Source organism: Excalfactoria chinensis, chromosome 1 (genome assembly GCF_039878825.1).
Source record: "Excalfactoria chinensis isolate bCotChi1 chromosome 1, bCotChi1.hap2, whole genome shotgun sequence".
NCBI classification, from domain to species: domain Eukaryota; kingdom Metazoa; phylum Chordata; class Aves; order Galliformes; family Phasianidae; genus Excalfactoria; species Excalfactoria chinensis.
The window spans coordinates 161,295,233-161,439,411 of NC_092825.1; the positions used below are offsets into that span (position 1 = coordinate 161,295,233).

General features: G+C 41.5%; 5 protein-coding genes across 25 annotated transcripts; 3 read left to right on the forward strand and 2 right to left on the reverse strand.

Moving 5' to 3' along the window:
- Positions 1-7,511: 7,511 nt before the first annotated feature.
- SUPT20H (SPT20 homolog, SAGA complex component) lies at positions 7,512-39,474 on the forward strand. 20 transcript variants are annotated; one of them, XM_072361468.1, is made up of 24 exons: positions 7,515-7,634; positions 10,153-10,250; positions 11,534-11,569; positions 12,619-12,677; positions 12,777-12,843; positions 16,171-16,300; positions 16,897-17,000; positions 17,285-17,401; positions 17,507-17,560; positions 18,511-18,650; positions 19,579-19,735; positions 19,824-19,880; positions 20,683-20,754; positions 21,619-21,776; positions 23,374-23,406; positions 25,406-25,523; positions 27,431-27,539; positions 28,807-28,974; positions 31,051-31,120; positions 32,032-32,186; positions 34,480-34,535; positions 37,372-37,477; positions 37,994-38,118; positions 38,916-39,474. In XM_072361468.1, exons 2-24 carry the CDS (start codon positions 10,248-10,250, stop codon positions 39,054-39,056), a joined length of 2,235 nt encoding a protein of 744 aa, XP_072217569.1. In that variant the 5' UTR covers positions 7,515-7,634; positions 10,153-10,247; the 3' UTR covers positions 39,057-39,474. The 20 variants fall into 20 exon arrangements, with proteins under 20 accessions (XP_072217566.1, XP_072217567.1, XP_072217569.1 ...); XM_072361469.1 differs by having other exon boundaries at positions 16,174-16,300; positions 27,434-27,539; positions 38,913-39,263; XM_072361456.1 differs by having other exon boundaries at positions 30,808-31,120; positions 38,913-39,218.
- Positions 39,388-48,521, reverse strand: EXOSC8 (exosome component 8). Its single transcript, XM_072361480.1, has 11 exons — positions 48,447-48,521; positions 48,052-48,088; positions 46,348-46,411; positions 45,403-45,476; positions 44,774-44,819; positions 43,668-43,773; positions 43,539-43,584; positions 43,196-43,292; positions 42,197-42,317; positions 40,027-40,133; positions 39,388-39,606 (listed from the first exon to the last, which is right to left on the reverse strand). The coding sequence occupies exons 1-11, from the start codon at positions 48,461-48,463 to the stop codon at positions 39,491-39,493; spliced, it is 831 nt and encodes a 276-aa protein (XP_072217581.1). The 5' UTR covers positions 48,464-48,521; the 3' UTR covers positions 39,388-39,490.
- ALG5 (ALG5 dolichyl-phosphate beta-glucosyltransferase) lies at positions 48,499-67,237 on the forward strand. Of its 2 annotated transcripts, XM_072361478.1 has the most exons (10): positions 48,499-48,687; positions 49,455-49,626; positions 50,656-50,702; positions 51,579-51,647; positions 52,829-52,921; positions 54,161-54,274; positions 56,212-56,271; positions 58,416-58,567; positions 64,890-64,975; positions 65,981-67,237. In XM_072361478.1, the coding sequence occupies exons 1-10, from the start codon at positions 48,610-48,612 to the stop codon at positions 66,091-66,093; spliced, it is 984 nt and encodes a 327-aa protein (XP_072217579.1). In that variant the 5' UTR covers positions 48,499-48,609; the 3' UTR covers positions 66,094-67,237. The 2 variants fall into 2 exon arrangements, with proteins under 2 accessions (XP_072217579.1, XP_072217580.1); XM_072361479.1 differs by lacking the exon at positions 56,212-56,271 and having other exon boundaries at positions 65,981-67,231.
- A 39,341-nt stretch (positions 67,238-106,578) lies between these two features.
- SMAD9 (SMAD family member 9) lies at positions 106,579-132,232 on the forward strand. Its single transcript, XM_072361482.1, has 6 exons — positions 106,579-106,991; positions 113,176-113,433; positions 116,126-116,263; positions 117,655-117,876; positions 122,196-122,452; positions 127,026-132,232. The coding sequence occupies exons 1-6, from the start codon at positions 106,580-106,582 to the stop codon at positions 127,167-127,169; spliced, it is 1,431 nt and encodes a 476-aa protein (XP_072217583.1). The 5' UTR covers position 106,579; the 3' UTR covers positions 127,170-132,232.
- A 3,839-nt stretch (positions 132,233-136,071) lies between these two features.
- On the reverse strand, positions 136,072-141,902 carry RFXAP (regulatory factor X associated protein). The gene is given in 4 exon segments (XM_072361483.1): positions 136,072-137,706; positions 139,432-139,539; positions 141,265-141,860; positions 141,863-141,902. Coding segments are annotated over 4 exon segments (855 nt in total). The 3' UTR covers positions 136,072-137,595.
- Positions 141,903-144,179: the final 2,277 nt, after the last annotated feature.

Here is a 144,179-nt window from a genome sequence, read left to right on the forward strand (position 1 = left end):
TAAGTGTTATAACCAGACTGGAAGTCAAACCAAAATGTTATTTCAAAGACCCTGCCTATTCTTTGGATTACAAATCATTACTATTGTAACCCATTCTTTCAAAACATCACTAAGAATCCAGCCCTTGGTCTCAAAAATGTTCTTTAAACCTGTCCCAGATCTTCTTTAAGTTTATGCTTTCATAATTGGGGTATAGAATGCAAACACAGAGCTAGAAATAAAGCTTCAACAACATTTATATAAAATTTTGGGGATATATAGGTTACAAAATATATTATTAATATCCTGTCATTGCAAAATCAGCCTATGTAGCTTCATATTAATGATAGATCTACTGAAGGAACCTATTTTGCTCATATTAAATATGAGAGATTATTTAACATTAACTAAATAATATGTATAACGTTATAAGTATCTAAAATGCAGAAATCACTGACAGGGTTTTCACTTCTGGAAACATCTTGTCAAGAGTTTTTGCTTGCTGATTTTTTAACTATCCACCTCAGCGGTACAGCCCTGACCTCTAGTGGGTTGAGTGAAACAGTTACTGCAGGCAGGATAACTTGTTAACTGGGTTTCATAATAATTTTAATTTAAAGCTAGAATATGTAGGAGTTCCAGCAAAGCCATACAAGCAGCCAAGGGCAATCTATTTTATTAAACAGATGAAAACTAAGCACAGGCCAACAGCAGCACTGTGTTTGCTTTATGGCAAAATCCATCTGATTGATGAAGTGTTTATGAGACTCAGCAGATGAATGTTGATGCCTGCTGGGAGCTCTGTTAAATAAAGCCCATTATTAGCCTCTTAGTTATCTGCATAGTTTGGTTGACTTACCTTTTATGCTTATCTTTTGACCAAGAGATATCCATCATTGTATTTCAAAAATAAAAATAAAAATAAAAATAAATAAGGAAACTGACAAGGCAGGTTTGGGATAACCAAATTGCAATCTTTGTATAATCTAAGCATACCTGATTGCTGAGAAGTGTCATCAACTATGACATTCAGTGAAAGCTGATGGCCCTTAACACTTCCATGATACACAGCAGATTGGGGATCTTTGATCTTTGGTTTCCTGCTATTTCTGTCCCACAGTGAAAATTAAATCCAGAGCTCCAAAACGACTGCTGCAATGATATTCAAGTGAAATATGGGAGACTTCCACATGAAGACTGCAGAAAATATGCAAGATACACTATTTTCATACATAAAGCCAAAGTAAGACACAAAGTGATAGGAATGAGGGCAGCCTCTTTGAAATTCTTTGTATCTGGACTTTCTTAACAGGATAGCCACACTTACTAAACTATGCTCCACCATCTACATCCTTTAGTCTCCATTACAGTAATGCTAACGAAAGCATCCATGCAGTTAATTCTCTTAGTCACCTATCCACATTGATGTAATGTTGCTCCGATTTATCATTAACTAAGCAGAAGTGAATCAGGCCAAACTAGACAGTGAAGAAGTGCATCGTGTATAAAAAAATAAAAAGACAAAAGACAAAAAAAACTCTTCCAAAGAGTTACTTACGTGCCACACTTGCACATCTGCATGTGATCAAAATCTAAATATGCAGATATGTTTTCCAGATTCTGACTACTTCAAGAGAAGACCAGAAAAGTGTTGCCAAAGCACTTCATCTAAAAAGTAGTTATGCAGGAATAGTACATTTCTCTTCTTATTTATTACAGAAGCAGTTCAATAAATAATGCACTTTTTAATCTTTGAAGGAAAACATTATCTTGATATCATTATTATCAAGTAATTATCTCAATATCCAGACTGTCTGTTCATGTATAGAACATGAACATATATATATAGAAGCATGTATATATACATATATTGATAAATGAAGAATAATTTGATTAAAAAATCAACTTTCTTCTACATTTTTTGACACTGACAACCTTGCATTCAGACACTGTAGCCTTAATTAGAGGATTTCATTTTATTCTCCCAGTGTAGTTTATCATGGCAACCTCACTGTTTAGTAAATCCAAGCTGACCACTGTGATCTCTCATGACATACTGTTACTGCCCCCTGAAATATTCAGCGTAAGAGGTGGTTTAAATGTATTCCTACTTTCATGTACTTGTATGCTACCATCTATTACATGAGGTTGGCATCACAGACTGAACCATTTGGCTGCATCTATGCTGCCCTGAGTTCTCAAAGTGCCCTCAATGCCAAACTCTGCATCTCTCCACAAGGCTCTTTCCACAGCACAAGCAAACTTAGTCTTACAGTGCACTGGCCCTGAATTACTTTGCAACATAACTTCTCAAGCACTGCACACCTCCACCACAGTGAGCAGCTTTTGGACATAGAAAGACAGCAATCCAAAAGCAAGCAAAGTGCTGCCAGGTAGCACATTTTGACCTAGAATTCAGACAGAATCCTGGAACTATGCACAGTTTGTCACAGCTTTGTCAGTCATAACTCTTTCTAGGTAAGCATGAAGCAGGAAAAAAGCTAACAAAGTGGCTTTTCTATATAAAACATAATCTGAACTGCATAGCTTCCTTACTCTGGCCCCAGTTAGCTCTGCCTACCTGCCTGCCTTCAAATAATTAGGAAGCTGATCTACTCTGACTGTTTTCTAAATCCCATTTTCCACTGCTTTCACCTTCCTTTTCTTAAAAAATAGTGAAAAGAAAATCAGGAAAATGTACATCCAAAATATACTCCTAGTAGCCTTCAGACTCTAACTCACCTTTCAAAGCTCATTATGTTTCAGATTTACCATTGGTCTGCTGTTAAACCTCCTTGCTTTATTTATTATCCTGAAAATAATGTTAGCTCGTGAATTCAGACTCTACTGTTCACCCTCCTGTGCACAGAAATCCCAGCAGGTCCTTATGTATTTCTTCAACAGAAAGTGTAGTGATAGAATGAGGTGTAATGGTTTTAAATTGAAAGAAGGTAGATTTAGATTTGATATTAAGAAATTCAGAGCGTGGACCTGTTGGTCCAGAGAAGCTGTGGATGCTCCATTCCTGGAGGCATTCAAGACTGGATAGGGTTTTGAGCAGCTTTGGCTAGTACGAGGTGTTCCTGCCCATGGTAGAAAGGTGGAACTATTTGATCTTTGAGGTCCCTTCCAGCTCAACCTATTCTGTGATTCTATGATTTCAACTCCTATCCAAGTTTGTTCTGTGTCCTCTGGGAGCCACCAAGTTCAAGTTAAGGGAAAGCAATGAAGAAGAGACAATAGATAGATATTCTGAAATGGGACTGTTTGTCTCCTGTTTCTGTGAGACACTGCTAGGAGTGAGACAGTCTTTTGCATAGGACAGTAAAGTATCAGAGATGCAAATAATTCAGGGCAAGAATAGAAAAGAGTGATGACATTGGAGAATTTGAAATGATTGGTATGATAACGGTTGCCTCCAAACGTCCCAATATATCTGCAGCATGAACATCCTATTCATCCTCCTAAAGCTCCATTGTCCTGCAACACAAAGTAGCCTAGCTTTAAGTAGCTTTACTGCAGCTGCCATCAAAAGAGCAAATTCAAAATAACACATGTAGTTGGAACTGACTGACGTCAGCTGCCATATTTTCTTCCAATAGAAATAATAAATAAATCTTCTATAGCCATCAAGTTTGAGATCCAACAAAAATGCTTAATTAATTGAGTGTAAGTCAAAACATTCTGAAAATCAGGGCTGTTTTGAAGGTGTTGTCTCTGGCTGAGCTTCTCAAAACTGAGGCAGCAGAGCTCTTGGAGAAAGAATGAGTCTGAGATGGAGACAACAATTTCAGGTGTCTACATGTGTTGATGTTCACATGGTCTGTGGAGCAGTCCAAGAACATGATTCAGCTGACAACCACAGACTAACTGAATACAAGAGTCTAGATATCTGTAATCAAACAACTAAAGCTTACTCACGATACCTTCATTAGAGTGAGTTGTACTGATTTCTAGATTTTACTGGGTATAAAAACCCTACATTCCTAGATACTTGATGTGTATTAATTTTATACTGCACTCCTATCAGTAGTCACTTCAAAACTTATTTCACATCATTTCATGTCTTCTTCACCTCTGCTGTCTGAAAACAAATATTTCTCTGTATTTTCATGAAGAAATAAAAAATGTTCAGATAAATTGAAAAGAAATTTAATAAAAAGGTTCATATATTTTTTTCCAATATAAAATTCTGTTTCAACAGTCAAATTACGAATATGTGCTAACAAAAAATAATAGATAATTGTACTTGGAAATGTGTAACTGATCTTAAAAATAAATAGAAACTGTGGGTCTTCAGCAGATCTGCAAATCATTCGAGACCTAAATATTGATGTATATACTCAGGATAGGAAATATTAGCCATGGAGATTTATGAGAGCTCACACAAAAAGTCAGTGACATAACTGATTTACAATTCAGGAGTTCATGGTTGTTTGCCCTAAGTTTAAGTCACATGCCCAAAGTCTAGCTGACTTGAATAAGAGTTTTCTACTCGTGAGCATGCTGTCATGTCTCTTTTCATCTGTACTCAAATGAGAGAGCCATACTTGAATCACTGTCTCAGCTCTGCCTCAGAGCACATAAATCTGTCTCAGATTGGTATGCCTGCATGTCATTTCATTTTGAAACAGCACAGGAAAATGAAAAACAGCTTTGCAATTTTTGTGCTGGGTCAAGAGCATCACCATGGCTACAGAAGTCTGAGACTCCATTCCCATGTATGCATCAAACACACTAAAGAAGCAAATCTGTTCGTAGGCAGATAAACATTATTAATGAAGGCATATTGTTGTTGTTATTGAGGAATAATCCAATTTAGACAGATGAATAATGAGACTGACTTCTCAGCTGCACAAACACGTTTAAAACTCTTGCTCTCCAGGAAAGAATCTGAAGTTGCATGTGCAGGAAAGTACTTTTCTGAGTAAATGGATGCATTGCAAATACTTCTTTTGAAGTTCACCCTCCACTACAGCCTTGCAGCAGCGCAGTCAGTCCCTATTCCTTCTGGGAGTTATAGCTATAGGACCAGATGATTTCAAAGCAAAATTCAGCCAAGAAGAAATACTATGAGAATTAGAAGTGTGGAGTGTCAAGTGTTAGGTGTCAAATGTCAGGTTGTGTCAGTACAACAGAACAAAACCCATTTTGCAGACCCAATGCAGAAAATCCATACCACACTACAGTAGAATGTGGGAAGAATAGACCTTAAAGGGAAGTCTGTTTAAATATGAGAGCTCAAATGCAACAATAACAAACCTGTTATTATCTTTCTGGATTCCAGAAGTCAATTTGTGTGATGGATCTACACTGCAGTCATTTATGTAACAAAGCAAATTGGCCTGTAGAAGCACAAAGCAGATTGAATTTAATCAGTTCATCTTTTCTGCTACACCAGACAGGATATTTGACTCAAACAGATGAAAGTCTGAGGTCTGAAAATGGGATGTTGCTGTAAGAAACTGGGAGATCAAGTTGTGGATGGACAACTCTCATTATGTTTGATGACAGAACTCAAGTTGCTGTGTGTACTAGAGGCTAGGAGTAACTGATGAGTTTGTAGAAGCTGCATTTGCTGAAGCCCATCTACAGACTCAAAGATGGACTGCTTTAACATGGACTATTAATTAAGAGCAAATAAGAATCAAAAGGAAGAAATGAATGGCCAGTTTCCACAGTGAACGAGTAGGGAACCACACAAATATGTGCTGTTCAACACATTGCTAGGAATGTTGGCAACAATTCTATAATATCAGATTATTTAGAGTAGTAAAGATGAACCCACTCTCAAAAGCAGCTGAGAATTAAAACAGCAGGTGAAATCCAACATAAATTGTCATTTTAAACCCCAACCTACAGAACCTGAATCTTAAGGGAATCTTGCCGTGGCTTTTCAGAAGCCGAAGATGTCACACATGAAAACTCTGGGAAATCTGGCTTTTAATTCCAGCTGCTGTCTATTAACTTCCAAAATTTTAACATGGGCCTTGTTAGTGCTAAGAAGCCAGCAATATAGTAAATGGTGGGATGCAGGTGTGAGAATACAGATGAATCAGTGCTAAAAGGGTTTATAGGAAATGTTTAATGTAAATGTAGAATGTTTGTTTTCCTCAAGGCCTTCCCTTTAAAGAGTGAAAACATCAAAGTGAAGCTAGAAGCAAATCTGAAAACAATATGTATGCATTTGAAATGACCCATCCAGGAATACAGTATTGGGTCTGTTCTCAGTTAAAGGGTTCCTGGGAAAAGTGACACAAAAACACATATTTTTTTTATAAAAAAGGGGCAAGAGAGCTGAATTTAAGCACACAAGGGATGCAGAAAAGCTATTTGAATTGTTATTATCCTCATTCCCTATTCTGAAGGAGAAAGAAAAAACATTATTTGGTAGCAAGAACTTTTGATGAAACTTAGTAAATCATAATACGACTCATAACACAATTTCTCAGGTAGCATCTGTTTGCGAATGCTCTGGATGTGTAGGAGAAATGGGAATCAATGAGTTTTAAAGGATGGCTTTTAAAATGACATGTGGTTCAAAAGAAGTAAGATGAATAAATCTGAAGACAGACTGAAGTAATTGAAAGGCAGTATAGATGGACTATCAACCCTCAGGACTGATTTTCCATTTTTCTCACAGAAAAGCAGATCGATTCTATACTTCCAGCTTTCTTTGAACACCTAGGTTCAAAATCTTTAGGCTTTTCAACATAGATTGTAGAGAGCACAGAGAGAACACAAAGCTAACTGGAATAAGCTAAATGAAATCAAGAAAATATGACTTGCTGTAAGGCATCTTACTCTATGATTTCCAGAAGAGGGAGTAATTGGGGAGAACAGGCTTCATCACAGAGCTAACCTGGAAAAGATTATTCAGAAGTTCATATTTCACGTTATCTCAGTCTGATATTCAGAATGGTTCAGAACGAAAGAGGATGGTGAGGATTTTCAGCTAGCACAACGAATGGCTAAATGACAAGGAAAGCAAGTCTGGTGCTTCAGCAGTAATCACTGAACTCAGCAAAAAGATTCTGAAATGTAAAACCTCTTAATAGAAACAAGCTTAACAAATGCCAGAAACATACAGCAGGATTTGTACTTACATCACCAAACCTTTTCCTCTCCCCAGATTATCACGGCAAATCCTGCAACATGGATCACAACATGGATAGAATCTCTCAAGGGACTCTTGCTAGATAATTACGATGCTCTAACATTAATACCACCGTACAACAGTTGTACATAGGGTCATTTATTCATATTTTTCTGGTAATATTCTCAAGTCCAGATGTAAACTAACTTGGAGACAGTGCTGAGCTTTGTCCTTGAAAGCAGTTGTTCACAAAGTACGTACTGCTGGTAAGTGATGGCATGATTAATGTGTGATTGCGAAGGGAGAGACTGCGTTTATGCCGTGTACCAAAAGGCATAACACTATCTGCCATAACTTGACACTGCGCTGTACTGCATCTCGTTCCCTCCCACTCCCGAGCCCCGTCGTCGCCATGGTGACTGTGCCCGCCCCTTCCGACAGCGAAAGGAAGTGGCGGGGCGGAAGTGGCTGTGGTTGCCGCCGTGGGTAGAGAAGGGGGCGAATGAGCGGGCGGCGGGGGTCGCAGTGCGGGGGGCAGAGCCCCGTGGGAGGCCGGCAGGTAATGGAGTGCTGCCCTGCGGGGCTCTCTGCGCCGGGAGGGAGGTGGCTGAGGTGGGAAGCGGTGTCTCGGCGGCCCCCTGCGCCCTGGCGGGAGGGAAGGGGCGGGACGGGGCGGTGCCGGGATAGGGTGGGCCGCGGGAGCGGAGGGCTCGGCCTGGCAGCTGGGCTTGGCCTGGCTCTTGCGGTGTTTACCTCCGCCCGCCCTCGCAATTAGGCCCTTTTCTCCGGAGTGGGCAGCCTATGTGGACTGCTCCTTGCCCACCACTTGCCAGCAGCTGGTGTGAGGCTGTGAGACGTTCCCTGTATGTTTTCTATGGAAGTTGGTAACACGTTGGAATTGCTGAGCAAGGCTGTGTGTGGTAGCTGACAGATGCTTGATGACGTCCGGGAAGACGTTCATCCAGAACAATATGTTCACAGAATTCATAAAATGGTTTGGGTTGGAAGGGACCTTTAAGATCATCTAGTTTCAACCCCCTGCTATAAACAGGGACAGCTGCCTTACTTGGTCTTGTTGAACTTCATGAGGTTGGCATGGGCCTGCTTCTCAGGTCTGTCTAGGTACCTCTGAATGGTATCCCTTCCCTCTAGTGTGTCAGCTGCACCACTCACCTTGGTGTGGTCCACAAACTTGCTGAGGTTATGCTTGATCCCACTGTCCGTGTTGCTTACAAACATGTTAAATAGCACTTATCCCAGCACCAGTCTCTGAGTAACACCACTTGTCACCAATCACCCCCTGGATATTGAACTGTTGAACTACCTGAATGCAACCGTCCAGCCAGTTCCTTATCCAGTACGTGGTCTATCCATTAAATCCATTTTTCTCCAGTTTGGTGACGAGGGTGTCATGCAGGACGGTGTCAGACACTTCGCACATGTCCATGTAGATGACATCAGTTGCTCTTCCTTTATCTACTGACTCTGTAACTCCATCATGGAAGGCCACCAGGTTTGTCAGGCATGATTTACCCTTGGTGAAGCCATATTGATTACCACCAATCACCTCATTTTTATTTACCATATTCCTTAGTAGGGACTTAGGAGGATCTCCTCCATGATCTTGCCAGGCACAGAGGTGAGACTGACTGACCTTTAGATCCCTGGATGATATTCTGTTCCTTCTGAAAATCGAGGTTATGTTTCCCCTTTTCCAATCAGTGGGAACTTCACTGGACTCCCACGGTCTGTATATGATGGATAGTTGTTTGGCATCTCCATCTGCTTGGTCCCTGAGAAGCTGTGGATGGGTCTTATTGGGTTCCATAGACTTCTGTACCTTCAGGTTCTTTAGATGGTCACAAACCTGATCTCCACTTACAGCAGTCAGATATTCCTTCTCCCAGTTCTCACCTTTGCTTTCTGAAGCTTGGATGGTGTGACTAAAGCACTTGCCAGTAAAGGCTGACGCAAAGAAGCCATCGAGCACCTCAGCTTCCTTGGTATGTGACCAGGTTGTGATCAGGTATCCTTTTTTCTTTCAGAAGGGGCTCGCATCTTCCCTGACTTTCTTTTTATCACTGATATACCTGTAGAATTTCTTCTTGATCCCCTTTATGTGCCTGGCTAGATGCAATTATATATATATTTTAGCTTTCTTAATCTGGTTATCCTGTGAGATAACCTATTCCTGCTTCCGCTTCCTGTAGACTTTCTTTTTGTGCAGAAGTAATTCCAGGATTATCTCGTTGAGCCACAGAAGCCTCTGGGCAAATTCTTACCCACCTTCCTCTTCCTCAAGATAAACTGCTTCTGAGCTTGGAGGAAATGGACCACGGCCATTTTTGTGGTCCTCCTCTGAACCTGCTCCAACAGCTCAATGTCCTTCTTGTGTTGGGGGCCCCAGACCTGGACACAGTTCTCCAGGTGGGGTCTATTCTCTACTGGTATAAAGTAGAGGAGTAGAATCGCCTCTCTCAACCTGCAGTCACACTTCCCTTGATGCAACCCAGGATATGGTTGGCCTTCCTCAGGCCATTCCCTGCCCAATTTGTATCTGTGCTTGGGATTGCCCTAACTCAGGTGCAGGGCTTTTGCACTTGGCCTTGTTAAACTTTATGAGATAAAACAAAAACATAATAGGGTATGCTAAATATTCTGACTAGTTGTAATTAAATATATGAGCCTTTTGTGTTTCTCTAGTTTTGGTGGTTGGGGTGCCTATGATAGAAAACTGTACCTTGCTGTTTAATTTCAATTGTATAGTTATTATTACTTCTATTTTGTACAAGGAATATGTGTGAAGTCATTAGAATATGAAATGCTCAGTGATGTAGAACACCAGTCCCTGAAGGTGTTCAAGGCCAGGTCGGATGTGGTCTGGGTCCCTGGGCAGCTTGAACGAATGCTTGATTTAGTGATTGGCATCCCTGCCTGGGGCTGGGGGGTTGATATAGTTGATCTTAGAGGTCCCTTCCAAACTAAGCCATGCTGTGTTATAAAACTTTGTATCTGAACAGAGTTCTTATTTAGCTGTGTAGTGATATTTATCTTTTTTTTTCTCCCTGATCTTTCAGTACCCCAGGTGTGACCATAAAATATGATTCTTTGCCTGCTGCACCAAACTTCTTAACTACTTATCTCACAACTTGGTCACTTGGCTTCAACTATAATGGTAAGTTGTAATAATATATTAAGATAATTTATTTTCCGATCTTTTCACTGGAGTCTGCTAGCTCTGGCTGATGAGGATTAAGTGATTGATGTTTGATTTCCTTTGGAAGACACCTCTAGGATCATCTAGTTCAATCATATACCTACCAAATACATACACCTACATATTGCCTGCTAAACCATGTCCCTAAGTACCACATCTACATGCTTCTTGAACACCTCCAGGGACAGTGACACAGCCACTTACCTGGGTAGCCTGTTCCTGTGCCTCTTTCAAAGAAGAGAATGTAGTTTGAACCTTGCTGGTGTAACTTAAGGCAATTCCTTCCTGTCCTATTGCTTCTACCTGAGAGAAGAGGCTGACCTCCACCACATTACTACCTCTTTTCAGGTAGTAGAGAGCGATAAGGTCTCCCTTGGGCCTCCTCCAGTCTGAGTAGTCCCAGTTCCCTCAGCTACTCCCTGTAATACTCGTGCTCCAGATCCTTCATAGCTTTGATGCACTTCACTGGACACATGCAAGGTTCTCAGTGACTTCCTTGTAGTGAGGGGCTTGAAACTGAACACAGTATTCGAGGTGCAGCCTCATCAGAGCTGAGTAACAGGGAAACCATCATTGCCCTGCTCCTGCTGGCAACAGTTTCTTACACAAGCCAGGATGTTGTTGGCCTTCTTGGCCACCTGGGTACACTGGTAGTTCATGCAAGCACTGACCAACGCTCCCAGATTCTTCCATACTTAACAGTGTGTCATAAGAAACTTCCCATATTTTTTTGTGTACAGAAATAATGTTCTGAGTGCAGGACCTATGTTCCCTTTTTGTAGAAGAATTACCATTCTTTGTCATTAGTATCTGAATGTTAAATGTTTTCTACGTGGGCTGTGCTGTTCAGGAAGACTTTGGCTTAATATTGAGTTAGAAGCCAACTTAAAGGAGTACAGAGTTTCTGCTCTTTGTCTGTGATTGTTTTTATTAATATTTGTAATTACCTTTCTGAGGCATAATTTCTATTTCCACTTTTAACTCTAACTGCCTTTCATTGTTCTTCGTGATGTAGTCAGAACTTCACAAATGTAGACACTGGGTAAGTGGTATTAATTGTTGTTAATGTAGTTACTTGAGGTTTCATTTACCAAGTTTGGTGGGGGGCCAAAGAATCTTTGATACCATATTCTATTAATTCATATCAGTAGTAATTGTGGTTTTTTTATGGCGGCTTTTATGTACAAAGTTGTTCATACAATTAACATGCTTTCTAAAAAAGTGTCTTTATACCCTTGCAGCAGCAAGCTTTAGAGCAGGCATTGGATCGTGCAGAGGTAAGCAATAATTACTTGCTGGAGCACAGTATATTGGAATCACACTTAAAATATAATAAATGCAATTGTGGAAGGTAGTGTGGGAAGACAGAGGATGTGTTTATGTAAGTGTGTGTCTATAAATAATGACCCTTACATCTAGCAGTGGATTTGCAATATTCTACAATTGCTAGACCAGCTATCTGTCTCTTATTCGTTGTACTAAGAACATCATCTAATGCAATGATTATAGACGTTGCAACAGTTTAGTTTTTCCTCTTTTAAGAGCAACAGATCTGTGAGCAGTGGAATAAAAAGTTTTAAGATGATGATTGTGGATAGCAGAAATATATGACAAATTTGTGTTTAACAGTAGCCCAGTTGGAATGAAAGGATAAGTACTCTTATATTCACATTATTTCATGTTGGTGTAATGGTTTCTTACAGTAGTGCTCACGGCAATAGGTTTCCCCATAGAAACACATTTTTATTGAAATACTGTTAATCTAAACTGTTTGGAGAAATACTTTGGAGAAAAATTTAAGCATTTGGGTAGAGTTTGTTAGAATACTAGTGGCATTTAATGGGATTGTTGTTTAATCCTTATCCTTTTCTAATTAAAATCTAACATAAATGCAAGAGACCAGGGTACGATTACATTTCTGTAAGTTGGCTATGTTGGAGAATGCATGATTTATAAACATTGTTGGGCCAGGATGCATGAAATAGATTATCTGAGATAGTTATCTTCAGTATGTTGCTGTGTTAACTTAAGCAAATATTTATTACTGTAATTGTAAAACATGTATGTAAAATTAAGTCTTGTGTGCAACTCACACCATAGCTGTGTAATGCTGTACTTCACTGCTAAAATGAGTTGGCTCCTTGTTGATGAATATAGCACATAGTAGATAACTTTTAGTGCATTTTTAACCATTTTTTTCAGTTAGTTTCTTACTTTATACATAGAACAAAGCCCATTAATGACTAAAATCACTTGTTAACTAGAGTTCTATGTAGGATATATGCTATGTAGTATATATATTATTTTATGTATTTTTCTCTTCCAGTACATCATTGAAAGTGCTCGTCAGAGACCTCCCAAAAGAAAATATTTATCCAGTGGAAGGTAGTGAAAGTTTCAGACTTAATATCTTTTAAATAGCATTTACGTGATTTCGTTTTGGTTACATTTTAAGGTGTTGTTCTTTTTTTCTTTTTATTTCAGAAAATCTGTATTTCAAAAACTCTATGATTTATATATAGAAGAATGTGAAAAAGAGCCCGAGATAAAGGTAAGTGAAAATTTCTCAGCAGATTTCCATTTCTGTCTGAACTGGCAAGTTCAGAATAGAAGTTCAGAGGGGCAAGAAAAGCAGTTATAATAATGATAAAATCAATTTTTGTGCAACAGTGATGTATTGTGTATAAGACTAGGATATTAAAGTTAGCATTTGAATTATAGCCAAGAATGGGGAAGTAACAAACATAGCATAGAGCCACTGTCTAAGTCTTGTTAGGCAGGAGTATTCAGTATTAGTGTGCTTGGGGTGTTTTCAGGGTGACAAGGGTGCCACTTTTCTGCAGGTGATGTCAGAGAGGGCTGGGAGTATTAGCTGATGTTTCTGCAGTATGACTTGGTTGTTTTATGTCTGAGTTCTTGCATTATACTCTGATGAACATTTGAGAAATTGAATCCACCTCAATCCACTTCTTAAACGTTAAAATGTTTCCATGCATCTGAGCCTAATGTCAGTTCAAAGCTAGCACCTGCAATTGCCAGCTCAAAGGAGAAAGCGGATTCTGTGGTTACAGACATTTTCATCTTAGTGAGAGGTAACTGCCTGCTTATTGAAATTTCTGTACTTAAATGCCAGTTTACTCCAATGACTTGGAGAGGTTTTGTATTTTAAAATGTGCTTAGCATTCATCTGAAGAAGTTTAGCTCATATAGATGAATCACAGAATCATAGAATTACTCAGGTTGGAAAAGACCTTGAAGATCATCAAGTCCAACCACAGCCTAACCAGTAGCCCATTCCAGTACCTAACCACCCTATACTTATGAAGTGCCAGGAAACTTCCTAGGTGTGTTTGTCTTCTACTTTTTCCTTTGAGTCTTTTCTCATATCCCTCATATCCGCGGAGCTGTAATTGGTTAACGATTACTGAATAGAAAATGAAAACTGAAAGGTAAACCTAATGTCTTTCCCTGAATTAATTTAAGTCAAAGTAAAGCGATTAACTCAATTTAATTACTTCTATAATTGAATTAATATTGTATATGTTGCTTACAAGATGTTTGAAGGGAATTGTCCTCCTGTAAAAATAAATCTTCTATGCACGGACAGATTTCTGGGGTAGAAAAAAAAAAGGTGACTTGTTTATTTAGAATTATTTTGTGATTATTGGTTAGTTTAAATTAATTTGTGCATATACTTTTTATGAAATAATGTCCACAGTAGCATCATCCTTTTTCTTAAGCTCATGAAAACAAAAGGTTGAACTAGACGTGTTTTGTTTTTAATTTTACATATATAACTTTTGCGTAAATCATTTTCTTGTTAAAACTATCTCTTGCATATTCTGATCTTATTTTAGTCTTAGGTAATTCACATATTCCTTTCTATCTTCCTAATGCCATTTTACAACTAAATATGAAAGCACTGATATAGAGGGTGGGTTTCAGGTTCTTTTTGGTGGTGCATAGTGACAGGACAAGAGACCACAAGTACAAATTGGAACACAGGAAATTCCACCTGAATATGAGAAAGAGAACCTTTTGAGGGTGGCAGAGCACTGCAACAGGCTACCCAGAGAGGTAATGCAGTCATTTTCTTTGAATATATTCAAAACTGGGATCCCTCCTGTACAACCTACTGTAGGCAACCTGCTTTAGCAGTGGGTTGGACTTGATGATCTCCACAGGTTCTTCCTTTAGGACTAGAGGGGATGGTGTCAAATTTGCTCCAGGCAGATTCAGGTTGGACAGTAGGAAAAATATCTTCTCCACAGGAGTGGTTAGGCATTGGAATGGTCTGCACAGGGAGGCAGTGGAGTCACCATCCCTAGAGGTGTTCAAGAAACATTTAGATGTTGTACTGAGGGATGTGGTGAGTGGGGAAGTGTTGGTGATAGGTAGGCAGTTGTATCTTGGAGGTCTTTTCCAGTCTTCGGGATTCTGTAATTCCAACCCCACTTTTCTGTGAAAAAATGACTATAGCAACTGTTAAAGATGTCAGAGCAGTTGAGTTCTGGCCTTCTTTTGAAATGGTAATTACTGTGTCTAAGTGAAGGTGTTGGCTGGTAGGTGACACACATGTGGTGTGCTGGCAAGTGAAGCTCTGCCTGTGCAGTCTTGTCTTTTGGGTAATGTCTTACAGCAGTCTAATAGGAGTCTTAATTGAAGATTTTACCTAATGAGCTACACCTCCAGAGCAGCAGCATTCTTTATCTGTCTTTACTTGTTGCTGAGATGTATTCTCTCCTTATCTGTTCCATTCCTCCATTTCTTTCCTCATCTGTTTTCCAGAGCTTGTGCTACTTCATTCTTTCCTTTGTGTTAGCTTCCACAATTTCTAAACTGTGAAAGGAAGTAGAGTGAAGTTACCATCATTCATGATGCATAGAGAGAGTTAACTTTGTGCTGTTATTCCAAAACTACTTAGAGATGAAAGGTTTTTTCCTCCTTTTTTTCTTTATATACACCCATTAAAGTGGCTTATGTTGCTGTGCTTACGTATGTTTGTTGCTTTTTTGTTGTTGTTGTTTTAACTGTTTTCTCTTAGGAATGGTTTCTATAGAAGTAATAGTTCTGTTTTCCTGTCTCCCTGGTTATCTCTGGAAAGCTAAATCTGTTCAAAAAGAGCCATCCCACTATTGTTTAGTGGGTATATACGAAGTAAGCAGTTGGGCAGACTTCACTTGAAGTCTAGAAATCACTGTTGTAATTTTTAAAGGAGTATTAAATATGTTTACATTTAAAGACACACCTGGAGTCTTTGAAACATCCATTCAATTGTGTGTGTGTGTATATATATATATATATATATGTATATATATATATATTATATGGTTTGTCAGTAAAAAGATCTTTCTTACGCTTAATAGGGAAATAGTTTCTGTAGCTGTTATATCAGATTTCAGCAAATGCAGGCAAGTCAGTGCAGCTAACAAAGCTTCCAAATGCTGTAATTCAGTATTTTAATCTGGGAAATGAACGCTCTTTCAGAGTAGTAAATACTTTGTTATTGGTATCAAACAGTGTAAATTGTATATTATAAGTGCACATAGTAACGTTACCAAAGAAAGGCATTGCCATAGATTTATCATGTAGTAAGTTTTAGCCTAGGGTCATTCTTGCTAACTGTGTTACCTGTGGACTTAAGATTGTTTTTTTTTTTCTTATTATTGAAATGAGTGATTAAAAAATATGTGTGCAAGTATGTAAAATAATACATAATGACTATAATCTACTGAATACATTCAAATTAAATTTAACTGAGCTTATTTAGATTAATGTCAAAGCATGTATCTTAATAGTATTCTGATTCTGGCAATTGTTTTTAATGCTACTAATTACTTGATAGTATTATGTTCATGAGCAATGTTTACTTTTAAAGCAGAAGCTGAGGCGAAATGTGAATTTACTTGAGAAGCTGGTTATGCAGGAGACGTTGTCATGTCTGGTAGTGAACCTCTATCCGGGAAATGAGGGTTATTCACTTATGCTCAGGGGAAAAAATGGTTCAGGTAATATTTTTGCTATTTAATCTTTTAAACTATTCAGAACGCTCTATAAATGTGTTTCTATTGCTTATATTTAACTGTTCTGCTTCTAACATAAAAAACTGTACTCAAATCTTTTCTAATAGCATAGCATATATCAGTAGATAATGATATCAATATCATTATATCAATATAATGATATCAATAGATAATGAGAGCCTACAGCTCTCTTATTTCCCCATAGCTTCATAACTGTTCCCTTTTTCACTTATTTAAGTTCCCTTACTTCAGTTTCCTTCTCTTAAATAATTTGTCTCACTACCTCCTATATCTGCACGTGCTAAAAGTCATCTGCTTTCCATTTTGATTGCACCTTCATGCCACCTGGTACTGTGGCATGCAGTAAGAACACACAGTGTCCAGTGAGATATAAAGGAGCATTGTTTTCTAGCATAATAAGAATAAAGTCATTCTCTGGGAACAGAAATGCATATAAAAATTAATATAGTGGAAAAAAATTGGTGATTTTGATAAGCTTCCATCAACTCTGTTTTAGATTTCACTCTGTTGAACTCTGAACATGAAAGGCAAAAGATAAGCAATGTTCTGTTTAAATTCAGATTCTGAGACCATTCGACTGCCTTATGAGGAAGGAGAGCTGCTTGAATATTTGGATGCAGAGGAGCTGCCACCTATTTTGGTTGATCTCTTAGAAAAATCTCAGGTTTGAAAGTTCTGTTTTCAAAAAATAAATTGTTTTGTATCTAGATAGACTTTGAACTGTGAATGCTTCACATAGGTGATGCCAAAAAGAAGGTGTAAAGTGCTTGTGCATTTGAAGATAAAATACTGAATGTCTCAAATAACTTCCCTGATCTTGACAAAATTGATATTTTTATCTGTAGTATCAGTCAATACTGAACAATAAGTAACGTACTTTTAGAGTCTGGAATAGAGTCACATAAGCAAATATTTGGGTATTTATAGGTTGTTCTTTGTTTATACCAGGTTAATATTTTTCACTGTGGATGTGTCATAGCAGAAATACGTGACTATAGGCAGTCTGGTAACATGAAATCTCCAACATACCAAAGCAAGCACATTCTTTTGCGTCCTACAATGCAGGTAAGAAGTGTTTCATCCATTTCTCACTGTTACAGTAGTTAGAGCTCTTACTGAACATATATTAATAACTCACAAAGCTAACTATAATTATGCCTTTCTCATCAGACTTTAATTTGTGATGTTCATTCTATAACAAGTGACAACCACAAATGGACACAGGTGAGTCAGCAGTTATTTTAATACTTTGCAGTGATGTGGTGAATATGTTTAGCTTAAAAAAATGTGATGAGCATAACTCACAAAATTTTGGATTTACTCAAACTGATAATGGTGTGCATAGAGGTGCATGCTACGTGCTCCTGAGAATTGCTGAATTAACTTGTTAATAGTACCTTCCCCTAAGATGTCACAGAAAATGGTAGGAATTGCTAATAGAATCAGATCTTATCTCTTGATAATACAGAATGGCATTATTGGAATTACTCTAACTGGTTTACCTTACTACAGTAATCTTCAACATACAACTCTGGAGCAGTAATTATAGTTTTATAATACAATTTCTCCTTCAGCAGCACATTGCTATTGATGTTATTACAGTAAAGAGAACCTTAAATAATTCTGATTGTACAGTTAAAGTTAGTTAAATGTTGAAAAGCAAGCAACCACTCATTTGTATTTCAGAGCCACAATCTAAACTAAGCTAAACTACATTTCAGACTGTATTCCAAAGTCCTATGCAGCCCAGTGAGGCTGTGGATGCCCCTTCCCTGGAAGCATTCAAGGCCAGGCTGGATGGGGCTTTGAGTAACCTGGTCTAGTGGAAGGTGTCCCTGCCTATTCCAAGGGGTTGGAACTAGGTGACCTTAAAGGCCCCTTCCAACCCAAAACATTCTGTGATTCTGGAATCTTTATATTGTTGATTGACATTCCATCAAGATAAAATTCTTCATTACCACTACTGTGATGTAAAAATAAAAAGGGAAAGAAAAGAAATCATGCTACAGTACAGTAAGTTCTCTTTTCCTGTTAGAAACTCCAACCAAAGCTCTGTAATTCTTAATGACTACTAACATAAATATTGGGTATTTTCTCTCCTTGAGTATAGGTCTGTATTGACTTAAAGCGAAAGTCTTCATTTTTATGTTTACTAATAGCTGTGTGTATTACAGGAGGACAAACTCCTACTTGAAAGCCAACTTATTTTGGCTACAGCCGAGCCTTTGTGTCTTGATCCATCAATAGCGGTGACCTGTACTACAAACAGACTCCTGTACAACAAGCAGAAAATGAATACTCGCCCCATGAAACGGTATCTTTTCATTATGAAACATGTTCAGACTTTTTCAAGTTTTTATGGGTGTGTTGCAAAGAAAACCAAGGTGTGCTTTACACAAAAACTTGGCCTTCTGTTATGCAGCTCTCAAATTAATGTCTACTTAAATATCTAGAGTGTAGAGAACAGTTGTGAAATTGGATCTTATTTTGAACGTTTCTATTTTGTGGTGTATTTCACTAATAGGTGCTGCAATATGCATTCTTTTGTACATGAAAACAAGTGTTATTTTGACATAGTTTATTGTAAATGATGTGGAGTTTGCTGTATACAAAATCTTGATATTGTTTCTCTCTGATGCTGTGATTCGCTTCTTTCCACAAAAGCTTGAAATAGTTTATATTTTAGTAAAAGAGATGCATCCACTCTGTAGAACTAAAAAGTACTAATGATCGTTTCAGTTTACGGAGCTATATTTAAAACAACCAGTGGTGCTGATTAAGTGTAAATAGAGAGATCAGCCAGGCTGCTGTTAGAGCGTGATGGTCAACAAGCATTCCATCAGAAGAGTATACAGGTGTTAAATGAGTGTCCAGGATAGCTGAATATATGCTGAAAGATTGGGTGTGACATAAAGAATGAAGGGTAGTTCTTGTTCTTATAACTTTCTAGATTCACAAGTAGTACATGAATATTTTGGCAGAACTGAAGTCTTTGATACTAATCTTAAAAGTATGATACAGTTTCAGTGCGTCTTTCAAAACCAGTCCCATTTTTAGCATGAACAAAATACTGGTAATCTTAAGAATCTGAGAATGAGTTTGAATTATGCTGTATAATAAACAAATGAGTATTTCAAAACCTCTTCTCAATTAGCATTTCACTGCTTGTTTTTGTGCTTGTACACTGACAGTGCGGAATTTCATGTGATGGATTTACAGACTTATCTGTCATCTTGCCGTAGGTGTTTCAAAAGGTACTCAAAGTCATCTCTGAACAGGCAGCAGGAAGTAGCTCACTATTCAGCTCCACCTCAGCTCAGATTAGTTGACTACGTACAGAAGAAGAAAGAGAAGAAAGTAGCCCAGCAGTATGACCTCAAAATTTCTAAAGCTGGAAATGTGAGTGTTGTAAGACAAGAGGTGGGTGAGCTTCTTTGCTATTAATTTTAAAGAGTAGCACACTAACACCACTTTGTTCATCTTCTAGTGTGTAGATATGTGGAAACAGAACCCTTGCTACTTGACTGCACCTTCTGAAGTGGATGTAAGTTTGGTTATTACCTTTCACAGTTATTAGCAATTGTATTCAATTGTATTATGTGAGGGGAAAAACGAAGCGGCCAAATATTATCCAGTATCAAATTGACAGCTGAAATGGAATTTTCTTTAGTTTAGGATAAAAACAAGCTACATTGGGATATGTTGCAACTGCAGTGTGATAGTTTGGATAAGATCAACAGTTAATATTATTCATCTGCGGGACTGTCTTCAAGTATCTATTTGAAGTTGTCTTGATAATATACTAAAAAAAAATAAGGAAAATATTTTAAAAGGAGTTGCTTCTCAGCCTGGTAGGATTTTTCTTTGTAATGTATATGATCGGATGTAGAAATATCTGTTTAAAAAAAAATTGAAAATGATATTGAAAATATTAATTGGAAATTCTTCTCGTTAGTCTGTATTCATTCTGATCTCAAGGACATGCCTATTCTTGGCTTTTGGCACTGCATACTATTAGCATACAGAAGGGGTTGGTAGAGTAGCCCAGATTGTAGCTTTGGGCTTAGTAAGCATGGCAGTGCACATCACTCATCACATGATGCTGTAGTGTTAAGCCATGCTTTTGTTAAGTTTAACATAGGTATGGTGTAACAATAAATGTAAGGATTTCCAGTTTAACTTTTCAGAATGCTGAATACGGAGGGTTGTACTCACTTCTTGAAGGCTTTAGTGTTATCCACTCCAAAAGAGGGAACCATGCTAGGCTGACATTGACTCAGGCCCAGTATGATCATTGGTTTGGGGTTATTTTTGTTTCTGAGCTTTTTTTCTCTCTCCATTTTAAGGTGGAAAAATATGCCAAAGTGGAAAGTTCTATCAAGCCTGATGACTCACAACCAACTGTTTGGCCAGCACACGTGAGTAATTTAGATCTTTGGCCAAGCTCTTCTGTCCCTATTTAAAATGTCCCTTATTTCAATAAAATCTAAACCAATGTAGGAATAATCTTCTCTCATCCAAAGTGATTAACCTTACATGTACTACACGTATTTGGAAACATTATTAGAGAAACTTGTAATTTCATACGCAACCTCATACATATGGTTAGTGTTGTAATTTCCTCAGGTTTACCAGAAACACAACGAAAAGCAATTTTAACCTCCAAAGTAATGTGCTGTCAGTGTATAGTAAACAAACACAAGAATTTACAGGGAGCAATACTTCAGTCAACAAATTGCTTTCTTCATGCAGATGCTGTTTCAAAAGTGATTATGTAATATTAAATACCTCTTAAAAAAGCCCTTTCTGTGATGTTGAAGTTAAGCCTCAAGATTTGGTGCAAATTGCATGATTTGATAAAGAAAGTTCATTTTAACATAATTAGTAATCAATCAGTTCATTAATTCTTTCTAATTAACAGCATCTATCAAATGTCTTTTCAGTCTCATGACAGGAAAAAATAGAACTTCTCTATAGAGCTTCATTTTCATCTCTGGCATTTTATTTAGTACTCTTTTTTTTGCACTGCTGCTATTTTAATAGTACTTTGTACATACATTTACCCAGTCTTCTGTACAACATCTTACATCATTGCTTTAAGGTTTGCAATGTTATGGTATTTATTATTTTCCTCTTTTTCCTCCTAAATATTGTTCTAGCAAATACATCCCTTCTCATAATTTGTTTATCTTTTGTAATGCATAGGACTGGCTTATTTTACTGGCTCTCTTTTGCTACTGTTTTTGTAATATTTATTTGATCTTTTTTCTTCTGTCTTCTAGGAAGTAAAAGATGATTATGTGTTTGAATGTGAAGTTGGTAATCAGCTGCAAAAAACAAAGTTGACCATTTTTCAGTCTCTCGGCAATCCGTTGTACTACGGTAAAATTCAGACGCTCAAAGGTGATGATGAGAGTGACAGCTTATTAGTTCCACCACAGTAAGTTGTGTTCTTTTAATCTGTGCTATAATCCAACAAATGAGAGGCGACAAGCACTACTTAACGTATTCTGGCATAAGAGCATTCAGGAGCTAGAAATCTGATTCAAGAAGTTTTTTTGTTTTGAAAATTTCAGATAATAAACCTCATTCAAAAAAATCTGAGGAGAAAAAAAAAATATGTTCTATTAACATCATATGTTAAATGTTCTTTTATAGTAAGTCTGAATGTTCTTGTGTGTTAAAGGTATGTTTTAAGACAAATCCTCTGCTGAAAAAATCATACTTTTCATACTGCCAGACATGGTTAGTGTGTGTTTCATAATGGTTATCACAATTTTGATCATTGTGATGAAATCTGCCAGATGCTGTGAAAACATAAGACTTGGTGACAGGGCGAGGGGAAATGGCTTTAAGTTGTGCCAGGGTAACTTTAGGTCGGATATCAGGAAAAACTTCTTTACTGAAAGGCTTGTTAAGGTTGGAATAGCCTCCCCAGGGAGGTGGTTGAGTCACCATCCCTGTTTTTGGATGTGGTGCTCAGGGACATGATTTAGCGGAGGGTTGTTAATGTAGTATGGTTGGGTTGTAGTTGGACTCAATGATCTTTAAGGTCTTTTCCAACCTGAGCAAGTCTTATGATTCTGTGATTACGTTTACCTTTATATAGAGAATTTAAGGCTAGACAAACGAAGGCAGTAAACATGAGCTCCCAAATTTTAGTCCTCTTTGTAATACTGGTTTGAACCTGCTATTATTGGCTTCAGTTCTTAAGAAGGCTCTCGATTCTTCGTTCTTCTTGTTGTATGTGACACTACTTTGCATGGTGAAACCTGTGCAGCAGAGTAGGCACAGTTAGCCTGTGCAAACTTCAGGTCAATTTAAAAAGAAGGTTTTTTATCATTATCCAGTATATAATACTGCTCTTTTTGTTAAAATCTAAGGTTCTTCTCTTTCTGTACTTAATAGTGGTTTACTTAGAACAACAGATCTAGTTTATGGTTGTATAATAACAGTAGGGGTGAGGAGAAGTTGTTGTTTTTTTTCTTAAATTAAAACATTAACAGTGCTAAAAGGTAGATTGCAAACCAGAAGCATTATATTAAAGAAAAAAGCTTGATTTTGGAAAATGGTGGGAAACTGAAATTTGGACATGTGAAATCAAACAATGGAAACCAAATGTTGGAAGTCCTACAGATAGGTTTGATTTTGACGTACAAAGTGCTACATGGGTATTTCTGTATTTCCAGGTTGGTGTGTTCATTTATTCTTTTCACAGTAGCAACGCTGTACTAGTTACTCACTTCCATTTCTTCTAAAGAAAAACAAATTCCATATTCTACCTTTGACTTTGTGAATAATTTGAAGGCATCTGTATTAGACAACATAAGTGTATTGTACCCATGGTTACAAAGCTAAGTTTTTATGTCAGGTACCAAATAATACCCAGTCCATCAAATGAGTAAAGTATCTCTTGTCTCTGAGAGTCTAAAAAGAGAATAGCGTTGATATTCTTTCAAGGTTCATAATTATAAAAATCATACTCTTTTCATGCAATTCATCACTGAAAATGTTTTTTACTTTTTTTTACATTTCAGATTCCTGATTGGTTCCAAGACTGATGCTGAAAGGTAAATTGCATGTGCAACAGATATTGTGTATACAACCAGCTGACTTGATGCCAAATAATTAATTTCATTCTTTTTTTGCTATTATGACTGTTCATGTTATATTTCTGGAAGCGTGCAGAACAGATAAGCAAAGAAGAATTACTATGAGAATAAGTAGGAGATAGCCTGCAGTTCCCACATTTAATGAGCAAGGAAATACAGAGGAAAATAAGTGTGCAATATGGCTTGTCCCAGTACCTAAATTCAAGCATGTTGTTCGTTTTTTGCATGGTTATTCTCAGTCACTCAAGTCATGATAAAATGCTGAGAGCTCTTACAAAAATTTTGTTTCAGGATTGTGTGTGGCAAGTTAGCAGTCATGGAAGTTGTTAATTTCAGCTTCGAGAGTGATACGGGACTTTATTTATTTATGTTTTTTTAATGATGCTCATTGTTTCAGCTTTCTTAGAGAAGCAAATACCAAAACAGTTCTCCAGTGTATTTAGGTTGTAGAATGGTTGGAGTAGCAATGCTGTCATAACTGTGTGGTTGCAAAATAAGGATTTCTTTGAATATTTACCAGTATGTTTCTATAAGAATAAGCAGTTGGGTTTCAGGGGTAAAATGGGAAATGAGAGGTGGAAGAGGGCAGGGCCACTCTTTGCATACATAGCTTTTTATTACTTGTTCCACTTCAATTTTTAATAGTCTAGGTCCTAACTACAGAAAAGGTACTCTGCCTCCTTTTCTGTGTTGTTTAGTGTTGGGCCCTTGCTTATGGCAGGGTATTACTTCAGTACTATACCAAATTAAAATGCAGTTCATGGCTGTCTAACCTTTTGGCTTGCCTGGGCTGTACTGAATGTAAAGAAATTGTCATGGGAGCCACATAAACACAGGTTGCTCTGAAAGTAATGCCTCCTGTTTATTTCCATGGAATCTACAACAGATACAGAGAGCAATGTAACAGTATTTAACAGAGTAAATGATCATCTGCAAAACACTTGTTTTTCAGCAGTCACCACCACTAGCTGTGCATTTTTCCAGCCTTAAACAAGAGCCTGCATGCCACATGTGTGAAGACCTGTGCCAGTGGAGGTGACCTGCTGTTGCCTCTGCTGAAACACACCACCTCATTGTGTTCACTTCCACTGTTTGGTTTCCATAAACGCTCAGCAAGCACTGATGAATGTTAGTGGCTGAAGTAGTTTTTTGCATGGAAGCATTCAGTTCCACACCTTTGCTTCATATGCACTTCCATGTCAGACACCATTCTGTCGGACTTGCCCTTCTTCTGCCATCTGTCACACAGCAAGAAAATGTAGTGGAATATCAATGAGAAAGTTTAGCTTCTACTGCCATACCACCAACATCTGCCTCTGATGTCATGGGCCAACAATAGAAGTATTACTTTCAGAGCAGCCCTTGTAAAACATATAAGATAGCTAACGTACAAATGTAACAAAACTTATTTTAATCTTCAGTATTTTTTATAAAAACATTACAAAAAGAGCAACAAAAACAAAACTAGCGGGATATTTGTGAAAGTAATGCATCAGTCTGGTTCAGTTGCCATTCTTAGTGAGTTCTTAGGGTGTTCATCAGAGACCTTTGAACTTTTCCTCTGCTTCATCCTTGAAAACGGTTGTTCACAAATGTATGTACTGCCAAAACTCAATGACATGAATAAGGGATGATTATGAAGGGAGGAATATGTTTCTCTGGTAAGGTAGGTCTTATAGAAGCTCACGCTTTAAATGGGAAACGGCTTTATCTGAGGAGCTGTAGTTGGCATTGGGGAAAAAAAGAAGAGGTTAAAAATTAATAAGAAAAAATGAATTTTAAAGAAGAACAGAACCCAGAAATCTATGTCTCTATGTGCATGTATTTTACGTGGATGTGTATTTGAAGTCCCTTAGTCCCTATTTACGCGTAGTTATATGTTTATGTATCATCTATGTTTATGTTATTTTCAAATTATTTCTCTTTCAAAATGTTTTTATGTATTTGTTTGTTTCAGGGTGGTGAACCAATATCACGAGTTGGTAAAAAGTGAAGCTAAATGTCCTGTGAAAATGTTTCATAATTCAGGTGGATCAATCAGTCTTAGTCATCTTTCCCCAGGGAAGGAAATGGAAGTGAGTTTATTGAGCTGTATATTTTTTATTTGCACTTGATTATTGAATTATTGTAATTCTCCTCGTCGTTCACATTTATAAGTAAAATAATGTAAAAATTCAAACTGAATTAATCTTAAAGACATTGTCATTATCATTTATGGTGAATATATTGAGAAAGAGGAAAGCACTTTCCTTTTTACTATTCAGTAATTGTGTGTTTCAGCCATGACTTTTTTTACACTAATCTATATCAGAGGCAGCTCCAGTGGTTTGATGCAGCATTCTTCTCTATTCAGATTAACCTTTCTCAGAGCAGTATAGTACAGTGCACCTGTATGCTATGTAATATGCATCAGTAAAGGTAAAAGCAGATATAGTCACTGAACTTTTCTTTTACCTTTAAAACTTACTTTCCCCTTAATTTGAAGAGAATAATTTTCAAATAGAACTGTAGGTGCATATGTTCATATGTATGCATCTGTTAGAAATTTCCTATATTCCTGAGTTTTCATGCTTGTTGGCATTGCTCTGTTCCTTACTTACTTATGCTGCCTTTCCTGGTGAGATTCGGTAGTGTAGTGCTCATCTGTATTTTAGATGACCTCTCCAGCTAGTAAATGAATTCGTGTCCATTTTGGCTTTTTGCATTGCTACATCATTCTTCTCAAAAGTGCCACAGCCGTACTCTGAGAGTTCTTTGTGTGTACACATCTACATGTGAGTGTGTATGTGTACACGTCTACACACAGCCCACGCACTGTAAAGTCTGTAAAGAATAACATAGGTTGGAAGAGTCCTTCCAAAAACCATCTTGTCTGGCTGCAAAAGCCCCCACTGAAGGGTGGACCAAAGTTACTTAGTTTGCTTTATTTAGTGATCTGTTTTATTTTGAATGGGGCTTTAGTCTTTATTTTCAGAATGGAGAAAGGAGTCTTTAATAGTAGAATAGAAACTAACACTCACAATTTTCCTTAAAATACTTTTTGTTAGAAAGCAATTAGAAATAGGGAGATGTCTCTTTTTGCTGCAAGTCTGTGGAGACTAAGCTCTCCAGAGAAGTTAATTCTGCACAGTAGTGGATGCTCTGATGTTAATCTAAGTTAGGCTTCCAGTACTGAAATATTCTGTTTCCTTTACTCAGAGCTTGATTTTTCTAGTTTCTGATTGTTTGTGGATAGTAGGCTTATTCAGACACCCTTTTTATTTCTTGGATACATGCTTTGTATTTAGTCTTTATATGCGAATGTGTTTCACTGAGTCTTTTGATGATGTCAGCTATTGAAATGATGGATTTAGGCTCTGTTGTGGGTGACTAGGAATTATATGTTTGATTTGCTGAAGTTGAATTGGTTTTAAACACCCTGATTAGCACGTTAAGAGAAAAAACAAAAACCCAGCAAATTTAATATAAACAGGTTAGAGAAATTCTGATCCCACTGTAGTCTGTGAGCAAATGTGTTGATTTGTACGCGTTCAGGATTTTCCTGAATGTGCTGAGATCACTATTCCTAGGAACCGAGATCCTTATTGATTGGAATAGCAGATGTTTACAATTGGTGAATGAATGAAATAACACAAGTTTTTAAGTAAGAGTAAACCATCTTTTTATTGAAGTGCATCTGTCACTTGCGTTTGTACAAAGTTACAAAGACATCAGATTTGAGGAAAAACAAAGTCCTTAATATTTTTTTTCTCAGTTTAATTTTTACTGGAAGTATAGAGTTTCTTCTTGATGGTAAGCACTTTTTTAGATAAAGGCTTTTCTTAGCTTATTTTCTGAACAAATAAAATCCTGAAATGTTTTAAGAAGAAAAATGTCATCATTTTGAGAATTCTGATATCAGTTAACTGACTTATGTTATCTGTCAAATATATGGAAGGTCACATTATTGCTCCAGTAGTGTTAATTTCTCCTTCCTTCCTAGCAGCCCGAAAGTATATCAGGCTCTGTTCAGTCTTCAGTACTGGGAAAAGGTGTAAAACACCGACCTCCTCCCATCAAATTACCTTCAAGTTCAGGAAGTAGCTCTTCAGGTAATTATTAATCTACTTGAGCATTTCTTTTCCATGTGTTCTGCTTATCATAAAGTCATAGAATCACAAGGTTGGAAAGGAGCTATAAGATCATCTGGTCCAGCCGTCCTCCCATCACCATTGCTAGCACAAGCAGTAAACCAGATCACATAGCTCCTCATCCAGATGCTGCTTGAAGACTGCCTGCCAGGGACGGCGACTCCACCACCTTCCTGGGCAGCCATTCCAGTGCCTGACCACCCTCTGAGAGAAAAAAGTTCAGTCTTATGTCCAGTCTAAACCTCCTCTGGTAGAACTTGTGGCCATTTCCTCAGGTCCTGTTTATTGTCTGGGAGAAGAGGCCAAACCCCTCCTCATCACAGCCTCCCTTCAGGAAGTTGTAGATGCAATGAGGTCTACCCTGAGCCTCCTCCAGATTAAACAATCCCAGTTCCCTCAGCTGCTCCTTATAAGACTTGTCCTCCAGACCCCTCACAAGTTTCATTGCCATTCTCTGGACATGTTCCAGGGCCTCGATGTCTTTTTTTGTAGTGAGGAGCCCAAAACTGAACGCAATAGTCGAGTTGTGGCCTCACCAGAGCTGAGTACAGAGGGATGATCACCTCTCTGCTCCTGCTGGCCACACTGTTTTTTATACAGGCCAAGATGCTGTTGGCCAGAAGGCCACCTGGGCACACCGTTGGCTCATGTTCAGCCCAGCATAAACCAACACCCACAGGTCCCTTTCCTCATCACAGTCATCCAGCCACTCATCCCCAAGTTTGCAGTGCTGCATGGGGTTATTGTGGCCAAAGTGCAGGACCCAGTACTTGGCCTTGTTGAACCTCATCCCCTTCAGCCCAGCAATCCTGCTTATCTAGATCCCTCTGAAGGGTCTCCCTACCCTCTGGCAGATCAATACCACCTCCCAACTTGGTGTCATCTGCAAACTTACTGAGGGTACACTCAATCCCCTCATCTAGGTCATTAATGAAAATATTAAACAAGATGGGCCGCAGTACCGACCCCAGAGGGACACCATTTGTAATGGGTCGCCAGCTGGACTTAACGCCATTAACCACTACCTGGTGGGCATGGCATTCTAACTAGTAGTGATGTGCTGTCCCTTTAGTAAGGTTTTGTATTTTAAAACTCAGTATCTTCTCCGTGAAAAGAGGTTTTTACATACCACTTTCTGCTATTAACATTCTGCAACGCGTATCCTAAAAGATATTTGAGTTATCTTGTAGAACAACAAGATATTTTAATTTTGTTTGTTTGTTTTCAGGTAATATCTTTAGTCCACAGCAGTCAAGTGGCCATCTAAAATCCCCAACTCCGCCACCTCCTCCACCTTCTTCTAAGCCACCTGGTCTTTCTCGGAAACAATCTATGGATCTTAACCAAGTTAGCATGCTCTCTCCAGCTGCCATGTCTCCTGCGAGCTCTTCACAAAGTGAGTCACGACCTAAATTCTCCATTAAATCTTAGGCTTTTGCATAAATGCTTCCTGAGATAAAACTTCTTAACCTGTGGAATGATGAAAGTTAAGTGTACAGTGTACCCTAAATTGTATAAGTTATGCAGCCTTAGGCAGGTCTCTTGTTCACTGTATGTATTTTTATGTTTATTGTAACTGTGTTCGTTTTTTCTGTATATATGTATGCACCCTTCGTGTATACGTTTTAACACCTTTTATGCAATTAGTATGATCTCCTCTTCTATGAAAGGCTGGTAGATGATGTGATGAGATGAAATTCCAAAGTGTAGATTTTTTTTCCTCCAGTGTAAAACCAGTATGTTAGATCAGTTTGCCTTGACATAACTGAAGCATCTGATTTTTTTTTTTTTAAATGTTATAGGAGCTGATGCAGTTGTATCTCTATGTATGTATATAATCTGATCAGTCCCAAGGTGGTGATACAATAAACTATAAGCTGATTTTTTCAAACACTCCTACACTGTTTTACAAATCATTGCTGATTGCAAGTGTGGTGGTGATGCTGATGATGATAGCACCATATCCTCAGGTGTTAAAATGTCAATTTCAGTAATAAATGACATCCTAGCTGAATTATTTTCATTAACACCGACAGGATCGTTGTAATCGTAGCTATAGACCAAACACCATTTCTAAAAGCTGTATGTGTCGTGAGGCATTTTGTGAAGAGATCTGTACAAAGAAACCATAGCTGCAGTTTCAGTTCTAATGAATAACCATGTACTGCACATTCCAGTATCCTGCACAGTGTTATAATATGCATCTTTTTTTTCATTAAATAATTTAAAATCTCTGTAGCTCAAAAGGTGTAACTTTTCTGCCGCCTTGTTTTGCACAAAGGAAAACTAGAAGACTTAAGACAAGTTTTCTCCTACCAGATTTAATCAGAGCTTAGTTTAGTGCTATGGTCTGTAAATCTATTGGTATGGATTGTAAATCTACCGCTCGCAGTTGTTACCTTAAGAAGTAAGGCCCTGATCACAACAGCTGGACATTCACACTTCTCTCCTTTCTTTCTGCAGGACATGAAAGCCTTTTTCTTTTCTTTTTTTCTTTTTGAGAGAGAGAGAAAGAGAAAAACACTGAGCTTTTTGGTTGTCGGTTTTTTTTTTTGTTGTTGTTTCATTTTTCTGTTGATAAACTGTGCTAACGGCATCCACAACAAATATTCCTATGTGCAAACTACATTTAAGTAAAGGCACTGAACCGTACCCTGTCAAGATGCAGTATTATCATCTGGTTCTTATTTTAAAAGAAGCTGTTCGTTTTATTTGATCAGAAGTTGGCAAGTGGGAGTTCAGCTGTCTGGTGAAATTCAGAGTGACCCCCGTGATGATTTAGTGGCAGTATCTGTTCTTTGTTGAATCTGTTGTTTTCCATGGTACGTTCTTAACATGGTGCTATTGTGCAGGCAGAGCATATAGACTGTGTGTTTAACATCTAAGGACAGAAACATTAATTAGGTTAAACTGATCACTAAGAAATTGTTTCGGTTTGGTTCAGGTCTTTCTAAATAGAGTTATGACTTAATGTATGATAAACTGTAGGAGGTTCTTAATGTAGGATACAAAACAGTGTTTGGCTTAAAGGACAGGCTTTCTGTGTGATTATACTGCATCCTTAACACTGAGTGCGTGCTGCAACACTCGTGTCATGTAGAAATTAACACTTGCCATTTAAAAAAATGGGACAAATTTCAGTGCTAAATAAGATTCCATTAACCTTATTATACAGAAAGAACGGGCCTTTTATAACGAACTAGCACTTTTTATTTTTCTCAATGAGCAGGGTCTGGAACTCCTAAACCATCTACTCCTACTCCAACCAACACCCCTTCATCGACCCCACACCCTTCTGATGCTCAGAGCTCAACTCCTATTACCCCTTCCGCCACCCCTACTCCCCAAGAATCAGGCTTCACCCCTCAGCCCACTTTGTTAACCCCGTTTGCTCAGCAGCAGATGTCTCTGAGCCAGGCACTGCCTGTAATGACCATTCCTCTTTCCACCATGGTAACATCCATTACTACAGGAACAACCTCCACCCAGGTCATGGCAAACCCTGCAGGACTTAACTTCATCAATGTAGTGGGCTCTGTGTGGTAAGTTCTTTGTTACGACCATTTCCTAATTTACCTCGTGTGGGTTGGTTGGTGGTGGATTGGGGTTTTTTTTCTCTTTTTTGTTTATTTTGGTTTTGGTTCTTTTGCACAAAGCTGTTCAGCATCCATTAGGACAGGAATTCCTCAATATCTACGGTACAAAAAGATCGTTCACTTTGTAATTATGAAGTGAAAACCCAATAGAAACTATTCATATTTCTGAAGTTTAAGGCCTTTACTGTCAAAAATATTGAAAGAATTCAATTAAGAACATTTTACTTTCAGCTTTTCCAGATGCATGAAAAGCATGTAAAGCTTAAGAGCGAATACGTTTTCTGACATATTAATCAAATACTGAGGTTAAAAGTCCTTTGATCTGTAAAGCTCGTTTTGTGCTTCTAACAAATAACGGTGCTGGTGAGAGGAGCTTATGTGGTATAAAGTGAACTCCTTTTAGACTGAATGAAAATACAACAGTCAGGATAGGATGGGCAGTGTAAGATACACGGGATTAGGATGGGCAGTGTAAGATACACGGTGCTCTTCAAGGCAGGCATCAGGCACTGGAGTTGCTCATCTGAGGTGTTGGCAGTTGATCACTGCTGATCAGCTGAAGAGACTTTGATGATCTTCAAGGTCTTGATGATCTTCAAGGTCTTTTCCAACCTGGGTAATTCTATGACTTCATTATGGCGCTAGAGGAAAACATGAGCCGTTTGCTGGAATATGGATTTACATGTTTGTTCGACCCTAGCCATAATGATTTCTTTTACGCTGCCTCGATGCTTCATCCATAATCTTATTGCCAGCAAACAATTGAATTACTTTCCACAAGACAGAGGGCAAAACCTCAGTTACTTGGATTTGCTTGTACCGCTTGGATTTGATGTGTTGTCTTTCCTCTTCTACAGTGGAGCGCAGACATTGATGAGTGGTTCAAACCCTGTGTTGGGGTGCAACACTGGTGCCATAGCCCCTGCAGGTATAAATCTGAGTGGCATTTTACCACCAGGAGGTCTGGTACCAAGTGCACTGCCCGCTACAATGCAGTCTGCCTCTCAAGCAGGTTAGTGTGAATAACTTGAAAAGCCGCCCTTCAGAGAGGGACAGTGTGAAAATGTCTTGTGAGAGCAATGGGCCAAACTGGCTGTTTGTGAATGGATGGTTATCTGATGACTTGAGCTTTGGAACAACAGAAATAGTTTTCACATTCTAAGTGGAGGCAGATGACAGATTATTTGACTATTAGAAACTAGGCTGGGGAAATATACTCTACATCCAGATTACACTTGGTATGTCCAGCAGGATGTTTAAGGTCATACCCAAACTCAGTTATGACTTTGATAACAACTGTGTGGAAATAGACATGACTGAATGAGGCCTCCCTTTTGAAATGTGCAGTCTATTCTATTCTATTCTATTCTATTCTATTCTATTCTATTCTATTCTATTCTATTCTATTCTATTCTATTCTATCTACTTCATTCTAGATGGACAATGCATTTGTTTCTTATCACTTTCAAACGTGACTATATAAATAAATATATAAAATAATAATAAATCAGGATGCTTCGACATTTATTAAAGCAGTATTTAGTATTATTTTCAAAAAAATATACTAAGACAAAGAACCCTGAAGTATGATTATAGAATCGAGAGGACAAAAGGCACATCAAAATACGCATCTCTTACTCTGACAGTGTCAGATCTGCTTAAACTCATACTGAGCGTATCTGAACTGTCCATAAATACCTTTGCTGATGAAAAGACTCCAGTCTTCCCCAGTACCTGTTTAGAGTAGTTCATTATCTGTATAAAATGTTTTCTTCTAATCACAGCTCATCTCCTTAACTGCAAGTGAAATTACTTTTTCTCCTACTCCATGCAGACGTGGAATATAGTTGTTGCCCATTTCTCTTTACCTTCTGTCAGAAACGTGCTGTTGTGTCCCACGTTTGTCTTGTCTTTCTGATAGGTTGTATTTCTCAAGCCTTTCATAATCCTGTCACTCTTTTCTAGACTGTCCAATTTGCTCACATCCTTAAAATGTGATATCCAAAACTGGACATAAGCTTTATCTTGGCTGGTTTACCACTGTGGAGCACAGCAGAATAACTGCAGCTCATCTCTTCCACAGCATTCCTGTTAACATTTCCCCAAGTGAGATCTGCCTGGTTTTATTTGTGGTTTTTCTTTTTGCAATGGCATTGCATTAACCTACGATTGGCTGTAGTGGCTTAGGCCAAAAATCCACTCTGTCTCTGACCATGGCCATTAGAGGATGCTTAGAGAAGAGTTTAAGGTGAGGCAGATACAAAGCAATACATCCTTTGCTCTATTGACTGTACATCTGGCAGTCTCCAGCTTTAGGGCTTTCTCAGCTGCAGACTGCTTAATAACCAATGGCAGATTTAATTCTGGGCACTTATTTGATTGGTTTTTGAAACCCATTTGTATTTTTGTCACCTGCAGTGTTTTATAAATGTAAACCGTGTGAAGAAGTTCTTCTGTGTATTCTGCAGTTTGTGATACGGATTATTCAGATATACCTGTACCTCCTGTAATGTCTCATTTCTTTGTGTATAGATGCAAAGCTGGTTGCTCAGTTTTGTACTTGTTTGTTTGTCCTTTTTGAATTCAACGTCATTGATTTTGGACTTTATTTTCCAACTCATAAGGATCAGTTCTAATTCAAATCCTGTCCTTTTAGGCATCGTCAACCCTTGCCAGTTTTGTCATAGATTTTTACACTCTACGCTGTCATTCACATAACCAATGACAGCAGTGAGGTTCTCTAAATCCATGGCAGACCTCAGTGGGGATTCTGTTTGACAGCTACTCAGTTTGGTCCCCACCTCACAGATAAACTACACTTAAACCTTTTTAGCTTGAAAGAGTTCCATGTGGAATTATGCCAAAAGCCCTACAAGTCAGATGCATCTCCACAGTTAGGAGGGGAGGACAGCTGCTAAGCTTTTAATCAGGGTTGTGTGGTTTTAATGATTGAGAACCAGTGGACTTGCTACTTCATTCAGTTCTTGGCCATTAATTTATAGTGCAAACAATAAAATGCTTCAAAGCCAGAAGGAGAATCGCTAGAAAAGAACTGCTGTAATATTCACCGCGTTCATCTTTGTCCTAAAAGCATACACAAGTTGCAGGTTACGGTGTACAACCATAACTGGGAACATTTCAACTTAATGGAAAACGTAGCATTCATGTTTAAATACAAAATTTAAGCCAGTTTTCCAGCTTCCAAATGTTTACAGATAATCCCAGTGGAAGGGTGTATTGATTGCAATACACGTATATAAGTAAGTGAAGACTTCCTACTAATAAAAAGATGTTTTCTTTAACAGGCAGCCCTTTTGGTTTGAAAAATGCATCAAATCTTCGGCCCTTAAATCTCCTACAGGTAATTGATACACATGGACACAATCATTTCTTATGTTTCTATAGAGTCGTGCTTAGTGCTGTATAGTCTGTTTAGCCCACACGAATCTCTGAAGCCAGTTGATTGGATAAAGCATGTACTGCAATTGTGAGTTGATTTTGTTTGTCAAAACAAAAACAGTACAGTAAAATCAATCAGGGTTACGCATATAAGGCCTAAAAGTGGACCTGAACATGCACAGGTAGGGTGTAGTGTTGAATTTAAAGTGCTGCTGGCGATGAAAGTAAGATTTGATGTGGGATAGGCTGTTTGAAAGGTCTATAAATATTTTATTTCCTTTAGTCATACATAGAGAGAGAAACATGAGCAAGAGGTCTGAACTCCATTTCAGGGTGGAACAAGGTGTAATTTGTGGATATTCATATTACTGCAGGGGTGCAGCAGCAGAATGCCACGAGGGCTGGATGTGGCTCTGGGCAGCCTGGTCTGGTGGTTGCCAACCCTGCACATAGCAGGGGGGTTGAAACTGGATGATCATTGTGGTCCTTTTCAACCCAGGCCATTCTATCAATCTGTGAAGTGTTGCACCATGCTTCAAGAAGTTGATACCAGTAGGAGAATCATTTAGAATGGGTTAAAGGAGAGGAATCAAGATTCTTCTAACAGTTTTTGTATCAGACCTTGCAGGTTCTTAGAAGAATCTACTAAAATTCGGTTGAATATTCAAATGTGACATTAATTTGCAGTGCTTTTGAAGGCTAGCCTTTACATTTCTGATGTTGGTATAATCTACTATATTAATTAGAATAATTAAAATATATTTTAATTAGCTTAAAATTATCTGGCTACAGTGAGAGCAGGGTTGGTCGCTTCTCACAGGTGACAGGACGAGGGGAAATGGCCTCAAGTTGCACCAGTGCTAGTTTAGGTTGGATATCAGGAAACACTTCTTTACACAAGGGGTTGTTAAGCACTGGGATAGGATCCCAGGGAGATGGTTGAGTCACCATCCCTGGATGTGTTTAAAAACCATTTGGATGTGGTGCTCAGGGACATGATTTAGCAGAGGGTTGTTAGTTAGGGTAGCATGGTCAGCTTGTGGTTGGACTCGATGATCTTTGAGGTCTTTTCCAACCTGAGCAATTCTATGATTCTGTGAGGCTTCCTCACAAACAACAATTGTAAACCAATCGATTTTAAAGGATTATCATTGTTTTTAATTCTCCAAGGAGTACATCGTTATCAGTGTTGTTCATGCTAGGATGGAGGGAAACTCATCAGTTTGGTTGAGTTATGTAAGTCTCAAATTGCAGTGGAAACCGATCTGTGTGTCTTCAAAGTGACAGATTTGGAGTGCTTGGTCTCTCATAAGCACCAGTACAGCAATGTGAGGAAACTAGCTGCTCTGCTTTTATGCTCTTGATAACTATATTTGTCATCCAGACATGCAGGACTTCTGTATGTAAAGTTCTCTCTGGTTACACAGCACAGTTTTTCAGTGGTGCCGTAGACCTTTCATAGATGACTCTTCGCAATGGTTTCATGGTGTATAACCCCCTGTATCTCAAACCTCATTCTGGAATGTGTGAGTTTAATGGGAGACTTTGAGATTTATTCTCAGAATCCGAATGTCAGTTACTTTTTGAGTCACTAAAAAGTCACGCAAGCTCATTCTCCTGGGTTTTATTTGCTTAATACTGAACATTAAGGGCATTCACACAAAGGCTGGTTTGAGCCTAGACCTTCCTGTGACAGACAGTTCATCTCATCTCTGCATTGGCTAACTTGCCCCGAGGAACTGTTGGGTTGTTTTTTACCACACCTTACAGTGTAGAGCTAGAATGAGCTACTTTATATACTGAATCTTTTTACTAAGGTCAGGAAGTTGAGTGTTCTCGGTGCTGTAAAGCAATTGCTCAGTGGAAAAAAGCTGTGGTCCAGAAAGACCAAAAATGTTCTGTGCTGCCAACAGAAGGTATATGTGCTCCTTACTTAGGTTTTTTTCTTCCTGGTGTTGGTTCTGTGACTTCGTGAGTCTTCTTCTCATAGTCTTTAGTGAGATGGTGATGCATGTCTCAGTGTTTTGAGTCTTTTGGTCCAATTTACCCAAATCTTAGTGGCATTATTTCATACGGTCATTCAGAAGAAGTGTTGAAATTGCTGCCAATGCACCAGCTTAAAAACTTAGTTTTTTTCTTCCTCCTTAAGACATTAGCCATGCGATTTCTTTAAGTCAGTGTGTAATACATACTTTATTTTCCTACCTCTTGAACAAATGCACAACTTATGTTCTATGATGCAGCACCCTTTCGCATCAGCAGACACTGGACCAGGTTCCAGTAATGCCATTTGTGTGATTTGTGTCAGAGCTACTTGGTTTAGAAAACAGGACTTGAAAAGCAGTACTTGTATTTATCATGAAGTTAAGGCACATGTCACACAGTTTAATGTGTTTATGCTTACCCTCTTTTGATTACAATTAGGATCTTTTGCACATAGATGGCTTCAGGTGTCCCCTGTAGGCTTTGGGGTGGGGAGCTGGGGTGGAGACATTATACTGTTACAACCATGAACTGTAATCTCTGCTGCCTGACAGCAGGGAAGCTGCTATCTGCATGGGACTTCTGCTGGGTAATGAGCATAGTACCATCTCTCCCACACAGCTGTTTGGGGAGCATTAGCATCTGTTTGTTATGCTTCAGTAGCGACACCAGTGTCGTTTTGTATATGAATGCACTGTGATAGGTAGAATTAAATGTTTCCGAATAGCACTTCAAAAGATTGTCTTCGTGCTGCCTTTATTTACATATTTGTACTAAAGTTTGGTAATAAGGATCAAGCTTTTCATTTTTGCTAGGGGTCTGACCAAGGTCCATCAAGTCAAGATCAGGCATTGTCTGCCCAACAAGCTGCTGTCATTAACCTGACGGGAGTAGGGAATTTCATGCAGCCTCAAGCCACAGGTACGTGCTTGCTGAGCCTCCTTTTGTATCTGTGTACGTTGATAAATTCACACTGAAATGAAGTTTGGTCTTTCTGGTTGAAGATCAGAACACCACACTATGTATTATCAGCATATGAATTGTACAAGAAATATTTGACTTTCAAAGCAAGCACTTCTCTGCTTCGTTTGGCAGTTAAGTGTAGTAAATTTAATATATTGCTGTCACGCTTGATCTGAGAACAAGATACGGGAAAATTCCATGCCAGACTTCATTGAGGAATGCTTGACTGTGTACTGAGCATCTAGTATAATAAACCTCTTTGTGTCTCCACAAGCACTTCATAATCTAATTATGTTCTAACTAACCAAGTATGTATATCACGTATATTTTATTATGTACTCTTTCCAGTTTTACTCAGACTAATTCTACTGACTTTCCTTTTCTGTTATGTTCTTCCTGTGCCTTCCTTTCCCTGCCCTGATAAACTTGACCCGACCTCTTTGACCTGCCTGCTTTCCCCTTCTCCTTTCTTAGTGTTGTCTCAGCTTGGCTCTGCCATGAACAGACCTGGGCAAAGCCTTCCTCAGCAGAGACTCCAGCTCTCTTCTGCCTTACAACAGCAACAACAAGCCTTGCAGCAGCAGCAGCAACAGATACAAGTAATCCAGCAACTTCACTCTGACTGTTTAAAACAAGAAAACAGTAGCACAGTTCTTAGCTCCAAACTCAAAAATCTTGTTTTCTGGGGTTTTTTTTTAAACTCATTATGGTCTCACAAAGAAACAAACCTCTGAATTTTGGCAGATGATCCTGACGAGACTTGAAATCTGTGATTCTCTCAGCTTGGAGCACTGAATTTAGTTTTACTCATTTAAGCCATCCACCTTCCCGATTTGATAACATTCAAGGAGTGCTTGTGGCACATTACTAAATACACTGCCAGGTGCCATTAGGATTCCAAAGCAACAAAACTGTAAGCACCTGCAAGTTCAAATGTAGTGCATCTATAGGGCAGCAAGCGGAAGCAGCTCTGGCAAAGCATTCCTTCAGTATTATCATTCATATGGTCTGTGAAAATATTGAAGTACTTCTGCACAGTCTCCTTGTGAGGTACATAGAAGATAATACGTGCGTGGAAGATGCATTATGCTAAAAGCGTGTCACCAAACGTTCGCTGAAGTTGCTGAGTTACTGCAATGGATAGAAAGGGCAAAGAAGTAGCTGTCTGAGAATATGTGTAAAACATGAGACGTGCCCTCAGGCTTCTGTGCCACTGGTGCTGCTTGACTGTACTCATTGCCCCTGTACATGATATGTTTCTTTTGTTAACCTAGCACTTCCTCCGTATTTGTTTCCCCCCCCCCATCACCACCTTACCTGTCGTTCTTTCTGACGTGAACCGTAGTTTTGTAGCTAACACTAACAAGCTTTTTCTCCTCCTCCTTTGTGGCAGCAGTTGCGATTCTTGCAGCATCAAATGGCTATGGCAGCAGCAGCAGCAGCAGCACAAGCAGCTCATCTGCGACATCAGCAGCATTCAGGCAGCCACTCAAAAAGTAAAAGGAAAAGAGGCACACCTGCCCCTCCAAAATCCTGAGACTTGCTTTTTTTTCTCTTTCTTCTCAATATAAAAATGATTTGAAGGTGATTCTTTTTCCCCCTGTTTAAAAAGCTTAAAAACAAATCAGTGTTTTATAGTACTGTCGGGAAACTGAACTTTTGACATAACACTGAAAAAAGATGAACTTGTTGGAAGGCACAACCCTACACAGCGCAGTGACTTCATCAATAAAGCAGCTGAGGTCTGGCTTCCTCAAGTCACTTAATTTTTTTAAACAGAACGTTTTATCTTGTATTTTTTACCATTCAGCAGCATTGTACATAGCAAAAGGGTGAAAAACATTTTAGAAGGAAATGAACTTTGTAAATGTAGTATTAGTATTTGTTTATTTAGTATAAAAACAAAAAAGGTTTGTGAACACCGTAACAAATACAATTTTTATAAATCCACTTTTGAAAAGACCTTTTTGTTCACTTGGGCTTTATGCTTTTTATTACTTTGTCTATCAGCTTCTTTACTTCTCTGTGTCTCGTAACGGCTCTGCTGATGCAGTCCTGGAGCTTGGCTCCTGTCAGAGGACTTCCACCTAGGAATTGGGGGGGGGAAAAACAAGTGGGTTTTCCAGTTGTACTTCAGTTCCATATCCCTAATTGTACTTTCCAAATCAAAGTATTAATACAGTAATTCTCCCAGCCAGCAGTTTTCACCTGGGGAGTTGTACAGCTTCCCCAACTATAATCTCAAGCACAGAAGAGAAACACTGGGGCTAAAATGCAGACATGCTCAAAATCTGCCTTTTGCTATATGTAGGACCAATTAGGACTTTTTAACATCAGTTGTGCTGCCTCCTTCAAGACGAATTTTAACAGTAAGTGTTTGAATGAGCACTTAAGCAATCTGTCACCATAAAGGGCCCACATTTTACAAAGAAATGCAGGTACATAACATATAGGTCAAGAAAAGACCATCCTCTTCTTGAGGTCTTGTATGGTAAGCTTGGAAGTACCTGGTTTGTGGACAGAACAAAGTCTGTCATCTTCATCTGTGACAACAGTGACTGTTCCAGTTGCTAAGTCTTCTTCTTCAGCAGTTGGGTCAACAATGAGTAATGTGCTTTTGAAAGAGAAACATATGCAGGTATTAGTATATGATGTAACACAAATATCACTGCAAAAAAATGGTACTAATTAATTTTAATGTAGTCTTACGAAATACTTGTAGGCTGATGTAGTGCTCAAGCTTATCTGTTTTCTTATCATACTATACTAACTAAGGAAAAAAAAAGCAAATAATGGATGTGTGTCTGTTAAAATATGAACTGTTAGAATGTATCTTTGTGCTAGTTTCATAGATAGAATATTTCAAGAAAATACCAGTAAGCTGCCATTTGAAATATACAGTTGCCTATTTCATAGTTATACAGTGCTTTTAGGTGTAGGCTGTGCTAATTGCTACAAGTCCTTCGGGCAAAATACATTTCCAATGGTAGATGCATCAAAGTAGCTCTTGGTTTCCTGCCAGCAAACTCCAGAAATGTTCAGAAATGGATGTAAGGAGTTCTTTAAGGAAACCGAGAGGAGATATCACACATCACGTAATGCAGAGCATTGAAAGTGTCTGTTAGTTTTGACGTTAAATAAAAAACAAACCAGTGAAGAGGAGGATATTAATTATAGGCCAACTTTGTACAAGAGCTTGAAGAAAAGCCCAACAACAACAGTTCAGCCTTAAAAGAGAAAAAATAAATAAATAAAACAGAACAAAGACCACACAAGACCCACAAAAACCACCATCAGCGTTACTAACATTTAGCTGCATCCATAGCACAGAATACTGAAGTGCATATATCTCAACAAGGAAAACTGTATGCGAAGTTTTCATCGAGTCTCAAACACTGGCACAGCTGCCCAGAGAAGCTGTGGGTGCCCCATCCCTGGAGGTGCTCAAGGCCGGGTTGAATGGGGCCCTGGGCAGCTGAGCTGTTGCAGGGCACTGCGCATGGCAGGGGGTTGGGACTGGATGGGCTTTAAGATCTGTTCCAACCCAAACCATTCTATGACCCCATGAACAGCTCTAGAAAAGTAAGTCAGAATTCAGAAACACACACTTATTTAAGAGAGAAAGTGAGACTTCTTAAACAACTTGATGCAACACTCAATTTTAGTGAAGTAATTGAAGACCAAACCGAAAACTTTCTTCCAGAGGCAATTTTTGGTCAACTGGGAAATATGTGATTTATGTGCGTATAATAATAACACCTCCTGGCAACTGTCTCCCTGTTACATTATCCCAACTCCCTCACTTTGAGTCTACATCAAACTTCAAGAACCAATATTTAAGCCATTAATAAAAGCATTCTAAGTTATTGAGAGCTTTCTACTTTTAAGTTTGGTAATCACTTGGATAACATTACAAGTTTAGCACTCCCCTCGTTCCATCTCATGTACCGTAAAGCCCCGACTTCTCTTAAATACTTCATCAGTTTTGTAGCACAGTAAATAATAATTGTGGTTTCCTACTTTTATTCTATGAAGCAAAAGAACAGATACTTAACATAATGAAGAGCCAATTAACAATTTCAGGTGAGCAATCAAGTTATCAGATGTGATTATCCTGAACTCTCAGGTTCCTTACCTGCAGGAACAAGGGCTTAGGAGTGCTGACCATACTTCAAGTTGAGTAAATTATGTTTTCATTATCAAAAGATTTTGTTCTAACTGGACTGGTATTTTTTACTTCCTCTGTTGACAGATACTTGATATAAGCTGTTCAAAAACTACCATCTTTGATATCAGTTACGTACATACACTTCTAAAAGTGTTATCAGTGTTCCTAGCATTCTTCCGTCTCAAAGATAATGCATACAATACCTATTCCAGGAACTTCAATCCTAGAGTACTTTCAAGCCTGTCTTAAGCTGGGAAACCATTCTGCTTTAAGTCACAGGAAGAAGTAGGACAGACTTAGCTTCATTCTGCTGTATGCTCATTCATAACGGAGCTACAGATCAGGACAGGCCTTGGAAGCGAAAGCAAGAGGAACAGGCCCGCCTGAACGTTCCTCACTAGCAGAAGTGGATGAGACGTGCAGAAATGTCATCCTAAGCACCTTCTGGTTTTTGCTACTTCTTTTAAATACTCGGCAGTTTTTCAAGTACAAAACAGTTACAGACTTACTCATCAAATATAGCAAACGATGTGGCAACTGGATGCTTTCTGATAACCAAGGGATTCTTCTGCTTTAAATTAACTTCGGACAAACCAGTTTCTTCATTTACAGTAACAGATGGCAGTTGTACTGAAGAAACGAAAGCATTGCATTAGTACTATATTAAGCACTGCTGTCTTCAGTAAGCCTAGAGATATCCAAGGCTACTGAAACATTTCAGCTGTCTTTTTACCATATTGATAAGCCACTGAAAACAGATGAGAATAGAGTTGTGGCTCCATTATTGGTGCTCCTGTATGAAGCATTTTTTAAATTCAAGGAAAGTGTTTAACCTGAAACTACCTGTTCAAGTAAGTATCTAACATTCTTCCTTACATGGAAGCATTTTCTGCTTCCAAAATACCATACACTTACAATATCTTTAACAAAAAGCATTTTTTCCACCCAATGCAGGTCACACTAAGAAAACAAGCCTTACCGTAAGCTTCTCTTTATGTAGTTTCCTACACATGTTTAACCCACACGTTGTGAAGAATCAATCCATATACTCCGTGCATGAAAACATCTATTCTATTCTAACATCTATTTATAAAGTGCTGCTTGCAACACCAGAGGCCTGGGGTTCGAATCTCCCCTGTGGCGCAAGTGGTAGAAGTGCTGCTCTGCTACACAGAGAGGCTCGAATCCCGGGAGTTGGACTCGATGATCTCTAAGGTCCCTTCCAACTTGCACAATACTGTGATACTGTGATATTCTGTAGGTATGGTAAAGGGAGGACAGCTGGACTAGATGATCTTATAGGTCCTTTCCTACCTTGTGATTCTATGATCTATTTCAAGCTATAATGCATTAAGCTTGGAACATTCTGTTCTGCCAAATAAGAAAGCCCCCAACTTATTCTACCTACACAAAATCTATGAACAAGAGAAGATAAACAAGGTAAGACATTTAAGTTATTGACCATTTCTGCCAGCAGCAGTAGTGTTTTACTCCAACAGAAGACTTACCATTTTTCAGTGCTGCTAACAAAGCAAAGGTACTGGCATCCAAGATGTTCCCATCATAGTCCAGACAGATGATATCACAGTATAACACCCAAGCAAGCTACCAAAAAAGTTTTGCACGTGTGAGGTATTACAGCAGTTAAATAAGTGATGCAATATCTAAGAAAACACTGGCCACTTGAACAAACAGACTTATTTCTTACATGAGAAAGACATTTTTACACTTTAAACATAAATCGAGCCATATGGACCAAAAAAAAACCAAACCTACAAGCCCCATATTTTCTTTAAAGTTGTAACACTGATCTTGCTACTATGACCCTCTTTGTTTGGAGACAGAACTTACCTTGCCACCTGCAATACACAGATCTTCTTTTGCTATCATCTGTGAACTAAAATAAAATGAGTGTAAACCAGGGAACAGAAAGTCATCCTGCAGTGTTTTGTATCTTGAATGCAGCACAGTGGCTCTTACTTTTCAATCACATCGGCAATGAATTGGCTCGCTGCTTGAGCCTCTTCACCAGGAGGTCCGGAGCGAAACCTCGTTGAGCAAAGAGATGGCAATTCTACATTTGGAACTGGGGAGCAAAGGTCATTAGTTATAAACTAAAGGGAAATCACAAATAGAAATAAAACAATATGCGCTTCGATACAATTTTATACACTTCAAACGAAAGGTAAGACCAAGACCTTTTCAGTCAAGCCTTCCTACCTCTCCCCTCAAAAAAGAAATCAAATAAGGCTTTGTAGTAAAGGACTTCTGCAAGTGTGTACTTGGAAATACATACTCCATTGAAAAGCCAATACTGATATGTACCATTTTCCATTTGTATTCCTGCTATGAATATCATGACCACATACAAACTCTTCTGTAAGTGTTAAGCATTCTTAATTAGATGGTGAAACAACACCATATTCATCCCACTGCCTGCTTGTACTGGTATGCTGTCTGCTTTTCTTCAACTGTTAAAACTCGATGCTTCTGATTGAAAGCAAAAACATGCACAATCATTTATGGGGGAGGGAGGGGTGGAAGAAAAACTGAGTCCAGAATCAAGTTCACAGCAAACAACATCCTTTGCACAAGATCTCAGTTCCACAGAGTTAAAAAAACACACAGGAATGCAGATATACTTTGATTTCTACAGTTCCCTTAGAAATAAGTAGCTTTTAGTTCACTCTTTTCACAAGAAGCACTTCTTGTCTGTTGAGACTTCAAGAAAATAAGATACATGCCTTTGCACAGCCTTATACGGTGCAGCATTTCAGAGATCAACTACCTTCCTCCTAACATACACACTTATCCCCCAGTGGAGGATTATCTTCAGCCTGGGCTGGAACCACAAATGAAAAGACAGCTTTGTAGAGAAAACTCACAAGCAGAGCAGGGGAGTACTGAAATTTCTGACACACCACTTCCTGAATGTCAATTTGGAAACTCATTTCAGGGAAGGTAATACAGTTCTAGCCATTTTCTTTCTTTTAAGAGACCTTCACAACACACTCCATCTGTCCCATGATTACAGCCCTTTAGCCAAAGGAAAAAGAACTGATTAAGAATGATACCAAAAATCTTACCAATATATCCCTTATTAGGAGAATCTACTGCAGGTGCAGCAAGCTCCTGGAATAAAAAAGGTACAAATAAAGAGATGAATTTCGTTCAAAAAGATTTTCCTATTTTGTTTATGAAGTATCTTTTTCTTGCCAGTTACTACTACAATTAGATTTACAAGAGCTATTTTTAACGAGTTTGTTGCAAGTTAATAGGTGGCAACTGTCTGATTTATCTATGGGAAAACTCACTGCTGGGGTGTGAAGTGATTTGTCTCCAGGTTCATGGCAGGCCACCAGCAGAGCTGAGCTGAAGGGGCGCTCAACAGCTCAGCCAGCTAATCACCAACCCACTTACTGATCAATCTTAAGGAATTCATCAATTATTCTGCTTGTTATTTCCTTGTGTATATCCTCCCTTATGCACAAAAACACATGTTTTCTGAATGTACAAGTCACACTGGACAACTAAATAATTATTATCTTTGAGGTTTGAAGTAACTCAAAGAAAGAAACTCAAGAAACTCAAGTAACTTCAAGAAAGACCGTAATTCTGTCTGACTGGCATGTTATTGTAAATCTGTGGGAGAGGCATTCTACAAATGAATGTACAAAGTCAGCTAACAGACAAGTTAAAATAAAACCAACCATACCGCTTTCACCCCACAAATCACTGTAGTATTTCCCAACTTCACCAAGGCAGAACCATCTGCAGTTGTAATTGAACCTGAAGAGAGAAAGTGCTGTTCAGTAAAATCTGTTCTTTTCCATCCAAAGGGCCTCAACATCCCCCTTCACAGTGTTTATTCTCCATCATTCTAAACCAAACAGTCTCAGTAAAGTCTTGATGCACCCAGGATGGGAACAGAAATCCCTTCTCTATCAAACAGTCAAAATACCGTGTTACTAGCAATCATAAAATTCAAGCTAGGAATTACTGATTCCATTATCCAAAATGTATTACTAGTATTTTCTCCAAAAACGTTATAAAATGTACTAAGTCTGCCTCTTTATCTTGATCCTGTATGATCTTGTAGGTCCTTTCCAACCTTTGATTCTATGATCCAGTTTTCTTATGACCACCATAGTATTTTTGCTCATTAATGCAAATTTGAACTAAAAATATGCCTTAAATTAAAAGCACTACGTATCTTTCACCACACAAACAGGTAAAGCAGCAAAAAAAACAGCTCTAAATGCCGCAGTCCAACTAGTGGAAAACTAGTCAGTGCTGACACAGACGCTGCTTTCAGCATCTACAGTGTAAGCTGCTCCTCTTTTAAGCAGACAAGCTTCCAAGACCCCTAAAAAATGCTTTTACACACCAGCCCAGGAGCAGCACTGAATAGTTCTGGGCATGCTGTTATCTTTAATGCTTGTTGGAACTACAAATAAAAATGCTCTCTCTTGTTTCATAACGTGAGCATCATGAAGAGTGATCAGCAAGTCATTAAGTGTACTACCTACTCCATATAGAATCATTAAAAGTTGGTGATGACGACTAAGATCAGCTAGCCCAACCGTCAACCCATCACCACTAAACCATGTCCCTAAATAGAACTGCAGAATCATTACAGGCACTCCAAAAAAGGACTCACCTATGTTGACAGTGGTTGCTCGGAATTCACCTAACTCCCTCCCATCAGGTCGACAGTTCTCTTTCTAAACAAAATATACAGAGGTCAAATCAGAAAACTTATTCTATCAAATAACACAGCAAACACAGCATGTTATATCAAACAACAGAACGACACGTTTATCAAAGGAAAAAAATAAAGCATTCTCTTTCTGTTAGGAGAAATATAGTTCCAAAATTGCCAGGGTAAGCTCAATCTTATTCCAACTTATTTTTCCATTAACTGATACCCATTTTTGGGCACTTTTTTTAAACCAATTTAACTTATTTAGAAGACTAATATAACAGATTGACTGTCTCAAGGACAAGCACTACAAGCTCGATTCAGAAAACCATCCAGAAATGGATACACATTAATGACTTCAAATGAGAGTTTATACCTGTCTACAATTCCCCTCCTTACTCTCACCCAGCAGAGCTCTGACAACGAATGCCAGAGTGAACCAGATCAAACACAACCCCTCTAAATACTGCCAAGTCAGACACTGTATAACAAAACCTGAATCTTGAACTAAAAGCAGCATCAATTGCGCCAGGGCAAGTTTAGGTTGGATATTAGGAAGAACTTCTTTACAGAAAGGGTAGTTAAGTACTAGAATAGGCTCCCCAGGCATGTGGTTGAATCGCCATCCCTGGATGTGTTTAAGAGCCGTTTGGATGTGGTGCTCAGGGATATGATTTAGCAGAGGGTTTTTAAAGTTAGGGTACTGTGGTTAGGCTGCGGTTGGACTTGATGATCTTCAAGGTCTTTTCCAACCTGAGTAACTCTATGATTCTATGATCAATTCATTTTTATGTTAGAGCTAGACTACTACTCGTCACAAGTTCAAGCTTCTCAAAGTCAGAGCCTTTTGGCTCGATTACAAGAACTGCAGTAATACTGCACTCATTTCCAAGTCAAGACTATTTTAGTAACGTATAAATTGCATGCCAGAAAGTTAGCAGCTTTCCTTCACAGTTATGGTGAGCAGTCAGTAGCAATATTTTCTATTAGCATTTAGCAGCATCTGAGAGCCCAGCCCTTTTATAAGAGACACAAAGCCAACAGAAGTATTTACCCAACTGCAGCTAAACAGGAACACAACCTGTGGTGGCATCAGTGCCACAAGTAGGAGGAAAAACTTCTGAAGATTTGTGAGCATTTTTCCCCAGTTTGACAAGGTTTATGTCTTTCCCTCACAGCTTCAGGTTTCCACATAGACAAGAAAGACACTGAGGACAGAAAAGGGCAACAGAGCTACAAAGGGTCTGAAGCACAAGTCTGATGGGGAGAGGCTGAGTGAGATGGGATCGTTCAGTCTGGGGAAGAGGAGGCTCAGGGGGGGACCTTATTGCTCTCTACATCTGCCTGAAGGAAGGTTGTGGTGAGGTGGGGGTTGGCCTCTTCTTACAGATAGCAGTGACAGGATGAGAGGGGATGGCCTTAAACTGCTCCAGGAGAGGTTCGGGTTGGGTAGCAGAATATTTCTTCTCAGAAAGAGCGCTGAGGTGCCAGAACGGGGCTGCCCAGGAAATGGTGCAGTCACGGTCCCCAGAGGCGTTCAAGAAACGTGTGGACACATTCAGGGCTCTGAGGGACGTGGCCGTTTATGATTCTAAGTTTAAAAACCATAGGCACGCAAAAGAAAACTGCAAACAGACGCATACACGATCATCTTTTACTCACCAAAAATCTTCTGTAATATTCCAGCGGTTCCACTGTTCTAAAACAGACAGAAAAGGGGGTTCACGTTCAAGCTCCCAAGGAGAGAGCAGGAGGCAAAAGCAAGCTGGAAGCCTACAGCAATACATCACTTGAGAAGGAAGGCGGGCAGCAAAGCTGCTCAGCAGCGCGATCCCTGACAGACCGGGGAACTCCTGGTCCCACAGAGCTCTACTGCTTTTAACACAGCCACCCACGGGCCCTCGCGAAGCCCAGGAACCGATTAACCCCGCACCAGCGACCTCCAGAAGAGGAGCCCCGCCTTCGCCACGCAAAGCGGCGCAGCCCCACAGCGCGGCCCGAGCACACCCGGTCCCTCACGGCACGGGGACCGCAGGGGCCGCGACGCCCCGACTCACTTGAAAGCCGTCGCCATGGCGCCACCGCCGTTCTCTATGGCCGTAGTTCCGGCCCTGCGCAGAGGCTCGGCCCGGAAGCCTGAGCTGGCGGCCCGGTACGGCGGGGCGGAGAAACAGCGGCTTCCGCATCGCTGGAGCTGCGGCTCCTTGCCGCCCCTGGGCTATGGCGTTGCTGCTGCCATTGTCCCTGCCCGAGCTCGGCGCGGTGCTGGCGGCCGTGACCGCCCTCCTCCTGCTCATGGTGAGAGCCGCGGGCATCCCGCGTGGGCGGCGAGGGCCCGGCCCGGCGGGGCCTGGCGCGGGGCTGGGGGTCCCGTTGGCAGCGGCTGGAGGACGGGCCGTGCTCGTCCGTGATGCTGTGTGGGGAAGGGGTTCTCACCGCGCCTGTGGGAGAGCCCACTTCTGCGGCCAGGGCTGGTGAACCCTCTCGTGCAGTAGCAGCGACTGCGTGGGAGGGTGCTGGCCCTCAGTGGTGCAGTCTGTGCGCTGGAACAGGTTGCCCCTCTGGGTGGTGGATTCACCGTTCTTGGAAGCATTCATGTTCAGGCTGGACCAGGCTCTGAGCACCGTCACTTGGCTGGTGATTGCAGGGAGGTTGGACTAGATGTCCTTTTCAACTCAAGTGCTCTATAATTCAATGATAAAATCCTGTACTGTTGATCTGTCTTGTTACCAGAATGTGTTTGGTTGCCCCTTGTGCATTCAGCAGCTACATAAACCTTTAACAGAATGCTAGTAAGTAAACTTAGGAGGAAGTTTTTTGCTTACATGGCAACACACTGGAACAGGTTGCCCAAGGAGGTTGTGGATGCCCCATCCCTGCAGGCATTCAAGGCCAGGCTGGATGTGGCTCTGGGCAGCCTGGCCTGGTGATTGGCAGCCCTGCACGTAGCAGGGGGGTTGAAACTGGATGGTCATTGTGGTCCTTTTCAACCCAAGCCATTCTATGATTGTATTTGGTGATTCTGTAAACAGAGTTCAAAGGTTTTCTCTTCTTTTTCATCACAGGTTTGTGCGATTGCTCACATAACCGCAGTAAAAATGCCAACCCTCCAACGACACGCAGAAGAAAAATTCTTTGTCAGTGCTGAAGGCAGGAAAGAACCTGTACCAAGTATCCACGACCCCCCTACAAAGGAACTCTCTGTTGTTGTGCCTTCATACAATGAGGAAGACCGGTGTAAGATTTGTCTTGTTTTGAGGAAAAAGAACTAAAGTCTGTTGTTACTGTGATAATGCAGAGGTCACTTTCTGTTGTCGGTAGCCTTTAACAGGCCAGATTATAACCCTCTACATAGTTTCCAGAAAACTGACCAACTACATTGGATTTCAAACTTAAGATATTGCATAATTTGATTTCTTATGCTAAAAATAGCATGGAGCGCTTGTAGCAATCTGCTTTATTTTAATAAATTGCAGCAAAAAGCTGCTTACTGCCCCAGTAGTTACTGTAAGGCAAGACGTAGAAACAGGCTTCTCAAATTCATTTGAGAGCTTCCTGCTCTGTAAGCAACAGCTGCAACCTCAGACAAACAAGGAAAAGGGTGATCTTTTGGTTCTGATTCTGCTGTTTGGTGTGACTGCAATTATGAGGACAAAATACTGAAGAGTGAATGCTTTCCTATCTGATAGAAATCATTAAGCTCTAGAGCTGTACTTGTTGATGTGTGGTAGCTGACTTTATTCCTGTTCTTGGTGAGTGAAAGTACTGAGTTGTTCAGGATTCCATTGAGAGAGATGTGGACAGGAGGTACACCTGACCCTTTCTAGAGAAGATTGCATTCCTCAGTCCTGGTTCTCCACGTATACTTCCATTGAGCAAGGACTTAACACGTTCTATGTGCTTTTCACTTAGTTATCTCCCTCTGTGGAGACAGAATAATCACTGCAACTGAAGGCAGCCGTGAGGATGAATGCTTTTCTAACATGCAGATAAATCAGTGCCTACTCTTTGGCTGAAGTGTCATGGCCGACAGCCTTAGTAAGAGAGGACATGGTACTAATGAACCCATGGTTCACTGGGAACATCTCTTGATGTCCGTCACTTTTCTTGAACAGAAGAAATTAGATAGTGTTGTATGGATGGGGCAGTTCACTCATCTTACCCTCCTGGTTGTCATAAGCTTGCTTGTGCAGATGCTTTTTGGTGCCATTGGTGTTTAGCCGGTTGCAACTACTAACTTTATCTTTTTTTTTTTTTCCCCTCTAGTACCTCTTATGATGGATGAAGCTTTGGATTATCTAGAAAAAAGACAGGTATTTTAATTTTGCATTCAAAAAATATTATCTTTCTATGTGCTATGTATAACAAGTGTGTGATCTATTAACTGTGTTATTTTGGTGTATGTTAAAGCAGCGTAACAGCCTCTAGGAAGGAAAATGTGTCTTATCAGTTCAGTTACTTCCGGATAGAATGCTGTAAGGTTGGATGTTAGGGGGAAGTTCTTTACTAGGAGAGTGGTGAGGTCCTGGAACAGGCTGCCTGGGGACGTTGTGGGTGCCCCATCCCTGGAGGTGTTCAAGGCCAGGTTGGATGGGGCCCTGGGCAACCTGACCTAGTAAACATGGAAGTTTGGCGGCCCTGCCAGGCAGGGGGGTTGAAGCTTCATGATCCTTGAGGTCTCTTCCAACCTGGGTGATTCTGTGATTCTTTTAATTAAACTGAATGTGCTACTTTATGATGCATGATATTTCTCCAAGACATAAATGAGGATACATTTAACATTCTAAACTGCACATTGGTTGGTCCCAACCAGTTTTTAAACACTGGTTCTTCCTTAGGGTTAGGTTATTTGGGTTGAGAAGTCCATTTGGTGTTTTGTTTATTTGTTCTGGCAGTAATGTTGCTTTGAGCTTTCATGTTTTTGTAAATTAAATTGGTTTTTCAATTCTAAATAGTAGTTGAGGAAAAATGTGACAACCAACGAAGAGGCATCAAATATGGCGAAATAATTTCAATGAAATAACTATGTTAGCAAACTGGATGTTAGCTATGTTAGCATCATATTGGAGCCTGTTGGCACACGTGAATGAGTTTAAATCTGCCACAGAGAAAGCATGCTGACGCTTGGAATACCTACTGCAAGCTTCAGAAATGGCATGCAATGCATTATTTCTCTTCTTATTTTTAAGAAACGAGACCCTTCCTTCACTTATGAAGTAATAGTGGTTGATGATGGAAGTAAAGATCAGACCACAGAGGTAAGGAAGTAATCAAAGGTATGGGTTTTAACTCTTCGGTTGTGAAATATAATAAAGATGTATTTTGGCACTTGAAATACTCGGTTCAAATTTGTATTTCTGAACATTTTCTGTTATTGTCATACATGCAGTATGAATATCACATCTACATAAGCATACACATAGAATTAATTTTCAGATCTCATATTCTTAATTGGCCGATGTGACACTTTCCTGCAGGTGAAATTCTAAAAATTCTAACCCTAGCTTCAATAAACGACTTCTGAACTATTCTCCACATGCCAAGTGATGTGAATGTGATCCTGAGGAAGCATAAAACGCCTTTTAAAGTACCTGGTGTTTATATCGTCATTGACAGGAGAGCTGCCATTTTGTCTCTCTTTGCCATATCTCTCACGACGTTGTGCATTTAAAAATCCCAATGCCAGTAGCTGTGTTTCCCAAATCTGTGTTCTTCTACACACTTCTGGCGTGTGCCCCCAGTGACGCAGTGGTACAAGCTGCTGCCTGCTAATGCCCCCCTGTGGCACAGGGGGTAGAAGTGCCGCTTCGCTACACAGAGGGCTCGAAACCTGGGAGTTGGACTCGATGATCTCTAAGGTCCCTTCCAACTTGCACGATACTATGACACTATGGTACTTCGACAAACATCGACTCGCAACAACTGTGAGAGAAGATCAGAGGAAAAAAGCTCATGCTTTCTTTCCCCCATAGCATGGAACAAAACAAAACCTGCACATCACTGCAGTGTGAATTTTTGTTTAAGACCACAGAAAGCTGCAAGACAAGTGAGAAGAAGGTAAAGACAAGTGAGAAATAGGTAGCAGTAGTAGAAAACTATTTTTCTTTAATTAAATGTTTGCGTTAGTATAAAAAAGATCTGAAACAGCGTTGTATAAATTATGTTAGGACTGTGAGTCTTCTGGTCTTTAGAATTGCTTGGAGGAATATCCTGTGCTTCCTGAATATGAATACCTCCTTCAGACTTCTTGTGTTGACTGTGAACTACTTCTTATTTTTCCAAACAGACTCCAGCAAACAGTGGCAGTGTATTTGTTGAGACTGAAGTGATTATAGCTCTGTGCTATTAAATGAAAGAAAGGGTGAGCAATTGTAAACTTCTACCTTGTGTCTTTTTTTCTGTTTTATGCTGTTTTTTTTTTTCTTTGTATGTCTATCAGGTTGCAATGAAGTACTGCGAGAAATATGGAAGCGACAAAGTGCGAGTGCTTTCTTTGGTAAAAAATCGAGGGAAAGGAGGAGCAGTCAGGATGGTAATGGATACTTTCATCTCCTTCTCTGTCTGAACTACCTGTGCCCAAATATGCAGAGAATAGAGCCGTGCTGATGCACGTTTTCAATTCAGTATAGTAACAAAACGACTCCCAGAAAGCTGAATACAAATTCCGTGGTCCTTTTCAACCCAGGCCATTCTGTGAATTTATGATCATTATTTTTGATTTTAAAACAAGAAAAAAGCACAACAAAGTTTGTACTTTAGGCCCACTGCTTATCACCTCTATTTCATAGTAGAACAGGCAGAATTTATGCTTTCACATATTAACATTTGCACTTAGATGTTGTCGTAAAATCACCATATTTTTAAACATAAAACAACTGTTACACATTAGGGGGAACCTTTTTTTTTCTAGGATAAATGACACTGTACTCTTATGGAAAAGGATGGTATCATTTGTGAGCTATCAGAGCCTTTATGAGCCTAATGAGAGACTGTAAAAGTTAGTTATGATTCCACATATGATTTTACTCATGCATACCATGCTTATTTTAAGCCAAATCTTTAGCATGTCCAGTTTTTAGGGGTTTTTTTAGGGAACATTAGTATTTTATATATAGCAAATGGAGAAAGCATGATGTCAAGTCATTGGAAGGGATGCCATTAGTTATTCCAGAAGGATGCTTATTGTGTATGTGACACAGTTGCTAGCTCAAAGTGTAGAGTGGGGTCCCTCTAATTTCAGTCCCATGTGCTCAGTTATGACAACATATTTGGCAAACCCTTTGCTGTATTTCTTGCCCTTCAATAAGCATCAAAGATCTCATTGTCAAGAATGTGGCAAAACAAGCTACAAAACCTGCTGCATCACGGATGTTTTGCAGCGCCACCGGGACTTAAGATTTATTACTTCTCAGAACTAATTTGAGATAATCACTTGAATTCCTTTGCAAATATGTTAGAAGAACGTAGCACTGCATCCTCCTTTCCATAGCTCAAATGACAAAGGAAAGCTGTCCAGTGCAGCGGTAACCACTTATTAGTACTTCGTGTTCTCCTGTGTAGCTGACTGCAGCAACTTGTCTCACCATTTTGGTTGTGAAGCTTTTAGCTTGTAACCTTCTGTAGATGGGAGGGTTGCTTAAGGTCCCATTTTTATGTGTTGTCTGTTGTTATGGGATGGTGTGCGGTGTGTGAAGTTCCTAGATGTTATTGCAATATGAATACAAACACTGAATTGGAAGGTGTAGACTTTTATTGGCTGTTGTGATTGCAGGGTGTTCTTAGTTCTCGGGGGAAAAAAATTCTTATGGCTGATGCAGACGGTGCTACAAAATTTGCGGACATCGAAAAAGTGGAAGAAGGTCTAAAAAATCTCCAGCCGTGGCCTGTGAGTATAAATTCTGTCTTTAAGTTTAATGCATACGCATACGGACTGATTTTTATAATTCACTTTGTTTGGAGTCCAGCCGAAGTTCTAGGTGTAAGTCTGAAAACATGCTTTGAAGTTGTGAGAATGAGCTGTCAGGAGGTAGCTTGCATGGAGTTCTTACCTCCTTTGCATTCATCATGCCTATGAAATGTGCAGCACGTTATGTTCTACTCATCATTCTTCCTATGAAGTTGTTACAGTCACTATAAATAGCACGTGTTCCTATTCACTTAAAAACTAACCTTTATTTTGCTTAGTAAGGGGAGTATTTTATTCTTATCTGATGTCATCTTGTATAGCTAAGGGCGCATCTTAATTTCACCCGACTTTTTAAACTCTTTTTCAGAGTTGTTGGTTTAATGACAGTATTTGGAAGACCTTTTGTTGTAAATATAAATTCAAATTTATGGTGAGGTTCCCAGAAAGCAAGAAGTGGTGCTCAGCTTTCCACTGGGAGCCCTTTTGGCCGCACCTGTGCAAGAGGTGGCAGCTCCCACTGTCCATCTGTGAGTGTAAGCATGCAAGGGCCGCCAGGTGGCAGCGTTTCTTTCCCTAATACTCCTCACTACCACTGCAGCTGCTGGGTCTCCAGCACCAGTCCCACATTTGAATACAGCAGGTTTGGAGATTTTATAGGAGGACTCTGAGAATAAATGTAAAGAATTCTGTTTTGATTGCCTCTTTTGATTTAATTTGAGATTATATTTGTGAGTGATACCATGGTGATTACTTTATTTGAAGATGCATCCGTGGAATAAATGTTATCCTTTTCACAGTGCAGATTCAAGGGAAAACATACATTATACTTATCTGTGCTGTTCACTACATTTCATAGAATGGTTTGGGTTGGAAGGGACCTTTAAGACCATCCAGTTCCAGCCCCCTGCTATAGGCAGGGACTCCTCCCTCTGGACCAGGTTGCTCAAAGCCCCATCCAGCCTGGCCTTGAATGCTTCCAAGGAGGGGGTATCCACAGCCTCTCTGGGCAACATGTTCCAGTGTCTCACCACCTCACAGTAAAGAATTTCTTCCTAAAATCTAGTCTAAATCTACCCTCTTCCAGTTTAACTATTTCCCCTTGTCCTGTTGATACTTGCCCTTATTAAAAGTCCATCCCCAGCTTTCCTGTAGGCCCTCTTCAGGTACTGGAAAGGCTGCCATAAGGTCCTGCCAGTGCCTTCTCTCCTCCAGTCTGAAGAGTCCCTGCTCTCAGTCTGATCTCATAAGGGAGGTGCTCCAGCCCTCTGATCATCTTAGTGGCCCTCCCTCTAGACCCACTCCAGCAGCTCCATGTCCTTCTTGTGCTGGGGGCCTCAGAGCTGGATGCAGTACTCAGGTGGGGTCTCACGTGAGCAGAGTAGAGGGGCAGAGTCCACCTTCCTCGACCTGTTGGTCATGATTCTCTTGATGTAACACAGAATATGGGTGATCTGGGCTGCAAGAACACACTGTTGGTTCGTGTTGAGTCCTTCATTAACCAGCACTCTCAAATCCTTCTCCTCAGGGCTGCTCTCAAGCCATTCTCCACCCAGCCTGTATCTGCTTGGGATTGCCGCAACCCAGGTGCAAGACCTTGCACATTTATTTTATATGTACTTGAGAGGAACAATGTAAATTGCTTATAGTTGACGGGTGTGAATAAACTGCAGCAACTTGTATGTGCCACATACACAGTTTATTAGCACTGTTAATTGCAGGAGAGATTTATTTTAACGTTGGAAACCAGCACCAGATAAAGCGTAGCTACAGAAAGCAGAAAAGTGTATGGCTTTGAAGTTTTTATCATACGGTCCTTATCACTCTTAAAGGTTCCATGTAAAGTCTCAACAGGAGATTCCAGTGATTCACAAAATGTTAGTTTAACTAATAAGTCTTTAATGTGTATTCTTGTGCAGAACCAGATGGCTATTTCCTGTGGTTCTAGAGCTCATCTGGAAAAGGATTCAATAGCAAAGGTTGGTTTCCCTTTCCTCCTGTGTACAAATACTCAAAATATTTCCACTATTTCATTCTGTTATACAGATTTTACAGTTAAATAAACAACTATAAAAGAACGGGAGCTTAAAAATAAGAATTGCCGTGAGTGGATGTTATGTTCCATCACATTACAGAGAATGTGTTCTGCATTTCAGGCGCCACCAATGTTGAACTGGTTTCAGTTAGCGTTCCAGCTGAAGGATGCTGGTTGAGAGCATCTTAGAAGCAGAATTCCTGACAGTCAATAGTTAAAGACCATTTAGGTCTGCTGTTATTAGGAGGTAAAGTTTTAGACACAGTCTGTAGAAGGTAACATTTTGTGACCGATGAGTTAAAGCTTCTACAAGAGCAGTCTCTGTGCAAACGTACATCTTCTGCCAGTACTGGTGCTGGAGTACAAGGCGACTGATGAGCTCATTTTTATTGATTCTCTTCCAGTGCAGGATCTTGTTGATCTACAAATCTTGAGATCTGTTCAAAATGAGTTAGGGTTAATTAGCAATAAGCTGTTTGAAGGGTATCTTAATCAGTGGGAAAGTACTGTAATTTTTCTGTATTACTCACAGTGACAGTTTTGAGTTTTGAACACACAGATGGGTACTGTTCAGTGTGTGGCTCTTGTAGAATAAACAGTGCTGCATAGGCACGGTCTTATCTGGCATCTGGTTTTCTGATGTCTTGGCAGACAGTAGTTGACAAAGTGCAGGCATGGAACTTGTATTGCAACAGACATGTTGCTGGACTGATTTTTTTAGCATCATTGGATGTGTTCATCGTTTTAAACGTTCTCAAGAATGAGCTTTTTCAATACTGATGTTTAATACTCAAAAATATTCTCTCATATATATATATATATATATACACACACATACACACATTATCAAATAGTTGCAGAAGACCAAAAGAAGTTACTTTGGTAATGTTCAGCCCCTGGTAGACATTCAGGGTGTTTTTTTCTCTGGTTTATCAGATGTTATCAGATGGTATTTGAACAGTTCTCTGGGAAGAGCTGCTATAAATACTTGTGGGTATATGTTAATATCCTCAAACAAACAAAAAAATCCCACATAATTTTCAGAAATAGGGATAAATGTTTAACATGGAATTCACATGCTCGTGTGACTGAATACACCGTTTGCTGTTACTTGTTAGTTGTACAGCCAGGGTGTTGTCTCCATAGAGCCAGGAGGAGACTGTGTGGCTGATAACGTAGCCTGCAAAAATTCTTCATGCTGTGTGCAAGCACAGAATATATGTCAATTTTCTTCAGCGCATTCATATTTCTTATCATCTTTGAAGGATCTTATTTGGTGACTGGGTGCAAACTGCAGAAATACAGTTTGCAGGATGAGTGTGTTCCTTCTTTGCTTTCAGTTTCTCCCCATTTCTTACTTTTGGTGGTGCAAGGTGTTACTGAATGACAGTCATGCACAAGTAGCCTTGTGTTCCCTGTCACACGGTAGCTCGCCTTGACTGGAATGCTAAAGAATCCTCACCAGATCCACCATTAACCTGGGGCTAGAGCACTTTTTTAGGGCTGTGAATTTCTTTAAGCCAGAGTCTGTTACATAATAAGCTGAAAATCATCTCATTTTGCAATCAGGGTTTGAAATTATTTGCTTTAAAGGCATCTTTTATCACCCAGAGATGTTTAAGAGTTAAATTGCTGTCTCCTTTTTGCATGGTATTTAGCTTGTGGTCATAAGATACAATCATCTGAAAATCATGGATCTGAGTTAGAGTTGTTTAGGAGCTCCCTCAAATGCAAGGCTGGCAGTGATTCTGCAAACACAGAATCAGCCTCTGTATTCCATTGACAAACATATCCATATAACATGATGTCAAGAACGCAAATGTAACCAAAGAGTAAACTGGGAGAATCATAGACTGTCAATATCATGAGTAGAAACCCAGGTTTGGGCTTCTGCTGCACCTACTGTGGTACCATCCAGAATGGAAAACTGCCATGGATTAGGGAAAACAGCAACAAGAATGTGGGAATGTGAACTTTTGATGTCTCTGCATGTATCCTAATCATGAGCTTGACTGGCAGGTCTCTCCTTTTCTGCTGTAGTTTTGTCCTCTAAAAGAAACCATCTAACTTTTTCCCTTTTGTTCACAGCGCTCTTACTTTCGAACTCTTCTTATGTACGGCTTCCATTTCCTTGTGTGGTTTCTCTGTGTCAGAAAGATCAGGGATACGCAGTGTGGATTTAAACTTTTAACCAGAGAAGCTGCTTTGCGGACATTTTCAACCCTCCACGTAGAGCGCTGGTAAATTTTCTTTGTTGTTGTTGCTTTTCTTTCTTGATTGACATGATTTTGGAGACGGAATTTCAGCATTGCAACCATTACGAAGCGCAATGTGTTCAAGACAAGGTTGGAGGGGGCCCTGGGCAGCCTGGTTTGGTACCAGATCTAGAGGCTGGTGGCCCTGCCAGTGATATACTCACTCTCAATGTTAACACAAAGTGACTATAGAATCATAGAATCATAGAATTACCCAGGTTGGAAAAGACCTTGAAGATCATCAAGTCCAACCGCAGCCTAACCAGTACCCCATCTCTAAAAAACCTCTGCTAAATCATATCCCTGAGTAAAAATCGGTTGTCAAATAAACCCTGCCCTGAATTTTAAGCTGCTTGTTTAGAATATAAATATGAACACACAAAGAACAAGATTTCCTTCCATAACATCTAGAGAGTATCTACTTGTCATCTTAGGCGACAGAAGAAGGGATAATTTCAGGATGTAATTCATTTCATCCTAATACAGGGCTCTAAAGTATGCCAAGTAAGGCATGGTCAGCAAGTGCTCATTTCCTGCCATCAACTACAAAGAGACTTTGGACAACTTGTACAGGAGTTATCTTTACTGTAGGTGGCTGAAGTTCAGCGGGTTATGTTCCACTCAGTGTAGGAGTAGGAACAAAATGTGTCAGTGGTTTGTGCCTTAATTGCATCCAAAGGATAAAACCATTCAATGAAAGCCAGTTAGACTACTAACTCAAGCTTGTATCTAAGGCAGCTCAGTTTCTGGTCCATGTAGGCAGTGTCAGTGGTCTCCATAGATTAAAAGCCAAAACAATTCTTCCTTTTTGCTAAATGAATTTCAAAGTGTCTGCACAACAAACAGCACAAGTGTTGAATTAGCACTAAGTAGCAGGAGGCTGCACTGAAGTTCTGGATGATGTCAAATGCAGAGCAGTACTTACCCAGTAAATAATACAGGTTATGTCTGTGTATCTCAGCAGGATGATAACATACCTCACTTAAACAGTGTTAGGAGCACAGGTGCATTTTTGGAAGCTGAACATCTCATGTTCTGGTAATCAATATGCCCATGAAAGCAACGTAGCTATCCTGCTGCTAGGTCAGAGAGAACAAAAGACTGCTAAGTAAGTTTCCACGCTTACATAATTATCAGACAGACCACACTTAAATGCTTATGGTATTTTTAATATTTCACCGGCACCTCCTATGAAATGGAGCCTTGTGTTTCCATGTTCACTTTCTGTAGACGAAAGTGGGAGTGGGGAGCAGTTGGGGCATGGCATCAGGATCTTCCTTTATGTGATCCTCTGCCTGTTTTCGGCAGTTGCAAATATTAGTTTAAAGAGAGAGAAATGACTCAATTTCAGCTATAGAAGAAATGAAGAAACAGTTGCTCAGACCTCCAGATTTTTTCTGGTTTTATCGTGCTTCTCCTCCAGCTGACGCTGAGTTGAAAATCATCTCTTTAATGTTAAGAAGCCTAGAAAACTGAACCACAGTTATCTTCTCGCTGTGCAGAGTTTGATTTATGGATGCTTATTGTTACGAAATCTTAAAAGGAAATTGAAATATACAGAGAAAGATAATGTTTTTATCTTTAGGGTGATGAGAATCATACAGCAGTTTTTCAAGAGAGACTGAGATACTTCCCAGAATATTTGTATTATGCTGAAGTTTAGAAAGCATTTCTAAAATTAATAGATAACTGGATATTGTTTATGTTTTTGATACTAAAAAGTCATGCTCAGATCCTAAGCAAGTTTTTCTTTTCCCGTTAACGTTCTTATTTACTTTCTGGTGTAACCGTTCCTCCGAGAGCTGGCTGTATATACACCAACAAAACCCAAACATTCTTGAAATTTACTTTCTACGCAGCAAAGTTTTGACGTTAGTTTGAAATAAGAGCAACTTTTTGAGCAGAGAGCATATGCTTCGTGTTTTAGGTTCCGAATCTGATTCCAGCACTAATCTGTTCTTCAGAAAAACACGGAGCACGTTTTTTAAATTAAGACTTAAAAGAAAATTAAAGAAAGAGGTATTTTAAAAACACGACGAGGATGGTTGGAATTACTCCCTTTCAGACCCCAAAAGAAGCTCCATTTCTGCATCCAGTCTTGGCCTGGAGAAGTGTAATTTCGATGTTAAATTGTAATGAATGAGAAGAAAGCAGGAAAATTAGATTGCCTAACTGACAGAATTCCCCCATGCAAAATATGAGCATTGTTGTTTTTTTTTCTTCTGACTACAGAAAAATCATAACAGTTTTTCCAGATTGAATCTTTATTTCTTTACCCAGCAGAACGAAGCGTGGCAGCAGATACTTTTCTACCTGGAATATTGATGAAAGGAGTGGGAATGCAGAGCGTAGTTCTTGCCCTGGCTTGATTGACAGTTTGTGAAGAAGCAGTTTGTAATGATATCAAGGAACTTAGCAGATTGTTGGTTAGATAGATTGGCAAGCTTAAAATATTTATAGAGTAAAACTAATAGACAAAAATAATACAATTTGTTCTATAAAAGTTGCCTTGTGCACTGAACAGGCCATTTTTTTTCACATCTAAAACTCACATGTTTGGCATAAGAGACACCCTATGATTGTTTCTTCTTTCACTAAGCTGTAAATGCGAGTCTTTAAAAAATACAGGGAAATAAGTAAATATTGCTTATAAAAGCATACAAATATTTATTACATGGATATTTTTCCACTGCTTTGGCACCATAGGCTGACACAAGCAGTGGAATGAATTGTTTTTTCCTGTTTCTGTGCAGGACAAGTAGAATTGTTTATGAATTTCTAATCATAGAATCACAGAATGGCCTGGGTTGAAAAGGACCACAAGGATCATCCAGTTTCAACCCCCCTGCTATGTGCAGGGTCGCCAACCACCAGACCAGGCTGCCCAGACCACATCCAGCCTGGCCTTGAATGCCTCCAGGGATGGGGCATCCACAGCCTCCTTGGGCAACCTGTTCCAGTGCGTCACCACCCTCTGAGTGAAAAACTTCCTCCTAATATCCAACCTAAATCTCCCCTGTCTCAGTTTAAGACCATTCCCCTTGTCCTATCACTATCCACCCTCATAAACAGCCATTCCCCCTCCTGTTTATTTGCTTCCTTCAAGTACTGGAAGGCCACCATGAGGTCTCCCCAGAGCCATCTCCAAAATCAACACAGAAATATTTTGCTGTTAAAACTATCTCTGTTTTGTCTTGTAGAATTAAAATATCCTGCTCCTGGCAGGTGTACGCCTGCTTTCAAAAGCCTGGTTACAGCTGGATCTTGATACCATGTTTCATTCTTTGGCCAGTGAAAGTTATGTCTCTGGAACAACATATTATCAAAGAAAAGTTATAAATTCCAGTCATAATGGCATAACAGAAGGCCAAATGTTGTTGGATATTTGATACGTTTAGTATTAGATGAGCAAAGAAGAGCTTAACAGCAATTTCAAAACAACTATTAAGTTCTCAGGGTATGTCAGTTGCTCCAAAAGTAACTGCAACAGATACAAAGAGTACAAAAACACTGTTTGATAGAGGAAATTCTCAGCTACAAAACAGTTTTTCAACATTGTGACCACCATTTAGCAATGCGTTTTCACCTGCAGTGAACAAGAGCCTGCCTGCTACCTGCTGTGGCCACTGCTGAAACCACACCACCCACTGCCTTACTGTGCTCACATCCACTGTCCATAGGAGTTCAGCAAGTGTTGCTGAATGTCAGTGGGCGCCATGTTTTCCACATGGAGGAATTCAAAGGCACACCTTTGCTTCAGACACACTTCCACATCAGAAGCCATTCTGTCAGACTGTCCCCTCTGCTTCCAGCTGTTACACAGCAACAAAATATAACGTGGTCATTGGTGAGAAGGTTCAGTTTCTACAGCTATACCACCAACATTCACCTCTGAAGCTGTGGGACAATGTAATAAAATGGGAGGCATTACTTACGGAGCAGCCCTCATAGGTACTTTACAAACTGAAACAAGGGATTTGATTTCAGTTGAACACCCACCAGCAGTGTGGTGTTACACTGAGTCTTAGCCAGCATAGCTATAACTTGTAACTTAGACAAAAACATTTAGAATAAATAGAGCCACGTGGAAAAGTTTTCCAATATTTTATACTTTGTGTTTGTATTAATTAAGACATAATGGAGCCACTACTAGAAATAGATGGGCAAACTTCACACCATATAGTTCTGGATGTCTAACTTGAGGTGCTTAAATTAGAGGCAGAAGTTCCTGCATGATCAAGGCAGTGTTAAGCTTTTCTAGGAACTCATTCAAGCTAGAGCCGTGCTCAGGTACTCCGAGCTGTGTTCCTTGGCCTGGAGGCTCTTACTTCCACTCTCTGCAGCAGGATCTTCTGAAGTATATGGTGTGAATAATACCCTGCAATTCCTAGCAGGGCTTCTGTCACACAGTAACTGGTTGCAAATGGCTGACGTGCTGCTTCATGTCAAAACATGTGTGTTGCATTCACCAACTCATCCACTGCATTGCTTTGATCTCTAGAGATGGCTCCAGCTAAAATACCCACGCTTATGTCTTATAACTTTGTATTGGATTTGATGCTCTGCAGCGTGAGGGTCATATTATCATTGTATGGAATGCACTGCAAGCTACGTTCCCTGATTAATTGTTATAGCATACATCTGAACTGCACAAAAGGTCGTGGGGAGCAGAGGATGAACTGTGCCCAAGCAGAGCACTACAGAAGTTGTTCTCCTTCCAGCCTTGAACAGCATTTTGTATATTTCAGGATATGTTCACTGTTGCACTAATGGCAACCACATGTAACAACGTTAGCGTTCAACCTGATTAATTCCTGTCCTTTTAGTCTTTTACTTTGAGCACAGTAGTTCTCCAAACTATTTAATGTTGCTGTGCTCTGATGTATATTGCTGACATTCGGGTAATTGGTTGTCCATAGGAATTGTTGCAAATCACCATTAGTTTGCTGGGCTAATACTTTATGGAGTAATATTTTTAGAGCAGTTCATACAGTATAATTCATCAGACAATTATTCTGTCTCTTAAGTTTTTTAGCCAGTTAAGTAGTAAATACTGCAAAATTCGATTTACTGTTTATACACATGACTCATAAACATTCAGAGGTGAATATGTGGGGTTTTTTGGCTTACAAATGTAAAATGGCAGCAAAATGCCAAATAACACGATTTCAATAAGAGACCCATGGCAGAATTAATAAAATAATATTCAGCCCTAATTAAAAATAAACAAAAAAAAAAGAAAAAAAAAAGAATAAGAAAGCAAGGCTGCTTGGCTCAGATTAAGTTGACGGGGGCAAAAGAAAACAACCTACATCGATTTATTCCCGTGACTGTTTTCATGGCAATTAAAACTCCTGTGTTCTAATCCAGATTGACGGACCGGTTCTAAATTCTCTAATCAAAATAACTGTAGTCTGGGTTGGTAACTTCTGTTTGTGCCACCTCTGCGTGTTTTGCTGCTGTGCTCAGTCGTGCCAGTAGCTCTGTCACACACGTGCACAGTGCAAGTCCAGGTTGATGGGTGTTTGAGAACGACCTCACCTTCAGGCCAGTGTGCTGCGGTTGTATCATCATCATCATAGTATCATAGTATCGTGCGAGTTGGAAGGGACCTTAGAGATCATCGAGTCCAACTCCCGGGTTTCGAGCCCCCTGTGTAGCAAAGCGGCACTTCTACCCCTGCGCCACAGGGGGGATTCGAACCCGGGCCCTCCGGTGCCGCAAGCAGCTGTTGTGCTTCAGTGTTCATCAATACACGTATGTGTCACACCTGAGTGCATATTTAAAAGTCACTCCTATTGCTGCATTCATTCGCAGTACAAGGAAGTGATGCCTAAATGTGGCTAGCCACCATCTTCAGAATGCCTTTTTGCTTGCTTGCATCTTTCTGTCCCACAGGTGCAGTGTCAAATGGGGTTACTACCACCTTGAATTCAAACAACACTAGAAGCACGAAGGAGTAATGCTATTTTATTAGATTTCTGCACACATTTTCTGCAGTGGCAGCAGACTTTTTTTCATTTCAAAACATTGTTTTGGAATTAGCAGTGTTGGTGTCAATAGCAGCTACCAGTAGATACAGCATGAGATTCGCCTTCAGAAACAGAGTGCAACCAAGTGTTGTTACGTTGGCTGTTTTCTTAGCCATTCAGTCAGGAAATTTATTTTCCTTTCATGTGCATTGGATCTGTAGAGAACTGGTATCAACTTTGTAGCTGAATGCCAACCTCTCTTAAATTAACAGTGCCACCATCTTTCTCCTGGAAGTAAATATCACTGAGTTTTGCTATTTGCTGTTCTGCTGCAGGGCATTTGATGTGGAACTCCTTTATATAGCTCAGCACTTGAGAATACCTATAGCAGAAGTTGCTGTCAACTGGACTGAAATTGAAGGTAAGGAAGCGCTTTCTTTTTTCTCAAGATTCCTCAAGTATGAATGCAGACTAAAATAGCTGAGGACTTTCTCAAAGTGAATCATATTTTACCCGATTTTGATAGCACACAGCCTTCTTTCCATACAAATTCAGAATTCTTGCCAGATTCTGTTATAGCAGCGTAATAGAGGAACAGGAGGAGCAGGTGAACAGATAGCTAGGGAGAGAAACTCTCGCTGGAGACAAAGTAGGTAGTTATACAGCTAGGGCTGCCAAAGTAGCGGTGAAGCGCTACTTCAGCACATCATCGTGTACCATGAGGTACTGTTTGTTTCCACTTGCTTGCTTTCCTCCTATCAAATACAGTTCCTTCTCTTTTATTTTCTCTCTGGTATTTTTTGCTTTTTAACCTGAATCTTTTCTCCTCGGCACAACCCAGAACAGCAAAAAGCATAATGAGTTGTGATGGTGATAAAGGATGCAGGCAAGCAGAAAACATCCTAAGCTGACTTCACGTTAAAAGAGAATGTTTTCTTTCAGGGCAGTTCCAGGTGTATTGCATCTACTATAAATGTTACTATAAATGATGGAAGAGGAGTTATGGTGTTCAGTCCTTACATTGCCTGGACACTGGCATGTTCAATTGCTGTTAGAGAGCAGGAGATGATCATCTTCTACAAAGTCACTCAGAAATCCTTTACTTAGCTGTTGGTGTTCAGGCTCCTACTTACGTGAACAAAGTCCTACTGGAGGGCAGTCTGTGTATCTTGTGGCATACACTGAATTATTGTGCAGCTTCCAAGCTGTATCTCCCTGCTTATGGTATAATGCAATGACTGTAAGGCAATACGTTTTTAATACATATTTTTACAGTATTTGTCATATTTCTTAATTAAAATTAAAGTCTGTGTTGTAGGGCCGAACATGCTGAGAATGCAGAGGTTCACAAATAGTACAAGTATGCTTTGCCATTCCTCGTTTTTTCTAACAGTGTCCTTCTGATTTTCTTCTTCATTAATCACAGGTTCTAAGTTAGTTCCCTTTTGGAGCTGGCTGCAGATGGGCAGGGATCTTCTTTTTATACGACTGCGATATATGACTGGTGCCTGGCAGCTTGAAACAAGAAAATGTAATTAGGTTATTTACATCTTCCAAATGTATTATTATACTTAATGGAACATGAGAACAGTTTCAATCAAGTGAAATGGTGTTGAAAGCTGAGGTAATTCTTTACTGCTCCTGCTGTATGTTTCATTTTTGCAGCATGTATGTGTTTTGTAAGATTCTCAATGAGGAACTGGTACAATATTCTGTAAAGAGAAAGCATTTCCAAAGATTTTCTTGTCTGGTTGTTGGGTCTTCCTTTTACTAAACAGTTGCGTTGCCGTATCATGTAAACTCAAAGGCATCTTTGTCTCATCATACATTCAGAATTTCAGCTGGTAATGTTTATATAAATAAAGAGAGGCACTCTTTTCTACAAGGTGTAATACTGGGCTGTGAATGACCACAACCACTTTTCTCCATAGCATCGGGAAACGTATGGCCATATAACTTGAATGATCGATCTTGATTCGCACTAATGTGTATTTAGATTCAGTGTTATGGGAAACATTCATGGGTTTTACTCATTTATAAAAGCAATGTCCATAAGGCTGTTCTAAGAACTTTCAGTTGTCTCTTGACATTCCAAATGTTCTAAACTGCTGTCTGAAGCTAAAACAGTTTGTCTGAAGTCAAAGTGCAGCTCGCTTCCAAACTGCAGAAGTCCCAAGAGAAAGCACATTTCATTTTAAAATGTCATCATTTATAAATGTTGTTCGTACATACTAATTAATACTGCATGCTCAAGGCTAGGAGTCCTTGGCACCTCTGAATCTGTAGTGAAAAGGGTACAGAAAACTAATACAGAAATGAGACCCAGTCCACATTTGGGGGCCTGTGCATTAGCCATGCCAGTATGAAGTCCTCACTTTTTGAATGCAATCAGAGGAGAAGGAGCGTGAGTTTCTCTTATAGTGCCATACCTTGTTACAGCACACAGCTGTAGTGCTGTCAGAACAGTTGTGGGCTGCCAACAAACGAAGCCAAATACAAATATGAACAGATCTGAAGGATGAAGGGTAAATGGTTTGTACTTTCACATACTTTTCGACTGATGATTTTTCTTACTCCTTCCGCAGTGGCGTACTGCAATACCGAGTTTTGCTTCTGTAAGAGTTACCTCAGTTTTCTGTATGATAAACTGCTGGAATAAATGCTTGAAAATATCTTTGATTTCACAGATTTTAATCTGTTGATTACATACATATCTCTCATTTCTGCACAACCAACCACATGATTGATTGCTGACACCGCCTAAGTAAGATACCAGCTTCCCAGCTTTGGTGAGAGAGATCACCCTGATCAAACCTGGGTCACTGTAACTCTGGCTGTGATTAATTAAGCCATCCCTCAAATGCAGATTCCTAAAATCTTCCTCCTGGCTTAACTTAAAACTGAATTAGATTTAACCAACACGGTCCATCTGTTTCAAACGATGAGACCCAGGTCATGCATTGTTCTCTGCACGTGTAAAAATCTGATGACCTCGTCTTCAAGAAATTCTGCTTTTCTATTGGCTGTCAAAGCTTGGAAAGGGGGGGTTCTGTTTATGAATCGATATATATATGTATTATTGTTTAATTTTCTACAAAGATCTTTTAAAACATTGCAGATAGGAGTCTCCAGTAAAGCCTCACTCTTGAGCTGTCTCCTTTAACAACTGTGCGTAGGTCATTCCAACAAAAAAATCTTTACCTGTCACCTCGGAGATGCAGAGGTAAGGCTGGATTTACCATTTCTGAGCTTATGGGGGTTGGATGCTGGAACTTGATGGCAGGAATTTCTCTTCTGGGATGAGTGGGGATTTTCTCAGTAAATTTGAGCCCTGGAGAAAGGTCACTACATATCGAAATGGTCCAGAACCTGTTCGGTGTCTCTGAGGTCCGTTGGCGTGACACAGGTCACGGCCATGCATCTGTGTCCTCCTCAGCTGCCTTTCAGAGCAGACTTGCCGTATTCATGCGCTGTGTTGGAGGTAGCCCTGAGCCTGCACTCACTGCCAAAAGTGGGCCTGAAAAATGTTTAAAGAGCGTGTGACAGCTGTGGGACACCTGGCACAACTTAGGTTACTTGTATAGGTGTGGCCTGACACATTCCTTTGCAGAGAGGATAAAGTTGAACTGGGATGAAAAAGAAAAGAGTAAACTGGGACAGAAAGAGCATGGAGAGAAGCTGACAAGGAAGCTGATCTGAGGCTGAGACTGGAGGGCAGTGAGTGAAATGGGAGACAATACTGAGACTGCATGAGGAATGGGGTGGAACAGCACTGGACTCAGCAAGAAAATACGAGAGCAAGGGAATGGCTAAGAAGACAGATCAATTAAGGATGGAAAAATAAATGTTGCTAACAAGGGAATGGGAAGCTGAAGGGGCTCACTAAGCCAAGTCCTCGACAAGAATAAGGTTAGGACAGAAATGGAATGGTTTAAAGCAAGTTGGGACTGTGGATACGGCAATATTCAGAGTCTGGGCTGGAACCCAGGATCCCTTTCTAAGTGTTTCTCGGTTGTTATTTAACCTTCACAAAATCCTTTGGCAAATCATATCTCATCTTTCTGTGCCAGTCTTTAACTGGCTGCCAGTATCAGTTTTTCTTCCAGCCCTGGTCACTGCAGTCTGCTCCAATTCTGATCAGCATTAAGGAGCAATGGAGTCTTTAACAAAGACGTAGGAGAGTTTACAAACCAAGCTTCAGTAAAAGATGACTTTTCCAAATTAGAAATCCAGGTATGAAGAACACAGGGAACAAAAGTAGACTTTCTGACATTTTCCCACATGGTGTATATGTGCCATGAGAGGAAATGTTTGCTTGAATAAGGACAGCTTTTCCTATAGTCGTATTTTTAGCACTTTGGACTGATTTGAGAATTAATAAGTTGCATGGCAAAGGTGTCTTGATCGATTGACTTGTTTGTAAATTGGAAGCTTGGATCGTGTGTTCATGAGACAAGGATAACAGAGGGACAGTGCACTCTCCATCAGCTTAAGGTTACAGCAGGACAGGCCAATGGTTCTTTTTACCTCTTGGTGAAATGGTCAATGCATTCAAAGGGATGTTTAAGGAAATCTGAGCCCACGTGTTAAACAATGGTGAAAGGATTCCCCAACCATTCTGAAAGTCACTTCAAGAGGGTATATGGACAGTTCAGTGATACAGATGTGGCAATATCTCTGTCTTTCAGCAGATCAGACTTTAAAAAAATGAGTTCCAGGTTTGCTACAGCATGTTCTGGGGTTGAAGCACTTAACAACTGCTTTTCTAATAGTACTTAGGATTGTTCTCAGGTCCCGAACAGCTTCCTGCCCTTGTTGATGCAAGTGCTTCAGGCTTTCTTTGCTGCCTCTCCGTTGTTGAAGCAGAGGCAACAAAGGATACTGACTTTAGCCGAGAAGAATGGTTAGCTCTGCTGCAGAACTGGAGTGAACAGAGAGAGCTACAGGTAGTAATGTCTTGAGGCTACTTCAAACAGATTCGTCAGTGACAATACTTAATGTCTCACAATGTTAGTATCCATTAGCGGCACTCAGTAGTGCAATGGGGCTGTCATACTTAGTGCTCAGAAGTCTCCTGGTTAGCATCTTCAACTTCTTATATTTGCAGATTAGGAAAGAAGCATAAGCTCACAGGTGAGCAGGGCTCCACCAGGCACGGGCTCTAACAGAAGGTTGAACTCATGCTTGGCTTGAGGCTTTTACTCGGTGACGAGCATTCCTCTAACTGTATGTTGGGCAAAGACGTGCTTATTTTATAGAACCCAACAAGGGGCACATTAGATTAGAAGAAATTGACTTCATGCTATGAAAACTAAAGTGCATAGGAGCTTGTCTACAGTGAAATTCAGTGCATATGGGGAACTTCAAAAGACTCTACAGATCATGGCTTGTCCAGATGAGTCCACTGCAGAGCAAAGATTCTGAGCACTGAGAAATTCCAGACTTGGGTCAGAAGTCACCTGTGCCTTGTGACCCACATCAGTACATAACAATGTATTAATAACTTAATCCATGTATTTACTGGACAGAGAGAAAAAGAAGCACAATGGCAAGTAGGGGCTGAAAAGTATTAAGCAAATATAAAGGATAAGAAGAAGTCAGTCATATCCCGATCGTCTCCAAGCTTTTGCCTTAAAAGGAGGAGCTTGTCTTGTGAAACCCATACATTTGTAGATACTTAGTGATGACTCAGTTTAGTGTACTTCCAATATCTGTGTGCAGCTATCATCTGAGCCAATGGGAGGTTTGGAATCATGTATCTTGATCTTCCCATGAAGATCACATCAGATGACAGCTTTTGGACAGGATCCAATGCATGACTTCAGAAGTTAACCAGCAGGTTCCCGGGTGCCTGACCTTGTGGTTATTGGAATCCAGAATCCTGAATGAGGCACCTTTTACCCATGTGAAGTACTACTTGTCCCAGACCAGCCTGTTGGCTTTAGTCAGCGCTGTCTGACATCAGCCCCTTCAGCAGGCAGGGAGGTCTGTCTGCTCATTGCACAGTCCAGAATAGAAGCCTTTCAGAAAAACAGGTCTGAGCTTTCCCTCGACAGAGCAGGAGCCTGCTTACAATTCAAATCAGTACCTAAGAAATGGGAGACCAAGTGCAAACTCCCACACTGGAGGGAGATCAAACCCATCTGTCCCATGAGATGTTCTCTAAATACCACATTTATCATAGCACTTAGCTGAGGGTGAGGAAGACTTCGATGCCAGCCCTTCTCTTCAGGATATTTACTCTTTTACTTCAAAATCAAGGACAGATTTCTTCAAAGTAGTGCTCTCCTTTGTGTTCTTTCCAGCATAACATAGTTGGAATGGTTGCACAGCTATCCCAGAAGCGGCAGAAGTTGTTCCTAAGTACCATTTCAGAAGCAGCTGTGCTGGTTTAATTGCACACAACCATAACAAGGAGCATTCCCTCTACACCTGTTCTGGGGCTTCTCGGAGTCTCTCCACATCCAGTCCCACTTAGTAGAACGGCAGGATGCCATTTTCCTTTTTTGTTTTTCCTTTCTTCTGCAATAATTTTCTGTCATTTTGGTGATTTTAAATGACTGAGTGCTCAGCAAGCACACATTAAAAAGCAGCAAAAGGAGAACTTCCCCTTTTGACAGTCACGAACTCACTACAAGCTCGTAGAATGATTTGTCATCTATGGACTAAGTCACTTTTCCTGAAGTAGAAAATGCAAATGTAAATTTCTTCTTTTCTCTTTCAAGCTGAGATGAAAGCTGAAGGTACAGACCTCCAGCAGGGAAGTCCCGGCGCTGTCTCTTCGTGTATTCCAAAGCCACCTCTTCCACAAAACAGAATGCGAGGCTCGAGTAGGCAAAACACTGATTGATTCGAGTTAGATGTAGTTCTACTTAACCGCAGAGATTCTATAGGGAGCTGAATTGTAAGTAGATTGCTTCCCTGATCACAAAGCCTCTTGTCCAAACAAGGGCTATGCCTCACTTTTCTTCATTCCTCTCTGCACAGGAGGTTTAGGTTGGATATTAGGTGGAAGTTTTTCACTCAGACAGTGGTGACACAATGGAACAGGTTTGCCCAAGGAGGCTGTGGATGCCCCATCCCTGGAGGCATTCAAGGCCAGGCTGGATGTGGCTCTGGGCAGCCTGGTCTGGTGGTTGGCGACCCTGCACATAGTGGGGAGTTGAAACTGGATGATCTTTGAGATCCTTTTCAACCCAGGCCATTCTATGATTCTGTATAGACTTGCAGAGGTGCAAACAATGTGTTTGTGTCTCTGTGGAATGTTAATCTTTACTGTTTCCTCCTGTCCTCGCTCTTGTCAGGGCGACCCATGTAGAAACAACACTTTCAGATTACACGTGGTCTCCAGCATGATCCAGCCACTCAAAGAAATTTCAGAACAAACCAATGTCCCAAACATCAAATGGAAATTAAGAGAAATCTACACGGTAATTCTGCAGCATTTCTATCAGCAGTGATCCTTTCATGCTTAGTGCCTTCAAAACTATGATTTCAATCTTTAAAACATGGTCTTGATGTATCTATGTAAAAACTATTCTGCTTTACTAATACTTCACAAGAGAGTTTCTCAATAGGCTACCTCATATCAGAGAGTTCTCTTTGAAAAAAATACTAAAAAATCCAAGTTATTTTAAAAATTTACACAAGGTTTCTCCACTATTACCATTTTTTATCACAACCCAGAGCCATAGTAACTAAATCCCTTGATACAAGCTTAGTTTTTATCCTTACAAGCCATTTTTTAGCTTCTCTTTTAAATCTGATTTGGAAAAACAAGTAAATTTCTTTCCTTTTACTCTCCGACACGTCCTGCTGATGTGCAGTCTTTCCCTGGGACAACTCTAGAGGCTGGTTCAATATCTTTGACTTACTAACTTACTATCCTTACCTGAATTTACTTACTCACTAACGGCCTTTTCTATGAGGCACTCAGCTTTGGAATGGACAACACCAATCTGAGTGGTGCAGTTGATACAACAAAAAGAAACGGATGGGACCTTGATAAACTTGAAAGGTGAGCCCTTGTGAACCTAATGAGGTTTGACCAAGCAAAGTGCAAAGTTTTGCACTAGAGTTGCAATAATCTCAGATATGTGTACAGACTGGGAAAAGAATTACTTGAGAGTAGCTCTGCTGAGAAGAACTTAGGGATCCTGGTAGATGAAAAGTATAACATGAGCCAGCAGCCTGATCAACTACTTGATACAACGGTTGGCAGCCCTGCCTGTGGCAGGGAGGTTGGAACTTGATGATCCTTGAGGTCCTTTCCAACCCAAGCCATTCTATGATTCTACAATTAACTAATTTTGGTAACTCTCCAGCATTATCACAAAGCTGGGTAACTCTGAAATGAATAGTAACACCGCTGTATGCAGTTTTCAGCCATATAAAGTAAATCAGAAATCTCTACTGTGGATCATAAACAGCCAAGTGCCGAAGACAGCTCCAACTCATGCAGCTCATCCTGTATCAATAGCAATGTATCAGTTTACAACTTTCAGAGCTCCTGTGCAGACCAATAACACAGAGAAGTCCAGGTAAGTGTTTCACCAAGGAGAATGAAGTTGTATTCATATTTATAAATATACATAGCAAAAACTCCAAGGCACTGCATAGTCCCAGCCAGTATATAACATAAACCCCTCCACTACAGTTCAAGACTCTGGAGACCCATCCACAATTGTTTATGTATCTATTGTCCAAGTGTTGTTTTAGGTTCATAGTCATCATGCTGACTGCAAACTAAAAATAGTCTCAATGAAGAGACAGGCAAAGATAGGAGGCTGCAATGAAGTTTCTGTATCTCAATGTTTATTACTTAAAATAGCATCTAACCTTATTTATGATCTGTGTATGTTTCTTAGGGATGCAGTGGCACGTCTGCTATAGCTCAAGGGGCATGAATTAAAGTAGTGTTCAAGCACTGCTGAAGAGTGCACCCTGCCAACTGAACCATAAGTTATCTACCTCTTCGGGATAGGGATTCAGAGGTTAGGAATTGGAAGCTGCTGTGTCGTGCCTGTTGCGTTAGCCAACAGCACATAAGGGAGTCTCAAGCGCACTTGCCCAGCGGGTCACCAAGACTCAGGGGAGAAGCTACAGACAAACCTTTTGTTTCTTGCTGGAAAAAGAAATGGTATTTTTATATGACTGTACTTAAATAATAGTTGTGAGATCATAGCTTGAGATGAGCGGGTTAAATATGATTTCATTTGAAAGATCTATCAGTAGAGGAAGAGCTAACTAGCCTCCATTTTCCTGGATAATTTTTAACATTTTCACAGATCCATCCATTTCATAAACCTGTTCAACTGCCCTAACTGCTTAAATAGGTATTTCCTTGGCCTAAAGAAAATAAAAAACCTTTTTTTCCAGTTCCTTCATGTTTACAGAGGTCTTCCAGGTACCAGCACACTTTTGCAGGTAGCAGTCAATCAGTTTCTAAGTTGACTGTCTATCTGCCAGATTCTTATCCTAGATACACAGCCTTAGTAAATACACATTCATTATTGCCATGAATAAACCTTATTTTGCTAAAGCAATATGTTCCATATCTCCCGTTCTGCAGAAGGAGGTGAGCTCTTGCTGGATGTAATCTACTGGTAGGAGCACTCCATAGCTGGCAAATGTAGGCCACCCATATTAGAAGAAAGAAGCAGCCAGCCCATTTCAAATCAGCAGCCTGGTCAGCACTGAAGCTCTGCAAATGCACGATGGCAGTCATTAGAAATAATTTGACGTACTTTGGGCATATGGGAGCTGCAGCAGCACAGGGTTTGCAGTAGTACGGTGTGTTGCCAACTGCAGTGTAAGCACTCCTACAGCAGGCCTGCAGGGAATGCTTCAAACTGCCCATGAGGAAAGCTACTAATTGGGAGTGTTCCTCCTGGGACTCCTTGCAGCTGCCAGGTATTGCATCAGATCCTCCTCACTCATACCTTTTCCAAGGACACGTTCTGCCATCACTGAACAGTACTCAGTCATCAGCTCTCTATGAGGCTGCGAGTGGTTATCTTTATCTACATGCACTCTGCCACACTTCCCAGCACTGCCATACAAGCAGCAAATTATACAACCAACCTCCTCAAGCTCATAGCCTCTTTCCATGTGTTTGTTCAGTATTCAAGAAACAGCAGCAGACCGGACAAGCATCTTCCACAGGTGATCCTTCTTACCTGCTCAGCCTTAAGTCCCTCTCAGGTCCATGATTCCACCAGCCAGGCTCTGCTTTCCTTCTGTCTTCATGTTCTGTTATTGAGATCGCTGCCCTCCTTTGAACTATCAATAGTTTATTGTTTTAGTAGAGTGAGCTTCAAAATCTAGATTGAATCCAAGCTGTTGCTGCTGGCATGTTCTATGCAATATTCTTTAAGAATGAGGTGACATTAACTCTGGAATTCCCATCTGGTTTTTTGCCATGTTCAAATATTTCATCCTCGTTATTCTGAATCTGTATAAGGATCCTGCTACAAAACAAAGAGAAACACTGAGTGTCAGCTTTTGGACTGGAGATCAGAAGAGCTGTTTGAACCACAGAATGATGAAGAGTCATTCAGTTCTGCAAACAGTTTTGGCAAATCCACTTTGCATGGTCTTGGAAAGCAGCCTTCCACATGTGGGACAAATCTTTATCTTCCTATCTTTGTTAAGCAGTCAGAGGTTTAGCTATGGAAATCATTCAATTATGTCAAGGACAGGCTTCATCCTGTAGCCACATTGCAAGCTCAGTTGCACGGACTGTCATGAGCTATCCTGCCGCATACTCTAAATCATCTGCTGTCAAACCAGGAACTAGGTCAAAACCACAAGGAATTTCTAGCTCTTTTTGGCTGACTGTGTCTGATGCCATTTGAGGTCTCGACAGCAGAACTGCTGATAACTTTTGTACCTTGTTGCCAAAAAACAAAAAACCAACACCACGCTCATGGCCATCTTCCAATCTTTAAGCCAAGTCATAAGTTCTGGAAGTGCTAATCCACTGTGTCAGCTCTTCCTTTGGTTGTTTTACAAGTCTGGCTATATTCTGCCAGAATATATATGGTAGAAGCTTTTGAGATAATGAAAGCTGAAGAACAGATGAGGCCAGGACATACTTTACTGTTTTTTAATCAAATTCTGGTCTCAGAAAAAAAAAAAATAATAATGTTTTCTGATGTTATGTCTAATTCTATTGCTCTCGATTGATTTTCTCAGTAAAATGCTTCATAAGAATAGGAACAGATTAAAAATCCCCAGTTTTCAGCAGAAGCATTGCAATGGGAGTACCAAAAATACCAGTTACTTTCATAATGGAGACAGCGAGTAATTTCATTCAAGTATTTGCTAGAAGCTGTAGAAGGGACAGTTGATTACACAGGAATGTACTAGATTTAAGTAACTTTAGCATGCACTGTTTTTTTATTCATGTATTGCCTCAACTTCTATGATACATCTGAAATTCTCATATCCACACCTCCACATGAATATAGTGCAAGCAATCCCAAGGCAAAAAATATGGACTTTTTCATTTCTTTTATCAAAGGAATAAACTTTTGGGAAATTGTTTACCAAAATTAATATATACAGCTCGACTACATATTACAGCCACTCATCAATAGCCTTTACTATTACTTACTATAGCCATTATTTACTGTTTTACTAGCCATTACTTATTATAACCATTCTGTTCTATTCTATTCTGTTCTCTAAGTGGTAGACAAAAAATATGTAATACTGTAACCTGTCAGACCCTACACAAATAACACAGAATGTAGAAGTAACCCAGCATTTTGCCTATGTGTGTGCTGTCTTTCACCAGTGCCATCCTAAGCCTCATGCTAACCGAGGAAGAGCTAACTTCATATCTCATACACTGCTTACTCTAGATAAGTGAAGTGGGTCACGATAAAATCCCAAACACAGGGTCACTGCTCAGTTACACCTGGTTGCATCTTACAATCAGAAAACTGAAAAGACTGGAAGGAAGAAAAATCCAGTACAAGGCCCACTCCATTCCCTGAATGCATGGATGTTGCACCTTCAATACTGAAAGAGTTTCGGATAAAGCGGTGAGAGAAGGTTGATCTTGCTGCATCATTCTCCCTATGAAAGAATTGTTTCAGGAGTGGCTTGAACAGACCTGCATGTCTAAAGGAATCTAATTTTACATGTACTGATTTCTCTGGGTTGTAAAATAATGAAGCATTCTTTCTATTCCTGGCAACTTGTAATTTACGTAAGATTATACAGTACATCCGTCTATCCCTTATCTGGAAGATGGGCATGATAATTTATTTACACTCAAAAAAACCCACCCAACTACTAAATTTTCCATTGTGAGGGCAAAAGATTTTAATATGATGGAATAAAAGCTCCTCACAGTGAATATCAAGCATTCACAGGGGGATATGATTTCATTGACCCTGTTACCCTTTCAACAGCCTGCACTAAAAATCCTGGGGGTTTAGCTCCTTCTCTATTAATATAAGCATTATGCATATAGCTCTGTAGGTGTACATTCAACATCAATCAATTATATTCCCCACTTTAAGGACATATTATTATGTGGTGATTACTTTGGGGAGAATACTTCTGCTACTAAGTGCAAATCTAATGCATACTAAAGTTGTACGCGACTGAGCAATGAGCAAGAGCTTTTATTTTTCCATCAAGCAAGATGTTTTGGGAAAACATTTGCAGAGTGATCATCTATAAAGCTATCACACTCAATCTGATACCCTCAGATTTAGGAAAAGTTAGCAATCACATGGATTGGCATTCTCAGCTGTACCTAGGCAGTAATGTATCATAGAATCATAGAATCACAAGGTTGGAAGGGACCTACAAGATCATCTAGTCCAACCGTCCTCCCATTACTGTAGCTACAGCAAACCACTAAACAATATCTTGTAGCTCCTCAACCAGATGCCTCTTGAACACTGCCAGGGATGGCGACTCAACCACCTCCCTGGGCAGCCATTCCAATGCCTGACCACTCTCTGAGAGAAAAGGTTCCTTCTTATGTCCAATCTAAACCTCTTCTGGTACAACTTGCAACTATTTCCTTGGGTTCTGTTTGTTGCTTGGGAGAAGAGGCCAGACCCCTCCTCATCACAACCTCCCTTCAGGCAGCTGTAGAGTGCAATGAGGTCTCCCCTGAGCCTCCTCTTCTCCAGGCTAAACAATCCCAGCTCCCTCAGACACTTCTCATAAGACTTGTGCGCTAGACCCCTCACCAGTTTTGTTGCCCTTCTCTGGATGCATTCCAGGACCTCAACATCTTTCTTGTAGTCAGGAGCCCAAAACTGAACAAGGAACCGAAACGTTTCTCAGGAATCATACATTCCTAGCTCTACAAAAGCTTCACCTCTTCATCTCTGACTCCATGTTCTGCTGCAGACTTGTCAACATTTTTCCCACAATTTGGTCTGCATTTATATTCACTTACAGTTTAATCCCAAACAGTCCTTACAGGTATGACTATATTCAGTATAGATGAATTCTCCATCCTCAAGGAAGAGATCAGATCAAAAATGAGCAATGCACCTGTGCTGGCTGTTGCCTCTGTAGGCAGTCAGACAGTTAAGAACTTCAAAATAAACTAGCACACAGTTCCAACAGCCTTGCTTTGCACAGTAAGAAAGCTTATAGAAAACATTCACTGGATGTAAAGTAAGTGGCAAACATTATCTTTCGTAGCCAACAAATAAATTAATAATGGATTGGGGGTGGGGGTGGGGGGAGGAAGATGTAGTCATTATTTTAATAAGACACAAACCTGACATCAAAACGTTATGTGACAACACAGCATTGTGTTTGCTAATTGCCGTTAAATCAGACTGTAGAGATCTTCACCTACATGAAACTCACCACATTCCAGAAGAGGTAACACCAAATGCCCAAAGAGGTGCTTCTGTGAGTGTTTTGGTTTCTGTTGTGAAGCATTATACATGCACACTGCATTTCAGATATAGACATCATTTAGCAGATTGATTGTATTAGTGTAAGGCTTCTCAAGTTTTATGATGCCATGGATTTTTCAACAGCAGGGAACAGTCAGTCTTACAGATCTACTACATTTTTGCCAGAAAGTAAAAGGCTAATGACGTGAAATATGAATGCCACAGTAAGGCATATGATTAATAGCTACTGAGTAATAAAATCATTGCTGACAAAATATGTCCAATGAAAAGTTTAAATCTTTTCCAATGAAAAGTTTAAATATCCTCTTGGGAAGGAGTTCTGGGTCTTGTTTCCAGTGCTGCAGATTGATTTTATTCTATGACTTGACAGGCAAGAGTTGTGAAGCAGTTTCCCAGCACATGGACGAGAACCAAGAATTCCCATTCTCAGACACGTCCCTCTGGAGGCTGTGTACTCCTCCACTTAGTCTGTGTCCTCAAGAGTCCTTCACCCTTTGTTGGACAACTGACCAATTCCAACAAGAGTTCAGGGACCTGATGCTACACCTTCCCATAGCTTTCCATAGTATTTTAGGAAGGAAGTACCATGGTTTAAAATGTTAAGCTAAGGAGGACCCAGAGCCCCTCTGCTTCATTTTGCTACAACCATTATATTTCTGTGCTAACACAGCCCTCGCTTCCTGCCTTCCTCCTTAGATAACGTGATACTCAATCTCCAAAAGAGAGCTGCAAGTCCTTTGTGAAGCCCTCTTGTCAAATGCCTTTTACAACACACCTCTTTATGTTGATTCCTAGCAGCTGATTCCAAATGGCTTTGCTCCCCTAATATAAAAATGAAAACAGAAATTGCCATACAAAAGCATACAGAACTTCTCTACCGTCAATATAGAGAGACACGTCACTGTGAAACTGCCCTAGTGCTAAAAAGTGTGATCTTGATCTTCTTGTATAGCCTCGTCTCTTCCCTCATGTCACTACTGCACAACCACACATATATCAGCATGTTACCCAGCTGAACACTAATGCATCTGAAGAGTGCTGTGTTTTCAGCTGTTCCTGTTATCCATCAAACTCCCCACATTCAGACCTAGTTATAAATGCCTGCAGAAGGGAAGGCATAGCCAGGGAAGGTAGGACAGCCTCTGCTGATAGCAGCCCTGTTTTGATCAGCTAAAGACCATCATGGAGCTGCACACTGACTCCATTATGGGAGCACCCTGTCGTGTTCAGTGCTGGTGCCCAGCCACCAACCTCAATCTGTAAATCATAGAATCACAGAATTGCTCAGGTTGGAAAAGATCAAGATCATCAAGTCCAGCCACAACCTAACCATAGTACCCAAACTCTAACAAGCCTCCGCTAAATCACGTCCCCATGCACCATATCCAAATGGTGAAAGTGCCCGATCTGTGACCACATGCCTGCAGACAACAGCTTTCATCAGAAGAGCTGGGGCATCCAGGGAAAATCACGTTAGCTGCCATCAAAACTTTACCAGAAGGAGACCATATGTCCTTGTTGTAGAGGTAAGCCCCACTTCCAAACTCTTCATTAAGGCTTAATTAATTGGGAAACCGCTGTTTTGTATGCAACAAACCATTCAGTTATTTCTGCTAGAGAAAACCAGATTAGAAGGCTCAAGGAAAAAGCAAACAAGTTGAGTGAGGAAAGTTTTCCCAAACATGATCTCATTTCTACCTCCCCTGAAGAACCACTGTGGGGCAGTTTTTATCAGTCAGTGATAACACGCTGTTAGGTCTTGCCTTAGCAAGACACACAGTGCAATTCCCCAAGACGTGGTGCCAGTCCATTGGAACGACCAGATTACATTAAGGCAACCTGAAGAGAGGAGTGGCATCAGCCAAGGGCTGAGTGGCAGATTCCAGCTCATGGGGTGAATGACTCCACTGGGAAAATCCACTGATGCTGTCAGCAAGCCAGAACACAGACCCCTAAGGCAAAGATCTGGACTGACACCTAGACACAGGAGTATCTCTACCACGGCATTGCCCTTGCCCTCACTTCTTTTGTGCCCCAGCATCCCTGGCCTGGTGCCATTCTAGACTAAGCCCAGCTAAATACTGGATGGTAGGGCAGCATCCAGCTTCTTTCCCAAGGCTGTTTTGACCTGTTTTCTTTGTTTTACATGGGTTGGTCTCTCAGACCTGATATGGGGGTAGGAGGAGCACTGGGTGCCTTCCCTTCATCTTCTCTACCCACCTTTCTCTCCAGCAAAGCCCCACAAGTCCACACCTGCCCCACAACTGTCACTGAGTTCAGACAATCCAAATATGAAGTACTTCTGGCTCTGCATGGCTTTCAGTGGATCTGTAACTCTCATTTCTGGTCCAAAACTCACAGATGATGATCTTCCCACACCAGGATCTCCAAGTCCTTATTTCCCTAGAATGAAGGCTAAGAGGCTTTGCTTTCCACCACAGAGGCTGCAAAGCAAGACAGTGAATACCTTGCACATGCTGCTGCAGAAAGTCTTCATTTTATCCCATTGCTGCTCAAATACCAGCAGTATCACAACAGGCCCTTGACCCATCCATAACAGAAATGCCGAATACAACATAACTCACCTCCAGCTGGGATATAATTTCCCATGCTGATTCCTTAACATTTGCAACTTAGCTTTCCTACACAGCTGCGTTGATGGTGATGTAGATCATTAATGGCCCTAAACGCCCTATCACAGGCCCGTGTCCACACAGGCCAACATGCAAACTGAATTAGCCGTGCAGCCATTAGCACAGCAAAGGGTAACAGAGTTGTGGCACTGCTGCAGGACCTACTAAACACGAGGCGTTTCCCTGAGACCTTATGTTTTCACACAGAGCTGTGATCTGTTATCCACACCCAGGCAGAGATGCCCAGGCCGCACCACATTTACTCTCTCTGAAGAGCTTAAGAACGTTGCCTTCCCTAAATGTAAATGGAGAGTCTGAGGAAACGCAAGCCTTTGATGTGTGTGTGGGGGGAGATGTAATGCGTTTAGGCAGAATATTTTAATTACGTGAATTACAACAGGGCAGCCTGCTCTTTTTCTTTTTTTTTCATGCTGAGTCATTTCCACTTGGACTCTGCAAACATGGAACCGTGCACTGTGTGTTTGAGCCTTTTGAATAAACTCTAGCTCTGGCAAGCCTTAAGCAGAGAAAAAGAAATCAGTCCTATTCTTCTTTATTTCCCCCAGCTCATTAGTGGCTCCTTTGGGAAAGACTGGAGCTAGCTAACTCTACCCATTGGAGATAGGCAGTGCCACGGGTCAGTATGCTGACACCATCTCACCCCATAACCAGCAACGACTTCTGAAATGTCTCTGAGGCCCTCAGTTGCCATTCAGTCTCATTTGTATACAGAATATAGAGAGGTGAACAAGAGTAATTCTTGTCCTTTATGAGGAAAACCTGATACCTTGTGCGTAGCTGTATTTCTGTACAGTTTACATACTTGCCGCCAACCTTGTTTTATTTCTTAAGTCTTTTGATTTTCTTCGTCCAGCAATTGTCCTGCTGAAATCCAGCTAAATTAGGTGTTTATTCAGCATCTGTGCTTTCTAAATATTTACTCATGAAGCACTTTCAAAAAACTTTTCCCCTCAGCCTGCTCACCAGGCAGCCTAACTTAGGCAGCCTAACTTCTTCCATGTCTTTGACTCTGAAGTCCCCCCCTTATTTTTCATTATTCTTCCCTTGGCAGCTGAAGGAAAATGTAGCAATATATACCGAGCCCTTCCCCACCCTTGCAGTTAACAAAGATGCTGGTTGTAGATCAAAGAATCCATCAGAACACACTGCTTCCTATGCAATAAGCCCTCTGTCTCTGGAATACACAAGTTTATCTTCATTGTGCATTCCGATAAGATGTTATTATAGCAGTGACTTTAATTACATTTCTCATTATTGCATTAGTGTGCAGTAACATGGGGTTTCACTGCATCTAAATGTGATAGTTTGTAGAATGTGGTGCCTTTAAGTCTTGTGAGGGAGGGAAGTAAAACTTCAAAAGCCACAAAACAAACAAGCAAACAAAAAAGCTTCATTTTATACACATTCGAGCAAAAGTCCCTGCAGAAGGAGTGAGAAAAGTCTATGTAATATGGACTGGGAGATGGAAAAAGATGAAAACAAATGAAAAGGCAATGTTGCACACACCTCTGTATATCTCTGTGATGCAAGAACAGTAAGATTCTAGAAAATAAGCAATATTGCACAAATTAAGGGATAGATACCTTTTGTCCTGCCTTCATATAGTGATATATGTGGATGGATATTTTAGTGGAGCATCCTTACATGTTGATCTATTTTTCTATATAGGAAAATATTTATTCTATAATAAGATAAGAAGTCTTACAGCTGTGAGACTAATGTGCTTTCTCAAAGTATTTTGTCTTAGGTAATGAGTGGGTGAAATAAACCTTTGCGGGTATAAAATAGTCATTATGGTTTGTGTATTTTGGATGTCTAACAAATATTAGCTGAACTGATATTCAGTAAAACAGATTTTCTTATAACTCAGCTTCTCTGATAACTTGATTAAATATGAGGCCTGGTATTTGGTGCCAGGTGATTCCCAGAGGATTGAATTTATCACATGCTTAGTCTTGCAATCTTTACTTAATAAGTGCTTGATCTATAACTTATTGAAGAATGGTGATAGTTCCCATAAACAGAAGTCAACTTTAAATCAAGGTATGAATTATCAAATGCCTTTGAGAGGCATAGACCTCAAAACAGACCTTTGCTACTGGTCCTATGGAATTAGAAATAATTTCATGATCTCCAGCTGAATTGCTGTTGATGTATTTTCAAGGGGCGGATTGCAGCTCAACAGTTTTCTTCTTGGAGCCTTTAGCCAAAATATTCAGTCGGTCCCCAGCTTGTTTTAAAGCAACTACGTTGTAAAATGGTGCATTGCTTGACCCCGTTGCTTGAAGCAACTGTAAGTTTATGAGGCTTTTTTTTTACATCTGCCAGATAGTGAAAATACAGATAGGTCTGATCCATATAAATCAAGTTTTTAATTAAAATGCAGTGAGTTTGCTAACACAAATGGCATTTGCCCTTCTATTCACTGTATCCTGCTTTAATGCCGACACTGAACAAATAAGCTGTGCTTATCAGTACAATGTTTTTGTCTGTCAAATATCAATAAGTTGTTTTTTGTTTTTTGTTTTTCTCCTTTCATTATACATTGAGTTTTAAATAGTCTAGTTTGTAGAGATGCTTTTTTCCCCCCTGGAAGGCATATATTCTATCTTTGTATAAAACACGGGAGTGTTTTAAAATAAAACATTATTATGGAGATGTTTGCCATCAACATTACTTGTGAACATCTTTTCATGTTTACATCTGGAGAGAGAGGGAAATCTGAGGGCACAGTTCAGTGAGGAGAGTTTCAAACAGCATTCCAAGATGGGCTTTCATAGAAAATGCAGCATGTCTGCACAGAGATGATCCTTTCTATTTTGAGACATTTTTTAACGAGGTAGTAAGTCCATGAAAGAGGAAGACAGGAAAAATAAGTAAAAGAACGTTACCAACCTGTTGATTTGACTGTTGTTTTTCCGTTTCTACAGCAAGAAAATGAAGAAACCACATGAGCTTCTGAGGATCCAAATAGCCATACCTTCTAAATAAACACAACACGCAAGGACTTCTTAGGGATCACTGTTCCACTGTGCTGGTTTATGAAGATAAAATATGGTGAGAACGATCAAGAAGTTCACAGGCTACTGAGGTAATATTTCCATATGTCTTTCTCTTACGATTGTAAAGACAAAAGTATTTTGCATCTATTTTGTAGCAAAGCTATGTAGGTGGAACTGGGTCAGATGAGTCTCAAGTGAAACAAGCAAAGAAAACAACAACAACAACAAACACAAGAACAGGAATAGGTAGGCTATGCTGATCACAATCTTAAAATATCTTTCAAAACATGTTGACAATCTTCATAACTAATCTTCACTAAAAACATGGCAAAATGAAAAATGCCTCTACAGCCTCACTTTTAAATGTACTTCCAGGAGGGGTCATGAGGGATATCCTCTGAGGTCAGTAATTGCTTTGAGAAGTTTGACTAACTAAAGAGGACATTTCTAGCCTCAAAGTGTTTGCATCTAACATGAAAGGAGTATGATTAGACTTAGTCTTGACTATTAGAGAGATCTGTCGTTAAGCTAAGGAAAGTGTTGAAGTGCAAGGTGTTGTGACTTGGTAGTATTTGTGATGTGTAGCAGTCCAGACAGTTATATGTGTACTTAGTAACTTAACGAAGAAACAAACAAAGAAACAAACAAAAAGCAAAAAGTCAGTCTGGGACAAATCTGAAAACAGTTAAAAGCTAAATCAGCTGAAAAGAAAGAACATAAATAGAAAATGTGATAACAACTAGGAACTGCCTAAAACATTCTAAAAGATGCTTTGCAAAACCACCGTCCAGCTGAGAGATGTCAGGGGAAAAAAAAAAAGAGAAGAAAAAAACCCACCATCCCAAACAAGGAGGAACAGAAGAAAAGAAATCCATGGCTGTTAGAATTAAAAGTAAGAAAGGAGCTAAGCATCCCATAAATTAGAGCACTTCATATCACTGGTGGAAATGATGCTACCAGGTGGAACTGATAGAACTGTGTGAGTTATTAAGCAAACATTTCAAAAAGTATCTAGAAAAAAAAAGTGGAATGATACGTTATCCATGCTACAAGCTAAAAACCTATTTCTATTTTAACATTATTGAAGATGATGTTAGAAAGAGAAGTGCAACTTAAGACATTGTGAAATCATCAGGTCCTGATACCTTGATCTCAAGAATTGTAAAGGTGTATGTATGCTCAGGAGCTCTCTGACCCATGCATGTTGTTTCAGTGGGTTTTGGAAGGCTGGTAACATTACATCAGAAGACAGCAAATACCATGTCAGCATATTAAGGAAGATATATAGCACGAATGGTGTAATTAGCAGTCTCTCTGAGCTAAAAACACTTTCAGGTAGAACAGTGGACAGAGCATACAGGTCTTAGTCAATAAAGAATTAAGGGAGGACTATGTGGGTTAACACCGGTCAACAAAAAATATCTGCTGAAATTAAAACTGAATTAAAAGTTTGGCTGGTAAAGGAAATGGGTCTGATATTACAGACTTTGCAGAGGTATTCAGCTTCATACTACCTGACATTTTAATTAGGAAATTAATGTAAGCTGTATTGAATTTGTATTACTCTAAACTGATTAAAAACTGGCTAGTTCCTACATCTGAAAATGTCATCGTAAATGGGGAAAATTTTATCAACCTGATGGGTTTTTAATGAGGGCCCAAAGAGATCATTCCTTAACCTTGCAGTATTTAACTATGGTTTTAACAATGACCCAGAACAAACTATGAAGTTGTTTCTGAGAATTCTGCCAATGACATAAATCATGGCAGTGGAAAAAAAAAGGAAGAGGAAAAAAGGTCAGGACAGCATAGTCAGAATGCAAATAGGGCAGGTGAGGACTTTAGGACCACTCCATCTTCAAGGAAGGATCAGATGACAGTTAGCTAATATGCTTGTCAGTGAGAGGAATTCTGCCAATCGATAGGGAATTTATTCCAGTACCTGCTTGTAAGCCTAGTGCTAGAAAATGATGCACGTGTCTACATGCTTGAAAGTAAGCTGATGTACAGAAATAAGGAATGTTGGCAGACACGTAATAAAATGGAGACTCCGACCTGGAATCTGAAGAGGTCTTGAGCATCATCTCTCCAAGAGATTCTGTGATTTTGTGGTAGCCACTTTACTTTACAGGAAGGATAAACCTAACCATGGAACAGCTGTGCAACATGTACAACAGCAAGGTCTGTCATGAATTTTCCATCACCAAAGACTTCAAAATCTTCATGTTTTCCAGAAGAGTTGCTCTAGCTCAACCACTGCTATTGGCTTTGAAGCCAAAATTCTAGAACTTCTGGATATATGTGGACAGTGGTTCAGTCTGCCTCTGAATATCTGTGAATCTTTACATGCTGTTTCTTTTCATCCAAGCAAATTTTCAACAAGAAAATTGTTCAGACTATTGGGATAAAGGATGGAATCAAATGAAGTGAATAAAGTGGTTCATCTGATTCTTCCCAACATCAGGCAGAAAGTTCGGAAGGTGAAGAATAAGCAAGGAATAACACCGGTTCTTGAACCAATGCCAGCAGAGACTGAGACACATAAATATTTCAGCCAGGTCAGACAAACTGCAGGGAAGTGACATATTTCAGCCAGCGCTGGCTAAATGGAAGCAGAATGGAAACAGAATCCTTCTGTAGTTCACCTTCTAAGGTCTACTCAGTCATCAACATTGTTATGCAAGAAGTACAACAGATGCAAAAGTAGGTTGTCTCTGTCCATCTGATCTCATAGTTTTGAGGAGAACAAAAGAGACTGTCAACAGGAAGATCCTGCACTTCCAAGTACTATCAGCTAGTTTGGGGTCTAGCCACATCTTCTGGAATAAAAACGCATCCCAATGATCACATTTTTCAGCATCTCAGAGTTGTACAGTTGTTCTCTGCAGCAGAGAACAAATCCAGCACAAATAACAAGACGGAGAGCTGGATCTAAATTCATTAAAGACTTTGGTGATCTAAAGTCAAGACTTAGGAAAAAAAAAAAAAGAAAAAGAAAAAAAAAGATGGAATATATGGAGCTTTGATATAATAAGATGATGACAGCTTTCACTGGAATTACTTCAAATTTATGTTCTTGCAGCTCAGAGTAGAATTTGCCCCTAAAATCTTTAATCATAGATAATATGACTTCATTCTTGTGCAGCTGTTTCAGCAGGTACTTACGTACACACAGGAACAAATATCTTTAGCTCAGTTACAATACTGACTAGAAATATCATTCTTCCTAGTTCTAAAAACTGCACTAAGTTTAGTTGCAGCCATTTAAAACGCTTTTCTGAGCTACTTTTGTTTGGCAACTGAAAGTTAACATTCATTTTTCCCCACCATTGTGCTCATTTGCTTCTTGACACCTTTTTTGAATCTGAATGAAAAACGCCATGAAGAGAAATAATGAACTTTGGATCTTATTAGTTGTCTAACCACCAGTGTGATAGAATCCACATTGCATTGGCAGTACTTGAAGACACTCAACATGTTCAACTCAGTGTCTCCTAGTATTTCTGTACTACTGCTATACAGTTTTCTCAGGTGCTTCTTACATGTCCATTCTACTGAAGATTCCCTTTTTCCCTTCTCTCCTTTTAGTCATGCATCTCCAAACCTTTTTGCTGCCTCCATCTTCTGCTTCTATGATTCTCTGAATTTATAGCTTTACTTCTAGAGTCTGAAGCAAAGAGTTGTGAGACAAGAGAAATTCTAATTTCTTCCCTATGAGAAAACAGAGAAACCAGCTGCCCAGCACAGTCTCTGTGATTCTGTATTGACCAACTTGTTGAATTAAATAGCAGCTGCTTTTTCCACCTGTTTTTCTTCTGAGAACTTGTATCTTATGCTACAAACATGCAGGAAAATTGATGTGAGCAGCATGAAACATGCCTGTATGGAACAAATGCCTGTGTTGGAAAAGATGTGTGGCAGAGGACACCCTGATTGTTCAAGTGCCTATTGTAAAAGCTGGTACAGATATGCTCAAACTGCTCAGAGCTATGTCTGGATACCAAGATCACAAACAACCTGTGAATAAGAGGGTAAACTGAGCAATCTCCAAGCTCCTGGACATCACATGCAACGTCAAACTTAGCTAAATCCAAGTATGCGAGGCTGGGGTTGATCCCGTCCCATGTTGGGAGGGGGAACAAAAGGAGTGGAGTGCACATCCAGGCAGGGTTTGGTTTTGTTCATGTACCCGCTAAGGGACACTGATTGCTGCTACTTAAAGTAGCATCCTTCCTTTTCACAGCAATGCACACCTGGCTACATTCCCAGTTACAGAACAGCTCTTGCTTTCCAGAGCTCTGGCACAGACGGAGCAGGCAGCAGAACCACAGCTACTTTGCTATTCCCAAGAATCTGCTGCCAGAGGCAAGTGTCTTCTTTGTCTTTGCTTAGAGAGAGCCCACGAGGAAAATGTAACTCACACAGTAAAACCACGATGCTGCCCATGCCAGAACACATTGAGAGGGCTGAGGTATCTCCCTCGCACAGTTCATGACACTGCTGTTATAGCAGTTATTTCTTGGTGGGTGGTGGACAGTGCCAGTTCTTCACTGGAGCCCTGCAACAGCACATACGCAGAGCAGATGTATTTACAGCTCTTAGGAACTTGCAGTCCCTTCCAAGTGGAAAATTCATGTTATTCTATGTATTTTATAGAGTTCCTGTGCTAAAAAGGAAAAAAGAAGAAAACAAAAAAAACAAACAAACAAAAAAAAAAAAAACAGAACCTGTCCTTCCTTTTCAAAGCTACATCCAGTCTACTGTTTTCTACACATCCCTTGGCTCACAATTTTGTTTACAGAGCTATCCAGCATAAAAAGACAAAAGGCAGACCAAAGAAAGGGGAACGTCCTCAGATCAGGTTTTGGTTCATGAGTAAAGAAGGTTGGTCCATGCTTTACAGGATGGGATTTGAGAAGGAGAGCTGTATTGTGTGCAGGCCATAGTAGGGCATTTTCTCTTACAAGGGGCAGGACAGGAAACCAGGCTGTCATCAGGGATAACAGCATGTGAGGACTGGAATTAGCAGATCCTAAGCGGTGCAGGGACTGACAGGTGGTCACACCAGCAGAAGTGAATCCTGAACACAAGAGAACAGGATTTGAAAGCCACACTGACAAAGATTTGGACTTTGGACTTTGGGGAAGGGTCTTAGTGAGTGTGTGGGGAAAGGGGGAAAGAGGAGGTGTGATACGTGAACCCCTCTCCTCATCGGTAGGTTAGCAGATGACAGGTAATGCATGCACATCCAGCCGTTGTAATAAAACAGCATAGCCTGAAAAACAACTGTATTCTCCACAGTATCACCTGTAGCATATTGAAGTCTAGAAATCTGTATAGTCCCTTGACCACTTAATTAGACTTCTTTCCAAATGGTACGCTTAAAATTGGCACCACCACACATGAATGCAATCTACTTGTTTTAAATGTAACTGAGTCTATTTAACCCAAAGATACTATTAAAATAAAGATTCAAGGACTGAATGACAAGTCCAGGCACTGGCTGTTTGCTGCTATCCCCTGCTGGTCAGGATAGCTACAGTAGCAGAACCGATCCACACCACCAATGATTATGGACTGCAGACCACCTTGTTCAGCCACCTCTTTGCTGGCGGCAGCAGTTGTGAGCAGAGAAATGAGAAACCAGAGAGTTTAACACTTGGAATGGAAGCACTGAAATGCAGTGGAACTCAAGTATGAAAGCCCTCAGATTCATGATCAAGAAAGGAGTCACGCCTCAGAGAGTTCTACCCCCCCTTCAACCAAGCCATCACAACCATCCATGTGTCTGGCTTTACTCAATGGCCAACATGCTCATGCATCTTAGAAATACTTAAGACAAGCAGGGTAGAGGAGTGGACACTGAAGGATATTTTATTTTATTTATTTATTTTGTAAAAGGTTCTGTGCGACATGCAGGGCTGAAGGAGGCCATCCTCATCCATTTGATGCAGTGTGGGACAGCAGCTGCTTGCAAGGGTAAAAGTGAAGGATTTAATAGAGTGGTCTAAGGTGAGAGCTTCAGCAATAGCTTTTAGACCTAAACATGCAACTCTGCTATCACAGAACTGTGATGTATTTCGTGTAATTATGTCACTTTCCTCATAATCTTTATACAGATTGACGTTTTAAGTGGCTAAGTTAAAAATAAACAGCATTGTGGATGTAAAATCTCCAGGCGTGCTGAGTTTGGATGTGTGATTGGCACCTCATAAATGTTTACAGTGATTTATAAATAACAGTATCTCCTCTGCCACTCATCTGTCAAGAAGCCTCCTCAAGGAGAAAGGAGACGGCAGTGGGGAAGCAGTGATATTTTAAGATGTTTTGGACCAAAGCGGTGAAGAGAGGAATTCAGGGAGTTATATTACATCCCCCTTCTCCCTCACAGCCCTCACACACATGCCTTGATGAATTTGTACTGCGGAGCTGTAATTCCATTGTGGCTTTCTGATGTCTACACAAACAACATTAGCTTTTCTGTCATGTTTTACAAGGAAAAGAATTTTGGCGAAAATGTCAGCAGGATGGTATCTTTAATCATACTTATTGATTGACTTCAAAAGCTCAGTGCAATTTAACTGGAACCCTCTATGCAATCGGTCGGGCTCAGCCAGTACCTATTCCTTGCATTGCCTCAAGCCCTACATTCTCAGATACCTCTTACTTCTTAGCGTCCTCTGGTACCAATGCCTGCAGCTGGGTTTCCTGATAGTTTTCTTTCAGCCTGTCCTTACTACAGGTAATACAGTATGCTAGAATTTCATTAGAAATGGTTACTCGTAGGTAATTCGAGGGTTTAATAGGTAATATCTAAGGTAGATCATACATCCACTTTTCAACAGCAGTTTGGTGTTCTCTGGGCAGTGTCACGGACCTATGGGACCACTCACAACCCTGTGAAGGTATTACAGCCCACTTTGTAACACAATTTATGTTTGAATTACTCTTAGCAGGTAAATGGAAATTCTACGAGACCGGCTCACAAAACCATTGGGCAGCAAATTCCAGGCACTTCCTGCTCGGCTGGTGGGACCCTAGCAGCTGGATCCCACAGCCACAAGCACTGGTGTGACAGTGGGACTGCTGTAGGACACCTCCCCGGCTGACATCCCTGGTGTGTCGTCCAGGCAGAGGAGCCTGAGAAGAGCTGGCGGTCCCGTGCAGCACGGCCCGGGGAGGTGCAACCGGACCCCAGCCCGCTGCTGGTGCCCAGCTCCCTCACAGGGCACTGTCCCAGCGTCCCCCTCACAGCCACCCTGCGGTGCTCGGAGCCATTTGTGAGGAGCCTCATCACAGCCCCCGAGGGACACTCAGGAAGGGAGGGCTCTGCGTTTCTCCTCGCCCCCTCGGGGTGCCCAGCCCCGGCCTCTGCCCCCAGAGCGACGGGGCGGGAAATGGCGGCGCCCGGGGACCGGGATGGGTGCGATGGAGAGCGTGCGCGGGGCGAGCGGCGCATAGTGGGGTTGCGGAGGGTGAACAGTATGAGCGTGTCACTGTGTGTGTGAGCGCGTAACTCCGTGCGGTGTGTGTGTGAGAGAGAGAGCAAGAGAGAGAGAGTGTGCGCGCGAGGCGGGCGGCGGGGGGAGCGCAGGGGCGGGCCGGCGGCAGCGGCGCTGCTGGCCGCGCTCCAGCCCGGCGCACTAATACAGGCTGGCGGCTCCCGCCTGACTGACGCCGGCCGGGGCTGCTGCTGCCGCTGCCGCTGCCGCGCTGCGCCCTGGCCCCGCCGCCGCCGCGCAGCTGCAGCCCCGCTCCCGCCCGCGGCGCGCCGAGACCCCAGCCCGCGCCGGTGGCAGGTAAGAGTCGGGCTCCCGGCCGCGTCCCGGGACGGAGTGCGGTGCGGCTTGGGACGCGCGGAGGACGGTCCCGAAAGTTCGTGCCGGGGTCGGGCGGCGCACCTGGGGCCGGCGGTGCGGGCGGCATCCCAGCCCGGGAGGGAGGGAGGCATCCCCCGGGACGGTGCCCCTCGGCGGGAGGGGGCCGGGATGCGGGAGACACGGCGACGCCAGGGCTGCGAGCGAAAAGGAGGAGCGCGGGGAGAAAAGAGCGTTGTTGTGGATGGCTGGAGGCTGACAAGCATTCCCGCTGCGAGGGCTGCTTTCCTTAAGGAAAACAAAACCCACATGACTCGTTCGGAGATAGTTTTTTTCCCTTGCAGAGGTTATTTTCTGTTGGAGAAATCCCGGCGCCGGACGCGCTCCCGAATACAACCGAGCAGATTCGGGTTTGCGCTCCAGCTGCAGGCGCGGGATCCTTCAGAACCAAACCGAAGCGGGGTAACCCGCGATCGGGCCCGTTTGTATCCAATTCCGACATCGTGTGTTGGCAACTTTGTGTTTTCCCACTTGGATTTATTTGATGGGTGAATTAATTTGATCCTTGCCGGGTCTGTTCGCTAAGGCACGTCAGTGGGAATAAAAATAAATGACACACACATGCGTGCGCACAAACACACGCGTGCTGTTAATTGCTGGCATTTTACAGATTAGTGAGGGGGGGGTGGAAAAAGCACAGCCCAGAATGGCCAACTCTTCGGTGAATGAGCTCTGCCTTGGCAGCAGTAGGAAGTGATGTGCACGTCTCTGGAACACGTTCAAGTTTGTGGCTGCCGGGGAAGGACACTGCAGAGAGCACGAGTTTCGGTGCTTTGCATCTCCCGTGTGCAGAGATGTGCGGCTGTATGGGTGGCAGTGCCCTCCTCGGCTCCCAAAATATAAGCTTGAGAAAACGCCACAAAAGTCTTTCCCGCAGCCATGGGAGAATGAATGTCATCGCTCACCCAAACGTCATCCAGGCAGACAGCTCCCGTTGTCCAGCTTTGATATGTGCCCGCGTCTGCCTGGTTTGCGTTTGTTTCCTTCTATACTTCAGGCTTCGGGTGTAATTTTGATTTCGTTTATTTTACATACTGAGTTACCTTGGCCACAGAGTGTGCCACAAAGTATTCTGAAAGTGAATCCTTTCAAGAAGCACACTGCGTTCCACGCTCTGAGTTCTGCAGTAATTTCTGCTCCTCTCTGCCCTTTATGGTGGAGTTACAAATGTTTTCTTCTTCACCCTGTTGCAGGCATACAAGCGATAAAGCGATAACTACAGAAACAAATAAGGGCCACTTGTATTTTATCGTGCATCCCAATTTGATCAGGATTTGTGTTTTCATTGGAGCTGGGGATGGATGCTCTTATTTACATGCAGAGCTAAACTGAACACACACAAAGGTTTGCTCTGAGCTCTCAACTGCACAACTTTGCAGAGCAGTTAAGCATTAATATTTTATCAATGCACTTGTCCCAGGCTGAGAGCACATACACGTATGCCGCATACCTACAGAAGGTGGAGGCGAGGCACTCGAAGCTCCTACACATAAACTGGTGGTTGTTCCCCATCTGCGTTCACTGGGGACAAGGCAAGGCCCAACCCACTAAAATAGGACCACGGAAATGTTGGCGTTGCATATCACATAACATCTGGACAGTTAATGCTCCTTTCTCCCCTTTTATTCTTTTACAGACTTTGTGCATCTCAAGCTTGAATCCTCAGCTATCTGCTGTTATCGGCTCGGCAGATAGGGTGTCATGTAATCCTCTCTGCTGAATGCTAAAGTGCCGTAATTCTGATGGCCTGGCTAATCTTTCTCGATAAAGTTTTATTTTTCCATTGTTAAATTCAAAGGACAATGACTACTAATTACAAGTGACCTCTAACCAAAACACCAGTTAGCATTTATCGCTGGTGCTGATACTCGCTAAGAGTAATTCCAGCATCAGCTCTATGGGGCACTCTGCTTCAGAGAAACCCGAAAGAATAAGGGGAGTTAAAAGGGGAGAAAATACATACGCTCTGGGTCATTTGTGGTAAATAGATTCCATTTGCTCTGCAGTATGCCTGTTGCAAATAATAACGACGTGGATGAGGAAGAAATAATTAAAAATATCATCAATATTTTAACTGAAAACAGCGCAGCAAAAACGTACAGAAGGTTGTTATGGTAGGCTGCCTGGTTTCCTGCTGCAGGCTGGTATAAAGAATCATTAGTGTTATTGTACATTAATGGCAAAAGATAGTAACAGCAATGACGATTTGAGAGAATCATTGCTTTCCTATTACTGTCTTTGAGAGCATTTGTTCTAAGAAACATTAGACTGAATACAGTGTAATAAAATTAATTTTTCAAAAAATATCCCCAATTATTTCCCATCTTACATTCTTTTTATAATGTTTGAATGGTAATAGCATGGGAATTTTACAGATGAAGAGGTGAATTAAAGAGTCTAGGGCTCTGCGTATTTATTATGGTAGCTGAAAACCACACTGTGCTTTTGCAGATGAGTTAGATCTAATAGACTGCGGGATCAGAGCCCAGGCTGAAATCCTGACAAACAGATGTATGCATTTAAAACAAAACAGGTGAAACTTTTTCTGCCCAGGTTTTAGTGAAGATATCTGTGATTTTTAGTTGAGTTGCTCCACAGGACCGACAGCAGGTTTCTGAAAGAGCTATTGCAGCGTCTCAGACAGGTGAAGCAGTTTTACTTTGAAGTTCAGCTCCTCTGGACAAGGACACGACAAGGACACAGTGGAAGTGGAGACAATTTCCCAGTTGATGTGGTTGCCTCTGTGTAAATAGACAAAACAAAACAGAAAGGAAAAATGATAATCTCTATGCTTTTCCTTTCTTTATCTATTTATTTATTTATTTTTAACGGAGACAGCGCGAAGATCCAGCTGTGTTTCTCACTGGGAGGAGAAATGCCTTCTTTTCCCTGCATCTTGCTCTCCATCACTTGTTTCCTTCCCTCTCTTCTTCACTGTCAGGAACACTGTCGTCTTCCCCTCTACCAAACTCAGCATCATCTTTTGACTGCTCTGTTTCCTTACAAACCGGTACTCCCAGGTGTCTTTTGACATTTTTTTTTCTTTGCATGGCTTCTTACATTCCTTCTTCCTTTTGTTTGCAGCTGCCAAAGCATTAGTCCACACTGTGGCAAGCATCCAGCTTGATACTGCAACCTCCCCTTTCTCAACAAGCTCTCTTCTTCCACCTACGTTCTGTTCACAGTCAGTATGACCCCTGCCAAAATCTTCTATCTTCTGCTTTTCTTTCTGAAACGTCTCCATGCTGACCTGGCTTACCAAGTCTTTGTATACTTGTAGTCTTCGTTTAGACCATGAATTTTTTCCTTGCTTCCAGAGTTCTCCAGATCCGTTGGCCTCAGTCTTGTGGTTCGCTGAAAAACTGAGAGGAAGAGGAAGAAAATTAGCAGACCCTTGGGTCATTCCAGTTTGTTCTGCTTCAGGCTTCCTTTCACCCTCATTACCTGGCTACAAAAGGAGCAAGATTGGTCATTGCTCGATATCTGCTACTCTGTGTTTGTTCTGCTTTGTATTGTACTTGGTCAGGCAGCTGTGCTGTGAGAACACAAGGCAGCGAGCTGTTGGTGGAGGGACCTTTCCGTAAAGTGGTGTTTGCTAACAGCAAAGCTCCATGTAATTAAGAATACTTTATAATGCAAATAACTGTGTTACTGAGGTCAGTACATTTAAACAATGCTTAATCATTTAACGTTTTCGTGCTATGCCTTTCCATAATGAAAAATCATTTTTTAAGCATTCTTGTGTAGCATTCCTCATCAGGAGATATCAAAGGGCTTTTACAAAGCAGTCACTGTCAGGATACCTATGTGATAGATGCAGAAACCTGAGGGAAAATCACTTACCCAGAGGCTTGTGGCAGGATGTGATCCCACACACTGCCTGGTAGGCTCAGAAGGGACCAAAGGCATGAGGATTTCACACAGATTTCAAGACTCCCTTGTGGTTGCTTGCTGGCATAGGCTATCCAAACTTACTTGTCTCCATCCAATTGCTGTGGATGTGCCCAGCTGCCAACATGCAGTTTCTTACCCTGCGGCATAAATGAGGTAGCTAATTTATCTCTTTAATTGAGGGATCTTGGATTACTTCACGGAGGGCACAAGGCCTCCACAGGGACATCTAGAGTAGAGAAGCTGAAATTCATTCTGGTGTAAGGCACAGCCTGCAGCTCCCTTGGCTGCATATCCTGCAAGACTTCTGCTGGGACATAGGCTTCTTGGTGGGAACCTGCATGGGACATGAGCAGAGCTGAGTGGTAGGAGGGGAGAGGAAAGGGAAGAAGGGAGCTGGAGAGATGAGGTGTTCCCTGCACCTGCAGATGAGCAAGGGAGTGATGCATTCCTTCTAAAGACTCAGTGCCCCCTTTCTGTCTTTTGTTTGGTATCCTGTACTTTCTGAAGCTGACTGTTACCATGGCTTTCCATCTTGCATGTTAAAGAGAATTCAGCCCTCATTTTATGCTCCCAGGCTCAAATGTAGGCATATGGAGGCTGTTTAATCTCATAAACAAGTGTTCTGGTTTGCAGAGCACCCACATCTTCAGCTGAAGTCACTGGGAACGGCCAGCTGTCTCCTCCTTTACACCCTGCAGGAGGGAACTAGATAGACAAGTTCTTGCTCCTTTTGCTCTTAGTCATATTGTTGTGAAATAGCTTCCACAGAGAGTCCAAGTATATCCAGATATTCTTGATGGAAGTTCTTGGGACCATTGTCCACTTGTCCAAGGCAATTCCATCTGCTTGATCAGATTTCTACGTAGATAAAACCCATATCAGTGCCTACCTGTCCTTCATAGTCCTTTTGTGCAGATTTCCACAATGTAAACCCTGTGGATGCTCCCTTCCCTCCTCCCCACAGGGTTTCACAAGCTGATGAGGACTCAATTAGCACAGACGGCTGCGGCTCTTGGTGCAGGAGAGCCTATATCAGTCTTATTGCACTACCAGTTTCCCACAGCAATGTGCAACAAAAGCCTTTTAGGAAAAACAGTTTTGAATGCAATATGGCTTGAACACAACGAAATGCTATTGTGATTCTGTGGAATACTGCTACCATGAGATATGTTGAAAGTTTTGTGTGTGGACTTTGCCCACAGGGAGAAAGAGTTTGTCTCTAGGCATGCTGTCAGTCCAAGAGGGACCACTTCTGGAAGTTCTTTCTTTTGAGTGTTTTATTGACAGTCTGTGTGATCTATTGTTCTATATTTCACTCGCCAAGTTGTGTGTTGCATTCAGCGATACTAAATCTGCCAAAGATGTCTGCTGCATTAACTCCATAATGGAGTAAGTAGCCCTTTAGGCAGGCCTCCCTGATGTCTGTCTGGGGCGTTAGGTGTTAGGTATGAAGCCTAAGTGCTGGGCTGCAGCCAGGCCTGTGGCTAGAGCTGCTCTGTCACATGGAGTTCTTGTAGGCCATGCAAATTGTTCTTGTACTTAGCTAACTCTCAGCATCACAGGTTGCCTTTGGTTCTATGACTTGAGATACGTGACACAAATAGGCAGAGATCGGCAGATCTCAAAGCATGAGATGCAGATCCTGCGTATCAGGATGAAACCTTGTACATCTGCCTAAGGGAGCCAACCTCCCTTCATTTCTGTGCATCCCAGCAGGGAATGAAGCTATCAGGAACTGTGTTGAGTACCACAGAGCAAGGCCCACACCTCCTGCTAGGCAGATGGGATGTGCTACACGATTTGCCTTAACATTTCACATGTATGTGCTGTAAATGTACATCTTGAACTCAAAAAGTGCATTTCCTTTCACCAACTTAACATCCAGGGTAAGCCTCCCCACCAGCCTTGAGCATCAGATCCTAGGTGGAGCAAATGTTCTTTAGAAGTATCCTTGTTTAAAACATTCTTAATATCTAACTAAGCAAATCCTTTTCCTAAAATGGGTATTTGGGAATTGCTCCAAGAACACCAGTGATTGATAACAAGGATTACAGTATCTGATTAGTGTGGATATAAACTTCAGGCCAGCAATGAAGCTGAAATTCTTTTCTTGTCCTCTTCTTCCTTTGTGAAGTGTTTGTTCTGGAGGCACTTGGCTGCATGCTTTATATTAGAGACGAGTCAGCGTTTAGTTTAAAAGCAGGAACTCTATTTTTTGCGCATTTCCAACTGTTCCATTTTTAGAAACACCGATGGGCTTTGCTACAGTTTCTCTGGGAATGGTGAGTATGTGAAGAATGCAGGACAGACTGTCTATGAAACGGGGAGAACCAGAGCCACAAGAAGAAATGTTGGCTCCCCAAGGCAGGCTGATGCACTTCCCCGTCATACCGTGCTGCCTTTTGCCCTTTCCCCACAAATACATCATCAAAACTTCCCCGTGGCATCCATACTCCTTAGCCTCTTATCTCAGGAAGGTGGAAGTCAGTTGAGAGATGAACACTGTCAGAACTGCTAGTCAGGCCACAGGAAAGGATAAGAGGAATGGGTCTTGTTCCTGCCTCGGGAGAGCAGGGCATGGAGTAGAAGAGAGGGTGTATCCTCTGGGATTGCAGCTCGGAGACTTCAGTATGGCCCAGCCAGAGAATATACTTTGGTCAACTCCATATAAACATGGCAGTCACTGGTTTCCTTTAAAATTTAATACTGAGGAAGGAAACATGGTCAAAGAGAGATCATAGTGATAAGTTGGTCCAGTTTCATGTTTTTGCACAGATCTTGGTTATGGTAATTTTGTGTGGTGCTTTCAAATATTGTGGGAGATTTTCAAAGGCACAAATTAGTGAGAATTTCTAGTCCTGTGTTTTTGGTGAGCATGTTTATCCTGAGCAGTGGAATGCAGGAGCACTGCCCGAGTTGGCCTAGGGCTTGAAACAGTGCAACCATGTTAGCATAGTGCTGCACCTGAAAAGAGGAGCTCTGTGGCTTGATTACAGTAGAGAGCTGTAGGGCCAGGAGGGTTCTCAGGAGGCTTTCCAGTCAACTCTTCTTCCTTAAGGCCAGCACAGTTATTCTTCAAGAAACCTGTGTAAGTCTGGGGAAGCTCTGAAGTCCCCTCCTTGCTTCAAAAGCCACCTGGATGTGGTCCTGAGCACTCTGCTCTGGGTGTCCCTGCTCAGGCTGGGGTTGGGTCAGGTGTCCTCTGGAGTTCCTTCCCTCTACTGTGCTGTGATACTGTAAATCTGCTCTCTCAGACCTCCAGCAGCAGTCCCAACACTTAGCTCTCTACTATTAGATGCTTTCCTTGTCTCTTCACATGAAAGACAGATTGCTGCTGTCTTACTTGCACATTTTGCACATTTGCAGACTGTTGCCATGTCCGTGACCCTTCCTTCTTCCTGTCTAACACAGCTTTGCTGCTTCTGGTACTCAAAAGATGAAGTCATTCAGTGTTCAGTCTGCAGCTGTATTGTGTCTTGTGGATGTGCGTGTTCAGAGTGGTCCCACTGCAGGAATTAGCACATCCCTTCCCAGTTGGGCATCACGGACGTAGCAAAAGTGAGTAGGTTACCTACTTTTCTGTTGTGACTGAATCTGTGCCTCTTAAACACAGCCTCAAGTGTTTGCTTATGTAAATTTATGTAACTGTGTTAAGTCGCACAGTTTACATGCCAGAATGTGTCCTTCCTTGTAGCAAATGGATGTGTTATTCCTGACCAGAGAAGCTGGACTATGCCTAGTAGCTGAGGTGATATTTGAGAAGTTCCACAAGCTCAGTGAGATTATTTGGAAGTCACAGATGTTTAGACACTGGCATCAGATTTTGTCTTCATTTTAACCTGGAAGCAGCGAATATAGTGGAATCTCCACAGTGCAGAGGAGTAGCCAGAGAGGCACAAAATGCTGTGGGATTTGCTTTTTAGTATCAATGGCTTCACTTAAAATTCAGTGTAGAAAAGCCTTCAGAACAAAGTTGGAATAAACAAGAAAATAAGTTTCAGAAGTTTGCATTATTCATTTAAGCTTGTAGGAATAAAGAATGAGATATTGCCAGGGCTGTGTGAAACATGGACAAATTTGAGTCTCAAGTACTTTACCTCATATCATCACAGCTGTTTTCAGTGGAGCACTCCAGGGTCAGACCAGGAAGAAATTTAGTTTCTTAATTAAAAAAACAAAAAAAACCCACCTCCTTTACATCCCATTTAATTAAAACCCTGGGTGTCAGGTTCTGTGGTTGTGGAAGAGCTTGGTAACAATGTGATGAATAATTCATTCGCTGTGTTTTGTTGGGTGCAAAAGACAGTGGTTTTGGATGGGTTCATAACAACAACCTTGTCATGCTGGTCCCCATCACAAGAAGAATGCTGGAGGATCCCAGACTGAGCCTTGGGAGTCACAAATGGAACAGGAGTCTTTTGAATGTGATTTATGTGTATAAAGAGTAAGATGGGGAAGCTGTTACTGAGCTGTGAGCTGCTTACTAGAACAGCAGAAAGTGTGTGTGTGTAGCTCACATATGCATTTACATGACTCTTCAGGAGTAAACACATGGGTAAAAACCTCTCCTGCCCTTCGCTGAACATCTGTGCCTGCAGAAGCCTGTGCTAGTGCAGGATTTGTGCTTCAGGGTGTGGGAGCACGCCCAGGGCAAGCTCAGGGAAGTTCCTCACTCATTTGGGACCTGAAGAATTTGTAAACAATATTTAATTTATTTATTTAAAGCCCTTCCCCCTTCTGAGGTGTGGGAGATCCGTGCTGCAAACAGCAATGATGATGTGACAGAGGAAGATCTTTGCCACTCTGAGCTCTTGATATATGCTGACTGCTATCAAGTCTCTTATTACAGCAGTAACAGCTCCGAGAAAACCCACAGGCTTTTCTCTTTTGTGATAGGAAGCAATAACTAATTCAGTGCTAGGTAAAAATAACTAATCACGTGTGTTCGTAACATTCCTTTTTAACATAATTTGACTAAAATAATTTTCTCCCTTCCAATTCTGTTGTGATTTCGTCACCGAGCTGCAGACTTCCAGTTATAATCGTCTCTCTCCATTTTCCAGCTGCGTGCAATCTCTAAGAACTGCACAGCTTATGTCTAGACGACCCTCTGAGAAATCTCTCTCTGTGGCCTTACTTAGCTGCTGCAATGACACCGAGACTGATGATGTCAGCCATTTTTGAGACTGATAGCCGTGCCTTTCATGGCTTAGTTAGCTGAGGCAGGGCAGAGTCTTGGAGTTTTATGCTGAGACCAGATGCATACACACATCTGCATACATACCCATGCACAGGTAGTCTTGTGAGGATGATTAGGCACCGTGCTTTTATGCGGTAGTGTTTTAAGCTTGTTTTCACCAGCGTTCCAGTAGTTTTTTTTTTTCTTTTAGGCTTCTGCATGCAGCTTAAAGTGGAATTTAATGAGGACTGATACAATTCCACTGAAATTGAATTAGCAGGAAACTTCAGCAACACAGTGACCTGCACAGATGTTCTGCTGGGGGATGATGCAAAGCTTTCCCAACACAGCAAGTTCTTTATAGATTAAGCCAAACCTAAATTTCTCCAAATCTTTCCACAGTGTCAGCATATTGCCATGTGAGATACAGAGGAGGACATGTTCAATTTCCCCGAGTTCTGGAACCCTTCCTACTGACTTCAGCAGGCCTTCACTCAGGTTAGCTAACAGCAAGCACAAAATGACAGTGTTTCTTCTGCTTTGCTCTGAGTATGATACATCTTCAGTACAGTGGAAGTTACTGTAGAGGAACACGTTTCTCTTGTTGACCTGAGGGCCCAAAAGCAAGTTCTACTCTGGCAGGTGAACAACAGGTTTAGGAGTAGGAGGAAGTATTCCAGTCCCTTCTGCTCACAGTCCACAGTGGTCATTCAAATCTACAGTGAGACTCATCTTACTAAACATTCATTGTTTGCAGTGCCTGGTTTTGCTGTTTTTTTTTCCTAGGTGACAGTGAGATGGAATACATCATGGCATGTACACACATGATTTTCTGTTACTTATTTAGGGTCTTCAGGGTGACTAAGTCAGATCCGAGTGTCAACAATTATGGACGTGTTTATGTGGCCAAGTGAATTCTACCCCAAGGCCACCTCCAAACTAGTAAATCAAACATGCCAAATGCGTGGAGATGGAGATACTTGCTTCCGTGCAGTAATTGTGTCACCCTCCTAAACCATGTGACTCTCTGCAGACTTTATACTTGGAGTGATTACTGGACCCTTCTAACTAGCTCCTGAATCATGCACCAGAAACATTAGAGAGATTGGTATTGGCACAGATCAAAGCCATTTCAGTTACTGTGGTAACAATTTACACTATTTGTAATCAATTTCTCATGCTTCGAAATGTTTCCCAGCACTGTTTAATCTACTAGCATAGACATAGTTAAGGTAGGCACCTGTGCAAGGAGAACAGAACATGTGAGCTAGGCTGAGATGTTTCCAATGCAATCTTTTCCTGTTCCCTTAGACCACAGACACAGAAGGGTGGGTCCACATTCACGTTATGTATCTTCTGTCTCTTCCATAAAGCACATTTCATAACTTAGGCTAAACTTGATAATGGAAGCATGGAAGATTGACTATGTTTGGTCTTCACTAGTCACTTACCAGACAGGCAGACAAAGCTTTCCATGTTGCCCCAGAGGAAGGAATCATGTTAATGAGGTACCCTAAAGGATGTGTAACTCATCCTCACAGTCATGCCTTGTACAGTTGACAAAGGAAATACAAGCAGTCATCATGGTATGGTCCAGGGCTTTATGTGAATGCTGGGGAGATAGGTCAAGACTGTAAGGCTTCCCTCCATCCTCAAGTCAGGAGCATCAAGAAACAAGATTGGTCATCAGCCCAGCAAGTATGTCAAGCAGTTTTAAAACATTTCAGCATTGGAAGTTTCCAGTCTGATGGACAAGTTGCCAGGACAAGAGGCATATAGTTTAAAAAACTGCTATCCTAAGAGATCATTAAAATTAAATTGTAGATTAATATCTCTATTTATCTTTACGGACCTGGAACAGAGTGGCTGCCTAGGTATTTCATAATGGAGTATCTAAGCGTGGCAGCACATGGCTTAGCCTGCTGAATTTTTATATAGTATTAAGCAATGAAATAATATTAAACTGGGTTGTTCTGATTATTATATTGTTTGAAAACTTAAGTATATTTAATGCTACTTGTATATTGAATGTCAGTTTGATTTGGGGAGGAAAAGATTTCAGAAGAAACTAGGGGGAAAACGATAGGAAATTGTGCAATATACTTATCTGAGACTGCATCACATGGTCTGCAAAGCACTGCTTTTGCTTTTGTACACATACCCTTGGCGACTCTCCCACTAGCAACAATAGTGCTCAGACTCATACTGATGTCACTGTTGAGTTATTTAATTTGACTGAAAGAGATTAATGTGTTTATTTAAAACCTTGGTCAAAATGGAAAAGAAAATCTTGGGACAATACTTTTACGTGAACGTGTATGTTTTCATATCTGATGATTGCAGTGTCGCATTAACTTATCAGAGGCAGTTGTTGACACACACTAACGCCCCGGAGACCCCCTCTGATAAGAACTGGGAGCCATTTTCCCCATCAGCCCGGAGCAGAGGCATCCACACCATTGCTGGTGCTGTGGGCATTCATCCCAGGCTGTCTTCGCTTGCTGCCGCTTCCAGAGCTGATCCACAGCCATCCCAGCATTGTTTTATTTTCTCGCGTGAGGATGTGGTTTGGTGCAGCCAAGTAATGACAGCAGCACAGCGGCATGTGGAAGCCAGCAGGTTGTGATGGGGGCAGCAGGGGATAGACACTGCAACTGTACAGCCTGCACAGAAGGTGCTGGGCTCTGTGGGCCGAGCCTCCTCTCTCTAAAGCATTAGACTGCCTAAATTTCAACCACGTTATGTTTTACATCGGTTGCTCCAAAAGTAATGCCTTTTATCTATTTCCATGGAAATGACGATAGATTCAAAAAGCACAATAACGCTCTTTGATAGAGGAAATTCTCCATGTCAAAACACTATTTTTCAACATAGTCACCCTGATTAGCTACATATTTTCTCCAGTCATGAACAAGAGCTGCATGCTGTGCTTGTAAAAATCTGCACCAGCAGAGGTGACCCACTGTCACTGTCACCACTGCTGAAACGCACCACCCACTGCCTCACTGTGATCTCATCCACTGTTTGGGCTCCATAAACCTTCAGCTAGTGTTGATGGATGTCATTGGGTACCATTTTTTCCACACTGAGGAATTCATTGACACACCTTTGCTTCATACACACTCCCATATCAGACACCGTTTTCTCAGACTGTCCCTATGCTTCCATCTGTCACAGGTCAACAAAATGTAATGGGATACTGATGGGAAGGTTCAACCTAAATTGCCATACAACCAACATTTACCTCTGATGTCCTGGGCCAACATCATAAAATAGGAAGCATTACTTTCAGAGAAGCCCTAGTACTAGCACATCAATGTTATTTTCCTGTAGTAAATCATTCTGAACTTCGTTATTTTTCACTTGTACCATCTAAATGTTTGGAACAGACCTCAGTTTTGATTAAGAGGCATAAGCAGCTCTCCAGTTAAATACTCCAGGTCATTGTACGTTTAAAAATACAGAGGGGGAAAGAAATCCAGAATGTGAAGTTCCTCTTTGCTGGATTGAGTTTGGGAGGTCCCCTGGAATCGATTATCGATTGTTCAGTGGTGCAAGAGCGATGACTGTTGCTGTGAGCCTTTCTTGGCAGTTGAGGACAGCTGGGCATACACACAGAACAATAGCATAGAAATTGCGTAAACCACATCCTGTGGTGTGGTGGCTGCATGAAGCAAGGTGGGCCTGCTTTTTCTTTTAGCTTTCTAGACCCTCTGTCCATGTTTTCATGCTACCTCATGTCCCCTGATGCATAGAGCATGAATCTCCAGATGGAACAGCAGCTGCTACTGGGGCTTGTGACATGACAGGGAGTCACCTTTGTGGTAGGCAGTCATTACTCCACAGCAAATTTAGCAGGTTGCCTGTGCAGCTCTGGTGCCTCAGGCTGTGTGTGCATATCCTGGAGTATAGAAACTCAGAACATCCCTAGTTGGAAAGGATCCGCGAAGATCTTTGAGTCCAACTCCTGGCTCCACATAGGACTACCTGAAAATTAAACCATATGTCTGAAAGCGTTGTCCAAGTGTTTCTTGAACTCTAAAGTGTGCTGCGGAGTTGTGCAGTGCTGAGGGTGCCAAAGAACCTGGCTTTGGGATTGGCATCCTGTCTCAACATGTTCTGCCTGTGTCTGCTCTCCGTGTCCCCGTGCGCCCTTTGAACTTTTACAATAGCTGTGCATTTAAAAAAGCTGCAGAATAACACTAGCCCTACTACCTCCAACATCAACAGTATCTGTATATTCAGTGTCTGCAGGAGGGCTGGGAAGGACTCAGGTCCTCCCACAAAGGCAGTTGTGGTGATGCTTCTGTGGAGGCATCCATTTTAGCTGCCCCCATCTCCTGCTTTAAGTGTTTTGTTCAGCCCTTTGGACTTGATATGTGCAGGGGGTCCATGCAGTGTATTTAAAGCAGTAAAGAGCTTGACATACAAGGACATTTTCCCTCAGAGTTTTAGTCAGTGGAAATATGTCATTTTCATCTAAAATTAGGCTGGCTCCAGCTACATTAAGGAAAAAATAAAGAAAGAAAGAAAGAAAAAAGTGAAATAAAAACAAAGAAAAACCCTCAAGAACTAAACTCTTTCTGTTGGACTCTGTCAGATGTAGCAGTTCCTAGCAGAAATAACCCAGGATCCATCCAGCACAAACTGTGTCCAAAAGCCTGTGATTTTCGTCCAAAAAACTTTGAGTTGTTGGAGACAGCCAAACGAACTGGCTGGGCAAACAAGATTTTCTCTTGCATGTGAGACAATGTAAATAAGCTCAGAGAATAGCAATAGATTTTTCAAAGGCACTAAATGGGAATTGTTGAATTGAAAAAAGAATGTTGCAGTTAATATTGTACAACTCTTGACAAGTAAAATGAGATTGGAGGGACAGAGTGGAAGTTGAATTCAGAAAAATATTCTACTTGTTGCTCCCATACAATTTGTTATTACAAATTTATTTATTTTTTTTTAGAAGATGCTTGAGCTGAAGCTAGAGCTACCAACATAAAAAATATAAGGTATATTTTCTTTCGTGTTAAATGTAATCCCAACTCTGCAGTAGTTTGCCTAGTGCACTTAAGTCCAAGTGCAAATGAAAGCGACTGGATATTTAATGCTTGCTGAGGCTCAAGTCTAAGATGAGTGTGGAGGGTAGTAAGGACTCCTCCTTAGACCCAAAGTTAACAGCGGAAGAAACAACAGAAACACACTGAAAACTGAATACATATTTTGAATCATTTCTCTTTCAACATATTTTACTGAAGCAACAATGAAAGGAGCATGTGAACTTTAACTGTGTATTGTGTTGTTATTCCAGGCTTCAGAAGCTCCTTGATGTTTGGAAAGCTCTGAGACACAGCCTGTTGGACTACTTGTAACCAGCACCTAGGGCTACAGAAACTTATGTGTGGAAGAATCTCTTTCTGAAGGAAACATCCATCCTATTGTTGCGAAAACTATCCAGGCCTTACAAGGCAGGAGAGTGATTTGTGCTTCTGCTGACACTGGTGTGTAATCTCTGCTTCTTATGCACTCCAGCACTCCTATCAGTTCCTTGTTCTCCTTCACCAGCCCTGCAGTGAAACGACTGCTGGGCTGGAAACAAGGAGATGAAGAGGAAAAGTGGGCAGAAAAAGCTGTTGATTCCTTGGTGAAGAAATTAAAGAAGAAAAAAGGTGCCATGGAAGAACTGGAAAGGGCTCTAAGCTGCCCAGGTCAGCCAAGTAAATGTGTCACGATCCCACGTTCCTTGGATGGGCGGCTGCAGGTGTCTCACCGCAAGGGGCTCCCCCATGTCATATACTGCAGAGTGTGGCGTTGGCCTGATTTACAGTCTCACCATGAATTGAAGCCACTGGAATGTTGTGAGTTCCCATTTGGCTCAAAACAGAAAGAAGTGTGTATTAACCCCTACCATTACCGGCGGGTGGAAACTCCAGGTAATTATATCATCTCCAAATGATTCGCATCTCTGTTAGCCCTTGTTCTAGCAGTTCTGTACCTGATGCATTCTAATGAGTTCTTTGAGACCTGAAAAGGTAGGCTCTGTTTGATGATGGGGCACCCTGGCTTTTTCCCTGTCTAGCAGCATCTCAGATACCAGCTGTGAGGAGCAGAATGCTGGCTGGGGTCCTTGCTCCATTGCACCCCCAAGTATCTTGTCCAGGGTGCTGAAAGCAAGGCTCCTCCGTGTACATGACTGCTGGCCACCCTCTAATCCTACCCCTGTAGGCTGCTGTCATGGGCATATCTGTGAGCATGAAGGCTAGGCACCAGCCTAGTCTTATCACTTTGGCTGGATTTATGCTACACTGTGTGAAAACAAAAAAATAACTCATTCACAGGAAAAACACATCTCTAGCTCCGTCTGTAAAGATTAGAGTTGCAGTAAGATGGTTTCTGTTGCTATGGATGTGAAAACAGGTTAGTTGATTCTTGTTAAAATGCTTGATGGTCTGTGTTCAGTGGGATTTAATTACCTCAGTGGGTGGTTTATGTGAAAAAAATCCCCCAACTTCTCATAAAACTTTGAATTCTTCAGTTGATGATTCTCTTTAGACTAGACTTGGTCAGCATTGAAAATTTATGACTTTACTGATGGGTTGTTCGATTGGGCTTTGTATCAGTGAAACAGCTATTAGAGAATTGTAGTGTTCAGTGTCGACTTCCATAGGACTGGCAGGGATCCCAGGTGGTCATCTTGTTCCTCTCTCCCCCTACTCTCAAAACAAAACAAATTGCCAGGTACATTCCTGACAGATGTTTTCCTAATTAGCACTAAAAATCCCATGTGATAGAGGCTCCACAACCGCCCCAGGCAAGTGAATCTATTGCTTTGCTATCTTTACAGTTCAGAGTGATTTCTAATGTCTAACCTTGCTCTCTTTGCTGCCAAAAATCACGGTAATTTAATTTACTAATGGATATGGTTGGTAAGTGTATACTTATTATTCTGTGATTACTCTTTGTCTGGCATGAACTTTACTCTGAGGTGACATTAGCATCAGATAAGTGAACTGGGGGATGTTTCTTTTCTCACAGATATAATAAGGGAAAGACATTTGTTAACATTTGTTGAATGGGGCTGTTCCCCTTCCTGATAGTCCTTCCACCCCAGCAGAGCTGTCATTTTGAAGTTGCTTCTGAACCGCTGTAAACATTGTCAGGACTAAAAATTTTGCAGCTGCAGGGAGTAGTGCATGTTGTCAACAGTTTTCAGTGGAAAGAGCCGATCTTCTGCCTTTCTAAAGTAAACTCTGCAAGAATCTAAGAAAAGATGCTCATAAAATATCCCATTTTGTGTATCTTTCTCTGCTAAGGCTGTAGTCTCTGCTGCTTTCTCATTTCTTTTGTTGTACCTCTTGTGTAGTTAATGGAGTCTCCTCAGTGCAGTTGCTGACAGCTCTGCACAGGTCTGTTTTAAATTCTTGTCTTCTGATCTGTTCTACAAAGGCTAGTAACCAGCAGCTAGTTACAAATAATTAGTACAAATAGCTAGTACAAATGCTGTGTTAACCAGCAGCTGCTAAATGGCTTCCAGAACTTCCTCCAGTCATGAAGCTCTGGCTTCAGCTGTGGATATGTCCCTTTCATTTAGCCTGACTGGCTAAATGCAGGCTGGCTATATCTGTACTAGTAACTGAAACATGGCAGCTGTGATTTGTGCAGACTATCACATATTAACGATTCTCAGGGTGCAGGGCCCAGTCCACATAAGGTGCTTTTGGGCAACTTGGACATGACCACCTTCTTTTGGAGAGTGAAGAGCACAGCTGGAACATGTTGTGTTGTTCCAGTTTGCTACAGGATCGAGGAGCTGTTCTTGTATTCCACCCTGTCACGCTTTTCTTGGGTACAGCTGAGATGCTGAGGCTCCCAAGAGTTACCTCCATGCTAAAGATGAGGAGCAGCAAGGAGCACAACCTACTCAAATGTGCTGAGGCAGCAGCAGGAGAAATAACTTGCAGCACTGCAAGTGGTAGTAATGCAGCTCTGACCTGCAGTCAGAAAGCAGTGCTGTGAAGAGACAGGGTTGAAGGAAGAGAAGAAATGAGCTTGATGGGGAAATGGTAGCAGTGGGGTCACCACAAAATAGGCTGGGAGCAATTGATCCAGGTGGCAGTCTGTTCAAATAAATGTCTTCTTTTAGCTAAAGGAAATCTTCTATATCTGGGATGTCAGAAATCTTAGGGTTATGTAGGATTCTCTGAACCTCATCCTCTTGAGTTACAGAATCCACCTGTTAGTGATGTAGCGGTGCATTTCTTTACACTCCAGAAGCCAGTATTATTTTAATACAAGCGACCATCCTTTTGGGGCTCACTTTCATTATTCTAATCTGTCTCACTGAATCAACAACTCTGTGGCCAGATCTATTAACATATTCAACATGGGCAAGTTGTATCAAAGATGGGAGGGACTTTCTCTTGTGACCTGGCAGATTCCTAGGCCTCTGTTAGAGAGCAGCCTGTGTCCTCATGCTCCCCAGACACATCATAGTCTATGTTGACCAGCAATGCCTGGATTGTGTGTAGCATTCCTTGCTACTGCAAGTGTCCCCAGTGGAGCTCCTCTTTGCAGGTCTGCTGAGCAACTGGTGCCATTTAGAAAAATAAACAAAAAAAAACACTACAAAAACAAACCACAATTATTTCCTCTATTTGTGCAACTTGACAGCACAGCTAGGAGTTAGGCTACCTAGCATAAAGGAGATAGATAGGATGGACAGGCTTTGTTCCCCCTTGAAGAGCCTGTCAGAAGTCTAAATGGTTTTTGGGAGAATCTGCAGTTTTGAGAAACCTTAAAGCTGCCTAAACATTTATCTCATTTCTTTATATGACCCCATTCACGTATGGATGTTTTAATACATAGTGTTGCTATAAAGAGAAGCCTAAGTAAACATTAAAATTTCACTGATTGCATTTTGCAAGCCTGAGTAGGACTGTGGTCTGGTATCTTCCCAATTGGAAGACCACCTGATCATCTTACTATTGACCATGTGTTTGACTTCTGTGAATGGGCACGGAGAACAGGTGGATCTTACCAGAGAGTAGATTTCCAAAGACAGAAGACTATGAAGTTGAGCTTATGTGTCACAAGCAGCAGTGCAGATGTTGCACCTGGAGTGAAAGGATGAAGCACATAGTTTACTTCCTAGCATCTGAAGTCACGGGCTCAGTGACTGTGGGGACAGGGAGGTTTCTGGCAAGAATTACAGCTAAGGAGAACAGGAGAGAACAGAGCAGGGGAGGCAGTGTCAGGATTTGGAACGGGACTGACTGTATTTGGCTTCAGTTGAACAAAGACCATCAGCACTTAGGGTTACGCAGAAAGGATACCTCCCTGGCTCTTGATGAGAATGGAAGGTAGAAGAAAAAGATCCCACACAGTGGTGGCAATGCAGGTCGATTGTGAAGACCTGTTGCACTCAGTCACTCAGTTACATGCCTCTGGTTGCAGTTCTTTCAAGATTACTGAGCCTTGGAGAACAGCATCTGCTACCAAAAGAACAAGAACGGAGCCCTTAAGGGATTTTTTTTAGCCACAAACAAAAAAACCTCTGTATTCGTCACCACCACAGAAGCTTTAGCCCTCTAGGCAGACAGTGGAAAGATTGACTGAGGTGGCAAAAACTGTGCAGCAGCGCCGAAATTAAAAGAGTAGCCTGGTCAGAGCTGGGAATGAGTTCAAGGCCTTGCAAGGCTAGAAAATTCCTCTTGCTGACTCACTCAGGGCAAGTCAAAGGCTTTCCCTGGCAAGTGCTGTTGACACATCTCAGTTCTCAGCTTTCATTTAGAAAAGGAGTCGTGCTGAGTTCTCACAGGGTTGGACTAAATTACTTTGCTGGTAGTGGGGCTTGCAGTGAGGTGCCTGTCCCCCAGCCCTCCACAGCCTTACTCAGCACCACTGCTGGGTATGAAGGGATCTCCATAGTTATCCACAGCTACTGGTCAGAGCTGTCCAGGCAGCAGTGAAGCTGGCAAGCATCACACCAGTTCCATGGAGCAGCAAGGGGAAACTCCAGAAGCAGCAGCTCGCAGCCTGGAGCTGTTCTCACAGCCTGGAGCTGCTTTCAGGATGATGAATTGGGAGGGATTTAACTGACCAAAACCACATCTGCAGTGGTGGTAGTGCCTTGTCCCTGTAGAGAGCAAAAGAACCAAGTACTGAAGGAGTCTGTTTCTCTCCAATGCCTATGAAGGGGTAACAGGCTGAGATGTGAATGCCTGTATTTCCTGAGTGAGTCCTCCAAAGCATGAGGGAGAAATAGTAAAGAGGCAGAAATAGCTTTCTGCACCAAAAGGCAACAAAAACACCATCACGCAGATAAGTGGCAGTTCATTGGTGACTGGCAGATTCCCAAATGGTGTGTGCCAGTAGTGGGGCAGGAGCATGGCTTAGCCCTGCAGCAGCATGGTGCCACAAGGAGCTGGACACATGCCGGTGGTACTAGCATGGGCCTTTCTGCTTCCACTGCCCCAGCTCAGCCAGTGGTGTGGTACATTGATCTCTAAGGAATGCATTCCTTCTCATGCACACGTTTTGCATTATTTCTGTATTATTTGCTTTGTAGCAATTATTCCACTCTTTCATTATACTGTATAAATGAAAGCTCACTGTAATTAGAAGGTGCTAGCTACCTAAAAAGAATTAGCCTTACCTTGACAGAGCTTTTGGGCCTAAGCAATCTGTTAAAACATGTTCAAACAATATATTTGTGTCAGCATTTATAACTAAAAGTGCACATTGCTATTCTTTTCTGTAAGTTAGTAAGGAGAAACTGAAGGATTACTTGCTGCTAGGTTTTAGGCCAGAGGAACTCTAGACACCAGGTCAATCAATATGAGCCCACTGGATTGTTCCAGCTGTTGGGACAATTCATCCTTGTCACAATAAAGCAGACTGCAGATATCTTCTTTTGTGGCATTTAGATCTTGGGGATTCATTCCCCTTGCCTGTGTTTAAGGGCTTAGCAAAGACAATCAGGTGCTAAGTGAGCTAGTGACTAAGGGAGCTCTGAGGGTACATGAATTGCACCTTGTAGGTGCTATTCCTCCCACACCAACTACAGAGGGACCCAGTCAAAACCTAAACTTGAACTTCCATATGCAGAAATATTTAGCAAGCCTCTTTGTGTTCCAGTCTCAGGGAAACATCTTTGTAAGTAACTCAGATCGTACTGTCCGTAGAAGTTCTCTGACTCCACTTCTGCTCTTGTTCCTGGTAAGTCAAGATTTGAAATTGAAAGCCACTTGGGTGAACTTTGGGTTTCTCAGTGCAGCAATACTGTTACAGCACTGACAGTGTAAGAGGTAAGTGAAGGGGCCTGGTGAGGAGGGATTATTTCTTCTATTAGACCAGTTTTTGCATGGATGAATTTGAATTTCAGTTTTCTTGCATTTTACATGTCTTAACTGTCCACCGTTTACATTTATTTCTTCATGCTAGATCTTTCCTAACTATATTTCAAGAACTAGATTAATATTGCTGCAATATTTCCATTTATAATTCCATTTATATTTCCATTTATTGCTGCAATATTGCCATTTATAATTCCTTTTAAAGATCCCACTGTCTGGCTGGCAGCATTTTCAAGTACCTGAAAACCTTTTAAATATAGTGTTTAGCTTCTGGTTTGTGCTTCTGTTTGCCAATCTGGTGGTAAAATAATGCATTGTATTGCTGAGCACTGTTAATTGTTATTAAGCTTGGCTTTGATTTTGGAAAAAATATGATGATAATACTTAGCAAATCCCTGATATAGTCATTATTTCAGGAAGGAAGAGAGAGATAATTTTGGGAAGGAGGAATATGCCCTTTGCATTTCTGTAAGAAGGCTTTGTGCACATGCTGTACATGCGAATTTTATGGTACCTTGCTCTACATTAGGAATGACACTTTATTTTGCACATGCATATGTGGAAACTGCTTGCAAATCTTGTAAGATGGTCAGATATCAGGTTCTGATTCTTGTTTTTGGACAGATTTGTTGCTACTCAATGACTTGTATATACAGAGTGATATAGGTAGCAAGGAATGTAGTTCTTTATTTACTGACAAAGAGATACACTTTCAAGAGTTCAATTCTGAACAGATTTTTTCTGTTCTTGTTTTTCTTTTCAGTCCTACCTCCTGTACTTGTTCCAAGACACAGCGAGTTTAACCCTCACCTCAGCCTTCTCGCCAAGTTTCGAAACACTTCTCTGCACAGTGAGCCACTGATGCCTCACAATGCCACCTATCCTGATTCTTTCCAGCATCCTCCATGCACTCCATTTCCACCATCACCCAGCCACATGTTCTCCCAGTCGCCTAACAGCATCAGCTACCCCAACTCACCAGGAAGCTCTTCTGGACCAGGAAGTCCGTATCAGCTCACGGGTAAGAATGAGCTTTCAGAAATTCCAACTGAGGCAGTCAAAGTTCTTGCTAGAGCTTGGGATCAGGAGCCAATTTTCTGTTCTCCCCCCAGGCTGTAGCTACAAATTGAAATGTTGGACAGGGTGGATTTAGAATGGGGTTCTTGGGACTGTTTCTTAGTATTGTCTCCCAGTCCTTCTGATGGCTACTCAAGGAGCTAAGAAAGAGCTGTAATCATTCCACTCCTAGAATGCATGAATGAACTTTCATGATTACTGTAATGGAAAAGTTCAGGAGAGGATAAGGTGTGCCAAAGCACCTTCTGTTCAGGGCTGCCCACGTAAGTTAGGCACCTTTAACAGAAGTGGTGAGGATGGGACCTTTATAAACTCCACAAGAGAGACAGAAAAAAATGGGGAAATTTATATTTTTTAATACATGATGATCCCATTGACTATAAACTTCAGTAAGTTGTTTAATAATTCGGTCCAAAACTTGGTGAAGCCAATAGGCGAATTCCCATTAATTTGGAATATGTTTCATCTGCTCCACAGTTCTATACTCAACAGGGTTAAGTCTTTCAGATCGTATGTGTTTTGAACTCCTTACCTGGTACTGCTCTAATTACTGAAAATTAAACTAAGTATACCAAGAAGTTATCATACAACAGCTGAGAGCTAGTTTTAATATCAAAGCATGGTTCAGTTTCACTTCTGCACTTTGTTGTCACTCTGAAATAGTCTCAGTGAACTCAGCTTTTTCAAAAGCATGAATTCAGGTCAGAATCCTGCAGATTAATGTTTTAATATATCAACTACAAAGTATTTGAATTCATACATTTAATGATATGCCGATTGTGTTTTTAAGTACAAGAAAGATGTGTAGTTTTACGAGGTATTTGTAGTATTTGAATTTCCTTTTAAGCCGGACACTTTTAACACGTTTTCTCTTCCTTGTACATTCAATTAATTGTTGTTCATTTCTTCTCTAGATCTGTAGTTCAGATTAACTCACACTTAGCGACATCCAAGCATGTTCACGAGCAGTAGGACTTGTTTGTCTTCTCCCATTTCTTTCTCTCACCTCACTGTAACCACGCTTGATTTAGTGGAGCTGGTCCTGACAGGTAAATCAGGACCATTGCAAAGTATATAATGGCTCTGACTAGTGTAATTTAACTGAACTTGGGACCTTGCAAAGCTACTTAAAAATGTAAGTGGCTCAGCTGGAACTTCATAGTATCACAGCACAGGGAATGCTGATAAACATCATTTGCCTGTATAACAATCAGGGTTGAACAACTATCTAAAGCAAAGTAGGATTGTATCAGGAACCTTGAGTGGGATTGGTGAGACCAAACAGAGATGTCAGCAATGCAAATTTCTACATCTGATGCAATTGTTTATTTGCTTTCTGCTCTGCAGTCAGTAGAGAAAAATAGGCACTCATAGAACAAGATTCTTTTTGTCTTGTGAAAAAGTTGCTGAGATGCATCGTGTATAACGTGAGCATATGGAATGCTTATAGTGACTAGCTGAAGTGTAGACAGCAAAAGAACTTGTATAACCTCATTATTTCCTTTCTGTAACTTAATGTTATCATCTTCCATTGCTTCTTTATTTTGTTTTATTATTTTAGCATGCTGCATTTTTGTGGTATGGTTATTGTGTAGTGTATGAGATTCCTATATCATGAATACTACTTAAATAGAATAATTAATAACACTGCTGTGCAATATGTACTTGGAAGGTTCAATGGTTATCTTATGAGACAGGCCACATTTATGCACTCTGGGTGAACTTGTGTTGTCTCAAGGGCCAGCCAACATCCCATACACAAGTGGAAACTTCAGCCTGAAACTGGGATAAACTTAGCCATACAGGTTCAGTTATCACTGTAACTTACACATAGGCCCATTAAGTTTGTGATCACTACATACTTTCTGTGTTTAACACTGAATGTTTAACACTGATATTTTCTGATGTAAAAACAAAATCACTTTCTCTTTGGCTTTCTAAAGCCTCCTGTCCTTGAGAATCCTCACTATAGAGAACTATAGAGAACCACCTCCCATTTTCTATCTTACTATGACATGAAGGAAACAAACCAGGAGCTAGGCACATTGTGGGTTGGTACTTTTTCTTCATTCATTGCTATACAATGGGATATCGTATAGCTAGGACAGAAGTAAAAAGGACAAATCTGGAGGGAGTTTTGCCAAGTCTCACTTTAAAATAAAAAACTTTCCACGGGCTTTCTTTATAGTATGTGAAGAAAGAGAACTTTCTCCCTGAGGAGAAATTAAAGTTAGTTTCTGTTGTTAAAACATCCTCTGCAAGGATTTTAACACTTAGGAGAGAAGCCTGGAACCAAAGGATCAAACAGCTTTGCCTTCTCAGCGTAACAGCTCTTACTATCAGAAAACTTGGCATGATGGTGGTCTGAGCCTGCGGCCTTCCTCTGACTGTCCCTCCTTCAGTCAAGTGTACAGAGTCCAACATGACTGCCCTTCCTTACCATTCTTCCTGAACATGTGATGGTCTTACTTTGGAGGCTGAGATCAGATTCAGATTTGTGCTTTGTTTCAAACCCTTCTGTAGCTAAACAGTGCCGAAGAAGTAGTATGTACTCACTAGGAAAGGCTGGGCAGAATTTATCAAGGTATTGATTTAGATGTTCTTTCTTCTTTTCTTTCTTTTCTAATCTCTAATAGTGGAAACTCCGCCCCCACCCTACCATGCAAGAGAAACTCCAGGAAGCCATAATGGGCGGTCAATGGATGCAATAGCTGAAAGCCAACTTGTATTGTCTTTGCCCAATGGAGGTAAATCTGCCGATGGAGAAGCTGAAAGTAAATAACTATTTATACTATTTTTCAAAGAAAAATTATTAAGCAATGAAGTATTATTTGAACAACAATGTTCAGTGATCTGTTATAATAGGTTTCAGACAGCTTTGAGGGTCAGGCTGTGTATTAAATCCATCCACTAGCTATGAGAATAAGATGATCTAAGAATTCAGTGACTAACATGAAGTTAGAGAGATTAGACCCTACTTGAAGCCGTGAACTACTACAGTTAGAAAGTTGTTAATGAAAGCAAACTCTGTTATCTACTTTGTAAACACAAAGATATAAAATCAAGGATGGGGAGTAATACAACACAAAAGAACGCTATCTAAATTAAAATGTTTTTTTAATCACCATCAGTTCATGTACTTTAAAGTCTTATGTTTGGAAACTTTCTTATTACCTTCTTTGCATTAATGTTACATTACTGGCTGGCTGGAATATAAAAGGACATTCTAGTGAAGCACAGCTTTCTGGAACAGTGAGGAGCATGTCTGTATCAGAACTGGAGGAGAAGGAAGTTGAGGTTGGTAGTGTTAATAACAGATGAGTACACAGAATAGCTAGGTAATTACTAGCTATCAGACACCAATATTTTTAAATAAATTATTGAGACTTTAACCTCCTTAGCATAATTTACCTTCCCTGATCACAGCCCTCATGAACCTTGGAATTTTACTAGAGGTTATAGGCAAAGGTACTCTGGTGCAGAAGGTTTCATATACCTGTGGTAGGCAAGCAGGATAACGTTTCCCAATAATTCCTGTATGACAAGTGAGAGTTCAGAAATTCTTTTATGTTTTTGAGTCTTTTTCTGTCTCTATGTTAGAAAACTTGGGTAGGGGTAGATCTGAAAGAAGTGACCTTGATGACTTTTCTACTTACAGACCCACATGGAAGTGGAAGGCCTCAAAGCGTGCAAAGAAAGAAGGGTGGAGGGGAGGAAATGATTACTTCTGAATTTGTTACTAGACTTAAGACTTGGATCAGTTTTGACTTACTTTGAGCCCATCCATCATCACTAGCTCCTGCTGGTGTGCAGAGTGGATGTATCCCGTACTATTTTCAGTGTAGAGACTGGTCCTCAGTTCATCAAGGAATGTTAGCATGTGCTTAATTTAATGCATTAGGGTTACCATTTTTTTAAGAACAAGTGGGACTCCTCCTCAAAGGCTCATAGTCAACTAACCTGGTGCACCAGCCCTCGCACTTTTGGGGGTTTGGTAATAACATTAAGAAGCAGAAGCTGCTGTTGAGATTGTGTGACATAAATGACTGTGTAGATGAAGAGCTGGGGGTGTTGAAGGGACAGAAGGGAGGAAAAGAGACAGAGAACGATTGTCTGAAAAAATGTTACTAAGACCCCAGCAGCTAATTCATTTTGTTTCCTGCAGATTTTCGGCCTGTTTGCTATGAGGAACCACAGCACTGGTGCTCAGTTGCCTACTATGAACTCAACAACAGGGTAGGAGAGACTTTCCAGGCTTCCTCTCGAAGTATCCTTATAGATGGATTTACAGATCCCTCGAATAACAAAAACAGGTTCTGCCTGGGACTGCTGTCAAATGTAAACCGCAATTCTACTATAGAAAACACCAGGAGGCACATAGGAAAAGGTAAGAGCAAATTCATTCTCCTTGGGAATATTCAGAGCACAGAAGAACCATACACTGCGTTAACAATCCTAACTGATTTGTCAGATGTGCTTGTATTAAAACCAAAGCTAAGATTACTTCTGAAACAGAAGGAGCTGATTCTTTTCTGTCCGAGTAACAATCAGCAGAGTATCTCCTTACAAAAGCTATTTACTTGGACAGCAAAGAGAAAAATGTTGTTTATAGTTGTAAGTTCTAATTTAGCAGTATGCATTTTCATTTTATTTATTAGAGCTTCTGGCAACTGGGAATATTGCCATTGAAATGCCACTAAAAGGATAATTGCTGGTGCCTCAGGGCTGGTTCTTCTACCACCAAATAACAAAGGGAGATGGATGAAACACTTAGCAGTCGAGTTATTTAGTGGAAGAACTCTACAAGAGTTGCCTTTATAGATTTTTTTCCCCTAGCAATGTAAGGAAATCAGTCCAATCTGATTCCCTGCCATGTCAACTTCTCACTAGTAAAATGAAGTCTTGGGTTCTGCCTCCAGCAGTTCTCCTTTTACGCTTCACTTCTGGAGTATGCATATCCTGTGCAGACAAGATCATCTGCTATTGGTGACAAGTAGGATGAGGCCACACCTGGATACACATGGCCACACTCACTCCATCCCAGCTTGCTAGGGTAGGGCTTGATATTCTCGTAGTATTTATTGCTGTTTGTGGCAATGAGACAGAAGCCCTGCACTGGCCACTTCTCTGAACAAATGGAGCTTTGCCTCTTCTAGTAGATCCAGTCTAGACTCATTATCTTGCCCATCCAGCCTCTCACCAGTAGCTTCCTGGGAATGGATTCCCTACTGGGCTAATTAACTCTTAATTGTTTCACTCCTATTATCTTGTCAACCTCACCTCATTTCCCAGGCCTAGAGCAATATTTTAATTGTCTCTTGATAGCCTGGTGTTGAATGACCGAGTATGAGGAAGGTCTGAGACAAATGTGACATAGTTTTTACAAACAACAGTGAACCTGAAGGCTGAGAGACATTGTACTCAGCTCTCACACTTTTCTCCAGAAGAAAAAAAAAGCACCTGTGTTACAGCTGTACCATATGAAGGTGGTGTGATGCTACAAGTGTCTTTCTCAGTGGAAATGAGTCGTACATCTAGATTTAACTTAGTCAGAAAACGGGCCAAAGCTTCTCTACCAGCATAAGCTGTCAAAGGGGTATAGATCAAAGCTGAGCCTGGCCTTAAAAGAACAACAGAAAATCCCAGTCAAAGCTGTTATTTGAGGATCTTGAAGCCTGTGAATTTCTGCCCCAGAATACAAAGAGACAGAATAGGACGAATATGAGGTAAATGCTAATAGTCTTCGTCCTTTCAAATCTGAAGATGTGTCTTCATTGATTAAAAGCTCTTTTAAGTCTTATGCTAGGAATCTGCCCAAGGGAAGGGAGCAGGTTGCTTAGAGAGGAGCTTAGTATATCTGAGATCCTTAATGCTAATATTCTCTGTTTATGCAAATCTTAAAAAACCCCACGTTTAAGTGGAATAGAAGTGGCACCAGTACAGGCCTGCAGAAGAGCGCAGAGCAACTCCGAAAGTGTGTAGTTCAAAGGCACACTGGACAGATGAAAGCTGCTGAAATTGATACAATTGTCACATGCTAACAAGGGAGAAAAAGGAGTAAGTAAACAAGATTAGCTCAGTAGGATAAGGATACGCGATTGAATTGTCATCTAGTGTATCAGCGTGAAACGGTTTCCTGGAAATACCACATCAAAGCTAAAAACAATCCAGAACACAATGCAACATCTACTAGCAATTGGACCTGTTTCAGCAGTCAGACTTCAAGGACAAAAAGGAGACTCCTGATCAGAGTGTCAAAAAGAAGTAGATGCTTAGAAGCTGCTGAATCTCCAGTTTCTGCAGAGGGCAATGAAATCCTAAAACACACGGACCTTGGATTTGGTCTTTTACAAATATGCATTCAGCTTGGTTGGCTTCTTCAGGGTGCTTGTCTCCACTGAGTGAATAGCAGAAGCATGGAAATATTCACTAACTTTTCATTACTGCCGTATTTATTGCTTTTTAAGAGTCCACAAGGAAAAAGAAAATTAGAACCACTTTCAGAAGAGACTCTGGTGTTTTTGTTATTGTAGTACGCAGTTTGGGTAATGCCTTTGAAAGCATTCTTTTTTTCTTCTTTTTATTTTTTTTGGAAGTTGGGTATTCAATGTGAAAAGTCAGCCTTTAAAGCTTTGCACTTTAGCACCCAGAAGTGCAGTCAACCTAAAGCAGTCGTCACACGTGAAGATTCAGAAGGAGGTGAACACATGTCCTTATTCTTCCCTTCCTTCCCTGTGTTCTCAGTCTATTTCAGGAATTTACCTGGACTCCGTCAGTGTCAGCCAAGACCTTTGTAATTTTAGTATCTATGTCCTTCCTTTTCATCCCCTTTCCAAAGAAAGGAAAGGAGACACTGGTGAAATCATAGCAGTCACAAAGTGCATCTCAGCATTCATCTGCACTGAAGCTTCTGACTGGTCGGTCTAATGGATCTGTGGTCTCAACTGTGTTCTCAGTGAAGCACCAGCTTGTGCTGTGAGCCACACCCCCTGCCACTCACATTTAATTTGAGATCTCATGGGTGCATAGAAGTAGAATTCAAGTGATGGCTTGAAGACAGACTGAGGTTCTTGTCTGAGTCACACTGGAAGTCTCTGGGAGAGTGTATTTTTCCCAGATGCTTTTCCCACTCAACCTGCTTTTCCCCAACCCTTTCCCACTCCTGTTCAGAGGCTGTTTTTGTTTTAAGGATGTGCCTCTGTCCCTTGCTGTCATGACCACAGAATCAGGAACAGAGACTGGGAATATGTAACCAGTCATTTTTGTACAAAAGACAACAGGAATAAAACAAATTACAACTGAATTAATAAAGCAAAGTTATCACTGGCTTTGCAGATATTACACTTAGACTCTGTGAATGGGTACATTTGTATGTAAAGGTGTGAATGCCATCTCTGGGAGTAGAAAGGAGAATTTTATTTTTATTTGGTGGTGGTTTTTATGAGAATAAAGAACAGAGTTCTTCCACCTCTCTTGCTCATGGGAGAGGTTAATCTTCCCTAATCTAGCCATGGGAAGGTCGAACATCTAGGTATCTTCACAGGATGACTCGGTCCCTTTCAGGGTGTGGTTTCATGCTCTCATTTAAGTTGTCTAGTTCCTCGTTGCCATGCTGGCACTGAAGAAGATCTCATTGCAAATAGATCTTTGTTGTTGTTTTGTTCTATTTGTTTTGAAGTTTATTGGCTTCCATTGAGTTCAGTTCCCTGACCTGGGTGGCTGCCCGGTCTCCAGACACTGCTGCAGCTTGAAGGCAGGTGTGGGAAGAAGTAGTAAGGGCAGGAGAAGAGCAAGCCTTTATTGCACCAGCACAGACTTCCATCATTTGGAGTTGGCTGTGAACCTGCACTCTGTGGTGGATGGAGTGAATCAACTGGTCACAGTGCCTCTCATCTATCAGATAAGAGAAAAATGCTTACACCAGTTTATATATATTTTCATGCAAGCAGACACCTTGGGTGGATAAGAGTCCTTGAATAGGTGGAAGTGTTTCCATCTTCCTTTTTCCAAGACATAGTAAAAGTCTGAGAGTTTAATGTTGGTAAGTCACTTGGACGCTGAGAAGTTCACTCGGTCAGCCGTTGTCTTGCTAAAGTTTGCTTTTAACAGGAAGGATTTGGTGAGTAAGTCAAGGTTGTGCAAATGTAAACACGTGGTTCTGTATGATTTCTTTAAGTACACACCATGTGTATTTGAATGGCGTGTGGCAAGACCTTGTAGTAAAGCATAGCGTGCAATGAAGTGGGTCCTGGTCAGCATGCATGTGCTCAATGGTGAAAACAGAGTTGGATGTGTAATGTGTAACAGATTTGTCAGTTCTTTAACAGATTTGATCCATACTTTAATATGGCTGGCATATGTTTGACATTTGTGTGTGTGTTTGTGTATGTGCATTTGTGTGTCATAAAGTGCAATGCTATTGAATTAAAGAAGTAAACCAGTCTTAACTGGGAGCAAAAGAATTTTACTCCTGTACTCATACCTTGAAATACTGTTTTCTTAACGCTGATGGGTCCCTTGTACAGACATAGGGATACAGACAAAGTTTTCTGTCCTTTAAATGGCACTAAGTTCCTGGAGTGATGTAGGCTTATATGCCCATGCCAGTAAAACAGTTAAAGAATTCACAGAACCAAACCAAGTTACAGATATAAAACGTGTTGTGAACAATGGAGAAATAATACCCGTCTTGTTTTCTCTTTCTAGGTGTTCATCTTTATTATGTTGGTGGGGAAGTGTATGCTGAATGTGTCAGTGACAGCAGTATTTTCGTGCAAAGTCGCAATTGTAACTATCAGCATGGTTTCCACCCAGCCACTGTCTGCAAGATCCCCAGTGGCTGCAGCCTCAAGATCTTCAACAACCAGCTCTTCGCCCAGCTGCTTGCTCAATCAGTCAATCATGGTTTTGAAGTGGTATATGAGCTGACGAAGATGTGCACGATTCGAATGAGCTTTGTTAAAGTAAGGCTTCTTTGTTTTCTCTTGCCTTTATGAAAAGGAGAATCCCATCACTTGCTAGCTTTAGTGCAAAACTAGACCATATCAAATCCTTCCCAAGTAGGGATAAGCATTCAAGCTGCAAATTGCAATCCAGACTTCTTGTTCTCCGGTGTTGTTTTAAACTTGTAGGTGCTAAAAATCAGTATGATCAGCCTAAGAACTTCATGGACTCCAGAAATAAAATATCTCACGGATTCATACAAAAAACAACTAGAGACTGTAAATGGTGGTGTCCCCCCATAAGGAGTTCAGCATGGTTGGCCTTAGCAAAGTGTAAACATAGCACTTAGGCAGTTGTGATCTCTCCCATTGTTACTGCTTTGCAATTGAGTTTGATAGAGCCACGCATCTGAAAAAAAAAAGAATGTCTTTATGTCTCTAGACAAATTTACAGTCTCACCATTACTATAGACTGACATATATGTGGTCAGTCAAGAAATACTAGGTCCTCCCACTGAACTTGTTGGGAATTGTCACTGTTTGCCACCTGTCTGATCCCTGCCTCGAGATTATCTTAATTCCTGATGGCATTCACACTGGCAGTCACACAAACAGAAGAGGAAGGGCTTCTTGCGAGCAGCATACAATGCCCAAAAGAACAACTGATATTCCCCTGATTAGATGAGATGGTAGGCAACCAAGGCCTTTGCTGTTTCCATGTCTCTGAAATCTGAACTTTGCAATGTGACTGCTCTGTGTGAAGTGTATTGGTCTTTGTGGGAGTTTCTTGAATCTTTTGAATGGCCTTCTTACTAGAATATCTCTTGTCCCTTTTCAGTATTTAGGATTTACTTTGGTGTCTGTTGTAGCACTTAATCCTTGGAGAATAGTGTATGCTTCAAGACTACGGATGTACTAGACTGTGACTTCCCCTAGTGCTGCTGAGAAGAGCTGGCAACAGTGTTCAGCCTGCCAACTAGGGAAGGTGCACCATTTGAAGAAGCAAGTTGGTCCTATTAGACACCAAATGAAGTGGCTTGAGTGTGTGTCCATTTGTCATGCAGATTTGGTTCCAAACAAATGAGTGAGTCAAGCCAATTGAATTCACAAAGATATAACAAAACTGCTTGAGGCTCTAGCCCAGTTCTTCCATACTCTGAAAAGCAGATGAGTTGAGTCCCACACAGCTTTCTGGTTCTGATTCTTTCCAGTCATCCTTAAGGGATCCGTCTGCATAATTCTGAGAGCATTAAGAATGAATGCCCTGTAACTTTTCCTAAGAGTCCAAACCACGATCTCCATGCCTGTGACCATGGTGTTGCTTTGTTCTGAGGAAGGGACTGGCATCTTGTTCACACGCAAGCATTAGGGGAAATAAAGAAAGCAAGAAACCCAACAAGCAGCCTTTTCTTTAATGGAAGACATGAATGGGCATGTTGTTTGTAAAGGCAGTATAGCCAGTTACTCAATATTTCTATTATCTCAGCAGCTCAGGGGCAGTCTCTTTGATGTGTTATCTGCCTCCAAGCCCAACATGGCAGCAAAAAGTGGTGGCATTGATGCACTAAATAATACTGCTGCTATATTATCACCTTGCTTTGTTGAAACAATAGCAGCCACTATAGAGCCTCAGGCACCAGAAGACCGGTATACGGAGTTACTTTGAACCTTTTCCCATGACCTTTGGAACATGGCTATGTGAATGTCAACTAGACTCTTCCTAGCCCTTAAAAACCCTTTCCTGTACTCATTCTTCTCAAATGATTTATTTCCCAAGGTGTGAGTCTTGGTGTATTCAGTTCTGGGTCATAAACACTCTTGGGCATTGAGTATGCAGTGGGCAGAGGAACACGTTGTCTGTCCCAGACTCCTACACCACCAATGCTTGAGCTGGGAGGAAGATCTGGGTAAATACCAGATCATGAGAAGCTTGGCAAGACTGTATCACTCTCTGGAGGCAGGACATGAGACAGAGGGGAGGGGAAGTGAAGCTCCTCTCCTCTATGATTCCCCTAGCATGCCAATGGATCAGCTGGGAGGAGGTCAACTCTCAGGCACATATGCAGGTATTACTAGGAAGAGCAGGTAATAACTGCAGTCCACACAGTGCTGCTGATAAACCCAACAAAACAAGGTTGGCTGTTGTCCCTTCTCCACAGATGAGGCATCTGATGCACAGAGCAGAGAGTCAAAGTTCTCCACTGAACTGAGGACTGAATGCAGTGCCCTCTCTCCCACACTACTGCAAGTTATGGGGATGGGGGGGATGACCCAGCAGGCTTGGTCTTACATCCCCATACAAGGCTGGAGCTGGAGCTGCCAGAGGGTAAAACCACGGAATTACAAAATAGAATAGAATAATTAAGGTTGGAAAGGAGCACTAAGATCATCTATGCCGACCATTAACCCATCACCACCATATCCACTAAGCTATGTCCCTCAGTGCCACACCTGCACAGTTCTTGAACACCTCCAGTGACGGTGACTCCACCACATCTGTGGGCAGCCTGTTCCAGTACCTCACCACTTATTCTGAGGAGCAAAACAACACCACAGCTTTGTGAGTTGTTCTCATTTTATTCCATCCTTAGAAAAGCTCCACCTCTGAGTTCATGCTGGCCCTGGGGCTGACCTACACCCTGGGAGGCCGTGTGATCTGTGGGAGCACAGGGGAGTTCTCCCCCAAGGCATTTTACCTTCTGACATCCCCTGTCCCAGCCCAGAAAGGCAACACGGGCAGTAGGAAGGAGGCTGGAAGTGTTTGGGAGCTGCCAGCAGAGGGAGATGCCCAGTCGTTTACACAGACTGCCAAACTCCCACAGTCAGACAGGTTGTGTTTGCAATCTGTAACTGTTCCTATATAGGTTTTCTGTCCTGCTAGTCAGGGGAGATACAGCATCTCCTTTGACACTTACCCTTTGGCCATGTATATTCAGTGCAGCTGAGTAATTAAGACTCTTAACAAAGTCAGAAGCATGACAGCACTTGGAAGAGTGGCATTTTTTACAAACATTTCCAGAACACTTGTCTGAGGTGCCTATGAACACAGGCACATTCTATCTTGATGAATGTCCTGAAGGCCAGAAAAAAAAATGCTTCTTGATTAAAAGCACTTTTTGGGCTTTGTTAGATTCACATCTTCATCTGCTCTCTACCTCTTTTCTTCATTAAGAACCAATGGATTTTATCTAGGCCACATGCAGCATCTTAGTGGTGTTGATTTTGGTTTTCCAGTTGGTTTTCTAGAGAACTGGTTTCTAGCAGCCTCAGTACTTTGAAGCATTCAGCACTCCACATTTTAGGTACCTTTAGGTTTAGGTAGCATTTAGGCAAGTGTCAGTCTCCATGTCTCCTTTCCAAGCCAAAACTATTACACCCCCTGACAACTGTAACTAAAGGTAAGGTTCAGTTTGTCAGGTCAGTGGCCCACAAATTAAGAGCCTCATCCTGTGGTGGGACTGCATTTTCCATGTTGCTCTGTGGATATCTGAGCTCTGTTTTGTCAATGATGCAGCCAGTTAACTGTAAGACTTTGTGCTCTCTTTTGGATTCCTTTGCATTGCTGTGAAACCACAGAGAGTGGTACTTTGCATAAGCATCACAACTCAAAGCTAATGCATTTGGGCTGAAAAGAGGCAAGAAGTAACTCTCTGGGGTTGGATGCTGAATGTTATGACTTCTTTTTTGTCTGTCTATGCTCATAAAAGCTCCTGGTCGAGTTCAGCGGCACTTTGTTAACCCCGTCACACTGTTCTAGGAATTCACATAGGTGGCTAAAATCAATGTATCTAGCTCAAACCTTGGCAGAATGGCTGCCAGCTTAACAAGCAGACACTGCGCCCACTTGAAGAGAGGCACTCCTGTTTCTGTTTTCTCCATGCCTACACTACATGCCCATCTTCTGACAGAAGCTCCATGTCCCTTGTCTCCCATAAAGATCTGGAGAAATTACTGCGGGATTTCCTGTGGCAGACAGACAGGAATTCCCTTGGGAAAAGAGGAGATGTTCAAGGATAGAAAACCTATGGAAAATGTCCGTGCATTAATTAAATCAAAAGTAAAGAGGACAAGGGAACGTTGCTGGAAGTTTCCAAAGACTTAAGAGAAATACGTACAACTTCTAGAGTCTCTCAGATGTGCAGAGTGTATCTCTGCCGATGAATGAAGCAGTGCCCAGGAACATTACCAGCCCTGCTGAAGTGTTATGACAGGGCCTGGCCTGCTTTTTGTCTGTGCAGACAACAGCCTGGCAGACTTTCCTGGCCATGTCTTTGGCATGCAAACAGTGGGGACCATTCCCTGTGGGCTGTTTGCAGGCAGCCAGACTCAGAAACAGGCCATTCCTTGCCAGCTGAAAGTGTGGAGAGGCATTTTTAATTCAATAGTACAGAGTTCCTGGTAACTATGATAGTAATAAACTTTAAAAGGAGCGAATTTTTTAGAGAAAATTATCCATAGGACAAAGCATTAAGTCTCGGTGAGCTGGGTTGTGGGCTACCTGTCGCTATCCTAGACCGACAACACTGGATTTATGATTTACTGATGTACTTTATTTTGTAAAGACTCACTTTTTGGTCCTCTGGTGCTTTTGTAGGGCTGGGGAGCAGAGTATCATCGCCAAGATGTTACAAGCACGCCCTGCTGGATTGAGATCCACCTGCACGGACCCTTGCAATGGCTGGATAAGGTTCTGACACAGATGGGCTCACCTCATAACCCCATCTCTTCCGTCTCTTAAGAATCATCTCTAGAATTCCCTTAGGATGGATGCTATTGCAGGCAGTGGCTTATAGGATTTCCAGTGAACAGAAGCTTCTATATGTAGATGTATGCAGTTGTAAATATATCTATACATAGTCTACTCTCCTATTATTTTTTTTTTTCATGCTACGTTTTGTGGTTTCTAGTTACTCTGATGCCAGTACAATAACTATAGGAATTCAGGTATAGCATATCTGTTCTCAAAATAAGCCAAGTTCCTGCAAAAGTGTCGAGCAGTTCCTGTGAGCACCTTCATTCCCCAGCCAAGCCAGTAAACGGTGCAACTTCTAAGCACTTTCACGTGGATTCAGAAACCTGGCTGTAGCTGTTCCTAGTAGGTGAAATTCACCCTTCTGCAGGCAACAAAAGTCAGATATTGGCACCATTTCTATTCATTTTACATCCTAACTTCAGATCTAAGAGAGGACCTTAGGTGGTGCACAGGACTTAAGCATAGAGATGACTTTTCTCCAGTGAATGGAAGGATTAAACAGCAATTCCAGTCTGTCTCCGTACTGCAAAGCGCTGTGGGACAACAGATCCTGCGAGGAGCCGAGACCCCTGGGTTTGGCAGGAGGAGAGAGCCCTTGAGGAGGGATGCCTTTGGCTCTGGCGCCTTATCAGACCATTCTGAACACATCTGAGTAGTCCGATACACTTAACACAGTAGTTGATGGTACTGCTGCACTGAAAAGCAACAAGCTCCTAAGAAAAAAAAAAGAAGAAAATTTGAAGTATATGCCTAGAAGTTTAAAATCTAATTAACTTCCAGTGCTTTTTTTGTTTTTTTGCAAAGTACGTACATGCTTACATATGTATCTGGCATGTAAATCCTATCCATTATACAGTATTGATGTTGTTTGTTTTGAAGTTAGGACTATCTGTAGTTAGACTACTGTGCTGATACCGAGGGTACGTCTAAAAGGGACTTGAACTGTGATTCAGGAAAAGGAAATGAAGTGTGCATTGAAGAACTGAGAAATGAAACCATCATTCAGCTCAGGACAGTCTGCGTCGGGCATGGGAAGGGCCATGCTCACCAGATACAGTGAGGAGGAGGTGAGAGGCAGTCAGGCTGGGCCCTGCGCTGTGCCGATCCTCGAACTGACTGCAGTGCCCTGGTTTGGCAGAGGGGCTCCTGGCGTTTTGTTAATACGCACGGATGGTTTCTCATCTTGGATACAGGCTTCAGCATTTGCAGTGTTGTGGCCTCGCCTGCACAGGATGGTGAGGCAGCATAAGCCATAAGCAAGAGAAGAGTGAGTCTATGTGTCAAGCTTACTTAACAGTTCCTTGTCTGCGATCCTGTAGGCAGGAGGAATTATAGTCGGCACTGTCATCCCCAGAGCCAGCCTTTCCAAGTGCTGTTCTTTTCTGGGGAGCCATGGGAAGCAGTACCACATTTTGTTGGTCCCCTTTACCTTGCTGAAAGGGATTATTTCCCTGCAAGCGTAACAGGCCCCTGAAAACTGCTTTGTATTAAGGGTCAACAAGAGTGGTAACTTCTCAAATCTCACACACTAGCATTACACTGAGAAAAATATGTTCTCCGTAATATATCTTTTCTTCTCACACAGTATCTGGTGCTACACAATTTACTGCTTAATTACAAGAGAACGAGTGAAATCTTCAGGTACATCACATATGCAAACCAAGTGATATTCACTGGAATGACTTGCTGTGTCTTTAAATGCTATATAATACCTGTTACAAGGTGGCAGTTGTGAGCAGAGCGGAAGAATGCATGAAACAGAGGGGTTACTTCCTCTGGACACACCATGAGCTGCCTGTGGTGTTGGCAGGGCACGGGAGGGAGATGGTTGTTAAGTTCGAGCAGAATTGTGGGTTTATAGGAAGTTCATCAATATGAAGAACTCTGTTCTGTCACCATTTGCCATCAACACTGTCAAGTGTGGAGTAGGAAAAGCATGACCTGTGGCGGTGATTCCCACCAGTACGAAGGTCCCACCCAAATTCCAGATGTGCCATTTTACTGCTTAGCAGATTGAAGAAAGACGGGTTTGGAAACAGACCTTCTCCTCAGCTCCCTTGGTCTTCAGTGTCACTGTATTTAGCTGTTGGTACCATTGTTTTCAAGGTGTCTATTGTGCCATTTCCACAGTTGTGCTTTTCATATTGCTTATCCCTTTTATTTAGCAGCTAAGGACAGGGAAATCAGCTCCCCTGTCCTAAATTCTTCCTTGCCTCTTAGGCTGAAACCTCCTCCCCCCCTCACACAAAGAGAAGCCTAGGTGATGCTTCTAGACATCGCCAGCATTGTCTTCTCTCTCCCAGAGAGCAAAGGGGGCTGTGCTAAGGTGCTCTTGGGCAGCTCCAGAACCCAGTTTCCTGCTGATGCTGCAGAGGAAGAATTGCGGACAGTGAAGAGGAGCAGTTATTCTGAGGGATCGTTCATCTCATCACGAGGTCTTTCAGGTGGATCAGATACACTGCACCCTGAGCGTTCTTCTGTCTGCCTCCTGTGTGTAAGGGGAACACATGGTCGGAGATGGACCGCTACACTGGATGCATTCAAAAGGAGGTGAGGTGAGACTCAAAGTACCTTTGCATTGCTCTGTAATGCCTCCCCATTTTGGAAGATCTTTTGTGCTCTAAGGTCCCCATGAACCCATCACCCCTCGTGTTCAATTTATAGCCTTCAAAGGCATTCATTAATGCCCAAGCTTTTGAGATGGATTTCCTGAGGGATTTAAAACCACTTACAGGGAGACTGCTTAGCTGAAGGCAGGTTTTTTTTAATGCCTTTTGAGCCATCAGCATCAGACCCCATTGAAGGTTTCTGTGGAGAAGTACTGTGCATCAGCAGGCAGCGATGGGAGTTTGGTCAGGCCGTGGCATAAAGAACATCCATCATGGTACTCAGACCTCTTGTTTTCTTATTAAGTAGTTGAGAAGAAACTGTCTAATTGCTGCCAGTTCATCAGCAGCACCAGCATTAATGTGCTGTTCACATCCAGAGGGGTCTGAAGTAGGTCTTACGCTGCCTGAAGCCATTCCAATGGCACTGCTGCTTTGCTTGGGTCTAAACCTTGGACTACAACAGACGATCAATACAGTGGCTGGAGCACTCAGAAGTGCAGCACAGGCACTGCTTCCCTTCAGTCCCCTCTTTACACAGAACTCAGCCAGCAAGCACCATGTTAAGCCTTCCTACAGCCTGAGCAGCCTCCTTGGAGAGGTCTCTTCCTCTAGCAGGGCATGAGAGTGGGTGCTCCACAGAGATCCCTTCTAGTTTACATTGTTCTGCGGCTCTGTGCAGACGTTCAGCGGTAACTGGTTGTCACAGGCAGGAGCTCTCCGTTAGTGGAGACAGTGTCAGGATGAAGCATATTTATTTACCCTTAGCTATTTCTGCATGAGTTCAGTGCAGGACGGAGTTGTTAGATATTAATGTTTCATGAGTATAAAACCAGCACTGGAAACATCTCTCATTGTAAACATCATCCCATCACATAGCTCTTAAAATGGAGTGAATCAGGCATTTGTGACTACAGCTTTGTCTAATCCACCCGTGTTCCTCCTTGCACCTGGCACACATCCCTGGCTCCAAGTCAAAGTCTCAGCAGTACTGCACAAACCTCAGAGGCTGCTCAGGCAGACATGTCAGCTCCTTGGTTGGATGCAAACAATCAAGGAACTTGATAGGCCTTAGTAGACTTCGAAGGGGTCTCAAGTACATGGCTCTTTATTGACTTCTCTGGTGCTGAAAGCCGGAGTGGGCATTTAGTCTTTGTTCAGTGGAGAGAAATTGCTCAGTGTCTCTAGTGCACACACTATGCACCAGCATAAGATACAGCCTTTACTTTGTGACCATCATTTACTCATAGGAGCTCCAGAGTGGCCAAGAGTGACCAGAATTCTGTTGCCTGTTTCACTACAGGGCTTCCCAACCAGCTTGCTCGGGTGTGCTTCATGTTGCATTGCCATACTGGTGTCACACTTAACCTGCAAGGGAGGTGAGGTGTGAGTCCAACCAAGAGCACAGCTCCACTTGCACCTGGGCTGGGCTTGCAGAGCTGGTGCCCATACAGTTTGGTGTAGTGGTTGGCAACCCTGCCTGTGGCAGGGAGATTAGAACTAGATAATCCTTCAGGTCCTTTTCAACCCAGGCCATTCTGTGATTCTATGATGGGTAATGAGGCTGAATTGCAGGCCATGTCTCTTCTGCGAGACAAACATAACCACTATGTCCTCCAGTCAGCTACTCTTCCAATATAGCCAATGTGAACATTTGCAGCCAATTGTGAACAGTTTTTAGATCTTCAGTCATAGTGTTTTTATTATCCATGAATGCTGCTATTTTATAGTCCGTGTTAATCTTCAAATAATATCGCATATGAATATAGCATAGGAAGAAATAGACCAACCTGTTAGTAATTTTAAATACAGACCTCATCAGCTAAGAAAAGCTAGGAAAAAAAAAACAACTGGTAAAGTCTGTCCCATTGCACTTCCACTGTAGGGAGCACATCATCTGTTTCAGAGTGATGCTGAGGCATGTGTTACATCTTACTGATTCAGTTATGTCCAAGAGATGCTTTGCGAACAAGAGAGCAAGGGAACAAACACAACGGTAAGCAGAGAGGAGGCACCTCTAGATCATTTTCTTCACTTATTCAAGCAACCGGAGTTCAGTTTTTAATCCTTTATAGTACTGTACAAGTACAGGGTAAGCATATCACAGCGTGTTTCCTTCAGACAGTTCAGTGTTAGCAGTTTAATCCATCATTTCAGTATCACCTCTGCGATTAAAATTGGGCTGAGAAATGCGACAAGAAAGCGAAGATACAGGTCTTGGTGTGGATTAATGAAGCCATAATCCTGCAGTGTTGTGTGCAGCCAAGGGGCCGTAATGGTGGATTTGAGCAAGGCATGGGGTTTTTTTGTGTAAAGCAGTAGCCGTCACAGCCTAGTGCAGAAAAGAGCTGTGGAATGCATCAAGATTTAATGGTACCACTTCCGTCTACAAACAATTCTGCCCTCTCTCTTTTCCATCACAATCGAGGCAAAACTTCTTCACCACCTAGAAGAAAGTAAGTCGTATTCACAGTTAGTGAGATTCTATAAGACCAGCGTGGATCACTGTGTAAATAACGCTACCTGGACTCTTGTCTCTCAAGAACAAAAAATCTCAGAGACCTGCTTAGTTTCAGGAGCCTGAAGCATTGGGGCAGCTCAGTGTCTTCTATCAGCCCCGTGCCCTGACACAAAAATACAAGCACTGCTAATCAAGTGGATGTTCTCCCAAGCATTCCTCCTGTTGCGTCCGATTCGAGGCATCCTGAGGTCAACATATTTAGCCTGATATTTGAACAGTACACTTCTCAACACACTCCATTTTCTTCGGCTGGAACTATTCTATTGTAAAAGGGATTATTCACGTCTTGTGTTTTACTGTTAATAAAGTTATTTCTGATTTAAGAACTCTGCCTGGTTCCTTCCTGTTTTCTTATTTGAAAGCGATTGGCTTCGGAAAGCTGTAGGTCCCCACCTGACAACCATTAACTTTGGATGGAGCTTTTAGAAAGCCTTTGTTCATACAAGAGGATCGGTGGGACATCCCAGCAAATGAGATGTTAGTATATAAACATGAAATGGACTGAAAATTGTAACGGCATAAAATCTGCCTGGTATAAAGTATATGCGTCCCTCGTTAGCTTCTGCTGTGGGAGATTTGAAGATTCAAGGGGATGGTGCAGCTTAAATGAGAAGAGGCCGACCCGATCAGATAGATTTGCAGTTGTGCAGGTTGAAGGAAAAATGTAGGCAAATGCTCTTTGTTATACAAGTCAGGTTTTAATATTCCTAAAATCCATTATTTATGTTCTGCAATAGCAGAAACAAGAACAGATAATGGTCTATGAAACTGTGTTGACACCGCTGGGTCACACACCTCCTGAGACTCCCATCTGACACTGCCCAAACAGGACAGCCCAGCTACCAGCATGTCTGATGTTTACACCAGCCTGTAAGGCATTATTGGTATCACAGACCGCTGGAAATACAGGGTAGCTGAGATGCACGTCCCTTTTCAGCAAGTTGCATTTGTTTTGAGACAACTATCTTACTAAACACTGCCTGTTTTAACACACTCTGTGCCCCTTTTCTACCCTGTGCTGCCCCACCGTCTACGCACACCAGCTACAAGATAGCCATGCTCATGTTTAGGTGCTATGAGGCAAATGAATGATGTGGGTTCTTCATGGTGTGTAGGGACAGGACAAAGAGTAACAACCTAAAACATGAACATAGGAAGATCTGCACTAACATGTGGAAGCACTTCCTTTGTGCTAAGGGTGACAGAGCACTGGAACAGGTTGCCCAGAGAGGAAACCTAATAAAATACAACTGAACAGTGCACATCTGCACTGTACTATATAACTACACTACACTAGATAAAAGGTAGCTGGGCTGTACAAGTGCTTGCAAGTTGGGCCTACACATCTTAGCATTGTTAAGACATTCAGACACTGCATTAAGTTCTGATCCTCAGATGCACGTAAGGTTCAAAGTTTAAGGAAGGCAAGTGAAAATTTCTTCCATAAGAAACGGATGTAAGTAACCTGCTGTGAAATCAACACCAGATATCTCATCTACAGTTACCAGAACAAAGCAATCATCTAAAAATAAATTCAATCCTAGATAGCTATTTGTCCCAATAGTAGTATAGGTTCAGCTTTCCTTTTGTGGTTGTTTTCCACTTCATGCTTTTGTTGTCTGTGAAAACACAGGCCCACTGCTCAGTGGGCAGTATGCCTACAAAGGATAGAGAGGAGGCTGAGATACTTGGTGCTTCTTGTCTCAGTTTTCCCTGGTAAAGCTTGTCCTCTACAGTCCTCATCCTGCAAGCCTGATAGCAGCGTATGTGAAGCAGCATCCATAGGAGAAAAATGCAGTCTAGGAATGCTTATGCTGTTCAAGACATGCAGAAATTCATGAGACCAGAAGATGTCACCAAGGATGCTGCAGGAGCTGGCCAGTGTCATTGCATGGCTTCATTCATCACTTCAGAAAGGTTACAGTGACCAGGGGGAGGTCTGTTACCATGGGACAATGGAAGATTACACCTATCTTCAAGAAGGGAAGGAAGAACCCAGGAAACTATAAGCTACTCAGCCTCACCTCATTTCCTGAAAAGGGCAAATTCTCCACAAAGCTATTTCCAAGCCCATATGCAACAAGGCTGTGAGTGAACAGCCAGCAATTATACACCAAGGGTAAATGACAGCAGTCCAACTGATTGCCATGCACAACACCTCACTCTGCAGGCAAGAGGGGAGCAAATAATGTGCATCTTGACTTCTGCAAAGTCTTTGAAATCACAGAATCGTAGGGGTTGGAAGGGACCTCCAGAGATCGAGTCCAACCCCCTGCCAAAGCAGGATCCCTACACCAGGTCACACAGGTAGGTGTCCAGGTGGGTCTTGAATATCTCCAGAGAAGGAGACACCACAACCGCCCTGGGCAGCCTGTTCCAGTGCTCCATCACCTTCACCATAAAGAAGTTCTTGCACACATTCGTGTGGAACTTCCTATGCTCCAGTTTCTGGCCATTTCCCCTTGTCCTGTCTCCACACACTGCTGAAAAGAGTCTGGCCTCACCACTTTGCCTCCCACACCTCAGATATTTATAGACCTGGATCAGGTTCCTTCTCAGTCTTCTTTTCTCAAGGCTAAACAGACCCAGTTCACTTAGCCTTTCTTCATAGAGGAGATGCTCCAGGCCCTTCACCATTTTTGTGGCCTTCCGCTGGACTCTTTCCAGGAGTCTCTCTTGATCCCTGTATTTTTTGTACTGGGGACACCCTGTAATAACCTACTGAAACTACCGATGTATGGGCTGCAGAAATGAGTGCTAAATTGAGTATAAAAAAATCATGTCCAATTGTTTTGTTTAAAAGCTTTGAAGGTGATCAAACACCACTGACAGAAGCCGTAAAAACTACTGGAGATATTCAAAACCCAACTGGGTGAGGCCCACCTTACGTAACTCAGTATACAAAAGATTTTAAAGTGGGTTATGCCTTTCATTCTAGAAGCTCCCATGTTTGGCAAATGTAGAAATACGCAAGAAGAAAAAACCCACAACCCCAAATTCACCTTAAGTGGCCCTCCACGTCAGATTATTGACACTGGGTTGGTTTAGATGCAAGAAGAATGTTCCTTTCTTCAGAAGGCAGCTTTCTGTCAGTGGTACAGCACATCTTCCTATCTGCTGAAGCAATCGTATTACATAAAACACAAAGGTTGTATGTTTTTATCACTCTGTTGGTGAAAAACGAAACGTTGAGCACGTTTTCCAAGTTATCAGTCCCTAAGAAACGCAGAGAGAAGTGCAGAAAGTGAACAAAAATAAAGCACCCACAAATTAAACAGAATACAGATACAATTACAATGAAAGAAATCACAGGTAAGGACTCCAACTACTACAAGACCATATGCAGAAATATCTTTAAAGTTGAGAGTGCGGTGTCTCCAAAAACACAATATATGTGGTACAAAGAATGATATATAATGAAGAATTAACTGGTATTGAATAGATGCAGAGAGACACCACCAACTAAAATCATCTCATTAATATCACTCTTGTTCGTCCAGTAAAAGCAAATGCTCTTAGAGCACGTTTTACATGTCATGTCTTCCTCGAAAAATAACTGAAACAAATTCCTTCAGAATTTAACCATGGCAAATAATGTGATAAAACCAGAAATGGGAAAGCAGCAGAGGAAAAAGAACTATCAGTGAAACTGGCAAAGGCCAAGTTGGGTACCTGGGATTACTTCACTTTTTAGAAGCATCCAGTCAGAGCTGTTGGCCTAAATGCTTTCCTAAGATGACAATCTGAAAGAACAGAACAAATGCTTCCTCGTAATTGGCTGAAATAACACTTTTCACGAGCATGCTAAAATAACCTTAGAGTGGGAACACAACAGTTTTCAGTGACCGAGCCAGAGCTGGCCATTTTAATACAGAAAAAAAACACCCCACAAAGCAACATACAAATGTAACCAAACAACAACAAACAAAAAATCAAATAAAACAACACAGATTTACTCAAACACTTGTTGGTCCAGAACAGTCGGTACAAAGTTTTTTGGATTTCTTTTTTCTTTAAGAGAACAACTTACACAATGTTGAATACAAAAATCTCTACTGAACAGTTTTTATACATACAAAAAAACACAGCTTATAAAAAAAAACCCATAAGACCGACAAACACTCCTGAACAGGTATTATTCAGTGGATCAAACTGCTGCGATATCAAAGTAGCACTTCAGTAAGCACCTCCACCATTCAGATAGCTTCTATTAGGAAATAAGCTTTAATACAAAACTTGGGATTCATTACTTAGATAATAAAATGTTTGGATTCTTAACCAAATCAACTGCAAGTTTGTCTGAACTGGCTGAAAACCTGAGAAGTCCAGCACTTGTGCTGATTAGCGATCCATAGTCTTACTAACATAACTTTAACTACACCTTTTTGGAAAAGAAAGGACAACAAATGCACGACCCCGTTTTACATTTTGGATGCACTTGCTGTTAAAAACCTTAAGCCATTTGAGTTAAAAGCTTGAACTTATTCACTCACAAAAGAGGATTCCACGTGCTACAAGTTGGCCCTCCGAAATAAATTCACAAAACAGGGTCCAACTCTCCACTGCATACATTCCATCTCTAACTCTTCTTAAAAGCACTTTTCTATTTCTCCCATTTGGAGACTTTCAACAAATATTCCTTTACGTTCCTTTGCACAGACAGTGAAGCATTTCAAACCGACTCAACTTGCATATAATGAATAGAAAGCAGGAGGATCACCTGATTTACACTTTTCTGAGCCACTGGTTGACTTCTTGATGGCACGCTGTCTTTAGCCTTTAGTGCAAGATTATACTGGATATAAGCTTCTCATATCCCTGAGGAACTGCTGTTAAGTCATGCCACAGGACTGGCTCAAATTGGACTCTATCTCACAACTTCCATAGAAAGTAACTGACTTCCTTCAATGATTGTCATCAAAGAGTGACTTGTTTAACAGTAAATCTTCATATAGAAAAATGTTAATTTAGTGGAAGACTTTGGTAGGAAAAGGGTGTACAGCTAAACATTACTGACATCAACAAATTTCCATTAAAAAAGAAAAATCAAACTAAGTTTTAAAAAGAATCAAAAAAAATACTCCTCCAGATTTGCTCACAAGTTTGCAGACACCCAAGCAGCTCAAAACATCAAAGTGCAAACAAGAACCAAGTAAAATACATGACAGCAGCTTTACTTTTCCTTTAAACATTTACTTTTCTTTTTTTTCTTATATTTGAAGAAAATATACATCCTATTCCTCCTTCAGCACCAGACTCATCTGCAGGTCACGATCTGTTCTCATTACCCAGGTGCTCCTTGAAACTGCTGCTGCCGTTGTTCCAAAGCTTGCTGACTTAACAGCTGCTGTTGCTTCTGTAGAAACTGCACAACTTCTGGACTTCTGAGCAGGGACTGCAAGGCAAGAAAACAGACATGACTTTAAAGGCATCAGAAAATGGAAATATCATCCTTAGTGATGAATTACAAAACACGTTCACAATAATATTTAAAGCTGCTGCAAGAAATCAGCAAGTAACTACAACCAGAGTTAAAGGATATTCTATAACCAGACCCAGAGTTTAACACATACACAGCATTAAAGACATACATAGTGAGCACGCATAGCGAGCAATGTGACATACTGAAAATGAACACATTTCAATTGTGCTTTAGTTTTTGAGCCAATTTCCACGTTCCCTGCTGCACATAATACTTTAGAGCTGTAATAAATTAAATCAGAGTAGCAAAGCTCATCGTTCAATGCGCATTCTGTAATTTCCCAACGTTCTCAAAAAAGTACTACAGCCACAAGAAATGCATTAGAAAAACCTCTGCTTGCAGTCAAAATATGAGAGTATCTAAACCTGTTTGCATCTTAGCCTCTAACCTAGAATGAGAAAGCCAATTAGGAGGTGATTAGATGAATACATCTGAAGAAATTCCACTGCTGCTCATGAAGCCAGTGTCATCACCAGACATGACATTTTTAAGACTGAACTCCCTTTAAGTCAGCTTAGATGGAAGGGAATGAACAGAAGTTTGCTGAAACAAGTGGAAGGAGAGAAACGAGGCTAAAGTTGCAGATGGATACTTGGAAAGAGCACTGCTTAACCCTTTCCGAACAGTTACAGTCTGCCTTCCAGCTTGGCACTGTTCATTCCCATTCCTGCAAGGTAGCAGCACAAGTGTTTTTTAAGGCCAAATGGCAAATAGGTTTGGAAGTGATCCATCCAAAATATAAAGCAGGAAAAGGGTTATTTTTCAGCAAAAATAATAGGCTGGCCGTTCATTGAGCATGACAGACATCTCACTGCATCACGTCCCACAGCCCTGCAACTCAGATTTACAGTGAGGAACCAGAGGTTTCCAGGTAAGGGCATAGAGCTTCATGCCATTAGAAAGTAATTCTGCAGAGATTACAGCTGAAAACAACAATTCTGCAGACAGCTTAAACCTCCAAATGCATTGAATAAGTAAGACTACTAACAACGACTGTCTCACTGAACAGACTTGCAGCTTACTTCTCCGTAGCTTATGTTAGCTTTCTCAAGTTACTTCACTGCACAGGGTAGTTCTGTTTCATGGCATTTCAATGAACTCTTCCCCATTTTACTACCCCTGACCACTGCAGCCTCAGATATATCAGTACCTCCAGCCACAGCTATGGATGGAGTAGGCAAGAAAATAAATCTGTATACTTAAGATTTCTCTGATGTTTCCTTAAGATTTCTGAACGAGGGCTGCAGGGATTGTAAAACTGCTTTGCATGGCTAACAGAGAGCAGGCAGACAGTTCTATTAGCTTCTGGTGGAAGGAGACTGTAAGAAAACCAATGAAGTAGAAAGAACTGCAATGGAAAAGCCCAAACAATAGTTAAGCACTGAATTATTCCCCTTCATTAGGCACAGATCTTTAAGAAGACTTACAGAAGCAATAGAAGTGTTTCAAAACTTACAATCTAAGCTATCTGTGCAGTCTACAAAAATCACGTGTGATACAATACACTCACAGTTTGTCCTACCAACAAATATGTATGCAGTTTTGAGAGTGATCCAATAATCAGCCTACCAAAGACAGCAAAACAGTGCTATACCACCTCTGTGTATCTGAGTTCAAGACCTCTAGGACATAACTTACCAGCCTCTTTTTATTCAATACTTGTTCTAAAAGAGTCGGTCTTGCTGGGCGATCTCCAATGGAGCCTGTTCTCTGTTTTGTAGCAGAAACTGAACCTTCGACACAATCCTGAGCATTAAAGACAAAACAAAATAGAGAAGTGAGACTATAAAGCCAGGTATCATACATTTACATTTTACTGCTGAAGGATCTTAAGAGTAAAGAATCCATTTGTCTTATTACTCTGCAGAGGAAAATAACAGCAACAGAATGCAACTGCATTTATTCAGCACCTGGACTCTTTTCCTTTCCACATTCTCTTCAGTGTTCCATCACTCACAGAGAATGCTCCAGCAATACAGACGAGTCAGTCTTCTACACTTCAAAAAGTTCAAACCAAGTTCGGTGCTCAATTAACAGTTAATGTTGTAGCGAGAAACATGGTTTAGTGGGAAATACTGGTGATAGGTGGACAGTGGGACTGGATGATCTTGAAGGACTCATCCAGCCTCAGGGACTCTATGATTCTAAGTTACTACAGTTAGTTCATGTCCCTGAATTTGACTGTGTTTCTTGTAAGTGAAGCCATGCAAAGCACTTCAGTCTTGTTTGTGTAAGTACTGTCAGTGCAACAAAACGGTGCACCAAGTTTACTACTAACACAGAATCATAGAATGGTTTGGGTTGGAAGGGCCTTTAAGATCATCCAGTTCCAACCCCTGCTAAGGGCAGGGACACCTCCCTCCAGACCAGGCTGCTCAAAGCCCCATCCATCCTGGCCTTGAATGCCTCCAGGGAGGGGGCATCTACAGCATCACTGGGCAACCTGTTCCAGGGTCTCACCACCCTCACAGTAAAGAATGTCTTCCTAATACTTAGTCTAAATCTACCCTCTTCCAGTTTAAAGCCATTTTCCCTTATTGCTACACATCTTTTTTAAGAAGCCCAGCTATCCTGCTTTCTTCTATAGGTTCAGGCCTTAAAGTTGTTACATTCCAACCAACCTGTGAGAAACAAACCCTCTGTTTCCCAGCATGCAATAATCACTACTGCATACCACAGACCAAAAAACCTTAACTCATTGCTGCAAGAAGTGCTCAAACTGCATACCACTCCCATATTGCCTCCTGAGTTACAGGGCGTATTTGTATTGCCACTTTGTGACCTGATACATGCTGAATTATTAGGAAAGGAATAAAGAAAGTCATACCAGCACGTAAACCCAGAATTCACCTGCATTTTGGTTACTGTGTGCAATAGTTTTTTCTTCCTCTCAGCTGATTAAGAAATAGAATCATAGAATGGCTCAGGTTGGAAGAGAACTCAAAGATCATCACGTTCCAACCCCTCTGCTGTGGGCAGGGTTGCCAGCTACTAAATTGAGCACTAGATCAGGCTGCCCAGCATGCAAACCAGCCAGGCCTTGAACACCTACAGGGATGGGGCACCCACAGCCTCTGTGGGCAGCTGTGCCAGCTCTTTACCACCCTGTCAAGGAAAAGTTTCCTTCGATATCTAATTTAAGTCTCCTCCCCTTTGGCTTGAAGTTGTTTCCCCTTGTCTTATCAACATGTACCCACATAAAGCTTCATTTCTCTCCCACTCATTAGGTCTCTTTAAGTACTGGAAGGCTGCAATGATGCCTCATTGGAGCCTTCTGCTCTACAGGCTGAGTAGCAACTAGAGCTGGAGACGCTCCACAAATGACAAAGGGGAAGCAGACAGAAGCACACGAGTTCCCGCTGCAAAGCAAATGCTACGGGTGAATCACAAAGCAGACACTACTTGTAGAGGTAAAACCACTTTTCCACCCACAGCGTTCCGTAGCCGAGCGGCCCGCCGTCCCCGCCTCACCTCAGCCCTGGGGCCGCCCCCCGCGTTCGTCGCTGCGGCGCCGCCGCCGCCCAGGGCCTGGTCGCTCTTCTTGCGCTTGTACTTGTCCTTATACATCTTATTGCGGTGCCGCTTGCACATCCACGGCTTGCGCTGCTTCGCCACCTGCGTGGTGGTCTCGTTGCAGCCCTGGTAGGTGCAGCTCTTGCAGCCGCCGCCGCCGCCCGCCGCCGCCTCGCCGCTGGAGGCCGCCGCCTGCTCCTCCTCCTCCAGCTCCTCGGGGCTGGCCGTGCTCTCGCCGCCCGCCGCCGCCGCCGCCGTCTCCTCTTCCCCCGCCTCGGCCTCGCCGTCGGCGGGGCCCAGCTCGTAGAACAGCATCAGGCCGCCCGCGGCGGACGGCGGCAGCGGCGCATCGGCGACCGGCAGCACTCCGCCTCCCGCCGCCACCGCCTCCTCCTCGCCGCCGCACGGCTGCATCACGAGCAGCGCCAGCTGCGGCGGCGAGGAGGAGGAGGAGGCGGACGAGGAGGCGGAGGACGGGGGAGCGACGGCGGGACTGGCCCGCAGGACGCCGGTCAGCGAGCCGGCCGCGGCCGACGGCGCCTCAGCCCGCAGCCGCCTCAGCGCGCAGGCGCTGCCGCCCCGCGCTCTCCGCGCATGCACCCCAGGGCCGCCTGCGCAGCGCCGCTGGCGCCATCTTGCCCGCCGGTTGAAGGGGCTCCTTCTTGGCGGAGCTTCCGAGTAACGCCTTGGAGTTTTGCTTTGCGCCTCTCCGGTGAAGAGCCACCTCCGAGTTCTGTTACAGCAACCGGTGTGCTCTGGTTTTAGCAGTTCTTTGCTGCAGCCCCCACTGACATGCATGTGGGAATGGGTGTGACTGTCTGCACACACACCATCCTGATAAGATTCTGCATGTGCACCGTCCCTTGGCTGTGCTTGTAGCCCCGCTCGCTGGCCACTGCGAGTGGGAAAGGGGTACCCAAGCATGTTTCTCTGCTTCCCCTTAGCCTCCTTATGAATCATGGAATGGCTTGTGTTGGAAGGGACTCCAAGGATCATGAAGCTCCAACCGCTCTGCTATTGGCAGGGCTACCGACCTCCAGAACTGGTACAAGACCAGGCTGCCCCGGGCTCCATTCAACTTGGCCTCGAACACCTCTGGGGATGGGGCATCCACAACCTTTCTGAGCATCTGTTTCAGCACCTCACTACTCTGTAAAGAACTTCCCTGACATCCAGTCTAAACCTTCCCTGCTTGACCTTAAAACCATTCCCCTTTGTCCTATCACTGTCTACCCAAGTAAAAAGTTGATTCCCCTCCTGTTTATAAGCCCCTTTTAAATACTGGAAGGCTTCTCCAGGCTGAACAAGCCCAGATCCCTCAGCCTGTCATTGTAGGGGAGATCTCCAGTCCTCTGATCATCTTTGCAGCCTTCTGAACCATCTCCAACAGCTCCACATCTTTCCTGGGCTGGGGACTCCAGACCTGGATGATTCAGATGGAGCTGATATATGTTGGTTTGTTTAGCAGTGAGGATTAGTAAGTTAGTTTAGCAAAAGAAATACATAAGCGATAGTCTACAACTTTTTATTTCATCTTTAGGGAGTGAACAGTCTTGTTTTTCCTCACTAGGAAAATAATAGAATACTTTTATCTTCTACCTCAATGATTTTGCCTCATGAGAAGTAGCAGAGTCACAATTGAATACTTCCATCTTTTGCCTCAAAACATGCAAGGGCGTTTTCCTCCGGTTCTACGTACATTGTTTTTAAAAAGTAGCTCATGGAAATCTTCCAAACTGCGGAAAAGTGGATGGAAGTGGGTCAAAGGCTTAAGTGATGAAGCTGATGGTGAAAAAAGGGGAAGAAGTAGGTGGGCACTTATCACCCTAGATACCACTGAGCATCCCCAAAGGAACCTATCTATGAGCCATGAAAAAGAATGAATATGTATGCCAGTGTACTGCATATGTATATCTTAATGGTTTAATGTAGAACCTGATCTCTGAGAGGGCATCCTTGCTTGTCAAGTCACCTGGTATGTGTCGTGAGGAATAAAGGAATGCTGCTTTCTAACACCACATTGGAGTTAGAGAGTTTTCCTCCCAGATTTCAGATGACAGGGCATTATGAGGACAGAGTAGAATGGACACCGACTTCCACCTTTCTTACCTTTCCCATTGTTAGTTTGGGCACAGATTATCACTTCAGCTCACTTCAGCATTACTTGTGGATTCTTTTAGTTATTATTTTGTCAACCTTCCATTTTCCTTCTGCATCATCTTTCTGTGCTACAGGTGCTGAGTTTATCTAACTTCTGCAGGGAAGTCCCGCTGACTCATCTCTGTGACCATCTCTGTTTACTCCCCCTTCATTTTTCTTTTCTCCTTTCTCTCCATGAGTTCTAGCCTTCCTCACTGTACACATAAGTTCATATCGTATTACAGAAACCGTGCTGATCCCATTTGTTCTTTGATAATTGCCATAGCTGTCATTAAGACAAATGATTATGCCATTTACAGTTGTAGCCATTCACTTTCAACTTTGACCGTGCCTAAGACACTTCTCCCTCATCTGCCAAAACAGCTAATGACTCAGACAAATTACAATGAACTAAGTACTCTATCCTCATCTCCTTTGACCCGCCAATCACCTTTAAAATTAGCAAGGCGACTCCCAGCTCTACTGTTTAAACTAATATTGTAGACTATTTCTTTTTGTCAAAGGAGACACTTCCCCCACAGCTGCCTCACAGTGCTTTTCATTTCTGCTGCAGCTACTCCTCACAATACCTTCTTTGGGACTCTCAATCTTGTATCTGCTAGTAGTTAAGCATGCAGCTTCTCCATTGTGCCTCTTATCCCTTTAGATTGTGACCTCAGAATAGAGAGTGTCAGTAAGTGTTCTGTTTTTGTTTTTGTTTTGTTTTGTTTTTT

Coding starts and splice junctions, on each gene's coding strand:
- ALG5 (XM_072361478.1), top strand. CDS start 48,610: ATGGCGTTGCTGCTGCCATTGTCCCTGCCCGAGCTCGGCGCGGTGCTG. Junction 51,648..52,828: donor GTAAAGATCAGACCACAGAG/GTAAGGAAGTAA, acceptor TATGTCTATCAG/GTTGCAATGAAGTACTGCGA. Junction 58,568..64,889: donor ACCCTCCACGTAGAGCGCTG/GTAAATTTTCTT, acceptor GTTCTGCTGCAG/GGCATTTGATGTGGAACTCC.
- EXOSC8 (XM_072361480.1), bottom strand. Junction 45,477..46,347: donor AGCAACCACTGTCAACATAG/GTGAGTCCTTTT, acceptor TTCTCTCTTCAG/GTTCAATTACAACTGCAGAT. Junction 43,585..43,667: donor ATTGCCGATGTGATTGAAAA/GTAAGAGCCACT, acceptor ATTTTATTTTAG/TTCACAGATGATAGCAAAAG.
- SMAD9 (XM_072361482.1), top strand. CDS start 106,580: ATGCACTCCAGCACTCCTATCAGTTCCTTGTTCTCCTTCACCAGCCCT. Junction 116,264..117,654: donor TGCCGATGGAGAAGCTGAAA/GTAAATAACTAT, acceptor TGTTTCCTGCAG/ATTTTCGGCCTGTTTGCTAT. Junction 122,453..127,025: donor TTCGAATGAGCTTTGTTAAA/GTAAGGCTTCTT, acceptor GTGCTTTTGTAG/GGCTGGGGAGCAGAGTATCA.
- SUPT20H (XM_072361456.1), top strand. Junction 18,651..19,578: donor AATACTCGCCCCATGAAACG/GTATCTTTTCAT, acceptor ATCTTGCCGTAG/GTGTTTCAAAAGGTACTCAA. Junction 34,536..37,371: donor GGCCCTTAAATCTCCTACAG/GTAATTGATACA, acceptor CATTTTTGCTAG/GGGTCTGACCAAGGTCCATC.